The following is a 112144-nucleotide window of genomic DNA, read 5'->3' as shown; positions in this document are numbered from 1 at the left end:
GATACAGTGTGTAGTGAAACTGTGAGTGATGGGACAGTCAGTATACAAGTAGATACAGTGTGCAGTGAGACTGAGTGATGGGACAGTCAGTATACAAGTAGATACAGTGTGCAGTGAGACTGAGTGATGGGACAGTCAGTATACAAGTAGATACGGTGTGTAGTGAGACAGTGAGTGATGTGACAGTCAGTATACAAGTAGATACTGTATGTAGTGAGACTGTGAGTGATGGGACAGTCAGTATACAAGTCGATACAGTGTGCAGTGAGACTGTGTGATGGGACAGTCAGTATACAAGTAGATACAGTGTGTAGTGAGACTGTGAGTGATGGGACAGTCAGTATACAAGTCAATACAGTGTGTAGTGAGACTGTGAGTGATGGGACAGTCAGTATACAAGTAGATACAGTGTGCAGTGAGACTGAGTGATGGGACAGTCAGTATACAAGTAGATACAGTGTGTAGTGAGACTGTGAGTGATGGGACAGTCAGTATACAAGTAGATACTGTGTGTAGTGAGACTGTGAGTGATGGGACAGTCAGTATACAAGTAGATACTGTGTGTAGTGAGACTGTGAGTGATGGGACAGTCAGTATACAAGTCGATACAGTGTGTAGTCAGACTGTGAGTGATGGGACAGTCAGTATACAAGTAGATACAGTGTGTAGTGAGACTGTGAGTGATGGGACAGTCAGTATACAAGTAGATACAGTGTGTAGTCAGACTGTGAGTGATGGGACAGTCAGTATACAAGTAGATACAGTATGTAGTGAGACTGTGAGTGATGGGACAGACAGTATACAAGTAGATACAGTGTGTAGTCAGACTGTGAGTGATGGGACAGTCAGTATACAAGTAGATACAGTGTGTAGTCAGACTGAATGATGGGACAGTCAGTATACAAGTAGATACAGTGTGTAGTCAGACTGTGAGTGATGGGACAGTCAGTATGCAAGTAGATACAGTGTGTAGTGAGACTGTGAGTGATGGGACAGTCAGTATACAAGTAGATACAGTGTGCAGTGAGACTGAGTGATGGGACAGTCAGTATACAAGTAAGTACAGTCTGTAGTGAGACTGTGAGTGATGGGACAGTCAGTATACAAGTAAGTACAGTGTGTTGTGAGACTGAGTGATGGGACACTCAGTATACAAGTAGATACAGTGTGTAGTGAGACTGTGAGTGATGGGACAGTCAGTATACAAGCAGATACAGTGTGTAGTGAGACTTGAGTGTTGGGACAGTCAGTATACAAGCAGATACAGTGTGTAGTGAAACTGTGAGAGATGGGACAGTCAGTATACAAGTAGATACAGTGTGTAGTGAGACTATGAGTGATGGGACAGTCAGTATACAAGCAGATACAGTGTGTAGTGAGACTGAGTGTTGGGACAGTCAGTATACAAGTAGATACAGTGTGTAGTCAGACTGTGAGTGATGGGACAGTCAGTATACAAGTAGATACAGTGTGTAGTCAGACTGTGAGTGATGGGACAGTCAGTATACAAGTAGATACAGTGTGTAGTGAAACTGTGAGTGATGGGACAGTCAGTATACAAGTAGATACAGTGTGCAGTGAGACTGAGTGATGGGACAGTCAGTATACAAGTAGATACTGTGTGTAGTGAGACTGTGAGTGATGGGACAGTCAATATGCAAGTAGATACTGTGTGTAGTGAGACAGTGAGTGATGTGACAGTCAGTATACAAGTAGATACTGTGTGTAGTGAGACTGTGAGTGATGGGACAGTCAGTATACAAGTCGATACAGTGTGCAGTGAGACTGTGTGATGGGACAGTCAGTATACAAGTAGATACAGTGTGTAGTGAGACTGTGAGTGATGGGACAGTCAGTATACAAGTCGATACAGTGTGTAGTGAGACTGTGAGTGATGGGACTGTCAGTATACAAGTAGATACAGTGTGTAGTGAAACTGTGAGAGATGGGACAGTCAGTATACAAGTAGATACAATGTGTCATGAGACTGTGAGAGATGGGACAGTCAGTATACAAGTAGATACAGTGTGTAGTGAAACTGTGAGTGATGGGACAGTCAGTATACAAGTAGATACAGTGTGCAGTGAGACTGAGTGATGGGACAGTCAGTATACAAGTAGATACAGTGTGTAGTGAGACTGTGAGTGATGGGATCAGTATACGAGTAGATACAGTGTGTAGTGAGACTGTGAGTGATGGGACAGTCAGTATACAAGTAGATACAGTGTGTAGTGAGACTGTGAGTGATGGGACAGTCAGTATACAAGTAGATACAGTGTGTAGTGAGACTGAGTGATGGGACAGTCAGTATACAAGTAGATACAGTGTGTAGTCAGACTGTGAGTGATGGGACAGTCAGTATACAAGTAGATACAGTGTGTAGTGAGACTGTGAGTGATGGGACAGTCAGTATACAAGTAGATACAGTGTGTAGTGAGACTGTGAGTGATGGGACAGTCAGTATACAAGTAGATACAGAGACTGTGAGTGATGGGACTGTCAGTATACAAGTCGATACAGTGTGTAGTGAGACTGTGAGTGATGGGACAGTCAGTATACAAGTAGATACAGTGTGTAGTGAGACTGAGTGATGCGACCGTCAGTATACAAGTCGATACAGTGTGTTGTGAGACTGTGCGTGTGTGTAGTGAGACTGTGAGTGATGGGACAGTCAGTATACAAGTAGATACAGTGTGTAGTGAAACTGTGAGTGATGGGACAGTCAGTATACAAGTAGATACAGTGTGTAGTGAGACTGTGAGTGATGGGACAGTCAGTATACAAGTAGATACAGTGTGTAGTGAGACTGTGAGTGATGGGACAGTCAGTATACAAGTAGATACTGTGTGTAGTGAGACAGTGAGTGATGTGACAGTCAGTATACAAGTAGATACTGTGTGTAGTGAGACTGTGAGTGATGGGACAGTCAGTATACAAGTCGATACAGTGTGCAGTGAGACTGTGTGATGGGACAGTCAGTATACAAGTAGATACAGTGTGTAGTGAGACTGTGAGTGATGGGACAGTCAGTATACAAGTCAATACAGTGTGTAGTGAGACTGTGAGTGATGGGACTGTCAGTATACAAGTAGATACAGTGTGTAGTGAAACTGAGAGATGGGACAGTCAGTATACAAGTAGATACAATGTGTCATGAGACTGTGAGAGATGGGACAGTCAGTATACAAGTAGATACAATGTGTCATGAGACTGTGAGAGATGGGACAGTCAGTATACAAGTAGATACAGTGTGTAGTGAAACTGTGAGTGATGGGACAGTCAGTATACAAGTAGATACAGTGTGCAGTGAGACTGAGTGATGGGACAGTCAGTATACAAGTAGATACAGTGTGTAGTGAGACTGTGAGTGATGGGACAGTCAGTATACAAGTAGATACTGTGTGTAGTGAGACTGTGAGTGATGGGACAGTCAGTATACAAGTAGATACTGTGTGTAGTTAGACTGTGAGTGATGGGACAGTCAGTATACAAGTAGATACTGTGTGTAGTGAGACTGTGAGTGATGGGACAGTCAGTATACAAGTAGATACTGTGTGTAGTGAGACTGAGTGATGGGACAGTCAGTATACAAGTCGATACAGTGTGCAGCGAGACTGATTGATGGGACAGTCAGTATACAAGTCGATACAGTGTGCAGTGAGACTCAGTGATGGGACAGTCAGTATACAAGTAGGTACAGTGTGTAGTGAGACTGTGAGTGATGGGACAGTCAGTATACAAGTCGATACAGTGTGTAGTGAGACTGTGAGTGATGGGACAGTCAGTATACAAGTAGATAGTGTGTAGTGAAACTGTGAGAGATGGGACAGTCAATATACAAGTAGATACAGTGTGTAGTCAGACTGTGAGTGATGGGACAGTCAGTATACAAGTAGATACAGTGTGTAGTCAGACTGTGAGTGATGGGACAGTCAGTATACAATTAGATACAGTGTGCAGTGAGACTGGGTGATGGGACAGTCAGTATACAAGTAGATACAGTGTGTAGTCAGACTGTGAGTGATGGGACAGTCAGTATACAAGCAGATCCAGTGTGTAGTGAGACTGAGTGTTGGGACAGTCAGTATACAAGCAGATACAGTGTGTAGTGAAACTGTGAGAGATGGGACAGTCAGTATACAAGTAGATACAGTGTGTAGTGAGACTGTGAGTGATGGGGCAGTCAGTATACAAGCAGATACAGTGTGTAGTGAGACTGAGTGTTGGGACAGTCAGTATACAAGTAGATACAGTGTGTAGTGAAACTGTGAGAGATTGGCCAGTCAGTATACAAGTAGATACAGTGTGTAGTGAAACTGTGAGAGATGGGACAGTCAGTATACAAGTAGATACAGTGTGTAGTGAGACTGTGAGTGATGGGCCAGTCAGTATACAAGTAGATACAGTGTGTAGTCAGACTGTGAGTGATGGGACCGTCAGTATACAAGTAGATACAGTGTGTAGTGAGACTGTGAGTGATGGGACAGTCAGTATACAAGTAGATACAGTGTGTAGTGAAACTGTGAGAGATGGGACAGTCAGTATACAAGTAGATACAGTGTGCAGTGAGACTGAGTGATGGGACAGTCAGTATACAAGTAGGTACAGTGTGTAGTCAGACTGTGAGTGATGGGACAGTCAGTATACAAGTAGATACAGTGTGTAGTGAGACTGTGAGTGATGGGACAGTCAGTATACAAGTAGATACAGTGTGTAGTGAGACTGTGAGTGATGGGACAGTCAGTATACAAGTAGATACAGTGTGCAGTGAGACTGTGAGTGATGGGACAGTCAGCCAGACCACCCACCCTGTCTAGCTGCTTGTCCTTTCAATACAATGTGCACCCTCACATGCTAAGCTCCCAACGACTCAGAGATGACTCCATTTTCATGGTTGCCAATCTCTAACTATACTACAAAATCAACTACGTTATTCCGTACATCTCTGTCCTGTATTCATCACTCTTTTCAATTTTGCCCCAATGTTACAGTTCAACTCATCGCACTGAATCCTCCGTCGCTCCAAGGAGAAAAGGCCGAGTTTACTCAACCTATTCTCATAAGGCATGCTCCCCAATCCAGGCAACATCCTTGTAAATCTCTGCACCCTTACTATGGTTTCCACGTCCTTCCTGTAGTGAGGCCACCAGAACTGAGCACAGTACTGCAAGTGGGGTCTGACCAGGGTCCTATATAGCTGCAACATTACCTCTCAGCTCCTAAATTCAGTCCCACAATTGATGAAGGCCAATGCACCATATGCTGCTTTCTGACCCAGAGTCAAACTGAGCAGCAGCTTTGAGTGTCCTATGGACTCAGACCCCAAGATCCCTCTGATCCTCCACACTGCCAAGAGTCTTACCATTAATACTAGATTCTGCCATCATATTTGACCTACCAAAATGAACCACCTCACACTTATCTGGGTTGAACTCCATCTGCCACTTCTCAGCCCAATTTTGCATCCTATCAATATCCTCTGCAACCTCTGACAGCCCTCCACACTATCCACAACACCCCCAACCTTTGCGTCATTGGTAGATTTACTAAGCCATCCCTCCACTTTTTCATCCAGGTCATTTATAAAAATCACGAAGGCTAGGGGTCCCAGAACAGATCCCTGAGGCACACCACTGGTGACCGACCTCCATGTAGAATATGACCCGCCCACAACCACTCCTTGCCTTCTGTAGGCAAGCCAGTTCTGGATCCACAAAGCAATGTCCTCTTGGATCCCATGCCTCCTTACTTTCTCAATAAGCCTTGCATGGGGTACCTTATCAAATGCATTGCCGAAATCTGTATACACTACATCTACTGCTCTACGATCATCAATGTGTTTAGTCACATCCTCAAAAAATTCAATCAGGCTCGTAAGGCACAACCTGCCTTTGACAAAGCCATGCTGACTATTCCTAATCACATTATGCTTCTCCAAATGTTCATAAATCCTGCCTCTCAGGATCTTCTCCATCAATTTACCAACCACTGAAGTAAAACTCACTGGTCTATAATTTCCTGGGCCATCTCTACTCCCTTTCTTGAATAATAAAACAACATCTGCAACCCTCCAATCCTCCGGAACCTCTCCCGTCCCCATTGATGATGCAAAGATCATCACCAGAGGCTCAGCAATCTCTTCCCTCGCCTCCCACAGTAGCCTGGGGTATATCTCATCTGATCCCAGTGACTTAACCAACTTGATGCTTTCCAAAAGCTCCAGCACAACCTCTTTCTTAATATCTACATGCTCAAGCTTTTCAGGCTGTTGTAAGTCATCCCTACAATTGCCAAGATCTTTTTCCATAGTGAATACTGAAGCAAAGTATTCATTAAGTACCTCTGCTATTTCCTCTGGTTCCATACACACTTTCCCACTGTCACACTTGATTGGTCCTATTCTTTCACGTCTTATCCTCTTGCTCTTCACATACTTGTAGAATGCCTTGGGGTTTTCCTTAATCCTGTCCGCCAATGCCTTCTCATGGCCCCTCCTGGCTCTCCTAATTTCATTCTTAAACTCCTTCCTGCTGGCCTTATAATCTTCTAGATCTCTATCATTACCTAGTTTTTAGAATCTTTCATAAGCTCTTCTTTTCTTCTTGACTAGATTTGCAACATCCTTTGTACACCATGGTTCCTGTACCCTACCATCCTTTCCCTGTCTCATTGGGACGTACCTATGTAGAACTCCACGCAAATATCCCCTGAACATTTGCCACATTTCTTCTGTACATTTCCCTGAGAACATCTGTTCCCAATTTATGCTTCCAAGTTCCTACCTGATGGCCTCATATTTCCCCTTAGTCCAATTAAACGCTTTTCTAACTTGTCTGTTCCTATCTCTCTCCAATGCTATTGTAAAGGAGATAGAATTGTGATCACCATCTCCAAAATTCTCTCCCACTGAGAGATCTGACACCTGACCAGGTTCATTTCCCAATACCAGATCAAGTACAGCCTCTCCTCTTCTTAATTACAAGCATCCAACAGTAGCCAGAATTCATTCACAACACACTGGAGGAACTCAGCAGGTCGGGCAGCGTCCGTGGAAACGTCAACTGATCGTTTCCACAGATGCTGCCCGACCTGCTGAGTTCCTGCAGCATGTTGTGAGTGTTGCTTTGACCCAGCATCTGGAGAGTATTTTGTGCTTATGATTAGCCAGAATTACAAGGGGAGATAGAAAAGGCATGTCAGAGGGCAATGTTACGATAGTTGTGGGCATTTCAATATACAGGTAGATTGGGGAAATCAGGTTGGTGCTGGATTCCAAGAGAGGGAATTTGCAGAATGTCTTTGAGTTGGCTTTTTGGAGGAGCTTGTGGTTGAACCCACTAGGGAAAACACAATTCTGGATTGGGTATTGTGTAATGAACCAACTGTGATTGGGGAGCTTAAAGCAGTGATCAAATTCACTGTGCAATTTGCAAGGGAGAAGCTAAAGTCAGATGTGTCAGTATTACAGTGGAGTAAAGAGAATTACAGAGGCATGAGAGATGAACTGGCCAAAGTGATTGGAAGGGGACAGCAGCAGGGAAGTTGGCAGAACAGCATTGGCTGGAGTTTCTGAAAGCAATTCAGAAGGCACAGGATAGATGAATCCAAAAGATAAAGTATTCTAAAGGGAGGATGAGGCAACTGTGGCTGATGGGAAGTCAAAGACAGCATAAAAGCAAAAGAGAGGGCAGAAAATAGAGCAAAAATTAATGGGAGGTTATAGGATTGGGAAGCTTTTAAAAGTCAACAGAAGGCAACAAAAAAAAAGCCATAAAGGGAGAAAAGATTAAATGTGAAGGTAGGCTTGCCAATAATGTAAAAGAGGATACCAGAAGGTTTTTTTAAAGATAAGAGAGAGGCAAGAATGGATACCGCACCACTGGAAAATGATACTGGAGAGGTAGATGACAAATGAAGTTAATAAGTATTTTGTGTCAGTCTTTACTGTCAAAAAAACATTAGCAGTTTATCATAAATCCAAGTGTGTCAGGAAGAGACGTGAGTGTGGTTGCTCTTACGAATGAAAAGGCTTGAGATGCTGACAAGTCTGAAGGTAGGTAAGCCACATGGACCAGCTGGACTACACCCCAGTGTTTTGAAAGAGATCGCTGAAGAGATTGTGGGGACATTACAGTCATAGAACACTACAGCACAGAAACAGGACTTTTTGCCCATCCAGTTCAAGCTGAACCATTAATCTGCCTCGTCCCATTGACTTGTACCCGGACCATTGCCCTCCACACCCCCCCCCCACCCCCGCAATTCATGTAACTATCCAAATGTTGCTTCAATTTTGAAATCAACCCCACTCCCACTGGCAGTATGTCACACTCTCACCACACTCTGAGTGAAGAAGTTACCCCTCATGTTTCCCTTAAACATTTCTCCTTTCGTCTTTAACTCATGACCTCTAATTCTAGTTTAATCTTTGTTGAAAAAACCTGCTTGCATTTAATAAAAAGTTTTTTTCACTGTTATTTTTAAAACTGACTAATTCCAGCATTGTTTATATTTAGTCTAGTTTTTACTCCAATTTCCATTTCCAAAATTATTTTTTTTACTTACTGCCTGTTACACTGCTGTCATTGACGGTAGCAATGAAGTTCTCCATCTCTGTCTGTCCTTGGCCACTCAGCTGTAGAAGGATTCTTCATTGCTGTTTCTGTAACAGTTTTGTTAGCCCTGAGTTATGGCCTCTGAACCGGGAGGACCGGTGGTCCACTCTTAGTCTGGCCTCTACCCTTTGACCTGTTTGGCATTGGTGACCCTACCTAGAGTCAAAGTGTAAATCCCCAACTCCAGCCAATAGAGCTCTCCGGGCCGTTGAGGCATAACAAGGTTGTTGGACCTCTTGGAGGAAAGTTAGTTTTTATACCGGAGTATTTGTGTTATTGAAAAACTTAAAGTACAAGATATTGTCAAGATTTGCACATTCTGATTAACAACTCGGGATTAGCAAGAACTAGAACCACGTGCACCAGGAGTAGCAATCCATTTCAGAATGCACCCAACTCTTCTCCTGTATTCAATCTGTGATCATTTATTTGTTCAGAAAGGTTTTTAACTCCATCACAAGCAATTTCTGCATCTGTGTGGCAAAGGACTCTACATAAAATCTAGGCAATTCTGGACAATGTTTCTCACCCTCTGCATGCCACCTTGGCTGAACTTTTTTTAAAAATAAATTTTATTTCGCTTCACGAATTTGCGTGTCATCCTTGCACATGGGCCATGCTAATCTTCTCTGTATCGTTACAATTTTAGTATACGTGCTGCCAAAGCGAGCACTTGGCTGAACTTTTAGTTATACACTAAGACAACTGTGCTGCTCCAAATAATAGTATATGAGGTCGTTCTTACCCTCGGCCGTTAGGCTCTGTAATGAGTTGGGGAAGTAATGACCACTTCCTGTTAGAGTGTTCAAGGTAACTTATCTTTTATTCTTTTTACTTTTCTAATAATACTTCTATATCTGTGCACTTGTAATGCTACTGTGACACAGTAATTTCCTTTGGTTTCAATAAAGTATCTATCTATCTATCTAAAATGTTCACAAGCTATCTCAAGCTAATTGCAGCTTGTGCAAAGGGGAGCTGGTCTTGCCTAATCACGAATACTCTGAAATTACACCAAGCTTTCCATTTTGAGAGAAGCCACGTGTGTGTCCTTACTTCAGTCTGATCTGAACATGAGTTCACATCAACGGTTGCTTCTGTGATGCCAAACTGCAATAGCTGAAAGCAGGGACAGTAGTCCTGTCCTTCCTTCAAGCAGGTCAGATACACGGGGGAGTGGGACTAAATGGAGAATGGATCAGCTCATGATAAAACGGTGGAGCAGACTCGATGGGCCAAATGGCCGACTTCTGCTCCTTTGTTTTTAAAATTAGTTGCTAAACTAAAATTATCAATGATTTTTATATAGTAGCCCAAATGCTGGATGGGGCGAAGGTACTTCTCTACCAAAGAAGGTATAAGATACTCCTTCCCTCCACTCGCCTGCAGGTCACACTTGGGCAAGGTGTAGCACCTGCTTAGCCCTTCTCCCCTGATCAGGGTCGCGTGAAGCCATGGTGGTGGATTTTGAGTCTGTGGTGAGAAAAACAACTATAACGTTAGCATTTGTTTTAACATAGAAACATAGAAAATAGGTGCAGGAGTAGGCCATTCGGCCCTTCGAGCCTGCATCGCCATTCAGTATGATCATGGCTGATCATCCAACTCAGAACCCTGCACCTGCCTTCCCTCCATACCCCCTGATCCCCATAGCCACAAGGGCCTTATCTAAATCCCTCTTAAATATAGCCAATGAACTGGACTCAACTGTTTCCTGTGGCAGAGAATTCCACAGATTCACCACTCTCTGTGTGAAGAAGTTTTTCCTCATCTCGGTCCTAAAAGGCTTCCCCTTTATCCTCAAACTGTGGCCCCTCGTTCTGGACTTCTCCAACATCGGGAACAATCTTCCTGCATCTAGCCTGTCCAATCCCTTTAGAATTTTATACATTTCAATAAGATCCCCCCTCAATCTTCTAAATTCCAGAGAGTATAAGCCTAGCCAATCCAGTCTTTCATCATATCAAAGTCCTGCCATCCCAGGAATCAATCTGGTGAATCTTCTTCGTACTCCCTCTATGGCAAGAATGTCTTTCCTCAGGTTAGGGGACCAAAACTGCAAGAGGTCTAGAATATAAAAGCAAGGATGTAATGTTGAGGATTTATAAAGCATTCATGAGCCCTCACTTGGGATATTGCGAGCAGTTTGTGCCCCTTAGACACTGGAGACAGTGCAAAGGAGGTTCACAAAAATGATTCCAGGATTAAATGGCTTGTCATATGAAGAGAGTTTGATAGGTCAGGGCCTGTATTCACTAGAATTCAGAAGAATGAGGGGTGACCTTATTGAAGCCTATTGAATGGTGAAAGGCTTTGAAAGAGTGGATGTGGAGAGGATGTTTCCTATGGTGGGAGAGTCTATGACCAGAGGGCACAGCCTCAGAATAGAACAGTATCCCTTTAGAACAGAGATGAGGAGGAATTTCTTTAGCCAGAGAGTGGTGAATCTGTGGAATTCATCGCCAAAGGCAACTGTGGAGGTCAAGTCTTTATGTATACTTAAGGCAGCGGTTGATAATCTCGTGGTTTGTCAGGGCATGAAGGAATATGGGGTGAAGGCAGGAGATTGGGGCTGAGGAGAAAAATGGACCAGCCATGATGAAATGGTGGAGCAGACTTGATGGGGCAAATGGCCTAATTCTGCTCTGTATCTTATGGTCTTGTATCATGTCCTGGTTATGCAACCACTATAGTTCCCCACCGCCCCAGTAGTGAGTCCAACCCATTCATTTCTTTATCCCTTCCTTGGGTCATCAGAAAGACACTGTCCAGTCTCCTTTGGGACCAGACCTGGGAGAAGTGGAACTTCCCTTTGCAGTCACCAGTCTCCCTCACGACACTCAGCAACCTTACTGTGCCTTTCTACAGAGTCACCTGTTTTTCTCAAAGTTCAAGGTAAATTTATTATCAAAGTACATATATATCACTATATACAACCCTGAGATTCATTGTCTTGCGGGCATACTCAATAAATAAATCAATATAGTCATAGTCATACTTTATTGATCCTGAGGGAAATTGGTTTTTGTTACAGTTGCACCAACCAAGAATAGAGTATAATAATAATTATAGTAGAATCAATGAAAGACCACCCAACTAGGGCGTTCAACCAGAGTGTGGAAGACAGCCAACTGTGCAAATACAAAAAGGAAGTAATAATAATAATAATTAATAAAAAAGCAATAAGATTTGAGAACTTAAGATGAAAAGTCCTTGAAAATGAGTCCATTGGTTCAGTGTTAGGATGAGTGAGGGCCTTTGGTTCAGGAGCCTGATAGTTGTAGGATAATAACTGTTCCTGAACCGGGTGGTGTTGGTCCTGAGGCTCCTGTACCACCTTCCTGATGGCAGCAGTGAGAAGTGAGAATGGCCTGGGTAGTGGGAGTCCCTGACAATAAATGCTGCTTTCCTGTGATAACACTCCATTGGTGGGGAGGGCTTTACCCGGGATGGACTGGGCTGTATCCACTACTTTTTGTAGGATTTTCCATTCAAGGGCATTGGTGTTTCCATACCAGGCCGTGATGCAGCCGGTCAATATACTCTCCACTAAACATCTATAGGCGTTTGTCATGCTGAACTTGCTTGGAAAGAGGAAATGCTCTTTCCATGAGCTGAAGGGTTCCGTGCTTTCATTGAGTGAAATATACCAGAATTTTATGAAAATTCTGAGAATGCATTAATACTGTAGTGAATTAGTCAAGTATAAATTCACCTCATTGAAAATAACACAATCAGGGGCCAAGTCTGTACACCTGCTCGTTAATGCAAATATCTAATCAGCCTTTCACGAGGGGTAACGATCTTTCAATAATCTCTAGATTCTTGAAAGGTTCCAGATGACTGGAAAAGTGCAACTATCACTCAAAGTTCAAAATTCAAAATCAGTGTTATTATCAAAGTGCATATTTCTCACTACATACAACCCTGAGATTCATTTTCCTGTGGGCATACTCAAAATCTATAGAATAGTAACTATAACAGGATTAATGACAGATCAACCAGAGTGCAGAAGACAACAAATTGTGCAAATATAAATATAAATAAATAGCGATAAATAATGAGAACATGAGATAATGAGATTACGAGTCCTTAAAGTGAGATCACTGGTTGTGAGGACAGTGTTTCATTTGGACGTGCTGATTGAATAGGAGGGATTTAACCGTGATGTACTGAGCATTCTGGTATTTTCTGTTCAAAGACATTGGTGTTTCCATACCAGGCCATGATGTAGCCAATCTGTACAGCCTCCACTACACATCTATAGAAAGTTTTTTTCAAAGTTTTAGATGGCATGCTGAATTTCTGCAGACACCTAAGGAAGAAGATGTGATTCCTTGCTTTCTTCACGATCCCACTTATGTGCCGGGTCCAGGACAGGTACTCTGAAATAGTAACACCCAGGAATTTAAAGTTGCTGACCCTCCTCAACTCTGATCCTCCAATAATTACTGCCTCTGGTTTCCCTCTCCCGAAGTCTACAATCAGTTGCTGACATTGCGGGAGAGGTTGTTGTTATGACACCACTCAGCTAAATTTTCAGTCTCCCTCCTGAATGCTGAGTCCACCTCTGACTTGGTCCACAACAGTGGTGTCATCAGCAAACTTGAACGTGGCATTGGAGCTGTGCTCAGCCACACAGTCAAAAGTGTAGAGCGAGTAGAGCAGGGAGCTAGGTACACATCCCTGTGGTGCTCCTGTGCTAATGGAGATCATGGAGGAGATGTTGTTACCAATCCATACAGACTGGGGTCCACATCTGAGGAAATCCAGCATCCAGTTGCATAAGGGGGTATTGAAGCCAAGGTCTCGGAGCTTACTAATTACTTTCCAAGGCAGAAGTAAGGAAACTATAGGCCAATTAGTCTGACCTCGGTGGTTGGGATGATATTGGAGTCCATTATGAAGGATTGTTTCGGGGTATTTAGGAGCACAGGATAAAGTAGGCCAAAGTCGACATAGCTTCCTTAAGGAGAAATCTTGACTGGCAAATTTGTTGGAGTTCTTTGGAGAAATAACAGGCAGAATAGGCAAAAGGAGAGTCAGTGGAAGTTGTTTACTTGGATTTTCAGAAGATGTTTGACAAGGTACCACACATAAGACTTCCTAACAAGAGCCCCTGGTATTTAGGAAAGGTAAAAGCATAGAAAGAAGATTGTCTGACTGGCAGGAGGCAAAGAGTCGGAATAGACACTCAAAGCTGCTGTGCAGGTTGACAGTGTTGTAAGGAAGGCGTATGGTGTGCTGGCCTTCATTAACCATGGGATTGAGTCAGGAACTGTGAGGTAATGATACAGCTATACAAGACCCTGGTCAGACCCCACTTGGAGTATTGTGTTCTGTTCTGGTCACCTCACTACAGGAAGGATGTGGAAACTATAGAAAGGGTGAAGAAAAGATTTACAAGGAAGTTGCCTGGATTGGAGGGTGTACCTTATGAGAATAGGTTGAGTGAACTTGGCCTTTTCTCCTTGGAGCGACGGAGGATGAGAGGTGACCTGATAGAGGTGTATAAGATGATGAGAGGCATTGATCGTGTTGATAGCCAGAGGCTTTTTCCCAGGACTGAAATGGCCCACATGAGGTACTTGGAAATAGGTACATAGGGGATGTCAGGAATAAGTTTTTCACACAGAGAGTGGTGGGTGCATGGAATGCACTGCCAGCAGTGGTGGTGGAAGCGGGTACGATAGGGTCTTTTAAGAGCCTCTTAGATAGGTACATGGAGCTTACAAAAATAGAGGGCTATGCGGTAGGGAAATTCTAGGCAGTTTCTAGAGTAGGTTACATGGTCAGCACAACATTGTGGGCCGAAGGGCCTGTAATGTATATTCTGTGTTCTGTGTTCTAGAGGGGGCCTGTTCTAGTTGGCTGCTGGTGACTCATGTTGGGATCACTGCTTTACATGTTGGATGTCAACAATTTGGATGATGGAATTGATGGCTTTGTGGCCAGACTGCGGATGATAACAAAGATAAGTGGAGGTGCAGCTGGTGCTGAGGAAGTAGGAAAGCTGCAGAAGGATCTAGAAAGATTGGGAGAATGGGCAAAGGGGCAGAAGGAATATAGTGCAGGGTCATGTATGGTCATGCACATTGGTGAAAATTCAGAAGTCTGTGTGCAGAGGGACTTGGGAGTCCTCGTGCAGAATTCCCAGGAGGTTAACTTGCAGACTGAGTTGGTGGTGAGGAAGGCAATTGCAATGTTAGCATTCATTTTGAGAGGACTAAAATATAAGAGCAAGGATGTAATGCTGGGGTTTTATAAGGCATTGGTCAGACCGCACTTGGAGTATGCGAGCAGTTTTAGGACCCTTATCTATCAGAAGATATGCTGGCATTGGAGAGGATCCAAAGGAGGTTTACGAGAATGATTCTGGGAGTGAAAGGGTTAATGTTTGAGGAGTATTTGATGGCTCTGGGTCTGTACTCACTGGAGTTTAGAAGAATGACGGGGGGGGTATGGGGGGATGGGATCTCATTGAAACCTATCGAATATTAAAAGGTTTAGACAGATTGTCCATGGAGAGGATGTTTCCTATAGTGGGGGAGTCTGGGACCAGAGGGCACAGATAGAGTGGATGTGGAGAGGATGTTTCCTATAGTGGGGGAGTCTAGGACCAGAGGACACAGATAGAGTGGATGTGAGAGGATGTTTCCTATAGTGGGGAGTCTAGGACCAGAGGACACAGCCTCAGAATAGAAGAATGACCATTTAGAACAAAGATGAGGAGGATTTCTTTAGCCAAAGGGAGGTGAATCTGTGAAATTCGTTGCCACAGGTGGCTGCAGTGGACAAGTCATTGACTATATTTAAAGCGAAGTTTGATAGGTTCACGATTAGTAAGAACATCAAAGGTCGTGGGAGAGGGATAATAAATCAGCAATGATGGAATGGCCGAGTAGTCTTGATGGGCCGAATGGCCTAATTCTGCTCTAATAGTCTCAAGAGAGATCAAGGAGTACAAATACATGGCTCACTGAAAGTGAGGTCACAGGTAGACGGGGTGGTGAAAGAGGTTTTTGGCACGCTGGCCGACATCAGTCAGGGCAATGAGTAGAGGTGTTGGGAGGATGTGGTGCCATTATACGGGACGTTGGTGAGGACACTCGTAGAGTATGTGTTCAGGTTTGATCACCCCGCTCTAGGAAAGATGTTATTCATCTGGAAAGAGTGCAGAGGAGATTTACAAGGATGTTGTCAGGATGTGAGGGACTGAGTTATGGGGAGAGGCTGGACGGGGTAGAACCTTATTCCTTGGAGACAAGGATTAACTTTATAGAAGTGTATAGATTGATTGAATGCACGCAGTCTTTTCACCCAGAGCTGGGGTATCTAGAACTAGAGGGCATAGTTGATGAAAGGGAAAAGATTTAATAGGGACCTGAGGGGTAACTTGTTTAGACAACAGGGGTATCCACATGGAACGAACTGCCGGAGGAAGTGACTGAGGCAGGTGCAATACAACTTTAAAAAGTGGGAATAATGACAGAGACTGGGAGGCGATGGGTGGATCCAGGGTGATGGTTATAGACAGATAGAGAAGGAGGGGGTGGAATTAGTGACAGAAGCTGGGAGGTGATGGGTGGATCCAGGGGAGGAGGGTGATAGGCAGATGGAGGAGGAGAGAGTGGGAATAGTGACAGGGACTGGGAGGTGATGGGTGGATCCAGGGGAGGAGGGTGATAGGTAGATGGAGGAGGGAGAGTGGGAATAGTGACAGGGACTGGGAGGTGATGGGTGGATCCAGGGGAGGAGGGTGATAGGTAGATGGAGGAGGGAGAGTGGGAATAGTGACAGGGACTGGGAGGTGATGGGTGGATCCAGGGGAGGAGGGTGATAGGCAGATGGAGGAGGGAGAGTAGGAATAGTGACAGGGACTGGGAGGTGATGGGTGGAGGTGTCAGACAACTGCAGATGTTTGAATTCAAGTTTAATTGTCATTCAAACATACATGATTACCCACGAATACAGTCAAATATAACAGCGTTCCTCAGGGCCAAGCAAAGGAGAGGAAGTTGGAACATGAGACCAAGTGAGGGAGGTGGGGAGAGGCAGATGGGGACAGTGGGGTGAGTGTGTGAGTGATGAGCTGATGGACAGAGTGGAGGAGACAGACACAGGGTGACAGGGTCTGGAGTTGGGTTAGGAGGAACTCGGTAGATCAGGAGGAGAGAGAAACCGGACAGAGGTTGAAGCTGGAGAAATCAACATTCGTACCATCGTCATTGGGCTGAGGCGCCACCCTGGGGAAGGTGAGTTGGTTTTTTTGTGTGTCGTTGTTGACGGTGAGGATAATATTCATCAACTGGCAGAGGAGCAGCAGCTGGAACCAACTCCCTGATGTAGGGGCGAGGATACTCTCAGAATGTTTAAAAGCGTCTGGTGAACACATGAGCCATCCAGGCAGAGGAGGTGACAGGCCAAGTGCAGAGATCTGCGTGGACGGGACGGGTGATCAGCATGGACCTGTGGACCAAAGCACCTGGTGTGCTGGTCATGACACGTTGGAAGGACTAACACCATAAACCGTGGGGTCAAACACAGTCGTGAGGAAAGATTAAAGAAAGAAGATAGAACAGGAACAGGCCCTCCGGCCAACGATGTTGTGTCAAGCAAACTAAATGGCTATCTAAACTAATCCCTTCTGTCCATAAAATGTCCACGTCCTGCCATTTTCCTCACATTAAAAGTCTCTAATGTCTCTGCCTCTACCACCACCCCCGGCAGCCACCACACTCTGTGTAAAAACCTCCTCCTCACATCTCCTTTGAAATTACCCCCTCTCGCCTTCAATGTATGCCCTCTAGTATTAGACATTTCAACCCTGTGAAAAAGATCCTGTCTATCTACTCCATCTATGCCTCTCATAATCTTATAAACCTCTATCAGGTCTCCCCTCAGGCTCCAGAAAGACAAGCTTTATTTATCACATGTACATCGAAACGTACAGTGAAATGCATCATTCGTGGTAACAATCAGCACAGTCTGAGGATATGCTGGGGGTAGCCCACGTGTGTCGATATGCTTCTGACAGTAACATAGCATGCCCATAATTTACTAACACTGACCAGTATGTCTTTGGAGTTTGGGAGGAAATGGGAGCACCCGGAGGAAACCTACACTGTCACAAGGGAACAGACAAACTCCTTGGTGATAGCAGCAGCAATTGAACCCTGTTCAGTAACACTGTATAGAACACCTCTCCACCCCCGCAACTCCAAGCTCGAACTTTGGGCTGACTGACTGGCCCTCATGTCTCCTGCTCACATTCGGCTCCTGGAAGGATGCTGCTTTCTCAAAGCATTGCCTCTTGACGATGTCCCTGATGATGGGACTAGCTGAGTGTACTAACCCCCTCATCCTCTCGTGAGCCCGAACTCAGAGTCTCCACCGTAGATCAGAAATCAAAACACTCTCCATCATATATGTTCCTCTGACCAGAAAGTCAGAATACTCGCCACCGTGCATCTGATTTCAGAACGCTGTCCACCATGCACCTGGAGTCAGAATGGTCTGCAGTGTACACCTGGAGTCAGAATGGTCTGCAGTGTACACCTGGAGTCAGAATGGTCTGCAGTGGACATCTGGAGTCAGAATGGTCTGCAGTGTACACCTGGAGTCAGAATGGTTTGCAGTATACACCTGGAGTCAGAATGGTCTGCACTGTACACCTGGAGTCAGAATGGTCTGCACTGTACACCTGGAATCAGAATGGTTTGCACTGTACATCTGGAGTCAGAATGGTCTGCACTGTACACCTGGAGTCAGAATGGTTTGCACTGTACACCTGGAGTCAGACTGGTCTGCACTGTACACCTGGAGTCAGAATGATCTGCACTGTACACCTGGAGTCAGAGTGGTTTGCACTGTACACCTGGAGTCAGAATGGTCTGCAGTGTACACCTGGAGTCAGAATCGTCTGCAGTGGCCATCTGGAGTCAGAATGGTTTGCAGTGTACACCTGGAGTCAGAATGGTCTGCACTGTACACCTGGAGTCAGAATGGTCTGCACTGTACACCTGGAGTCAGAATGATCTGCAGTGTACACCTGGAGTCAGAATGGTCTGCACTGTACACCTGGAGTCAGAATGGTTTGCACTGTACACCTGGAGTCGGAATGGTTTGTACTATACACCTGGAGTCAGACTGGTCTGCACTGTACACCTGGAGTCGGAATGATCTGCACTGTACACCTGGAGTCAGAGTGGTTTGCACTGTACATCTGGGATCAGAATGGTTTGCAGTGTACACCTGGAGTCAGAATGGTTTGCAGTGTACACTTGGAGTCAGAATGGTTTGCACTGTACATCTGGAGTCAGAGTGGTTTGTACTGTACACCTGGAGTCAGAATGGTTTGCACTGTACATCTGGAGTCAGAATGGTTTGCACTGTACACCTGGAGTCAGAATGGTTTGCACTGTACATCTGGAGTCAGAATGGTTTGCACTGTACACCTGGAGTCAGAATGGTCTGCAGTATACATCTGGAGTCAGAATGGTTTGCACTGTACACCTGGAGTCAGAATGGTCTGCACTGTACATCTGGGGTCAGAATGGTTTGCAGTGTACACCTGGAGTCAGAATGGTTTTCACTGTACATCTGGAGTCAGAGTGGTTTGCACTGTACACCTGGAGTCAGAATGGTCTGCACTGTACACCTGGAGTCAGAATGGTTTGCACTGTACACCTGGAGTCAGAATGGTCTGCAGTGTACACCTGGAGTCAGAATGGTTTGCACTGTACACCTGGAGTCAGACTGGTCTGCACTGTACACCTGGAGTCGGAATGATCTGCACTGTACACCTGGAGTCAGAGTGGTTTGCACTGTACACCTGGAGTCAGAATGGTCTGCACTGTACACCTGGAGTCAGAATGGTTTGCAGTGTACACCTGGAGTCAGAATGGTTTGCAGTGTACCACCTGGAGTCAGAATGGTTTGCATTGTACATCTGGAGTCAGAGTGGTTTGTACTGTACACCTGGAGTCAGAATGGTTTGCACTGTACATCTGGAGTCAGAATGGTTTGCACTGTACACCTGGAGTCAGAATGGTTTGCACTGTACATCTGGAGTCAGAATGGTTTGCACTGTACACCTGGAGTCAGAATGGTCTGCACTGTACACCTGGAGTCAGAATGGTCTGCACTGTACACCTGGAGTCGGAATGATCTGCACTGTACACCTGGAGTCAGAGTGGTTTGCACTGTACACCTGGAGTCAGAATGGTCTGCACTGTACACCTGGAGTCAGAATGGTTTGCACTGTACACTTGGAGTCAGAATGGTTTGCACTGTACATCTGGGGTCAGAATGGTTTGCAGTGTACACCTGGAGTCAGAATGGTTTGCAGTGTACACCTGGAGTCAGAGTGGTTTGCACTGTACACCTGGAGTCAGAATGGTTTGCACTGTACATCTGGAGTCAGAGTGGTTTGTACTGTACACCTGGAGTCAGAATGGTTTGCACTGTACATCTGGAGTCAGAATGGTTTGCACTGTACACCTGGAGTCAGAATGGTTTGCACTGTACATCTGGAGTCAGAATGGTTTGCACTGTACACCTGGAGTCAGAATGGTCTGCAGTGTACATCTGGAGTCAGAATGGTTTGCACTGTACACCTGGAGTCAGAATGGTCTGCAGTGTACATCTGGAGTCAGAATGGTTTGCACTGTACACCTGGAGTCAGAATGGTCTGCACTGTACATCTGGGGTCAGAATGGTTTGCAGTGTACACCTGGAGTCAGAATGGTTTTCACTGTACATCTGGAGTCAGAGTGGTTTGCACTGTACACCTGGAGTCAGAATGGTTTGCACTGTACACCTGGAGTCAGACTGGTCTGCACTGTACACCTGGAGTCAGAATGGTCTGCAGTGTACACCTGGAGTCAGAATGGTCTGCACTGTACACCTGGAGTCAGAATGGTCTGCAGTGTACACCTGGAGTCAGAATGGTCTGCACTGTACACCTGGAGTCAGAGTGGTCTGCAGTGTACACCTGGAGTCAGAATGGTCTGCACTGTACACCTGGAGTCAGAATGGTCTGCAGTGTACACCTGGAGTCAGAATGGTCTGCACTGTACACCTGGAGTCAGAGTGGTCTGCAGTGTACACCTGGAGTCAGAATGGTCTGCACTGTACACCTGGAGAGACTTAGAAGACTCACTGGCTATGTAACATGTAGTGGGGACAGAAGGAAGGAGGAGCAGAGCAGGATGCCAAGCCTTCTCCACCACTGAATCTGATCATGTCTGATCTTCTCCTGGTCTCCAGTCCCCTGTGACAGTTTCCTGTACCCCTAAATACACCCCATCACTACTGAACAATCAGATTCTTCACTGACAATATTAGCATCCCAGAACCTCCCTCTTCCAATCTCCCTGCAAGGTGCAAACTCCCAGAACTTTTCATCCCCTCCACGACTCACTCTCTGGCCAAGTTTAGAATCATAGAACTCTACAGCACAGAAAAAGGCCCTTCAGCCCATCTAGTCCATGACAAACTATTAATCTGCACAGTCCTATCGACCTGTACCTTGGCCACAGTCCTTCACACTCCTCAGATCCATGCACCTATCCAAATTTCTCTTAAATGTTCATATTGAATCCTCATGCATCACTTCCTCTGGCAGCTCGTTCCACACTCTCATTCCCCCCTGAGTGAAGAAGTTACGCCCCATGTTCACTTCAATATCTCACCTTTCACCCTTAGCCCATGACCTCTGATTCTCGTTTTACCCAACCTGCTTGCATTTAGCCGAACTACACCTGTCCTGCGGGGTCGTGCCTTGTTCTGGTTGTTGAAAGTCACATGTTCCGTGATTGGTTACTTTAAAAGCAGCGTCTTTTCCCATTGGATAGCTGCCTGGTGTCCAGTTTCAGATATCCTGGGGATATAAAACAGCACATGGAAGGGGCGTGCTCTCTTCTTCCCCTGTTTAAGGCAATGAAGCGCATGACGATTGTGAAGGTATGCTCGGTGCACAATTAACTAACGACGTTTGTTGAATATTCAGGTTTCTAGTGTCTGTCATAAAAGTTTGGCCGAGCTTTTACTGTTTGTAAATAAATGATTAATATACCAGTTCACAGAGAGTGCTTTCTGTCAAATTGCTGGACTCGCGAACCTGATTCAACATTACAGTACCCCTCATAATTCTGCATCTCTGTATCCAATGTCCCCTCATTTTTCCACCTTCCAGGGAATAAAGTCCGAACTTCTTCAACCTTTTCCTATAACTCAGACCCTCAAGTCCTGATAACATTCTTGTAAACTTTCTCTGTACTCTTTCAATCTCATTGACATCAGTCCTGCAGGTAAGATGTGCTCTCTTCTCACTGCTGCCAACAGGAAGGAGGTACAGAAGCCTCAGCTCCCACAGCACAGGTTCAGGGGCAGTTATTACCACTCAGCCATCAGGGTCTTGAACCAGAGGGAATAACTTCACTCAGCTTCACACACCCCATCTCTGAACTGTTCACACAACCTGTGGACTCACTTTCAAGGACTCTTCATCTCACGTTTTCCATAATTATTGCTTATTTATTTATTATTTGTTTTCTTTTTGTATTTGCATTTTGTTGTCTTTTGTACATTTGTTGTGTGTGGTCTTTCATTGATTCAATTGTATTTCTTTGCTTTACTGTGAATGCCTGAGAGAAAATGAATTTCCAGATGTATCCAGTGACCGATACGTGCTTCAATAATATATTTATGTTAAACTTTGAGGTAGGTGATCAGAACGTTTAAGAATTGAAACAGACCATCACAGGCCACATCTCCATTACAACCCACTCTTCAGCCAAGTGACTGGCTGTGGTATCTCCTCCTGGGGTTTGGCAGTTAATGGTTGAAGCTGTGAAAACTGCCTCAGCATACTGCAGCAGCGAGTAAGTAATGCAATGGCCAGAATGAAATGCGAGAAGAACTGTAAACGGGAGGGGATCGTATTTCCGCTGCAATTGATCCATCTTCTGTCAATGAATGCGATCACATGCCGGCAGTGAACCCATCAGACTTCCTTGGCGACCCAGCGAGAGAAACAATTCCCACTCTACCCAGCGAGAGAAACAATTCCCACTCTAACCAGCGAGAGAAACAATTCCCACTCTACCCAGCGAGAGAAACAATTCCCACTCTACCCGGCGAGAGAAACAATTCCCACTCTACCCGGCGAGAGAAACGATTCCCACTCTAACCGGCGAGAGAAACGATTCCCACTCTACCCGGCGAGAGAAACAATTCCCACTCTACCTGGCGAGAGAAACAATTCCCACTCTAACCGGCGAGAGAAACAATTCCCACTCTACCCGGCGAGAGAAACAATTCCCACTCTACCCGGCGAGAGAAACGATTCCCACTCTACCCGGCGAGAGAAACGATTCCCACTCTACCCGGCGAGAGAAACGATTCCCACTCTACCCGGCGAGAGAAACGATTCCCACTCTAACCGGCGAGAGAAACGATTCCCACTCTACCCGGCGAGAGAAACGATTCCCACTCTAACCGGCGAGAGAAACAATTCCCACTCTACCCGGCGATGGAGACAATTCCCACTCTACCCGGCGAGAGAAACAATTCCCACTCTACCCAGCGAGAGAAATAATTCCCACTCTACCCAGCGAGAGAAACAATTCCCACTCTACTCAGCGATGGAGACAATTCCCACTCTACCCGGCGATGGAGACAATTCCCACTCTACCCGGCGAAAGAAACAATTCCCACTCTACCGGGCGAGAGAAACAATTCCCACTCTACCCGGCGATGGAGACAATTTCCACTCTACCCAGAGATGGAGACAATTCCCACTCTTCCAAGCGATGGAGACAATTTCCACTCTACCCAGAGATGGACATAATTCCCACTCTACCCAGCGATGGGGACAATTCTCACTCTACCCGGCGATGGAGACAATTCCCAGTCTACCTGGCGATGGAGACAATTCCCACTCTACCCGGCGATGGAGACAATTCCCACTCTACCCAGCGATGGGGACAATTCCCAGTCTACCCGGCGATGGAGACAATTCTCACTCTACCCGGCGATGGAGACAATTCCCACTCTACCCGGCGATGGAGACAATTCCCACTCTACCCGGCGATGGAGACAATTCCCACTCTACCCGGCGATGGAGACAATTCCCACTCTACCTGGTGATGGTGAGAACTCCCACTCTACCTGGTGATGGAAACGTGCATCATGATGGCCTAACAGTGTGATGCGAGTACAGCTCTGGACGTCCTGGAATTCTGAGTTCACTCTGGGATCATCGGTAAGGAGTTCTCATGTTCCTTCCCGTGAACGTGCAGGTGTACTCCAGGTGAGGTGCTCCGGTTTCCTCCCACAGTCCAAAGGCGTACTGTTTAGTAGGTTAATTGGGATGGTAGGTCGTCTTGTGGTTAGGCCGGGTTAAATAGATGGGGTGCTGGGTCGCATGGCTAGTTGGGCTCGAGGGCCTGTTTCACGCTGTATCTCCAAATAAATAAATCAGTAAAACCATCGCACTCTGCTGTTAAAATGGAAACAATAAGAAGAGAGAGAGGGGGCTGGTGAGGAAGCTGAGGGCATACACTCAGTAGCCATTTTATAAACTACACCTGTACACATTGTTACAAATATGTCATCAGCCAATCACGTGGCAGCAATTCATGGTCAAGAGGTTCAGTTGTTGTTCAGACCAAACATCAGAATGGAGAAGGAATGCGATCTCAATGAGTTTGATGTGAAATGATTGTTGGTGCCAGATGGGGTGGTTTGAGTATCTCATAGCTGCTGATCTCCTGGGGTTTTCACACACAACAGTCTCCAGAGTTCACAGAGAATAGTGTGAGGAACAAAAAACACCCAGTGAGCGACAGTTCTGTGGGTGAAAACACCTTGTTAATGAGACAGATCAGAGGAGAATGGTTCAAGGCGACAGGAAGATAAGAGTAACTCAGACAGCCACACGTTACAACAGTGGTGTGCAGGAGAGCATCGCTGAATGCACAACCTGTCGAGCCTGGAGGTGGATGGGCTACAACAGCAGAAGATCACAAACATACACTCAGTGGTCATTTTATTAGGTACCAGAGGGAAAGTGGCCAACGAGTGTAAAAAGGGTGAATCGCTGTCTTTTTTTTCTGGGGAAATGGAAACAAAATAACAGTGGGTGTCAGTTCAGCGTGAGGGAGGAAAGATTTTAAAGAGACCGGGATGAGTGTGTGGAGTGGCAGGGGTGCGTGTGGAGGAATTCAATCAATAAAAATTGAAGAGCTGTGGACAATGTAGAAGATAGCTAAAGTAGGATCTATTGTTGACGTGGGCAAGGAAATGCAAGATGGAGTTTAATGAGGCAACCAGAATGGACACTATACTTCCAGATTGGTTACAATTGTGTTATTTATTGTAAAATTTCCTTATGAATACCGACATGTGTCTGTGATGCTGCAAGTTTTTCATTGTACCTGTATCCATGTGGACTTGTACAGATGGCAATAAACTCGATTTGGAATTAATATCCCACATTTGGCAGAGGGTAATACAAACACAAACTCCTCACACTAACTGCAAGTTTGGCAGCTACCCCGTTATTCCTCTTATGCAATATTCATTTATCCTGTAATGTGTAGTGTATTTTAGGACCCTACAACTTGTGTTCTTAATATTTATTGCTTGCTTATTTATTTGTTTATTATCATCATCATGATTTTTTCCCTTTTTGTATTTTCACAGTTTGTGGTCTCTGCGCTCTGGTTGTTTGCCCGTCTTGTGTGCTGGTTTTCACCGATTCTATTGTGTTCCTTTGTATTTACTGTGAATGCCTGCAAAAAAAATTCCCAGAGTTGTGGTGTACATAATGTGGTAATAATAAATTTACTGTGAACCTTGATTCTATAGAAGTAGAATTTATAGAATCCTGACAGATTGCATCACAGCCTTGTATGGAAGCAACCAGGAAAGAAAACCCTACGGAAGGTGATGGATATGACTCAGTCCATCACAGGAAAGGTCCTTTCCTCTGCTTCAAGAACCTGATGGCTGAGGGGTAATAACTGTTCCTGAACCTGGTGATGTGAGTCCTGAGGCTCCTGTACCTTCTTCCTGATGGCAGCAGCGAGAAGAGAGCATGACCTGGGTGGTGGGGGTCCCTGATGATGGATGCTGCCTTCCTGTGGCAGCACTCCACATAGATGAGCTCATTGGTGGGGAGGGCTTTACCCGTGATGGACTAGGCTGTGTCCACTACTTTTTGTCGGATTTTCCATTCAAGGGCATTGGTGTTTCCATACCAGGCTGTGATACATCCAGTCAATATACTCTCCACCACACGTCTATAGAAGTTTCTTGAAGTTTTAGATGTCAGACTGAATCTTCGGAAACCTCTGAAGAAGTAGAGGTGCTGCCATGCTTTCTTTGTAATTGCACTTGTGTCCTGGGCCAGGACAGCTTCTCCAAAATAATAACACAGAGGAGTTTAAAGTTGCTGACCCTCTCCACCTCTGATCCCCTGATGAGGACTGGCTCGTGGACCTCTGGTTTCCCGAAGTCAATAATCAGCTCCCTAGTCTTGCTGACGTTGAGAAAGATGTTGTTGTTGTGGCACCACTCGGCCAGAGTTTCAGTCTCCCTCCTGTAGGCTGATTCATCACCACCTTTGACTCGGCCTTCGACAGTCCGCAAACCTGCATCTGGCATTGGAGCTGTGCTTAGCCACGCAGTCGTAAGTGCAAAGTGCAAGAACAAGGGGCTAAACACACAGACTTGTGAAGCACCCATGCTGATGGAGATTGTGGAGGTGTTGCTGCCAATCCAAACTGACTGGGATCCGCAAGTGAGGAAACCCAGGATCCAATTGCACAGGGAGGTATTGAGGCCAAGATCTTGGAGCTTACTGATTAGTTTTGAGGGAATGACGGTATTAAATGTTGAGCTGTAGTCGACAAGGAGCATCCTGATATTATCATCTTTGCTGTCCAGATGTTCCAGGGTTGAGTGAAGAGCCGGTGAGATGGTATCTGCTGTTAGCCTGCTGTGCTGGTAGGCAAATTGGTATGGATCGAATCCGCACCTCAAGCCAGGAGTAGTTATGTTTCATCACCAACCTATCAAAATGCTTCATCTCTGTGGATGTAAGTACAGCCGGTCGATTCCTCTTCGGCACCAATTATGCAGCTCGATAAAAAAAATTACTTTGAACTTTGATAAGTAGATAGATAGACACTTTACTGCACTGAAAGGAAATTACAGTGTCACACTGGCATCACAAATGCACAGATATAAATATTAGAAGAGAAGAGGAAGAAAAAATAAGTTACCTCAAACGGTCTAACAGGAGAGGATCATCACTTCCCTGGCTACAGGTTGATTAATTATGAGGGTGAGAATGACCTCATACAGCGCTCTTTGGAGCAACACAGTTGTCCGTCTATTACTGAAAGTGCTCCTCTGTTCAGCCAAGGTAGCGTGCAGAGGGCATGAAACATTGTCCAGAATTGCCAGGATTTTCCATAGGGTCCTTTGTCCTACCACAGCCCCCAGTGTGTCCAGTTACAGAAACACAGAAAGCCTACAAACAAATATAGGCCCTTCAGCCCACAAAGCTGTGCCGAACATGTCCTTACCTGAGAAATTACCTCAGGTTACCCATAACCCTCTATTTTTCTGAGTTCCATGTACCTGTCCAGGAGTCTCTTAAAAGACCCTGTCGTATCCGCCTCCACCACTGTCACCGGCAGCCCATTCCACGCATTCACCACTCTCTGCGTAAAAAAACTTACCCCTGACATCTTCTCTGTAACTACTTCCAAGCACCTTAAAACTGTGCCCTCTTGTACTAGCCATTTCAGCCCTGGGAAAAAGCCTCCGACTATCCACATGATCAATGCCTCTCATCATCTTATACACCTCTATCAGGTCACCTTTCATCCTCAGTCACTCCAAGGAGAAAAGGCTGAGTTCACTCATCCTATTCTCATAAGGCATGCTCCCCAATCCAGGCAACATCCTTGTAAATCTCCTCTGCACCCTTTCTATGGTTTCCACATCCTTCCTGTAGTGAGGTGACCAGAGCTGAGCACAGTACTCCAAGTGGGGTCTGACCAGGGTCCGATATAGCTGCAACATTACCTCTCGGCTCCTAAACTCAATCCCACAATTGATGAAGGCCAATGCATCGTATGCCTTCTTAACCACAGAGTCAACCTGTGCAGCAGCTTTGAGTGTCTGATGGACTCAGACCCCAAGATCCCTCTGATCCTCCACACTGTCAAGAGTCTTACCATTAATACTATATTCTGCCATCATATTTGACCTACCAAAATGAACCACTTCACACTTATCTGGGTTGAATTCCATCTGCCACTTCTCAGCCCATTTTTGCATCCTATCAATATCCTCTGCAACCTCTGACAGCCCTCCACACTATCCACAACACCTCCAACCTTTGTATCATCAGCAAACTTACTAACCCATCCCTCCACTTCCTCATCCAGGTCATTTATTAAAAATCACGAAGAGTAGGGGTCCCAGAACAGATCCCTGAGGCACTCCACTGGTGACCAACCTCCATGCAGAATATGACCTGTCTACAACCACTCTTTGCCTTCAGTGTGCAAGCCAGTTCTGGATCCACAAAGCAATGTCCCCTTGGATCCCATGCCTCCTTACTTTCTCAATAAGCCTTGCACGGGGTACCTTATCAAATACCTTGCTGAAATCCATATACACTACATCTGCGCCTCTTCCTACAGATGCTGCTTGGCCTGCTGCGTTCACCAGCAACTTTGATGTGTGTTGCTATACACTACATCTACTGCTTTTCCTTCATCAATGTGTTTAGTCACATCCTCAAACAATTTAATCAGGCTCATAGGGCACGACCAGCCTTTCACAAAGCTATGTTGACTATTTCTAATCATATTATACCCCTCCAAATGTTCACAAATCCTGCCTCTCAGGATCTTCTCCATCAACTTACCAACCACTGAAGTAAGACTCACTGGTCTATAATTTCCTGGGCTATCTTTACTCCCTTTCTTGAATAATGAACAACATTTGCAACCCTCCAATACTCAGGAATGTCTCCCATCCCCATTGATGATGCAAAGATTATCACCAGAGGCTCAGCAATCTCCTCCCTCGCCTCCCACAGTAGCCTGGGGTACATCTCATCCGGTCCCGGCGACTTATCCAACTTGATGCTTTCCAAAAGCTCCAGCACATCCTCTTTCTTAATGTCTACATGCTCAAGCTTTTCAGTCCGCTGCCAGTCATCACTACAATCACCAGGATACTTTTCCATAGTGAATACTGAAGCCAGGACATATTCAAAACCCGGACACCAGCACCATCAATGTGGGCTCCAATGACCATGGACTCCTTCAAAGCGATTGCGTAATCACCAACTGTGGCTCCAGCCTTGAACTCCAGGCCGGGTCTTCACGTGCTGCTATTGTGACTCCCGTCTCCCCTTCCCCCACTTCCACTCTGCAACCCCGTCTCCCTGAGATCCCATCATCTACTCCTGGGCCCTCGGAAGCTCCATCTTCCTCTCACCCCAACCCTCCCCTCTCCACTGACACCACCAGCCTCCCTCCCCCTCCCCACCTGATCCCAGCTCTCATCCGTGCCGGGTCTTTACCATCCCCTCCGACCTTCAACTGTCGGAGGCAGAACGCTCTGTTCTCAGTAAGGGCCTCACGTTTGTCCCCCTTCGCCCACACCTCAGCGAGTTCCGTGTTCGCCATGATGCGGAACTTTTCTTCCGCTGTCTCCGTCTCCGAGCCTACTTCTTTGGCAAGGACTCTTCCACCCCCATCGATGACCCCTTCTCCCGTCTTCAACCTTCCTCCTCTTCATGGACACCCCACTCTGGTCTTCTGCCTGCTCTGGATCTCTTTATTGCCAACTGCCGACGGGACATCAACTGTCTCGACTTCACCGCACCTTGTACCCATTCCAACCTCACTCCTTCGGAACGCTCTGCTCTCCACTCCCTCCGCACTAATCCTAACCTTATTATTAAACCCGCTGATAAGGGGGGTGCTGTTGTAGTCTGGCGTACTGACCTCTACCTTGCCGAGGCACAGCGACAACTCGCGGATACCTCCTCTTATTTACCCCTTGATCGTGACCCCACTAAGGAGCACCAGGCCATTGTCTCCCACACCATCACCGACTTTATCCGCTCAGGGGATCTCCCATCCACTGCTACTAACCTTATAGTTCCCACACCCCGCACTTCCCGTTTCTACCTCCTACCCAAGATCCACAAACCTGCCTGTCCTGGCCGACCTATTGTCTCAGCTTGCTCCTGCCCCACCGAACTCATTTCTGCATACCTCGACACTGTTTTATCACCCCTTGTTCAATCCCTTCCGACCTATGTTCGTGACACTTCTCACGCTCTTAAACTTTTCGATGATTTTAAGTTCCCTGGCCCCCACCGCTTTATTTTCACCATGGATGTCCAGTCCCTATATACTTCCATCCCCCACCAGGAAGGTCACAAAGCTCTCCACTTCTTTTTGGATTCCAGACCTAATCAGTTCCCCTCTACCACCATTCTGCTCCGTCTAGCGGAATTAGTCCTTACTCTTAATAATTTCTCCTTTGGCTCCTCCCACTTCCTCCAAACTAAAGGTATAGCTATGGGCACCCGTATGGGTCCTAGCTATGCCTGCCTCTTTGCTGGCTTTGTGGAACAATCCGTGTTCCAAGCCTATACTGGTATCTGTCCCCCACTTTTCCTTCGCTACATTGACGACTGCATTGGCGCTGCTTCCTGCATGCATGCTGAGCTCGTTGACTTCATTAACTTTGCCTCCAACTTTCAACCTGCTCTCAAGTTTACCTGGTCCATTTCCGACACCTCCCTCCCCTTTTTAGATCTTTCTGTCTCTGTCTCTGGAGACAGCTTATCCACTGATGTCTACTATAAGCCTATGGGCTCTCACAGCTACCTGGACTATTCCTCTTCTCACCCTGTCTCTTGCAAAAACGCCATCCCCTTCTCACAATTCCTCTGTCTCCGCCGCATCTGCTCTCAGGATGAGGCTTTTCATTCCAGGACGAGGGAGATGTCCTCCTTCTTTAAAGAAAGGGGCTTCCCTTCCTCCACCATCAACTCTGCTCTCAAATGCATCTCCCCCATTTCACACACATCTGCTCTCACTCCATCACCCCACTAGGAATAGGGTTCCCCTGGTCGCCACCTCCAATGGGATCCCACCACTGAGCATATCTTTCCCTCCCCCCCCCCGCTTTCCGCAGGGATCGCTCCCTACGCAACTCCCTTGTCCATTCGTCCCCCCCATCCCTCCCCACTGATCTCCCTCCTGGCACTTATCCGTGTAAGCAGAACAAGTGCTACACATGCCCTTACACTTCCTCCCTTACCACCATTCAGGGCCCCAAACAGTCCTTCCAGGTGAGGCATCACTTCACCTGTGAGTCGACTGGGGTGATATACTGCGTCCGGTGCTCCCGATGTGGCCTTTTATATATTGGTGAGACCCGACGCAGACTGGGAGACCGCCTTGCTGAACATCTACGCACTGTCCGCCAGAGAAAGCAGGATCTCCCAGTGACCACACATTTTAATTCCACGTCCCATTCCCATTCTGACATGTCTATTCACGGCCTCCTCTACTGTAAAGATGAAGCCACACTCAGGTTGGAGGAACAACACCTTATATTCCGTCTGGGTAGCCTCCAACCTGATGGCATGAACATTGACTTCTCTAACTTCCAGTAATGCCCCATCTCCCCCTCGTACCCCATCCATTATTTATTTATATACACACATTCTTTTTTTCTCTCTCTCCTTTTTCTCCCTCTGTCCCTCTGACTATACCCCTTGCCCATCCTCTGTTCTCCCCCCCCCCTTCCTTCTCCCCGGACCTCCTGTCCCATGATCCTCTCATATCCCCTTTGCCAATCACCTGTCCAGCTCTTGGCTCCATCCCTCCCCCTCCTGTCTTCTCCTATCATTTTGGATCTCCCCCTCCCCCTCCCACTTTCAAATCTCTTACTCACTCTTCCTTCAGTTAGTCCTGACGAAGGGTCTCGGCCCGAAACGTCGACTGTACCTCTTCCTACAGATGCTGCCTGGCCTGCTGCATTCACCAGCAACCTTGATGTGTGTTGCTTGAATTTCCAGCATCTGCAGATTTACTCGTGTTTACTCATTAAGTTCCTCTGCTATTTCCTCCGGTTTCATACACACTTTCCCACTGTCACACTTGATTGGTCCTATTCTTTCACGTCTTATCCTCTTGCTCTTCACATACTTGTAGAATGCCTTGGGGTTTTCCTTAATCCTGTCCACCAAGGCCTTCTCATGGTCCCTTCTGGCTCTCCCAATTTCATTCTTAAGCTTCTTCCTGCTAGCCTCATAATCTTCTAGATCTCTATCATTACCTAGTTTTTTGAACCTTTCGTAAGCTCTTCTTTTCTTCTTGACTAGATTTACAAGAGCCTTTGTACACCACAGTTCCTGTACCCTACAATCCTTTCCGTCTCATTGGAATGTATCTGTGCAGAACTCCACGCAAATATCCCCTGAACATTTGCCACATTTCTTCCGTACATTTCCCTGAGAACATCTGTTCCCAATTTATGCTTCCAAGTTCTTGCCTGATAGCTTCATATTTCCCCTTACTCTTTCCTAACTTGTCTGCTCCTATCCCTCTCCAATGCTATGGTAAGGAGATAGAATTGTGACCACTATCTCCAAAATGCTCTCCCACTGAGAGACCTGACACCTGACCAGGTTCATTTCCCAATACCAGTTTGACTCCTATAACAGAGCCAGCCTTTTCTAATCAGTTTATTGTTGGCATCACCCATGTTGATGCCATTGCCCTAGCACACCACCGCATAGAAGATTGTACTGGTAACAACAGACTGGTGGAACATGGCAAGGAGAGGCATGCATACTCCAAAGGACCTCAGTCTCCTCGGGAAGCAGAGGTAACTCTGGCCCTTCCTGTACGCAGCCTCTGTGTTGGTGCTCCACTCAAGTCTGTCATCCAGGTGCACCCCCAGGTACTTGTATGCCCTCACCATCAATAGTAACAGGGAGCAGTGCAGCCTTAGTTTTCCTAAAGTCCATCACCATCTCCTTTGTCTTACTGACATTGAACTGCAGATGATTCAGCTTACAGCATCTGACAAAGTTCTCCAGCAGGGCCTTGTATTCATCCTCCTGTCCTCTCCTTATACACCCAACTATTGCTGTCATCAGAGAATTTCTGCAGATGACATGACAGTGTTGTATCTGAAGTCCAAGGTATACAGGGTAAACAGGAAGGGAGCCAATACAGTCCCCTATGGGCACCAGTGCTGCTTAGAGCCATGTCTGACACACAGCTCTGAAGCTGCACAAACTGTGTTCTGCCAGTCAGGTGGTCCATGATCCAGGATACAATGGAAGTGCCCACTCGCACTGAACGGAGCTTTCCCCCAGCAGTGAGGGCTGTGTGGTATTGAAGGCACTAGAAAAATCAGAAAGCATGACCCTCACAGTGCTGCCCTGGGAGTAGGCTCTGGTCAGCAGGCAGATGGCAGCATCATCAACTCCAGTGTGCTCCTGGTAGGCAAACTGCCAGGGATCGAGTGCTGATCTGACCAGGGGTTGGAGCTGAGACAGGCCCAGCCTCTCTCGGGTCTTCATGATGTGCAGGGTTGCCAACTGCCCCATATTTGCTGGGAAATCCCGTATATTGGGCTAAATTGGTTTGTCCCATACGGGACCGCCCTTGTCCCATATTTCCCTCGCTAAGGTAGAGTGTTCCTATGAAACTGTTTGTAAGCCGAAATGACATAAAGCGAAGAAGCAATTACCATTAATTTATATGGGAAAAATTTTTGAGCATTCTCAGACCTAAAAAATAATCTACCAAATCATTCTAAATAACACATAAAACCGAAAATAACACTAACATACAGTAAAAGCAGGAATGATATACAGGAATGGAAGCGGGAATACACAGCTTATATAAGGTACAAATAATGTATGTACAGTGTAGTTTCACTTATCAGAATCGGGAAGATTAAGCCAAAACGGATTTGTAGAAAAAAACTGGCACGTCACGCATGCGCACACACCTGCCCACACAAGGCTTCATGGTCACGGTAGTCTTCCTTGCGGTAAACACAAGTGACCCGTATTTGACTGTACTCTTGTCCCTTATTTGGGAGTGAGAAAGTTGGCCACCCTAGTGATGTGTGAGGTCAGGGCCACTGGATGGTAGTCACTCAAGGCTCTTGTTTGGCCCTTCTCGGGTACTGGGAACCACACCTGATGTTCTCCACACTGTCAGGACCCTTTCAGGCTGAGAGTCAGATTGAAAATGCTCTGGAGAACTCCACACAGCTGCTCAGTCCACTCCTTCAGGACCCTGGGTCACACCATCCAGTCCCAACGCTTCGCGGTGCCTGAGTTTCCCCAGACCCCAGAGTTTCAACTGCTGAGTAGTGAAGGAGAGTTGGTGGAAGGTGGGGACTGGGGGAGGTGAGGATTGGGATGATATGTGGAGGTGTGGATGGTAGGTGTAGGGCAAGGTGGGGATATAGACAGTGGTAGCCTGTGTTGTTCATCCACGTATAGAATTGGAGTGGGGGAGGAGAGAGGAGTGGGGGTGTTGGTGCTGAGGGAGCATTGGGTGCCTTGGCACCTGGACAGGTGTGCGGAGGGGGTTGTGAATTGTCAAACACATTTAAGGATTGGTTTTCACGGCTGCATTCCAAGGCTCTACAGCTTGGCTGACTGAAGCCAGTGCTGTTCTTCGTGCCTCTCCACACCTCCCGTGTGCTACCCTGCCCAGGCTTGTTCTCCAGCTCTCTCCTGTATTCCTCTTTAGTCACCTTGATCTTCTCCTTCAGCTCCCTCTGTGCACGTTTCAATTCCTCCCTGTCTCCTGATCTCTTTTTGTGGTTGAGAAGAGCCTTTAGATCACTGGTGTCCCACGGTTTGCTGTTAGGGAAGTAGTGACCAGTCCCTTATAGTATTAGTGTCCACACAGAAGACAAAGTAGCCAGTGATGCAATCAGTAAGTCCGTTAATACCCTCCCCATATGCTTCACAAAGTACATTCCGGCCCTGCAAGGTTCGAGGGCCTCTGGAGACCATTTGCTTACTACCTTAATAACCCTGATTCTGATTCCGAGCTGGATTAGTTTTGTGAATTTGCCCAGCCCCAGTGGGAATCCGTTGGCAATGAAGTGTATGTCGGGAATAGATTTGGGGCCAAGATGCAGCCGTGCTGGACACCGGTCCAGACTGAGGTCGGCTCTTGGCTGGGATAATGGTTTGCAGGTACAGTATCAGACGGGCGGAAGGGCCTCTCCCGCTGCTGGTCACACACTCGGTGCAGAGGGAGAGGGCGGACACGCCCATCCGCGTGACGTGGGCACCGCGGGCCCCGGAGCCGAAAGGCAGAGATCCGGTTTCCGCCCGAGTCGCTGCGGCGGCGGACCGGATATGTGTCCGGGCGGCGGTGACGGACCCAGACGCTGAAGGTGGCCGGGGATCGCGGTGGTGGGGGCGCGGGTGCTGTGGGGTGACTGCCGGCGGGCGGGGGTGGGGGGTGGGTGGACCAGCTGAGTGAGGGAGAGGGAGAGGGAGAGGGACAGGGACAGTGAGGGGATGGTGGGGCTGAGGGAGAGGGACGGCACCGGCGGATGGGGGAGCTGTGTCTGTGTCAGGGACGGGGACGGTGGGTGCAGAGCCAGCCGGTGAGTGAACAGGGGACCCGCCGGGCTCGAGGGAGGGGGTGTCACTGGGGGGTTTGGAGGAGGACCCAGGATGGGGTAAGTGATCTTTGAGAGGGATGGCAGTGGAAGGGGTTCTGGGGTGAGGGGCGATCGCGGAGTGAGGAGACAGTGTGGGGTGAGGGGAGGGAACAGGGTGAAGCTCGGAGGGGAAGGATTGAAGCCTCAGGGGTGAATGGGGCTGGTGGTTCTGGGTGGGTGGGGATAAGGACTAAGTTGTTGAGGGATGGCAGATGAAATCCATACCTCTCCTTCATCTTTTCTTTCTCCCCCACTTTCCCCTGCACATGCAAGGGGAGAAAGAGAAGGTGAGGGAGGGGTATGGGTGGGTCTGCGGAGAGGAGGGATTTTGATGAGTGATGTTGAGAGTGGATGTAGGTTGGAAGGTGCGAGGCTGGGGTGGTCAGGGGTTAGTGTGAAGGTCTGGGCTGAGAGGGAGTGTAATAGGAGGAGAAAGGTTGAGAAGGGGGTTGTCATGTGGGGAGGAGAAGATAGTGGTGTCATTGAGGTGGGGAGGGTGATGAAAGAGTGGGGTTAGGTAAGAGTGAAGAGGCTGGAAAACATTAAGGGAGAGGGAACAGAAGCAGTCGGAGAAAAAGAGGGAGATGAAGGGGGAGGGTGGAGAAATGAGAGAGAAGATAGGGCAGGAAATGGGTTGGATGAACATGTAGCAGAGTGCAGAGGATGACGGGGGAAGTACGTGTCTGGTAATCGGCTCAGGATCTGAGGAGGCTGAGACTGTCATGCAGAAAACTGTTGGAAATGACAGGATTTGGTGGGTGTTGCTGAGCTGAATTCCGCCTATTCTCCCCACCAATAACACATCCTCTGTTAATCTGATGAATACTATTAACCAACACTTTGTCCGCAGTCAAAATAACTGGCGATTCAGAATAATTATTAAATGTGGTGAGAGTCCCTGTGTCTCCCCCCACCCCGGGCAGGTTCTAACCTCCAACCATGAGCAAACGAGTGGCAGGTGGAGGGAAGTATAGGATTATACTTTTTTCCCCCATTCAGGGAATAAATTCTGAAATTGGAGGTGCAAAAGCCTTGGGAGTCCTTGTGCAGGATTCCCTACAGTTTATCTTGCAGGTTGAGTTGTTGGTGGGAATGCAATGTTAGCATTCATTTTAGAGGACAGGAATACAAGACAAAGAACGTAATGCTGAGGCATTATAAAGCATTGGTCACACTGCACTTAAGAGTACTGTGAGCAGTTTTGGGGCCCTTTATCAAAGAAAGGTTGTGCTGACAGTGGAGAGGGTCTAGAGGAGGTTCACGAGAATGATTCTGGAATGAAAGGGTTAATATATGAGGAGAGTTTGGCTCTGGCCCTGTACTCATTGGAGTTCAGAAAACTTGGGGGAGGTGGGGGGTATCATTGAAACCTATGGAATATTGAAAGATCTAGGTAGGGTGTATGTGGAGAGGATGTTTCCTATAGTGGGGAGTCTAGGACCAAAGGGCACAGATAGAATGGATGTGGAGAGGATGTTTCCTATAGTGTGTGAGTCTCGGACCAGAGGACACAGATAGAGTGGATATGGAGAGGATGTTTCCTATAGTGGGGGAGTCTCGGACCAGAGGGCACAGATAGAGTGGATGTGGAGAGGATGTTTCCTATAGTGGGGGAGTCTAGGATCAGATGGCACAGATAGAATGGATGTGGAGAGGATGTTTCCTATAGTGGGGGAGTCTCGGACCAGAGGGCACAGATAGAGTGGATGTGGAGAGGATGTTTCCTATAGTGGGGGAGTCTAGGATCAGATGGCACAGATAGAGTGGATGTGGAGATGATGTTTCCTATAGTGGGGAGTCCAGGACCAGAGGACGCAGATAGAGTGGATATGGAGAGGATGTTTCCTATAGTGGGGGAGCCTAGGACTGGAGGGCACAGATAGCGTGGATGTGGAGAGGATGTTTCCCATAGTGGTGAGTCTAGGACCAGAGGGCACAGATAGAGTGGATGTGGAGAGGATGTTTCCTATAGTGGGGGAGCCTAGGACCGGAGGGCACAGATAGCGTGGATCTGGAGAGGATGTTTCCCATAGTGGGGGAGTCTAGGATCAAATGGCACAGATAGAATAGATGTGGAGAGGATGTTTCCTATAGTGGGGGAGTCTAGGATCAAATGGCACAGATAGAGTGGATGTGGAGAGGATGTTTCCTATAGTGGGGAGTCTCGGACCAGAGCACACAAATAGAGTGGATGTGGAGAGGATGTTTCCTATAGTGGGGAGTCTAGGACCAGAGGGCACAGATAGGATGGATGTGGAGAGGATGTTTCCGAAAGTGGGGGAGCCGAGGACCGGAGGGCACAGATAACGTGGATGTGGAGAGGATGTTTCCCATAGTGTGGAGTCTAGGACCAGAGGACACAGATAGAGTGGATGTGGAGAGGATGTTTCCTATAGTGGGGAGTCTAGGACCAGAGGACACAGATAGAGTTGATATGGAGAGGATGTTTCCTATAGTGGGGGAGCCTAGGACTGGAGGGCACAGATACCGTGGATGTGGAGAGGATGTTTCCTATAGTGGGGGAGTCTAGGATCAGATGGCACAGATAGAATGGATGTGGAGAGGATGTTTCCTATAGTGGGGGAGTCTCGGACCAGAGGGCACAGATAGAGTGGATGTGGAGAGGATGTTTCCTATAGTGGGGGAGTCTAGGATCAGATGGCACAGATAGAGTGGATGTGGAGATGATGTTTCCTATAGTGGGGAGTCCAGGACCAGAGGACGCAGATAGAGTGGATATGGAGAGGATGTTTCCTATAGTGGGGGAGCCTAGGACTGGAGGGCACAGATAACGTGGATGTGGAGAGGATGTTTCCCATAGTGGAAAGTCTAGGACCAGAGGGCACAGATAGAGTGGATGTGGAGAGGATGTTTCCTATAGTGGGGGAGCCTCGGACCAGAGGGACAGATAGAGTGGATGTGGAGAGGACGTTTCCTATAGTGAGGAGTCTAGGACCAGAGGGCACAGATAGAGTGGATGTGGAGAGGATGTTTCCTATAGTGGGGGAGCCTAGGACCGGAGGGCACAGATAGCGTGGATGTGGAGAGGATGTTTCCCATAGTGGGGAGTCTAGGACCAGAGGACACAGACGCAGAAAAGAGGGACGTCCATTTGAAACAGAGGTGAGGAATTTCTTTAGCCAAAGCTTAGTGAATCTATGGAATTCATTGCCACAGATGGCTGTCAAGGGCAAGTTATTGGGTATTTCTAAAGCAAAGTCAGGTTATCAAAAGTTACGATGAGAAGGCAGGAGAATAGGTTTGAGAGGGAAATTAAATCATCCATGATGGAATGGTGGAGCAGATTTGATGGGTTGAATGGTCTAATTTTGCCCCGTCTTTAGGTCATCCACTTGGGGGGCGGGGGGAATTTGATTCTCTCTAAACTTCCTTCATCCATGAGTCTTCTTGTGTAGGACTGGTCCATGTGTTTTCTAGTTATAGACTCCTGCTGTGAGGCAAAATCTGCTGCTGTGCATATTTACTAAATGTAGATAAATTGCATGAACTGGCTCACACTAGGCTGTTCTGGCAATTTGATTTTCAAACTCTTCTTTATGCGTCTGTCAAGTGTTAATTCACTTTCATAAATCCATTTTGATTCTGGCCAGTTCTGTTCTTTGTGCTTTGATGCCACTTTCTTACTGTCGGGTTAACAGACTTGTATACTTTATTAGGTACTGGAGTGGAATTCGGTGTAGTTTTCTGTTGCCATAGCCCATCCACTTCAAGGTTTGACCCACTGTGCTTTCAGAGATGTTCTTCTGCACACAACTGTTGTACGTGTGGTTATTTCAGTTACTGTCCCCTTCCTGCCAGCTTGAACCAGTCTGACCTGTCTCCTCTGACATCGGATTAATGAGATGTTTTTGTCCTCAGAACTACCGCTCTTGGATGCTTTTTGTTTCTCACACTATTCTCCGTAAACTCTAGAGACTGTTGTGTGTGAAAATCCCAGGAGATCAGCAGCTTATGAGGTACTCAAACCACCCCATCTGGCACCAACGATCATTCCACAGTCAGTCACTTAGATCACATTTCTTCCCCTTTCGGATGTTTGATCTGAATAACAAATGAACCTCTTGACCATGTCTGTGTGCTTTTAGAGAGTTAACGAATGAGGAGCGTTTACAGCTCTGGGCTTGTACTCACTGGAGTTTAGAAGAATAGGGGTGGAGTGGTATCTCATTGAAACCTATTGAATTTTGAGAGGTCTCAATAGTCTGGATGTGGAGAGAATGTTTCTTGTAGTGGGGGAGTCTAGGACCAGAGGGCACAGATAGAGTGAATATGGAGAGGATGTTTCCTATGGTGGAGTCTAGGACCAGAGGATACAGCCTCAGAATAGACGGATGTCCATTTAGAACAGAGATGAGGAGGAATTTGTTTAGCCAGAGGGTGGTGAATCTGTGGAATTCATTGCCATGGGTAGCTGAGGAGGCCAACTCTTTGGGTATATTTAAAGCAGAGGTTGATGTGTTCTTGGTTAGTCAGGGTGTCAAAGGTCGGAAGGCAGGAGTTTAGGATAACATTTCTTTGAATCTTTTGTGCAGCTTACTGACATCCTTCCTGTAGCCATGTGACTGGAACTTCACACAGTGCTCCCATTGTGGTCATACTGACAGTTGTGGTACATTGCTGATCTTTGAGAGTTACAGCGGTTAATAAAAGTTAAAGATTGGCTTTATTTGGAACATACAGTGAGACGTGTTGTTTGCATCGATGACAGACACAGTTCAAGGATGTTCTGGGGACAGCCCACAAGTGTCACTATGCTTTTGGCACCATCGCAGCGTGTCCACAACTTGCTACCTCTGACGGCGACGCCTTTGGAACGTGGGAGGAAACTGGAGCACCCGGTGGGATCCCAGTCACGGGGAGAACGTGCAAGTTTCTGCAGACAGCCGTGGGATTTGAGCTCCGACTGCCGGCACCGTGAGGTGTGCTGACCGCTGTGCTGTTGTATCACTTGCCCATCTCTGTGCATCCTCCACCCCAAAGTTCCCATACATTCAGTCCATGTGAGAAGGGGTTAAAGAGAAATGTGTAATACAGGCTTTGGGATTGAACTTGCTCTGTAGGAGAAACTGATTGTGACTGGAGTGTGAGTGTGGGAGTTCCTCACCAGCAGTACAGTGTCGGAAATGATGGGCTGGGCTGTAAACGTTTGTGGCTTTACAACCCAGGATCTCTTATCACAGACATTTGCAGTTTTGCAGCAGTAGTGTAGTGCAATATATATTTTTAAAAAACTTATTCTAAATTGCATAGAACACAGAGCAGTGCGGGTCCTTCAGCCATGATGTTGTGTCGACCTTTTAACATTCTGCAAGATCAATCTAACCCTTCCCTCCGACATAGCCCTCCATCTTTTTATTATCCATGTGCATATCTTCAAGGCTGTCCGTTGGTCAAGGTCAACCATGGATATTGCGTCCTATCTGTCCACATATGCGCAAGTCATGGCACTTTGATATGGAGTGCAATCTGTTGCCCGTGTAGCAGGGTCCGCCTCTCCACACAGCTGGTAAATCCAAAGTGACGGCAGAGACCGACACAGTTAACCAGCAGTGTTGCAGGAGTTGCCAGTCAGCATGGAGCTCAATGTAGGACTGCCTTAGGGATTCCAACGCTGAACTTTCCCTTGGGGATTACTCCTAAAGCCTTCCCCATGAGTGGGTATGGCTGCAAGGCAGAGGAGGTTTGAGATCAGAGTTTTCCTTCTCCTAAGCGAGCTGCCAGCCATGGGTGACGAGCTCCATCTACCTGAAGCGACTGGTTTTAAGGCACCAGTAAGCTACCTTTGCTGCTTCTCCTGTCAGTAGAAATGGTTCTACCGGGCTTAGTAGCATGTGAAGGCCAGGAGCTGGACTTGATTGTCAGTGACTATGTGAGATACACGCCATTGGGAGCATTTAATCGGTAGTGGGAGCTTGTCCCCATTCCCACCCCCAGCTATAACAACCTTAAGGAACCTGCACGTCAAAGGGTCTATTAAATGTCCCCAGTGTACATACCTGCCTCTCCCACCACCTGGCAAAGTGTTTTATGCACTCGCAACTGTTTAAAAAAAAACCTCTGACATCCCCCTATACTTTCCTTCAAAATGATGCCCCTTAGCCATTTCCACCCTGGGGAAACAAAAAGCTGGCTGTCCACTCTCTTTTCTTGTACACCTTGCAGTATAGGTGTGTTTTAAACCAGTGAGGTAGTACTCATGGATTCATAGGCTGTTCAGAAATCTGATGACACAGGAGGAATCAGTGAGCGTGCTTCTTCGGACTTCCGTACTTCCTCAGGAACACGAAAATCTGCAGATGCTGGAAATCTAGAACAACACACAAAATGCTGGAGGAACTCAGTAGGTCAGGCAGAATCTATGGAGAGGAATAAACAGTTGGCCTTTCGATGTGCCTCCTTTTTATTAGTGGTCATGAGAATAGGCGTGTGTGCAGCTTGGTACATTTTTCCTGCAATAATTACAATGCAGTAATGCATAGTACTCTGAATTGAATTGTTACCATTTATATTAAAGCATTGTGGAGGCTCCCAGCAAGGCTGTGGAGAATAGAATAGAGTCATTTTGTGGTCTCTCAGCACTGTAGACAACGCTGAGAATCGGGCCAATTATAAGATAGACCAGCCGGTCTGTAATTGTAGCTGAGCTTTGGTCATATAAGAATTAGTCATCTCCAATTCCAGTAGAGTAGATACAGAGAGTTCTTCAGTCCATCATTAGAGTTTAAATATTCATGACACCCTGCCGTATTTTACAGACTCTGGGAACTCATTGCTGTTGTGGCAAAGAGGAGAGTGCAGTTTGTTAGATCTGATCCTTTACTGGGTTGAGGTTGAGTTTCAATTCAGCTTTGGACAGGTAATTTGGATGGCCCTGTCACTGTGACTACAGAATCTCTAAAGCTCTGTGTTTGTGTTCGACAGAGGATAGTGGTGTAAACAAAGGTGCTGGAAATCTAGAACAACACACATAAAATGCTGGAGGAACTCAGCAGGTCAGGCAGCATCTATGGAAGGGAATAAACATTTGATATTTTGGGCTGAGAACTTTCATCTCGGCCCAAAATGTTGCCTGTTTATTGCCCTCCCTAGATGCTGCCTGACTTGCTGAGTTCTTTTTGTTTGTAATTTTTTAAAATTGAATTTCATCACCAAACAAACATTTCCATAAGATGTATTTCAGATACTGTACATATCATATCATATTTGTCACAAATCTCCACATAATATTTATCTGAGGTATACACTTATGGAAAGGAGAGGAAAGAAAGAACAATCAAAAGAAGAAAACTATGTACATAGTAGCGAGTGATTATTTTTTACAACAGATTCATTGACTTGTGAGAATAAAATCAGGCCTATGAGGTGTTATGTAGTTTCGCCATTTTTTCCAGTATGAATAAGATTGTTCCAACTTATGATTAACAGATGCTGTTATCTTCTCCATTTTGTAAATGTCCATTGTAATTTCCATCCATACATTTAAAGTTGGGCTCTCCTGTGATAACCCATTTCCTGGTAAGAGTCTTTTTACCAGCCACCAGCAGTATATTCATTAAATATTTATCTCTTTTCAACCATTCTTGAGGTATATACCCAAAATATATGGTCTTAATCTCTAAGGGTATTTCACATTTAAAGATGTCTTGTAGGGCATTATGTATCCCACTCCAATAGTCTTTGATAACGGGGCATTCCCAGAAAATATGGTAATGGTTTGCATTGGGCTCATAGAAGTTTGATCAATCCTGCGGCTTCAGCTTTCCCCACACGGAAGATTGTTCCTCTCCCAGAAATGAGATTTTGGGAGCTTCTGTTGATGTTTCTGGAGCTCTGGGTTTTTAGGAGCTGGGTTTGCTAACCCCATGTCCAACTCTTCTCCTTTGGCACTTGGGAGCATGCATGGTGGAGGGGTGTGTGTGTGTGTGTTGCTCAAGGATACTGGTATTGTGACATTGGAGTGGGTTTGGGAACCTGTCAGACATCCAGAGCACGGTTTGTGGTGGGAGGCACGCGGCTGTCTGTGGGGTGAGGGTCGAGGTGGGGGTGTTGATGGCCCTGTGGTTAAGTGGAGGGGAGAATGGAAGTCACGGGCCCTGGAGAGTGGACTGTCCTTGTTCGGGTCCAACACCACAAGGGTCTGCCTCTATATTAGCATGGGGCATCTTTCGCTAAGGAGCCAGGAGTTGAGAAAGCAGCACCTCAGGCACTCCCGCATGGCTGCCTCAGTCTTCCTAAAGTACTCTCTTTGTCCAAATACCACTCTGCCTTGGCTTTGAGTGGTTCCATCACCCGGTATGGAGGCACGGGACAGGAAAAAGTTGCAGAGGTTTGCAGACTTGGCCACTTCCATCGTGGACACAATCCTTGAAGCGTGGTGCCTCAGACAGCGCCCATCATTTCAGACCCTGGTCATCCAACACATGCCAGTTTCTCATTACCGCCGTCAGGGAGGAGCTACAGGACTGGCAAGGAAGGGCCAGGAAGCCGGAATAAGGTGGGTCTGTCTTGCTGTGATCACGGTGAGACTATGAAGGAGTGGTGGTTTAGGACCTTGTGGGGTCCTTTCAATGCACAAGGCTGAACTTGACATGTTGATGGAGATGGATTCAAGGCACAAGGATGTGCTGATTGTTAATCGGCTTCATGGATTAGCTGGCTATCAAGAGTAACACTTTTTTAATTGTGTTCTCTTGACAGAAGGTTGGGGGGGGGTGTGGTTTGATTTCTTAAATTCCAATGAGGTATTGTTTGGGCATTATCCTTGTGTTAATAGCAGCTTGTTGAGGCAGAGAAATAGCCTTTTCCAGTTTATCCCTGTCCGAGTGTTTCTGTGAGCTCGGCTTTGTATCCAAGTACTTTGTCATAATCTGTTGAGGATTTACTTGGCTTGTGGCTTGAGGCAGAGAGGAGTCTTTGTTCTTGGGAGCGTGTGTTGTTGAAGATGACGGTGAACCGGGCAGCATACCTTCTGTTCGCTGGAGTTTGTTTCGCCCTGCTGCTACTGGCCCTGGCATATTACACGTACTGGTGAGGGTCCGACAGGCAGCTCTGAGCCTGCAGTACCGTGACCTTGCGTAACACTGGTTTTAAGTGCTGATGGGTCACATCCGTAAAATGGGTACAGTACCGGGGACGGGTCTGTCACTGTATAACACCAGGGTTTAGTACCGGTGGGGATGGGTCTGTCACTATATAACACCGGGGTGCGGTACCGATGGGGACAGGTCCGTCACTGTATAACACCGGGGTACGGTACCAGTGGGGATGGGTCTGTCACTGTATAACACCGGGGTACGGTACCGGTGGGGACGGGTCTGTCAGTGTGTAACACCGGGGTACGGTACCGGTGGGGACGGGTCTGTCACTGTATAACACCGGGGTACGGTACCGGTGGGGACGGGTCTGTCAGTGTGTAACACCGGGGTATGGTACCGGTGGGGACGGGTCTGTCACTGTGTAACACCGGGGTACAGTACCGTTGGGGACGGGTCTGTCGCTGTATAACACCGGGGTACGGTACCGGTGGGGACGGGTCTGTCTGTGTATAACACCCGGGTACGGTACCGGTGGGGGCGGGTCTGGCGCTGTGTAACACTGGGGTACGGTACCGGTGGGGGCGGGTCTGGCGCTGTGTAACACCGGGGTACGGTACCGGTGGGGGCGGGTCTGGCGCTGTGTAACACCGAGGTACGGTACCGGTGGGGACGGGTCTGTCACTGTGTAACACCGGGGTGCGGTACCGGTGGGGGCGGGTCTGTCACTGCATAACACTGGGGTATGGTACTGTTGAAAATTCATGCCAAAAACCTTCTCAAACTGGCTGTCAGATCCTTGAGGTTTCTTGTGGAGTGAGGAAAGCTGTTACTGCCATTGAGGGTTGGCTTGGAACAGGATGAAGTGTGGGTGATGTGTGATTCAGTATTCCTCCATTTGCTGTGGTGAGTTGTCCCGACAGGAATGTGGACCATTGCCCTTCTTTTCATCACATGGTCAATTAGTCAGCTGATGGTGAAGTTCAGAATTTTGGTTCAGTATGTGTGTGATTGGGCTTGGCTCTGTGTAAAGGTCAGGTCGCTGCTCCCTGGCTCTCTCCCAGTGACTGCTGAAGCATAATTCAGTGTAATGAAAACAAAATCTTTTTGCCACTGTGAATCCACTGAAGCTCTGTAGATCATCTCCAATATCATACTCAGACTCCCGAATGCTTTTCTTCAGAACCCTGATCTTGGTCCGGTGTTATCCTGAGATCTGAATGACTTTACCCTCCTCCTGACTGACCTGCCAGTCACTGTGCCCTCGAATGTCGGCTCACTGTGTGACTGATGATCTTGCAAAGCAGAGGTGGCAGGCTCAGGGACAAGGCCCTTCTCACTGACTGCTCCTTGCAGCTTCGTGTGCTGGCTCAGCTAAGCATGAGGTGGCTGACAGCTTTCACTGCACTGATAACATTATTCTCCGTGACCTGTGTTTATGAAAGAATGGTATCTTATGGAACATCAGACATTACAGTTCAGGCTCTTTACCCCACAGTACTGTGCTGACCTTGCAACCTGGATGGGAGTGGAATGGATGCTTGTGGTCCCAGTGTAGGTCTATGGGACTAGGCAGATTAATAGTGCAGCACAGATAGGCTGAAGGGTCTGTTTTTGTGTTGCCGTACCCTATGATTCTGCTCTAAGATCAATCTAACGTTTCCCTCCTACACAGCCCTCCATTTTTCGATGATCCATGTGCTTTATGTACGTACAATCAGTCTATGTGCTTGGACATTGTTTTATAGGATTGCTTTTGTATTGATGCATTTTTGCATTGAGTTCTTTATGCTTACATAGAAACATAGAAAATAGGTGCAGGAGTAGGCCATTCGGCCCTTCGAGCCTGCACCGCCATTTATTATGATCATGGCTGATCATCCAACTCAGAACCCTGCACCAGCCTTCCCTCCATACCCCCTGATCCCCGTAGCCACAAGGGCCATATCTAACTCCCTCTTAAATATAGCCAATGAACTGGCCTCAACTGTTTCCTGTGGCAGAGAATTCCACAGATTCACCACTCTCTGTGTGAAGAAGTTTTTCCTAATCTCGGTCCTAAAAGGCTTCCCCTTTATCCTCAAACTGTGACCTCTCGTTCTGGACTTCCCCAACATCGGGAACAATCTTCCTGCATCTAGCCTGTCCAATCCCTTTAGGATTTTATACGTTTCAATCAGATCCCCCCTCAATCTTCTAAATTCCCACGAGTACAAGCCCAGTTCATCCAATCTTTCTTCATATGAAAGTCCTGCCATCCCAGGAATCAATCTGGTGAACCTTCTTTGTACTTCCTCTATGGCAAGGATGTCTTTCCTCAGATTAGGGGACCAAAACTGCACACAATACTCCAGGTGTGGTCTTACCAAGGCCTTGTACAACTGCAGTAGTACCTCCCTGCTCCTGTACTCGAATCCTCTCGCTATAAATGCCAGCATACCATTCGCCTTTTTCACCGCCTGCTGTACCTGCATGCCCACTTTCAATGACTGGTGTATAATGACTCCCAGGTCTTGTTGCACCTCCCCTTTTCCTAATCGGCCTCCGTTCAGATAATAATCTGTTTTCCTATTTTTGCCACCAAAGTGGATAACTTCACATTTATCCACATTAAATTGCATCTGCCATGAATTTGCCCACTCACCCAACCTATCCAAGTCACCCTGCATCCTCTTAGCATCCTCCTCACAGCTAACACTGCCGCCCAGCTTCGTGTCATTCGCAAACTTGGAGATGCTGCATTTAATTCCCTCATCCAAGTCATTAATATATATTGTAAACAACTGGGGTCCCAGCACTGAGCCTTGCGGTACCCCACTAGTCACTGCCTGCCATTCTGAAAAGGTCCCGTTTATTCCCACTCTTTGCTTCCTGTCTGCTAACCAATTCTCTATCCACATCAATACCTTACCCCCAATACCGTGTGCTTTAAGTTTGCACACTAATCTCCTGTGTGGAACCTTGTCAAAAGCCTTTTGAAAATCCAAATATACCACATCAGCTGGTTCTCCCCTATCCACTCTACTAGTTACATCCTCAAAAAATTCTATGAGATTCGTCAGACATGATTTTCCTTTCACAAATCCATGCTGACTTTGTCCGATGATTTCACCGCTTTCCAAATGTGCTGTTATCACATCTTTGATAACTGACTCCAGCAGTTTCCCCACCACCAACGTTAGGCTAACCGGTCTATAATTCCCCGGTTTCTCTCTCCCTCCTTTTTTAAAAAGTGGAGTTACATTAGCCACCCTCCAATCCTCAGGAACTAGTCCAGAATCTAACGAGTTTTGAAAAATTATCACTAATGCATCCACTATTTCTTGGGCTACTTCCTTAAGCACTCTGGGATGTAAACCATCTGGCCCTGGGGATTTATCTGCCTTTAATCCCTTCAATTTACCTGACACCACTTCCCTACTAACATGTATTTCGCTCAGTTCCTCCATCTCACTGGACCCTCTGTCCCCTGCTATTTCTGGAAGATTATTTATGTCCTCCTTAGTGAAGACAGAACCAAAGTAATTATTCAATTGGTCTGCCATGTCCTTGCTCCCCATAATTAATTCACCTGTTTCTGTCTGTAGGGGACCTACATTTGTCTTTACCAGTCTTTTCCTTTTTACGTATCTATAAAAGCTTTTACAGTCAGTTATGTTCCCTGCCAGTTTTCTCTCATAATCTTTTTTCCCCTTCCTAATTAAGCCCTTTGTCCTCCTCTGCTGAACTCTGAATTTCTCCCAGTCCTCAGGTGAGCCACTTTTTCTGGCTAATTTGTATGCTTCTTCTTTGGAATTGATACTGTCCCTAATTTCTCTTGTCAGCCATGGGTGCACTACCTTCCTTGATTTATTCTTTTGCCAAACTGGGATGAACAATTGTTGTAGTTCATCCATGCAATCTTTAAATGCTTGCCATTGCATATCCACCGTCAATCCTTTAAGTGTCATTTGCCAGTCTATCTTAGCTAATTCACGTCTCATACCTTCAAAGTTACCCCTCTTTAAGTTCAGAACCTTTGTTTCTGAATTAACTGTGTCACTCTCCATCTTAATGAAGAATTCCACCATATTATGGTCACTCTTACCCAAGGGGCCTCTCACGACAAGATTGCTAATTAACCCTTCCTCATTGCTCAAAACCCAGTCTAGAATAGCCTGCTCATTAATAACAATCTGCACTTCCAATTCATCCACCTTGTTACGAATGCTCCTTGCATTGACACACAAAGCCTTCAGGCGCTCTTTTACAACTCTCTTAGCCCTTATACAATTATGTTGAAAAGTGGCCCTTTTTGATGCTTGCCCTGGATTTGTCGGCCTGCCACTTTCACTTTTCTCCTTAGTACTTTTTGCTTCTATGCTCACTTTACACCCCTCTGTCTCTCTGCACTGGTTCCGATCCCTCTGTTGTGAACTAACCTCCTCACGCCTAGCCTCTTTAATTTGATTCCCACCCCCCAACCATTCTAGTTTAAAGTCACCTCAGTGGCCCTCGCTAATCTCCCTGCCAGGATATTGGTCCCCCTAGGATTCAAGTGTAACCCGTCCTTTTTGTACAGGTCACGCCTGCGCCAAAAGAGGTCCCAATGATCCAAAAACTTGAAACCCTGCCCCCTGCTCCAATCCCTCAGCCACGCATTTATCCTCCACCTCATCGCATTCCTATTCTCACTGTCGCGTGGCACAGGCAGTAATCCCGAGATTACTACCTTTGCAGTCCTTTTTCTCAACTCCCTTCCGAGCTCCCTATATTCTCTTTTCAGGACCTCTTCCCTTTTCCTACCTATGTCATTGGTACCTATATGTACCACGACCTCTGGCTCCTCACCCTCCCACTTCAGGATATCTTGAACGCGATCAGAAATATCCCGGACCCTGGCACCAGGGAGGCAAACTACCATCTGGGTCTCTGGACTGCGTCCACAGAATCGCCTATCTGACCCCCTTACTATCGAGTCCCCTATTACTACTGCCCTCCTCTTCCTTTCCCTGCCCTTCTGAGCTACAGGGCCAGACTCTGTGCCAGAGGCATGGCCACTGTCGCTTCCCCCGGGTAAGCTGTCCCCCCAAACAGCACTCAAACAGGAGAACCTATTGTCAAGAGGCACAGCCACCGGGGTACTCTCTATTACCTGACTCTTCCCCTTCCCCCTCCTAACCGTGACCCACTGGTCTGCCTCCCGTGGCCCCGGTGTGACCACCTGCCTGTAACTCCTCTCTATCAACTCCTCACTCTCCCTGATCAGACGAAGGTCATCGAACTGCAGCTCCAGTTCCGTAACGCGGTCCCTTAGGAGCTGCATCTCGATGCACTTGGCGCAGATGTAGACGTCCGGGAGGCTTGGAGACTCCAGGGCCTCCCACATCCGACACCGAGAACAACAAACTGCCCTCACACTCATACTGCCCCTCTCCTCAAATAACAACAGAAAATGAAAGCCAAACCTTCCTCGCCTCGCCCGTTTCCGCCTAAGCCCGTTGAGCCAAAGCCCTTTAGCCTTCACTCTGCTCCTGGCTCACTCCGCCGCCCGCAAACTCTGCTGCCCGCTGTATGAGGCTCTGTTCCTTTTAAATCTGCCGCGCTGCACTGCCCGACGTCACACGCCTGCGCAGTCCCGCCTCTCTGAACGCCGTTGAAGAAAAAAAAACGATATGATGCACCGAATCCAGAGTAACAACCATTTTGTTCCGCTTTACACTGAAGAATGACAATGAACAATGCACGGCGGCGTAGTGGTTCACTCCACACCGCTGTCTGTAAGGGGTCTCTGTTCTTCCCGTGACTGTCTGGATTTCCTCCAGGTGCTCCAGTTTCCTCCCACAGTCCAGAGACCTACTGGTTAGTGGGTTAATTGGTCATTGTAAATTGTCCTGTGATTGGTCTAGAGTCAAATCGGCAGGCTGCTAGGCAGTGTGGCTCATTGTGCCAGATGAATCTGTTGCACACGGTATCTCTAAGTTTAAAGAAATCTTGAAGAGCTTCTTAAGGCATCTTCCTTTACCCCCATTACCCCCACCCCTCTGCTTTAAAAAAAATCCTAAAGAAAAGTTTACCTCTGACATCAGTACACATGAACATAATAAATTACAGATTGTGTATATCGATATGTGTGTATATACATTTTCATATATATTAAGTATAAATTTTTTAAAATACATAAGATATATTTTATCACTTGACCAATCAAGTGTGACAGTGGAAAAGTGTGTATGGAACCAGAGGAGATAGCAGAGGTACTTAATGAGTACATTGCTTCAGTGTTCACTACAGTGGACTGAAAAGCTTGAGCATGTAGGTGTTAAGAAAGAGAATGTGCAGGAGCTTTTGGAAAGTATCAAGTTGGATAAGTCACCAGGACCGGACGAGATGTACCTCAGGCTACTGTGGGAGGCGAGGGAGGCGATTACCGAGCCTCTGGCAATGATCTTTGCGGAAGAGGTTCCAGAGGATTAAAGGGTTGAAGATGTTATTCCCGTATTCAAGAAAAGGAGTAGAGATAGCCCAGGAAATTATAGACCAGTGAGTCTTACTTCAGTGGTTGGTAAGTTGATGGAGAAGATCCTGAGAGGCAGGATTTATGAACATTTGGAGAAGCATAATATGATTAGGAATAGTCAGCATGGCTTTGTCAAAGGCAGGTTGTGCCTTATGAGCCTGATTGAATTTTTTGAGGATGTGACTAAACACATTGATGAAAGAGGAGCAGTAGATGTAGTGTATATGGATTTCAGCAAGGTATTTGATAAGGTACCCCATGCCAGGCTTATTGAGAAAGTAAGGAGGCATGGGATCCAAGGGGACATTGCTTTGTGGATCCAGAACTAGCTTGCCCACAGAAGGCAAAGACTGGTTGTAGACAGGTCATATTCTGCATGGAGGATGGTGACCAGTGGTGTGCCTCAGGGGTCTGTTCTGGGACCCCTCGTCTTTGATAAATATAAATGACCTGGATGAAGAAGTGGAGGGATGGCTTAGTAAATTTGCTGATTACACAAAAGTTGGAGGTGTTGTGGTTAGTGTGGAGGGCTGTCAGAGGTTACAGCGGGACGTTGATAGGTTGCAAAATTCGGCTGAGAAGTGACAGATGGAGTTCAACCCAGATAAGTGTGAGGGTCATTTTGTTAGGTCAAATTTGATGACGGAATATAGTATTAATGGTAAGACGCTTGGCAGTGTGGAGGATCAGAGGGATGTTGGGGTCCGAGTCCATAGGACACTCAAAGCTGCTGCGCAGGTTGACTCTGTGGTTAAGAAAGCATATGGTGTATTGGCCTTCATCAATTGTGGGATTGAGTTTAGGAGCCGAGAGGTAATGTTGCAGCTACATAGGACCCTGGCAGGCCCCACTTGGAGTACAGTGCGCAGTTCTGGTCACCTCACTACAGGAAGGTTGTGGAAACAATATGAAGGGTGCAGAGGAGATTTACAAGGATGTTGCCTGGATTAGGGAGCATGCCTTATGAGAATAGGTTTAGTGAACTTGGCTTTTCTCCTTGGAGCGATGGAGGATGAGGGGAGGTGGATAAGATGATGAGAGGCATTGATCATGTGGATAGTCAGAGGTTTTTTCCCAGGGCTGAAATGGCTAGCATGAGTGGGCACTGTTTTAAGGTTCTTGGAAGTAGATTCAGAGGAGATATCAGGGATATGTTTTTTACATAGAGAGTGGTGAGTATGTTAAAAAATGGGCTGCCGGTGACGGTGGTGGAGGTGGAAACGATAGGGTCTTTTAAGAGACTCCTGGACAGGTACATGGAGCTCAGAAAAATAGAGGGCTCTGATTAACCCTAGGTAATTTCTCAGGTAAGGACATGTTTGGCATAGCTTTGTGGGCTGAAGGGCCTGTATTGTGCTGTAGGTTTTTTCCTATGTTCCTTTTTCTTTTTTTCTAAAATAAGTAGAGCAAAAAGAGAGAATAAAAATGGTGAGGTGGTGTTTGTGAGTTCACTGTGCATTCAGAAATCTGGTGGTGGAGAGGAAGAAGCTGTTGCTGAATCACTGAGTGTGTGTCCTCAGGCTCCTTCCTCTCCTCCTCCATGATACCATTGGGAAGAAGGCACGTCCTGTGTGATGCGGGCGGGGGGGGGGAGCGTCTTTGATGAGACATCACCATTTGAAGGTGTCTTCGGTGGTGGGGAGGTTGGTGCCCATGATGGATATTATTGAGTTTACAACCTTCTGCAACCTTTCCCGATCCTGTGCAGTCCGTACCAAACAGTGATGCAACCAGTTAGAATACTTTCCATGATAAATCTGTAGACATTTGTGAATGTCTTTTAGTGACATACTAATTCTCCTTGAGCTCCGAATGAAATGTAGCCGCTGTTGTGCATTCTATGTAATTGCATCAATATGTTGGGCCCAGGATAGATCTTCAGAGATGATGACACCCAGGAACTGGAAACTGCTCACCCTTTCCACTGCTGATCCCTCGATGAGGACTGGTGTGTGTGTTCCCTCGACTTCCCCTTCCTGAAGTCCACTATCAATTCCTTGGTCTTGTGTTGAGTGCAAGGTTGTTGTTGCAATACCACTCAACCAGCTGATTTATCTTTCTCCTGTACACCACTTCATCACCATCTGAAATCCTGCTGAGAGTAGTTGTGCCATTGACCGATTCATAGATGGTGCTTGAGGAGATGTTATTTCTGATCCATACCGACTGTGATTTCCCGGTGAGGAAGTCAGGGATCCAGTTGCAGAGGGACGTACAGAGGCCCTGCTTCGGGAGCTTGTTGATTAGAACTGGGGTGCTGAAGGCCAGAAGTGTTACCACACATTCTGGCACCAACAGTAGCATGCTCACAATGTTCAGAAGAACATCACAGGTAGACACAACAAGAGAACAAAACTGAACAAGAGTAGCAGGACTAGCCTCTTTCCCAGCCACCCACACGCAGTGGTCAGACCTCCAACACCAGGACACGACGAGGTAGGGTAATAATTTGCAGCTCCATTGAATGTGGTCGGGGTTCAATACGTGCCGCTGTTGGTAAGGAATTTGTACGTTCTCCCCATGACTGTGTGGGTTTCCTCCGGGTGCTCCAGTTTCTTCCCACAATTCAGAGATGTACTGCCTCGGGCTAGTGAGTAGTGGGCCTGTTATGTGGGTGCTTGAAGCGTGCTGCACCTGCAGGCTGCCCCCAGAACAATCCTCAGACTGTGTCAGTTGATGCAAACGACACATTTCACTGTGTGGTTTCGATGTATATGTGACAGATAAAGTCGATCTTTAATTTCCTGGCCCCAGACTCTCAGAATGTTAATCTGTTTAGAGGGGTGTGTGGGTGGCAGTGAAGAAACCTCATGATCACAGTGTTTTAGTACTGTACCTGAAAACTGTGTGAGCCGTGTACAGTCAGGTGTTAGCAGACCAGTGCTGGTGGCCAGTTCTGAGAGTGAAGCTGTTGGACAACGGGAGGGTCAGTGATGTCAGTTCTTTAAGCTCCTGATGCAAAGCACTTCCACTTGCAATCCCCTGCTGTGTGACATTTAAGCCCAACCATGGGGAAGAGGGGCAGAGAGAGTGGGTTGCTGGTGTTAGATTACTCAAATTCAGATTATTGTTGTTCAACCATGCAGATGTACGCCACTAAACAAAACAACATTCCTCCCCAAGGTGCACAACACACCAAGTAATATTACTGCAAATAAATTAACAAATAATAAGGCGCATTTACAACACAAGTTTAAAAAGTAAACAGTATAATGCTACTGGCACTTCATACATGATGAGACCTGGATGTTGGGCAGGCAGTCTCATGACCTGGGGGAAGAAGCTGTTTCCCATCCTAACAGCCTTCATCCTAATGCTACGGTACCTCCTGCCTGATGGTAGGGGGGTCAAAGATTGTTGGATGGATGGGAGGGGTCATTGACAGTACCAAGGGCTCCTTCCTACACTTTGAATGGACTGTCCCTGTGACATGGGAGATGCAACAGCGCAGGGAGGGTTGTATGTATACTGAACAGCTGGGAACTCTCTAATCCTCTGCCTCTGCCTGACAAACAAAGCTATTGCGTGTGTGTTGCATTTTTTTTAAAGGTTAGCTTTATTTGTCACACGTACATGGAAACATCCAGTGAATATGCATCGTTTGTGTCAACAACCAGCACAGTCCGAGGATGTGCTGGGGGCAGCCTCCCAGTGTCGCTGTGCTTCCAGTGCTGATGTAGAATGCCCATAACTCACTAACCCTAACCCATACATCTTTGGATTGTGGGAGGAAACTGGAGCACCCGGAGAAAAGCCACACGGTCACGGTCACAAGGAGAACGTACAGACATACAGCGGTTGCAGTTGGCCTTATGCTAACTGCTTTGCTGCTGTGTTAGTACAGCACAGAAATGGGTCTTCTAGCGCACAGCACTGTGCTAAATTAATTCCACTTTACTTAGGAACACAACATGGTAACAGGCCTTTCCAGCCCAGTGGGCCCGCACCGTCCATGTGATCAATGAATCTACTAGCCCTTGTGTCCTCAGACTGTGGGAGGAAACTCGTGCTGTCGTGAGAGAATGTACAAATTTCTTACAGCCAGGGGCAGGAATTGAGCCCCAATTGCCAGCGCTGTAAAGTGTTAAACTGACCACTACACTACCGTGCCACTCTCTTGTCGGAAACCTTCGCTCAGCTGTATCTTTCCATTCTGTGTCTTGTCATGTTAAATCCTTTACCTAGAACAGGGCCTTGCGTCCTCTCCAGTTATTCTTTCTCACTTCTTTGTCATTTAATTGATCCTTTCTTCACTGTGTTACCCATGCCTTGTGTTTTTGTTGAATAAGCATTTTTGTGTTCTTGAAAAAAATTATTGCATTATTGAAAGCCTTCGGTAGCACCACACCTGTTGGTCTGTCCTTGTCCGCGTCGGTTACGAACTGGGCAGATAGGAGCAGATTTACCAGCTTTGTCACAGGTAGATAGGGTTGTAAAGAGAGCTTCTGGCACATTGGACTTCATAAATCAATGTATTGAGTACAGGAGGTGGATGTTATATTGAAGTTGTATAAGACATTAGTGAGGCTAATTTGGAGTATTGTGTGCAGTTCTGTCAGGAAAGATGTCAATAAGATTGAAAGGGTCCAGAGAAAATTGACAAAGATGTTGCCAGGACTTAACAATCTGAGTTATTGGGAAAGGTTTAATAGGTTCGGACTTCATTCCCTGGAGTGTATGAGAGTGAGGGAAAATTTGATAGAGGCATACAAAATTATAAGGGGTATAGATAAGGTAATGCAAGCAGGCTTTTTCCACTGAGGTTGGATGAGACTATAACTAGAGGCATAGGTTAAGGGTGAAAGGTGTAATGGTTAAGGGGATCATGGGGGGAACATTTTCACTCAGAGGGTGGTGAGAGTGTGGAATGAGCTGCCAGTGGAAGTGGTGGGTGCAGGTTTTGTTTGGATAGGTACATGGATGGGAAGGTATGGAGCGCTATGGTCTGGGTACATGTTGATGAGATTAGGCAGAATAACAGGTTGGCAGGGACTAGATGGGCTGAAGTGTCTGTTCCTCTGCAGTAGTGTTCTTTGAGCACCCATCACCCAGGACAAGCCCTCTTCTCGTTGCTACCATCAAGGAGGAGGTACAGGAGCTTGAAGACACACTCAAACCTTCTTCCCCACCACCATCAGATTTCTGACTGATCATTGAACTCATAAACACTATCTTACTTTTTTCCTTTTTACTCTCTCTTTGCACTACTTTTTAAATTTAATTTTGAGTGTATATTTTTTGTTGTAATTCATAGTTTTTTAATTATTATGTATTGCAATGTGCTGCTGCAAAACATCAAATTTCACACTAGTGATAGTAAACATGGTTCTGATTCCCAGAAATGTCACAAGACGTTATACTATTGATACAAGAGATTTTGCAGATACTGAGTAGCACACACAGTACTGGAGGAAGTTAGCAAGTCAGCTGGTATCTCTTCATCATCATTACGTGCTGTGTGGTATGACGTGGGTGATCATGGTCTTCCATCTATCTTTAATCTGAGAAGTTCTATTAAGCTCTTCGAAACGTTTGCCTGTCCATTTTTTGATGTAACTCATGAACGTTGTGCGCCATCGACCGCGACTTTTTCTTCCATCAACATTTCCCTTTACTACAAGATGTTTGAGCTTCTCTTTCCTCAGTATAAGTTCCAGAAATTCCATTCGCTGTTTCAGCACACAGTTCTCCTTGGCACTGCGGTCTGCTCTTCACACAGTGGCTGTTTTATTAGCTACCCCCTCTACCCAATAAAGTGGCCACTGAGTGCAAGTTTGTGGTCTTCTGCTGTTGTAGCCTATCCACTTCAAGGTTCAATGTGTTGTGATTCAGAGATGCCCTTCTGCACACCACTGTTGTAATGTGTGGTTATTTGAGTTACTGACACCAACAATCGCTCCACGGTCAAAGTCACTTCAATCACATTTCTTCCCCATTCTGATGTTTGGTCTGGATAACAACTGAATCTCTGGACCATGTTGGCATGCTTTTATGCATTGAGTTGCTGCCACGTGATTGGCTGATTAGATATTTGCATCAACAAACAGATGTACCTGTGTATCTAATAAAGTGGCCCCGGAGTATGTTGCGCAGTTTCTGAAGTGGCTGTTTGGGTCTTGTATGTGTACTATTTACCAAGCAGTGGTTGTTAGGTGGATGTGTCTTTACTTCTCTCCTTTCTTCGAGGTTTCTGCAGATTTGGCATGTCATTTAAACTTTGGCAAGCTTCTATAGCTGTATGGTGGACGTATACTGACTGGTTGCATTGCAGCCTGGAGTGGAAATATCAGTACCCTTGAATGGAAGAGCCTACAAAAGGTAGTGGATAGAGCCCAGTCCATCACAAGTAAAGCCCTCCCCACCGTCGAGTACATTTACAAGGAGTACTGGCATGGGAAAGCAGCGTACATCATCAAGAACCCCACCTTTCAGACCATGCTCTCTTCTCACTTCTACCATCAGGAAGGAGATACAGGAGCCTCAGGTCCCCCACCACCAGGGTCAGGAACAGTTATTACCCCTCAACCATCAGGCTCCTAAACCAGAGGGGATAACTTCACTCACCACAACTCTGAACAGATCCCACAACCTATGGCCTCACTTTTAAGGATTCTATAATTTATGTTCTTAAGATTTATTACTCATTTATTTTACTCTTTTCTTTTTGTATTCGTACCGTTTATTGTCTTTTGCATATTGGATGTTTGTTCATCTCTATGTGTGCAGATTTTCATTGATTCTGTGTTTCTTTCTTTTTATTATGAATAAAGGCATCCGTTAGTCTTGCGAGACCATGGATCTGCGCCTGGAAAGTCTTCACTCTCCAGGGTGCAGGCCTGGGCAAGGTTGTATGGAAGACTGGCAGTTGCCCATGCTGCAAGTCTCCCCTCTCCACGACACCAGTGTTGTCCAAGGGAAGGGCATTAGGACACATACAGCTTGGCACCGGTGTCGTCGCAGAGCAATGTGTGATTAAGTGCCTTGCTCAAGGACACAACACGTTCCCTCGGCTGGGGCTCGAACTCACAACCTTCAGATCGCTAGTCCAATGCCTTAACCACTTGGCCACGTGCCCACTTTATTATGAATGCCCAGAAGAAAATGAATCTTGGGTGACATACAGTATACTGTTTCATACATCAAAGTTGCTGGTGAACGCAGCAGGCCAAGCAGCATCTCTAAGAAGAGGCGCAGTCGACGTTTCAGGCCGAGACCCTTCGTCAGGACTAACTGAAGGAAGAGTGAGTAAGGGATTTGAAAGTTGGAGGGGGAGGGGGAGATCCAAAATGATAGGAGAAGACAGGAGGGGGAGGGATAGAGCCGAGAGCTGGACAGGTGATTGGCAAAGGGGATACGAGAGGATCATGGGACAGGAGGCCTAGGGAGAAAGACGGGGGGGGGGTGACCCAGAGGATGGGCAAGAGATCTCTTCCTAGAGATGCTGCTTGGCCTGCTGCGTTCACCAGCAACTTTGATGTATGTTGCTTGAATTTCCAGCATCTGCAGAATTCCTGTTGTTTACAGTATACTGTATGTAGTTTTGATAGTAAATTAACTTTGAGCTTTCTGAATTAGAACAGAAATGCAAACATGTCTAGAGTATTTGTTGTTGATATCTTCAGGGCGAGTGAGGCCTGTAGGTGCAAAATGACAATGGAAGTTCCTGTTTTGGGAAGGAGCCTGCATCTCTCTCCTGTTCCCCTTTAGAATCCGAGTTTTACTTCTCTGCAAGCACTGTTAGGGTGACTGGAAATCACTGTTGGGCGTGAAAAGTGAGAAATCGGTAGGTCACTCTGCTTCTGTACGGAGACAAAGTTATTGAGTGAGCCAGGCACACTCTGGCTGCTGATGTACTGACTTTCTGTGCTCCCAGCAGGTTGGTTGTTTAGGAATTGCCATGGTAACTGTTGGTGCTGGAGCGGTTGTATGTATGACTTCCTTGGGGGAGGGGATGATTTTCTTTTGTGCTTTACGCTGCATTGGAGGATAGCGGAATGGCTGACAGGCAGGAGGCCGTAAGTGGGACTAAAAGCGGCCTTTTCTGGTTGGCCACTGGTGACTAGTGGTGTTCCTCAGGGACCGTTTGTTGTCTTTGGGAACGCTGCTTTTCACATTGTTTGTCACTGATTTGGATAATGGAATTGATGGCTTTGTGGCAAAGTTTGTGGGTGATATGAAGATGGGTGGAAGGGTAGGTAGTGTTGAGGAAGCAATGTGATCGCAGCAGGACTTAGACAAATTGGAAGAATGGGAATAAAAGTGGCAGATGGAATACAGTGTTGGGAAATGTATGATGATGCATTTTGGTAAAAGGAACAATAGTGTGGCCTATCATCTAAATGGGGAGAATGTTCAAAAATCAGGCATGCAGAGGGACTTGGGAGTCCTTGTGCAAGACTCCCGGAAGGTTGATTTAGAATCAGAATCAGGTTTATTATCACTGGTGTGTGTCATGAAATTTGTTAACTTGGTAGCAGCAGTTCAATACAATACATGATATAGAAGAAAAAAAATAAAACTAATAAATCAATTACCGTATACATATATTGAATAGATAAAAAATTGTACAAAAAAAAAGTGAGGTAGTGTTCAAGGATTCAATGTCCATTTAGGAATCGGATGGCAGAGGAGAAGAAGCTGTTTCTGAATCACTGAGTGTGTGCCTTCAGGCTTCTGTATCTCCTGCCTGATGGTAACAGTGAGAAAAGGACATGCCCTGGGTGCTGGAGGTCCTTAATAATGGATGCTGCCTTTCTGAGACACCGCTCCCTAAAGATGTCCTGGGTACTTTGTAGGCTAGTGCCCAAGATGGAGCCAACTAAATTTACAACCTTCTGCAGCTTCTTTTGGTCCTGTGCAGTAGCCCTCCATCCCCCATACCAGACAGTGATGCAGCCTGTCAGAATGCTCTCTACGGTACATCTATAGAAGTTTTTGAGTGTATTTGTTATCATACCAAATCTCTTCAGACTCTTAATGAAGTATAATCTCTGTCTTGCCTTCTTTATAGCTACATCAATATGTTGGGACCAGGTTAGATCCTCAGAGATCTTGACACCCAGAAACTTGAAGCTGCTCACTCTCTCCACTTCTGATCCCTCTATGAGGATTGGTGTGTGTTCCTTCGTCTTACCCTTCCTGAAGTCCACAGTCAGCTCTTTCACCTTACTGACGTTGAGCGCCAGGTTGTTGCTGCGACACCACTCCACTAGTTGGCATACCTCACTCCTGTACGCCCCCTCATCACTACCTGAGATTCTACCAACAATTGTTGTGTCATCAGCAAACTTATAGATGGTATTAGAGCTATGCCTATCCACACAGGCATGGGTATACAGAGAGTAGAGCAGTGGGCTAAGCACACACCCCTGAGGTGCACCAGTGTTGATCGTCAGGGAAGAGGATATGTTATCACCAATCACTGTGGTCTTCCGGTTAGGAAGTCGAGGATCCAATTGCAGAGGGAGGTACAGAGGCCCAGGTTCTGCAACTTCTCAGTCAGGATTGTGGGAATGATGATATTAAATGTTGAGCTATAGTCGATGAACAGCATCCTGACATAGGTGTTTGTATTGTCCAGGTGGTCTAAAGCCGTGTGAAGAGCCATTGAGATTGCATCTGCCATTGACCTATTGTGGTGATAGGCAAATTGCAATGGGTCCAGGTCCTTGCTGAGACAGGAGTTCAGTCTGGTCATGACCAACCTCTCAAAGCATTTCATCACTGTAGATGTGAGTGCTACCAGGCGATAGTCATTAAGGCAGCCTCCATTATTCTTCTTAGGCACTGGTATAATTGTTGCCTTTTTGAAGCAAGTGGGAACTTCCATCCATGGCAGTGGGAGGTTGAAACTGTCCTTGAATGCTCCCAATAGTTGGTTGGCACAGGTTTTTAGAGCCTTACTAGGTCAGCCTTGCAAGGGTTTGCTCTCTTTAAAGATCAGCCTCTGAGACAGAGATCACAGGGTCATCAGGCGCAGCAGGGATCTTCACAGCTGTAGTTGTGTTCTCCCTTTCAAAGCGGGCATGGAAGTTGTTGAGTTCATTTGGTAATGAAGCATTGCTGCCATTCATGCTATGGGTTCCACTTTGCAGGAAGTAATGTCTTGCAACCCCAGCCAGAGTTGTCGTACATCTGATGTTGCCTCCAACCTCATACAGAATTGTCTCTTTGCCCTTGAAATAGCCCTTTGCAAATCATACCTGGTTTTCTGGTACAGGCCTGAGTCACCAGACAATGCCACAGATCTAGTCTTCAGCGAGCGATGTAACTTCTGGTTCATGCACAGCTTTTGGTTTGGGAGTGTACAGTAAGTCTTTGTGGGCACACATTCATCCACACAGCTTTTAATGAAGCTGGTAACAACTGCAGCATATTCATCCAGGTTTGAAGATGAATCCCTGAATACAGTTCAGTCCACCGATTCAATGCAGTCCTGTAGGTGCTCCTGTGCTTCCCTTGTCCATACCTTCTTGGTCTTCACCACTGGTGCTGCAGTTTTCAGTCTCTGCCTGTACTCAGGGAGTAGAAGCACAACCAGGTGATCAGACTTCCTGAAGTGAGGGCCTAGAATAGCACGGTAGGCACTCTTGGTTTACAGGTTAAGTCTGTAGTAGGGCGGATGTGGAGAGGATGTTTACTCTGGTTGGGGTGTCCAGAATTGGAAGGCACAGCTACAAAATTGAGGGGTGATCTTTTAGAACAATTTTTTAGCTAGAGAGTAGTGAATCTGTGGAATGCTCTGCCACAGCTGTGGTGGAGGCCAAGTCAGTAGGTATATTTAAATCGGAGGCTGTTAGTTTCCCGATCAGTCAGGGCATCAAAGGATGTGGAGAAAAGGCAGATGTATGGGGTTGAGTGGGATCCGGGGTCAGCCGTGTTGGAACAGCGGAGCAGCCCGTGATGGGTGAGCTGAATAGATTCACGCTGCTCCGATGTCTTATGATCTCTGGTTATCCTCTGTGTGAGAAGGTGTACAAACTGAGTGATGAAAGAACCAGTCTTCAGCACAGGCCTCGTATCTTGGAAAGGTCGGGAAGGTGAGCCTACGCTCTGAGCAACAGTGATCCAGCAAGGCATTGGAAATAAGGCGACACATCTCGCTGAGTGTTTGATGTACACCAGGCAACTAATTCCACTCTTTAATCTTTATCACCGTATTGTCTACCTGCACTGCAATTTCTCTGTAACTGTTGCACTCTATTCTTCATTCTGTTATTGTTTTGCCTTGTTCTACCTCAATGTTTTGATCTGCATGAACGATGTGTGAGACCAGCTTTGCACTGGAACTTGGTACATATGACAGCAACAAGCCAATGTACCTGAGGGGGGAGCTTCTTCACTCGGGGTGCTGAGAGTGTGGAACGAACTGCCAGTGGAAGAGGTGCACGTGGGTACGATTGGATATTGAAGAGAAGTTTGGATAAGTACATGGATGGGAGGGCTACGGTCCAAGTGCAGGTCGATGGGACGAGGCAGATTAATAGTTTGGCATGGATTAGATGGGCTGAAGAGTCTGTTCGGTGCTGTGGTGTTCTATGACCCTGTGGCATTTAGGAGGCACAAAGGGTGTAAGAAAAATGGAGGGTTACAAAGTATGTAGGAGGGATGTATTGATGACCATCATACGTGGTGTTATCGTGTAGTGGTTAGCACATTGCTTTGCAGCACAGCTGTAAGATCGGGGTTCAGTTTGTGCTATTGTCGGTAAAGGGTTTGTTCGTTCTCTAGCTGCGCTGGTTTCCTCCACGTTCCAAAGCCACATGGGTTAGGGGTGAAAGTTCTGAGCACGTTATCTTGATGCTGGAAGAGTGGCAACACCTGCTGCCTGTCCAGCATAACCCACGCTGATTTAATTTGACACAAACAATGAATTTCACTGTACGTTTTGATGTACATTTGGCAAATAAAGCTAACGTTAGTATCTGAATCAGATTTCTGAATGGTACACAAACCGGTGAACACTATCTCACAATTTTGCTCTATTCTCATTGTAATTGACAGTAATTTGAATGTACTGCACTGTACTGCTGCCGTAAAACAACAAATTTCACAGCATATGCCATTGATATTAAATCTGATTGAGTAGGTTCAGCACCACATCGTGGGCTGAAGGGCCAGTACTGTGCTTTAACTGTGACGGTTTGTGGGCTAGTAGACGCGTGTGCTGCCAGATTGACCTGGCTGGCGTGTGGTACTCATTATCTGCAAGTGTCTTGTACTTCAGAGAGACCCTAGTACTTCCTGCCCCATTCATTAAGATCACAGCATTTCTATTAACACTGTCACCGGCCAGCACCAGCCCTTATTCCTTAACACCATAACACATGGGAGCAGAATTAGGCTGTTCAGGCCATCGAGTCCGCTCCGCCATTCCATCATGGCTGATTTATTTTCCATCTCACCCCTATTCTCCTGTCTTCACCCCATAACATTTGAAGCCTTGACTAATCAAGTAGCCATCATCCTCCACTTTAAATATACTGAATAACCTAGCCTCCACAGCTGTCTGTGTCAATGAATTCCACAGATTCACCACCCTGGCTAAAGAAATTCCTCTGTTCTAAAGGAATGGCTCTCTACTCTGGTCCTAGGATACATTCTCTCCATGTTCACTCTCTCTGGGCCTTTCAATATTTGATACAAACAGAGAGAAACATAGAAAACCTACAGCACAATCCAGGCCCTTTGGCCCACAATGCTGTGCTGAACCAAACACGTACTTGCTTTAGAAATTACCCAGGGTTACCCATAGCCCTCTATATTTCTAAGCTCCGTGTACCCGTCCAGGAGTCTCTTAAAAGTCCCTATTGTATCCGCCTCCACCACCATCGCCGGCAGCCCATTCAACGCACTCACCACTCTCTGCGTTTTTAAAAAAAACACAACTTACCCCTGACATCTCCTCTGCCAATACAGTGCAATACATTCAAATTAAATCCAGCCACCTTAAAACTGCCCTCCCGTGTTAGCCATTTCAGCCCTGGGAAAAAGTGTCTGACTATCCACACAATCAATGCCTCTCATCATCTTATACACCTCTATCAGGTCAGCTCTCATCCTCCATCGTTCCAAGGGAAAAAGACTGCAACATTACATCTCGGCTCCTAAACTCAATCCCACGGTTGATGAAGGCCAATTCACCGTATGCCTTCTTAACCACAGAGCCAACCTGCGCAGCTGCTTTGAGTGTCCAATGGACTTGGACCCCAAGATCCCTCTGATCCTCCACCCTGACAAGAGTCTTGCCATTAATACTATATTCTCCATCATATTTGACCTACCTTACAGTTATCTGGGTTGAACTCCACCTGCGACTTCTCAGCCCAGTTTTGCATCCTTTTGATGTCCCACTGTAACCTCTGACAGCCCTCTATACTATCTACAGCATCCCCAACCTTTGTGTCATCAGCAAATTTACAAACCCATCCCTCCACTTCCTCATCCAGGTCATTTATAAAAATCACGAAGAGTAGGGGTTCCAGAAGAGATCCCTGAGACACAACACTGGTCACTGACTTCCATGCAGAATATGACTCATCTATAACCTCACTTTGCCTTCTATGGGCAAGCCAGTTCTGGATCCACAAAGCAATGTCCCCTTGGATCCCATGCCTCCTTACTTTCTCAATAAGCCTGGCATGGGGTACCTTATCAAATGCCTTACTGAAATCTATATGCACTACATCTACTGCTCTACCTTCATCAATGTGTTTAGTCACATTCTCAAAATATTCAATCAGGCTCATAAGGTATGACCTGCCTTTGACAAAGCAATGCTGACTATTCCTAATCATATTATGCCTCACTGAATGTTCATGAATCCTGCCTCTCAGTATCTTCTCCATCAACTTACCAACCACTGAAGTAAGACTCACTGGTCTATAATTTCCTGGACTATCTCTTCTCCCTTACTTGAATAAGGGAACAACATCTGCAACCCTCCAGTCCTCAGGAACGTCTCCCATCCCCATTGATGATGCAAAGATCATTGCCAGAGACTCAGCAATCTCCTCCCTCACCTCCCACAGTAGCCTGGAGTACATCTCGTCCAGTCCTGGTGACTTATCCAACTTGATGCTTTTCAAAAGCTCCAGCATATCCTCTTTCTTAATATCCATATGCTCAAGCTTTTCAGTCCACTGTAAGTCATCCATGCAATTGCCAAGATCCTTTTCCGTAGTGAATACTGAGGCAAAGTATTCATTAAGTACCTCTGCTATCTCCTCCAGTTCCATACACACTTTTCCACTGTCATACTTGATTGGTTCTATTCTCTCACATCTTACCCTCTTGCTCTTCACGTAGAATGCCTTGGGGTTTTCCTTATTCCTGTCTGCCAAGGCCTTCTCATGGCCCTTTCTGGCTCTCATAATTTCTTTCTTAAGCTCCTTCCTGCTAGCCTTATAATCTTCTAGATCTCTATCATTACCTAGTCTTTTGAACCTTTCGTAAGCTCTTTTCTTCTTGACTAGATTTTCAACAGCCTTTGTACACCACGGTTCCTGTACCCTACCATCCTTTCCTAGTCTCATTGGAACATACTTATGCAGGAACTCCACGCAAGTATCCCCTGAATATTTGCCACATTTCTTCCATACGTTTCCCTGTGAACATCTGTTCCCAATTTATACTTCCAAGTTCCTGCCTAATAGCCTCATGTTTCACCTTTCTCCAGTTAAACACTTCCCTAACTTGTCTGTTCCTGTCCCTTTCCAATGCTGAGGTAAAGGAGATAGAATTGTAATCACTATCTCCAAAATGCTCTCCCACTGAGAGTCCTGACACCTGACCAGGTTCGTTTCCCAATACCAGATCAAGTACAGCCTCTCCTCTTGTAAGCTTATCTACAGATTGTGTCAAGAAACTTTCCTGTACACACCTAACAAACTCCACCCCATCCAAACCCCTTGCTCTAGGGAGATGCCAATCAATATTTGGGAAATTTAAATCTCCCACCATGACAACCCTGTTATTATTACACCTTTCCACAATCTGTCTCTCTATCTGCTCCTTAATGTCCCTGTTACTGCTGGGTGCTCTATAAAAAAAATAAATAAATCCCAGTAGAGTTATTGATTCCTTCCTGTTCCTAACTTCCACCCACAGAGACTCAGTGGGCAACCCCTCCATGACTTCCTCCTTTTCTGCAGCAGTGACACTATCTCTGATCAGCAGTGCCATGTCCCACCTCTTTTGCCTCCCCCCTCTGTCCTTTCCAAAACATCTAAAGCCTACCACTCTAAGTAACCATTCCTACCCTAGAGCCATCCAATTCTCTGTAATGGCCACAACATCATGTTCTAAGCTCATCCGCTTTGTCCATAATACTCCTTGCATTAAAATAGACACACCTCAAACTACTGGTCTGAGCCCATCCCTTCTCTATCACCTGCCTATCCTCCGTCCTGCACTGTCTACAAGCTTTCTCTATTTGTGAGCCAATCGCCTCTTCCTCCGTCTCTTCTGTTTGGTTCCCATCCTCCAGCAATTCTAATTTAAACTCTTCCCCAATTGCCTTAGCAAACCTCCCTGCCAGGATATTGGTCCCCCTCGGATTTAAATGCAACTCGTCCTTTTTGTACAGGTCACTCCTGCCCCAAAAGAGGTCCCAATGATCCAGAAATCTGATAGATTTGATTTGATCTGGTGGAGTGATGTGACTTGGGAACAGCCTCGTGCATGGTCTGAGGGTTTGTTCTGGCTGATCTTTGTCTGGAGTTTGATGTCAGACTGTCGGCTGTTTGGCACTAGTCTTCTGGATTTACTGAAGATCCTGTGCCTTTGGAAAGCATTGGGCGGGTAGGTGTTTTTACACAGCGAGAGGTAAGTATGTGGAACTCCCTGCTAGGGGTGGTGGTAAAGGCAAATACTTTAGGGATTTTTTAAGAGACTCTTGGCAACGTGGATGAGAAGTAATGGGCGGAACATTCGCTTGACAGTCTTTGTATCGTGAAGTTTTTCATTGATTCTGTTGTAATTCTCTGTTCTACCATGAACACCTGCAAGACAATGACTCGGGGTGGTGAGGTTGGACAAACTCTACCTGGAGAGGTAGAGGCCAGAGGGCATGTATTTAAGGTGAGGGGGTAATTTAAAAGGAAATGTGAGGGGCAAGTTTTTTTTACACGGAGCGTGGATTGTGCCACCTGGGGTGGTGATACTTTAGAAACTTTTAAGAGATGTTTAGAAAGCACATGGATGTGAGAAAAAAGGATGTGGACATTGTGTAGGCAATAGAGATTATTAGTTAGATTACTAATTTTACTGGGTCGAAGGGCCTGCTCCTGTACTGTACTGTTCTATGTTCTATATGGTTGCATGCATGTACTCCGTTAATAAACTTACTTTAGCTATGTGAGAGGGCAGCTCCTACTTTGATCTTGGAGTCCGTTGGCCTGATTTGGGAGTAGGTTGAGAGGCGGGCACAACATTGTGTCTGCAGGGCCAGTACTGTGCTGTGTGGTTCCATGTTTGGTGTTCAGTGTTAAGAGGCAAGCCTCTCTACGGCACACTGAGTACAGTTGCTTTGCCAGATATCTTTTTTAGCCCAGAAGGAAGTGGACAGGAGAGCGGATATTGCTATTTAAAACGCAAGGTTACGCTTCAGTTCTGAGTATTGCTGTAAACTGTCTTTGGGTCAATTTAACCTCACTGACTATTTTTGGGTAATAATGTGTGTATTGGGGCTTCAGTGAAGACTGTAATTACACCTCTGCTAGTGCTGTTCCTCAGGAACTAGATACTTGCAGTTAATCATGAAACTATAATCGCTGTTGAACTCAAATGTAATCTCTTATTTCAGTTGAGTAGTTTAAGATAGCTGGCCTCGTTGGTTGGAGAACTACAGTCCCGTGGTCTTGGCTGCATCTGCAGCCCTGTCAGTCCTCATTGTTGGATCTTGATGTTTTTGATCTGAGATTCTTTGGAAGTCAAGGATGGGGGGGCGGAGGGAGGGAGAGGGGGGAGAAGAAGAAGAGACGCTAGTTGCAGGACAAAGAAGCAAAGAGGACAAACCAGCTTGCCGATTCTAAACACAACCAAGAGAAGATCTGCAGATGCAGTCAAACTTCAAGGAAAATAACAATTATACAGAATAACCAAACACCATAAGACATAGGAGCAGAATTAGGCCATTCAGCCCATCAAATCTGTTCTACCATATCATAGCTGATTTATTATCTGTCTCAACCCCATCCTTCTGCCTTCTCCCCATCACCTTTGATGCCTTTAGTAATCATATAGACTCTCCCACTATAGTGATCATATAGACTCTCCCACTATAGTGATCATATAGACTCTCACCAGATCCACTCTTGGGTTTAAGATTCTTTAGAATGTAGAAGATTGAGACGAGCTTTGATAGAGGTATACAAAATTGATTGGGTAAATGCAAGCAGGCTTTTTCCCACTGAGGTTGGATGGGACTACCACCAGAGGTCATGGTTTAAGGGTGGAAGTTGAGAAGATTAAGGGGAACATGAGGGGAAACTTTTTCACTCAGAGGGTCATGAGAGTGTGGAATAAGCTGCCAGCACAAGTGGTGCATGTGAGCTCGGTTTCAGCATTTAAGAGCAGTGGTCCCTGTGCAGGTCGGTGGGAGTAGGCAGTTTAGACGGTTTCGGCACAGACTAGATGGGCCAAAGGGCCTGTTTCTGTGCTGTACTTCTCTGTGACTCAATATTACTGTTAACCCTAACTGTTAATGGTTTTGTGTAGTGCCCCTGGGGTGATACCAGTTGTATACTGGGAAATGTATACCTTGTTCATGTTCCATAGTCTTTCAGTTCCCTCTCTTAATTCAGCATAGTTCTGGTGTTTTTTACTTGATTGACTTCTGTATGTTATTGTGTTTGGAATGTCTATATTTATTAAGTAAGTTGTTCTTGCTTGTTTATCCTGTAATATTATATCTGGATTGTCCTATCTGTAATAATGGATCAGTCATACTATAATTTGTAGGACTTTGACTCTAAAACTGGATCAGGCTTGTATTTATAGTAAGGTATGGTTTATGGAAATACCAAATATAACATGGCACATAATGAATGAAAGATGGTATATTATTATTAATGTTTTTTGCATTTACATGTTTGTTGTCTTTTGCACACTGCTTGTTTGTCCATCTTTGTATGTAGTTTTTCAATGGACTCTTATTGTTTCTTAGAGAACATGAATCTCAAGGTTGAATATGGTGACATTTACGTACTCTGATAATAAACTTACTTTGAAGTAGCAGAGGACGTATCTTTATGGTGAGAAGAGCAGTTTTTGTGCTTTTACATAGTAGTGGGTGACTGGAACGGTCTGCTAAAGGTGTGGGAGCAGATACGATAGCAATGTTTGAGGTATTTAGGGGGTCATATGGCCAAACAGGAGGGGATAGTTTGGTCAGCAAATTGTGTTAGGCCAAATGGCTTGTTGATGTCCTGTAATTTTTTTTTCCCATGTATATTTTCCCTGTCCTCTTACTTCATATCTCCTTCCATCATGCATGGTCTGGACCGAGCACTCTGGTCCTGTACTCGCTGGAGTTTAGAAGAATGAGGAGGGAGACTCATTAAAACCTATCGAATATTGAAAAACCTAGATAGAATGGCTGTGGAGAGAATGTTTCCTATAGTGGGTGAGTCTAGGACCGGATCTACAGTCTCAGAATACACGGACGGTTAGAACAGAGATGAGGAGGAATTTCTTGAGCCAGAGGGTGGAGAATCGGTGTAATTCATTGCCAAGGGTGGCTGTGGAGGTCAAGATATTGAGTATATTTAAAGTGGACGATGATAGGTTCTTGATTAGTAACAGGGTGAAGCCAGGAGAATGGGTTTAAGGGGGATAATAAAGGATGGAATGGGGAAGGACACGTTGAGCTGAATGGCAGAATTCTGCTGCTGTGTTTTAGGACGTTTGGGCAGCATTCTAAAGCGATGCTTACAATTCTTTTCAATACATACTACCCAGATCCTTTACACAGTCCTCAACAAATATCATCATCTTTTCAGAGAGGAGCAATCAGGGACTGTATGACTGTCCCTGGGAAGGGACACCACTGTAATCCACACTTCACTGTGACAGTTCACTGGCAGCTGTAGGTGATCGTGTTCAGGCGTTGACTGGAGTGACTGTGTCACCATTGCGGCTGCAGAATTATTATGTGACCCGCTGTGGTCCTACTGCCCGTGGGAGCACTGCAGTGATCTAGACCCACACCTAATGAACACCCAGCTCCTCAGAATCAGGTTTAATTATCAACGACATACGTCGGGACTTGTGTTCTGCAGATTAGTATAGTGTAATGTATAAAAAATGCCATAAATTGCTATAATATTTTATATGTAAAATTCAATAAATAGTGCAAAAAGAGAGTAAAAATATGTTCTTGAGTTAGTTGATAATCTATTCAGAAATCTGATGGTGGAGGGGAAGAAGCTATTTCTAAAACATTCAGGTTCCTCTAGCTCCTTTCTGATGGTAGCAATGAGAAGAGAGCATGTGCTGGGTGATGGATTTCACTAACGGAGGATGCTGCCTTTCTGAGGCATCACCTTTTGAAGATGCCTCCCCACCATAGAGCCCCATGATGGAGCTGGCTGAATTTGTAACACTCTGCACCTTTTTCTGACCCGGCGCAGTGGCCCCTCCGTACCAGATGGTGATGCAACTAGTTAGAACGCTCTTTAAAGTACATCTGTAGAAATTTGCAAGCCTCTTTGCTGACATACCAGATCTCCTCAAACTAATGAAATATAACTGCTCTCGTACTTTCTGCATAATTATCATCGATGCTTAGTCCACACAGGGCTCTCATTCCCAGTCACAATTGCAGGGAGGATGAGGAATACGTCCACAGAGGGCTCTCATTCCCAGTCCCAGTGGCAGGGAAGATGGGTAATGGGTGGTGGCATGGTAGCACAGTGCTATTACAGTACCAGTGACCCTGGTTCAATTCCCACCACTGTCTGCAAGGAGTTTGTATGTTCTCACTGTGACTCTGTAGGTTTCCTCCGGGTGCTCTGGTTTCTCCCCACATGCTGACGATGTACAAGTTAGTAGGTTAATTGGTCGCGTGGGTGTAATTGGGAGACGTGAGCTCGTTGGGTCGGAAGTCCCTGTTACCATGCTGTATTGCTTGAATTATGAATTGACCTGGCCAGGATCTGGAAGATGTGGAGGATTGCTTTGAACTGCTGTGATCAGGGGCATTTGGTGATTCAAGGGAAACTTTCAGAACTGAATTGGAAAGGGTGTTTTTCAGGTTTAGAAATCGAGGCTATAGGTTTAATGTGATGGAGAAAAATTTAATAGTGGAGCCACCCCTGATTGCATGAAGATTGATTTCTTCAACTTCTGGTATTCTATGTTCCCCCCCCACCCCCTGCTTCTCTCTTTCATTCCCCATTTTGGTTACCCTCTCACCTTTCGCTTCTCCTTACCTGTCATGACATCCCTCTGGTGCCCCACCTCCTCCTCCTTTAGACCCTTTACCTCTTCCGCCTATCACCTCCCACTTCTCACTTCATCCTCTTCCCCACCCCACCCACCCACCTTTGCCCTCACCTGTCACCTGCCAGCTTGTACTACTTCCCCTTCCTTTCCAGTCCTGATGATCTCAGCCTGAAACGTTGACTGTTTATTCCCCTCCATAGATGCTGCCTGAGCTGCAGAGTTCCTCCAGCATTTTGTGTTTGTTGCTCGGATTTCCAGCATCTGCAGATTCTCTTGTTTAAGATTTAAAAGGAACTTCAGGGATAACTTTTATTATACAAGGGTGGTATCCACATGGAACAAGCTGCCAGAGGACATAGTTGAGGCAGGGACAATAACAACTTTTAAAACACAGTTAGACAGGTACAGATAGAAAAAGGTTAAAAAGTTTTGGATCGAACTCTGGCAAAGGAGCTACCTTGGATGGAGTATTTTGGTTGGCATGCAGTAGATGGGATGAAGGGCCCATTTCAATACCGTGTCTCTGAGGATGCATCTGACTGGATCACTGCTTCAACGCATGGGCACAGAGGACCTTGGATGACCCAGGTAGACAGGGTGGTGAAGAAGGCGTTTGACATGCTGACCTTCATCAGCCAGCGCACAGGAGTTGGGAAGATGTGGTGCAGTTATATAGGAAGGTGGCGAGGCCTCAGTTAGCCTACTGTGCACTGTTATAGGAAAGATGTAAACTATAAAGAGTGCAGAAAAATATTTACTAGTATGTTTCCGGGACTTGGGGAGCCTGAGAGGTTGTGTGGACTGAGACTTTATTCCATGGAACGTGGGAGATTGAGGGGTGACCTGATAGAGGTGTGTAAGTTCATGAGGGCATAGCACATTGTCTTTTTCCCGGGGGAGGGGGGTTCTAGAGACAGGAGATGATACGTTACGATCAGAGGTGAGACATTTAATAGGGATATCAGGGGTTACTACTACTTCATACAAAGGTGGTGGGTATTTGAGTCTCTTAGATAGGCACATGGATGTTTTTTTTAAAAAACAGACTTTGTGGGAGGAAAGGGTTAGGTTGATCTTGCAGTAGGTTAATAGGCTGGCACAACCCTGTGGGCTGAAGTGCCTGTACTGCACTGTGCTGTATTGTTCTGTGTTTCAAATGGCGATTGAGGCCAGCACATAGGTAGTGTAGTTAGCATGATGCTGTTACAGCTCAGGGCATCGGAGTTCACAGTACAATTCCAGTGGCTTCTGTATGTCCTCATGGTGAACGCATTGGTTTCCTCTGGGTACTCTGGGGGTGATAGGTTAATTGGTCATTGTAAATTGTCCAGTGATTAGACTGAGGTTAAATAGGTGGGTGAAATGTGGAAGCTGATTTGTAGATTCAGTGAGTGGAACAGAGAACACAGATTGCGAGTGAACACGTTAACTATTCATTAGCAAATGGCGAAACACTAAACCTGGCATCTGGTTTAACCAGTGCTCATCTAATCTATACAAACTGTGACTCTCAGCATTCAGTAACCCTTTTAACTTAATTGGTACTCCATTAAATCTCCCCAAGTTATAAAACTACAAAGCTAAGCGTGCTATACGCGAGTAAATGCGAGGCGCCCGTCTACGTATATCTACAACACTCTTCCCCTTTTGTCCTTCTGCACTGGTCTGTTGCATGCCAGCAGCCATAGACCACAGACACAGATTTTAATATTAAACAAATATATTTTCAATACCTACCCAAAATATAGACAATTAAAACAATTGCTCCCCTAACCAAAAATTAACAGTGCAATGCATCTTAGCTCACAAACTGTGGAGATCTGGAAACAGTTCCTCCCAAGTCTTACTCAAACTGAGTCCTAGGATGGCAATCCAGAAGGTTCTGGAATCCATGGAAACAGGTACAGGTGTCTGTGAGGAAGAGTTCATAAATCCATATTAAGATGACACAAGGTGACGATCACGGAAAATTCCAGAATACAAGTGATCGTCACGTAACACACTGGATCCACACAGGGGTAACGAGGTGACAGTCACAGAAGATTCCAGAAGTCAAACGGTCGTCACTTAAATACTAGAGTCCATGCAGGGATAACAAAGTGATGCCTAAGCTCCAAAATCCATGTAGGGATATCACAAGCTGATGGTCACGGAATATTCCTTGACACAAGTGGTCACCACTTAACACACCCAAATCTATGTATGGATTAGCAAAAAGTGGTCGCCACAGAATACTCCAGAAATCCAAGTATGGATCATACAAAGCAACAGTCAAGTATCCAGTATGCACTATGCCGCAAATTATCACAATCTTCTGGACACGGAGAAATATTGGGAACGCCCACTGCTGCAGTGAACTTAACTCAACTCAACTCACTCCCTCGCTGGTAACTCACAGTCCGTTGCATCGCTTAGCTGCCGAAATTGTCAGAAACCTCCCGAATTCAATAGAAAAAGCCTACACTCATTTGTTATATGATGCCATCCCCTCGCCTCGTCCTGGCGCACCTAAATGACGCCATCCCATGCCCTGTCCAGGCGCACCTAGATGACGCTTACGGTTAATACAAGCAACGTTGACATGTAACAGGTCACCACGTCAGCTTGAAGGGGGCCGCTAGAAGCAAAGGGAAAAGAGCAAGTCTCTCACACCCATGAGACGCCCAGCATCAGAAGCTGGTGCCGTGCTGTGCAGTGCGACCGATGGGAAAGAGGTGCTACGTTCTTCGAACCAGCTGACCATTGACCGACACAGTGGTAGCTGCTTTCAGTCGGCAGATAAGCCAGCCCTTCACTTCAGTGGGTTACTGGGCAGTGCAGCCCCCATGCTGGATTTGGGGCTCACCCCTCCCATTGTTTCTGCTCTCCAGTGTTTGCTCAGTGAAGACGAGCTGGATTGTGTGTGTGCGCGTTCACTTGCAGATTGCTGAGGGGCTTGTACTTGCCGATAACATCCATGCACCATCAATCTACAAAACATATCACTTGGGGACATGAGCTATATTATATATATTTTGTGTGACTGTATGTTTACTGCTGTCTTCTATGTGCTGTGTACGCCTGGGGTGTGTTCTGCAAGTGTCCTTGACCCTAGAGGAACAGTTTTGTTGGGCTGTGTACATGTATTTAGGTGGCAGAGTGGAGCGTCTCTACCAAAGGAAGTGTAAGGAGCTTCTTCCCTCTGCTAGCCTACAAGTCACGCTTGGGCAAGGTGTAGCACTCCTGATCGGGGTCATGTGAAGCCGTGGGAGCAGCTGGTGCATATCGCAAGTCCTTGTTATGCGACCGTTGACAGCAGGCAGACAATCTCCGCAGGGTATTATATTCTCTGAACAGTATTATGGCTGGGGTCCACAGTCTTACAAAGACACTGCCCAGAAGAAGGTGAATGGCAAACCGCTTCTGCAGAAAAATTTGCTAAGAATAATCATGGTCAAATGATGATCACCCACGTCATATGACACAACACATAATGATGATAATAGATTCGTGTATGGTTGATTGATCATTAAACTTTAACCTGAAGTAAATAAACATTGAAATGTGATCCTGGACGGGGGCGTTGTAGAGACCTCCGGCAGGCTGATGAGGCCAGTTTGCTGGGCAACAGTGAGACGGGTTGGGATGTAGGGCCTGGTTCCATCCTGCGTGCCTCATTGCATTGAGGACACAATTTCTCATTTAATGGCTTTGTGTTGCAGGTCGGTTATTCTGAGTGAGGGGCCGTGTAAGCGTTTCTGATTAACCATGAGTGTGATCGCCTACCTGAAGACTCACTTCATCGTCCACCTTCTGCTGGGATTTGTGTTTGTTGTCAGTGGCTTCTGCATCAACTTCATCCAGCTCTGCACTCTGCCCATCTGGTTATTCAGCAAACAACTCTACAGGCATCTCAACTGCTTTCTCGCCTACTCGCTGTGGAGCCGTGAGTATCTGGCACTGTTCTGCTCATGGTTTTCAAGTTCAAGTTTATTCAGCTGCGCTCATGTATACAGCTAAACAAAGCATTGTTCCCCAGGAACCAAGGTGCAAAACACAGTACATATATCGCATACAGCACGTAAAATAATATTAACAGTTAATAATAAAATATTCTGCAGATGTACAAGGTGATATAAAGTGCACATATCACATATAGTTAGATATCAACAGTATAATGCTATTGGTGTTGTCGTAGATAATGTGTAACAGAGTGTTCAGAATCTCACAGCCTGGGGGGATGAAACTGATACCCAGTCTAACAGGCCTTGTTCTTGTACTGTATTATATTCTGCCTGATGGTAGGAGATCAAAGAGATTGGATGGGATGGGTCATTGACAATGCAGAGGACTCTGTGAATGCAGCAATTGTGGTGTATCCTTCGTGATCGTAGCTGTTCGGTTCAATCGGGAGACATGGGTAGCTGGTCAATCACCTGACGTAAAGCAAACTGAATCTTGTATCAGCACAGTGTCGTGTGTTGGGGATGTGCACTCTACAGAGATTTGCTCCCCAGTTAATCCATGTGGAGCCGGTCTTGGGCATGCTTGAAGGACCTGCAGTCTGTGAGAGCAGCTTGGACACAGTGGAGGAGGGGCAGGGTTGACAGATTCAGTAAAACTAAAACAACATGCTGCAGGTTTCCTGAAGTCGTAAAGCATCACAGATAGATAGGACTAGTCAGAATAATAGATGGGCCAAATGGCTTTGTCTGCATTGCAGTGCTTTATGACTCTACAACTCAGCGAAAGGCCCTTTGGCCCATTTAGTGCTTTTCTGCCCAGTCCCATTGACCTGCACCCGGACCATATCCCTCCATTCTCCTCCCATCCATGTACTTGTCTACACTTCTCTTAAATGTTGCAATCAAATCCACTTCCGCTGGCGGCAGCTCGTTCGACACTCACACCACCCTCTGAGTAAAGAAGGCCCCCCACCCCCCAGGCTCCCTTTAACAGTCTTAACGTAAAAAACAGAGAAGGCTTGAAGTCCTTTGCAGGTCAGACAGTTTCTGCAGCGACAGAAACGGTTAACCTCTCATTTCAATGACGTTTCATCAGGACTCCGTGTGTCTCTCCACCAGTGCTGCCTGCCCTGCTGAGTGTGCTAGTGCTTTTCTGTTCTGGTTTTCAAAAGTACAAAAGCTTTTGGGAGAGGTCCTGTTGTAATAAATGTAGGGAAGCACCAATGCTCAGGAGCAGAAGAGACGACAGAAAATGGTGGATACAGCCCACTCCATCACACCTTCAAGGAGTGCTGTCACGAGAAAGCTGTGTCCGTCATCAGGGACCCCCCCCCCACTTCCCCATCCAGGCCATGCTCCTTTCTACCTGCTGCCATTGGGAAGGAGGTACAGGAGCATCAGGACCCACAATATCAGATTCAGGAACAGTTATTACCCCTCAATCGTCAGACATTTGAACCAGTGTGGATAACTTTACTCGCCTCAACTCTGAACTGACACTCACCTTCAATGACTCCACATAGAACATAGAAATCTACAGCACGTTACAGGCCCTTCGGCCCACAATGTTGTGCCAACCAGGTAACCTACTCTAGAAACTGCCTAGAATTTCCCTAGGGAATAGCCCTCTGTTTTTCTAAGCCCCATGTACCAATCTAAGAGGCTCTTTAAAAAAAAACCCTATTGTATCCACAACTCGTGTTCTCAGTATTATTTTTTTAAATTAAACAATTTGTCGTCTTTGTTTGTCAGCCTTTGTTTATTTTCTTAAATTCTATGGTATTTATTGTTTTCCTGTTAATGCCCACAAAAAAATGAATCTGAGGGTTGTATATGGTAACATGTATGTACTTATAACCATATAACAATTACAGCACGGAAACAGGCCATCTCGGCCCTTCTAGTCTCTGCCGAACTCTTACTCTCACTTAGTCCCACCGACCTGCACTCAGCCCATAACCCTCCATTCCTTTCCTGTCCATATAGCTGTCCAATTTAACTTTAAATGACAACATCGAACCTGCCTCAACCACTTCTGCTGGAAGCTCGTTCCACACAGCTACCACTCTCCGAGTAAAGAAGTTCCCCCTCGTGTTACCCCTAAACTTTTGTCCTTTAACTCTCAACTCATGTCCTCTTGTTTGAATCTTCCCCACTCTCAATGGAAAAAGCCTATCCACGTCAACTCTATCTATCCCCCTCGTAATTTTAAATATCTCTATCAAGTCTCCCCTCAACCTTCTACGCTCCAAAGAATAAAGACCCAACTTGTTCAACCTTTCTCTGTAACTTAGGAGATGAAACCCAGGTAACATTCTAGTACATTCTTCTCTGTACTCCCTCTATTTTGTTGACATCTTTCCTATAATTCGGTGACCAAAACTGTACACAATACTCCAAATTTGGCCTTGCCAATGCCTTGTACAATTTCAACATTACATCCCAACTCCTATACTCAATGCTCTGATTTATAAAGGCCAGCATGCCAAAAGCTTTCTTCACCACCCTATCCACATGAGATTCCACCTTCAGGGAACTATGCACCATTATTCCTAAATCCCTCTGTTCCACTGCATTCTTCAATGCCCTACCATTTACCATGTATGTCCTATTTTGATTAGTCCTACCAAAATGTAGCACCTCACATTTATCAGCATTAAACTCCATCTGCCATCTTTCAGCCCACTCTTCTAACTGGCCTAAATCTCTCTGCAAGCTTTGAAAACCTACTTCATTATCCACAACTCCACCTATCTTAGTATCATCTGCATACTTACTAATCCAATTTACCACCCCATCATTCAGATTATTAATATATATGACAAACAATATTGGACCCAGTACAGATCCCTGAGGTACACCACTAGTCACTGGCCTCCAATCTGACAAACAGTTATCCACCACTACTCTCTGGCGTCTCCCATCCAGCCACTGCTGAATCTATTTTACTACTTCAATATTAATACCTAACGATTGAACCTTCCTAATTAACCTTCCGTGTGGAACCTTGTCACAAAGCCCTTACTGAGTCCATATAGACAACATCCACCACTTTACCCTCGTCAACTTTCCTAGTAACCTCTTTAAAAAAAAATTCAATAAGATTTGCAAATCATGACCTTCCACGCACAAATCCATGTTGACTGTTCCTAATCAGACCCTGTCTATCCAAATAATTATATATACCATCTCTAAGAATACTTTCCATCAATTTACCCACCACTGATGTCAAACTCACAGGTCGATAATTGCTAGGTTTACTCTTAGAACCCATTTTAAACAATGGAACAGCATGAGCAATACGCCAATCCTCCGGCACCATTCCCGTTTCTAATGACATTTGAAATATTTCTGTCAGAGCCCCTGCTATTTCCACACTAACTTCCCGCAAGGTCCTAGGGAATATCTTGTCTAGACCCGGAGACTTATCCACTTTTATATTCCTTAAAAGCGCCAGTACTTCCTCTTCTTTAATCATCATAGTTTCCATAACTTTCCTCTTCTTTAATCATCATAGTTTCCATAACTTCCCTACCTGTTTCCCTTTTCTTACAGAATTCAATATCCTTCTCCTTAGTGAATACCGAAGAAAAGAATTTGTTCAGAATCTCCCCCATCTCTTTTGGTTCCACATATAGCTGTCCACTCTGATTCTCTAAGGGACCAATTTTATCCCTCACTATCCTTTTGCTATTAATATAACTGTAAAAACCCTTGGGATTTATTTTCACTTTACTTGCCAAAGCAACCTCATATCTTTTAACTTTTCTAATTTCTTTCTTAAGATTCTTTTTACATTCTTTATATTCCTCGAGCACCTCATTTACTCGATGCTGCCTATATTTATTGTAGATATCTCTCTTTTTCCAAACCATGTTACCAATATCCCTTGAAAACCATGGCTCTCTCAAACTTTTAACCTTTCCTTTCAACCTAACAGGAACATAAAGATTCTGTACCCTCAAAATTTCACCTTTAAATGACCTCCATTTCTTTATTACATCCCTCCCATAAAACAAATTGCCCCACTCCACTCCTTCTAAATCCTTTCGCATCTCCTCAAAATTAGCCTTTCTCCAATTAAGAATCTCAACCCTGGGTCCAGACCTATCCTTCTCCATAATTATATTGAAACTAATAGCATTGTGATCACTGGACCCGAAGTGCTCCCCAACACAAAACTCCATCACCTGACCTATCTCATTCCCTAACAGGAGATCCAACACTGCCCCTTCTCTAGTCGGTACCTCTATGTATTGCTGCAAAAAAACATCCTGCACACATTTTACAAACTCCAAACCATCCAGCTCTTTTACAGAATGGGCTTCCCAGTCTATGTGTGGAAAATTAAAATCTCCCACAATCACAACCTTGTGCTTACTACAAATATCTGCTATCTCCTCACAAATTTGCTCCTCCAATTCTCACTCCCCATTTGGTGATCTATAATACGCCCCCATAGGTGTTACTACACCTTTCCCATTCCTCAATTCCACCCAAGTAGCCTCCCTAGACAAGCCCTCTAGTCTATCCTGCCAGAGCACCGCTGCAATATTTTCTCTGAAAAGCAATGCAACACCTCCCCCTCTTGTCCCTCCAATTCTATCACACTTGAAGCAATTAAATCCAGGAATATTTATTTGCCAATCACACCCCTCCTGTAACCATGTTTCACTAATAGCTACCACAACATACTTCCAGGTATCAATCCATGCTTTAAGCTCATCCACCTTTCTTATAATGATCCTAGCATTAAAATAAATGCATTTAAGAAATTTTCCACCTCTTACTCTCTGTTTATCACTAACAGTGCAAACAACTTTACTATTTTCTTTTTCTTCCTTCACCCCTACATCTGTTCCTACACTCTGGTTCCCTTCCCCTCTTGTATCTAGTTTAAATCCACCGGAGCCTCTCTAGCAAGCCTACCTGCAAGAATATTTGTGCCCCTCCAGTTCAGATGTAAACCGTCCCACCGGAACAGGTCCCACCTTCCCTGGAAAACTGCCCAATTATCTATAAATCTGACGCCCTCCCTCCTGCACCATGTCTTCAGCCACGTGTTGATCTGTGCTATCTTACTATTTCTAAACCCGCCTGCACGTGGCACTGGTACTTTAATAATAAATTTACTTTGACTTTTGTACAAATTCCTGGCATTTTCCCCGTTTTAGGGTGGTGATGCGTTTTACTTCTGGAACCTCGGTACGCAGCAGCTTTTTCTAGTTCCACCCCTCACCTGTGGCTGTGTTGTTTAAAAGTGTGTTTGATGGTTTGTTCCTGCTGCCAGTGCACGTGTTAACCTGCTCCTCTGCTTTCTGTCTCTGCCCTTAGAACTGGTCCTGCTGCTAGAATGGTGGTCCGGTACGGAATGCACGCTTTTCACTGACCAGGCCACTGTGGACAAATTTGGCAAGGAGCATGTCATTGTCATCTTAAATCACAATTATGAAATTGACTTCCTGTGTGGTTGGACCATGTGTGAGAGATACGGCGTTCTGGGGGTCAGTAACACTAACCATTTGTCTCTGTGTCCTCCGTTACCACCTGCAGAGCTGGCAAGATGCTGAGGCTTCCTCTGATCCCTCCTCCTTCTGCAGGGAAGTGATCTTTGCGAGGATATCAGTTAACCTGGTTTCCCTCCCACCTTGAACTCGTGCCCACTGGCACGTGCCGATGCACTGATTAGCTTCATTTGTCATGTACGTCAAATTGTACAGAGTGCAATTTGTCATTTTCATCAAATCAAATCAGCGAGGATTAGGCATCACAATCGCACGGCCACAGCTCACTAACTTGTGTCCTTTGTGGGTGGAGGGAAACCAGAGCTTCTGGAGAAACCCATGCAGTCACGGGGGAGAATACACAAACTCCTGACAGACGTTTGCTGGAATTGAACTCTCCCCCCACCCTTTGCAAGTGATGTAGTAGCATTGCACTAATCACTACTCTACCCGCCACCTCAGATACCTCTCTGTACTAAATCCCATTTTCCAGGATTTGGTCTGTAGCTGACTATGCCTTGGTAATTCTAGTGCTTGCCTAGATAACTGATGTAAGAGCCTTCAGGCAACGTGCTTCAGCTTCCAGCAACAACCTTGGTGATAAAATTCCTCTTTATCACTCTTAAGCCTCATGCCAAACACTTTGGTTTTAGACACCCCTTATTTGGGGGTGTCCGTGGGGGGAGAGGGGGAGATTCTGCAGATAGTGGAAATCCAGAGTAACTCTCTGGAGGAACTCAATAGGTCAGGCAGCATCTACAGAAAGACATAACCAGTTGATGTTCCGGGCTGAGGCCCTTCATGTGACTGGAAAGAAAGGGGGCGAAAGCCTGAATAAATAGTTGGGGCAGAGGGAGAGAAGGACAAGCTGGCAGGTAATAGATGAGACCAGGTGAGGGGGAAGGTAGATGGGTGGGGCGGGTGGATGAGGTGAGAAGTTGGGAGGTGACAGGTGGAAGAGGTGAAGAGCTGAAGAAGGAATTTGATAGTAGAGGACAGTGGATCATGGAAAAAAGGGAAGGAGGAAAGGAAGCAGAGGGAAGTGGACAGCTGAGAAGAAGGGAGGAGTAAGAGGGGAGCCAGAGCGGGGAATGAAAAAAAACAACCATTTGATGAAGAGTCTCAGCCTGAAAGTCGACTGTTTATTCTCCTCTATTGATGCTGCCTGATCTGCTGAGTTCCTACAGGATTTTCTGTGCTTCCCATTGCCTTCCTTGTTTATGGTCATGGTGGCTGTCAGGACTGTTTATTCTCCTCTATTGATGCTGCCTGATCTGCTGAGTTCCTACAGGATTTTCTGTGCTTCCCATTGCCTTCCTTGTTTATGGTCATGGTGACTGTCAGGACATCCATGTGCTCAGTACCTAGGGTTCGGACAGTCTTGGAATTAGCAAGTTCATGTAACTGCCTGAGTAGACATTGCTCACTGCCCACGCAGCTGTGAGTAAGTTCAAGATTCAAAATTGTTTAATGTCATTTCCAATACACAAGTATAAAGGAGAATGAAATAATTGTGCTTTGGATCTGATGCAACACGAAAAAGCACAATAAGATAAAGAATACAAAAATAATAAAACACACAATAAATATAAATACATAAGATAGCTTATATACATTGTATGTCCACAAAGTGATGCTAGGCACTAATCAAATGTAGTTGATTACACTTAGATGGGGAGTGTAGGGTTGACTTGGTGATGTTGGGAGGGCAGAGGGTGCTGTGGGAAGATTGGTGATGAGACAAATGCATGCTTCACTCTTTTTTTTTCCTTCTCCATGCTTAGAGTTCCAAAGTTTTGGCCAAACAGGAGCTACTGTACGTCCCCCTGATCGGATGGACGTGGTACTTCCTGGAGATAGTTTTCTGTAAGCGCCGTTGGGATGAGGACCGAGACACCGTCACGAGTGGACTTCAGGCACTGCGGGACTACCCACAGTACATGTGGGTGAGTGCGTCTGGTAAAGATCTGCCCAAGGGGGAGCAGGGAAATATTGGGGATGGGCAAGATCCTGAGAGGCTCCTGAAATGCAGCAGCGTTTTGTATGAAAAACTCAGGCACCGACTAGTCCAAATGCGGGCTGGCGTTTGACTCCCATTGTTCAGAATCAAATTCATTTATTTCTCACATCACACAGAGGAGTAGAATTAGACCATTCAGCTTATCAAGTCTGCCATATTTGCTGACCCAGGGTTCCGGCCGTTAGGCCTCAACATCTGGACTTCTGGTTGGACCTTCGTTGCTGTGCTGATCTTTTAACTTACTATAAAGTGAAGTTTGGATCGGTACATGGATGGGAAGGGTATGGAGGGCTGAGGGCACAGTGCAGGTTGATGAGGCTAAGCAGAATTAATAGGTCAGCACAGGCTGAAGAGCCTGTTTCTGTTCTCTATGACCCCATTACTCTAAAATCAATCTAACCCTTACCTCCCACGTAGCCCTCCATTTTCCTAACCTATAGCACTGTATAAGAAGTATTCACAAGGAAAATGTCTCAAAGACTGTCCCATAAGGCAGGCCAAGCAAGCCTGCAGTAGGTTGAGGCCACCCTTTCAGTTCTGGTCACTACATGATGTGGTTGCACTGGAGAGAGGGCAGAAGAGATTCACCAGTGTTGTCTGGATTGGAACACTTTAGTTATGGCGAGAGATTGGATAGGATGAAACTGTTTATCGTGGAGTGAAGGAGGCTGAGAAGTGACCTGATAGAAGGTTATTTGATCATGATGCATAGTTAGAGATTGGATGAAAGTGTGGTAGTAAGAGGTAACATTTTATTTATTTATTTTAAACAGAGTGTGGGAGGCTTGCCGGTAGAGGGAGCTACATGAGGGACATTTCAGAGACTCGTAGATAGGCACACCGATGATAGAAAAACGGGGGTTATACTAAAGGGAAGGGTAAGATTAATCTCGGACTAGAATCACAGAGCACTGCAGCGTAGAAGCAGACCCTTCAGCCCATCCAAACTATTCTGCCTAGTCCCATCAATCTGCAGCTGGTCCATAGCCTTCCCATCCACATACCGATCCTAGCTTCTCTTGATAGAGGTTTCAAAGGTCGGCACAATAACATGGGCTGAAGGGCCTGTACTGTGCTGTAATGTTCTACGTTGTTTAGATACTAGATTCTTGACCCATGTGCTTTCCCCCTTCAGTTTCTGCTGTACTGTGAGGGCACTCGGTTTACCGAGAAGAAGCATCGGATCAGTATGGAGGTGGCTGAGTCAAAGGGCTTGCCGAAGTTGAAACATCACCTGTTACCCAGGACCAAAGGGTTCACCACCACAGTGGAGTATCTCAGGGGGACTGGTGAGCTGGAGGTCTCGCACTGTGGGCAATTGCTTTTCCCTGCCATCCCCTCTGTGAATGTTTCCCTGTCCTCTCCCTCATGTCGGTCTCTAGTACTTACTGTGTCCCCTCGCTTGGTTACACCTCTAACCGGTGTCCAGATTGCTCACATACATTGATTTCTCCAACTTCCCATCATTTCTCCCCCTTCCCTCCTTTTTCCAGTTCCCATTCTTGTTCCCTTATGCCCCCAAACTTGTCCAGTGCTGGACTGTGCTATGGTCTCAACTTTGGCTTTGTGAAGAGTTTCAAGGATCAACGTTAGCCCAATGCATCGCTGGCACCAGCCATCAAGGACATAAAAATACAGAAAGGTGCTGGAAAAGGGCCATATGCAGTCCCTATAAAAAATGTTCCCCCCCACCCCCCACAGAAGTTTTCATGTATTATTGTTTTACAGCATCAAATCACAGTGATTTTTCTGACACTGATCAACAGAAAAAGAAGCTTTTGTGTCAAAGTGAAAACAGATCTCTACAGTGACCTAAATTAATTACAAATATGAAACACATAATAATTGATTGCATAAGCATTTACCTCCTTCAAGTCAGTGTTTAATAGAGGCACTTTTGGCAGCAATTACAGCCTTGAGTCTGTGCAGATAGGTCTCTTATCAGCTTTGCACTTCTGAAATCTGCAATTTTTCCCCATTCTTCTTGACAAAACTGTTCAAGCTCTGTCAGGTTGTATGGGGATCATGAGTGAACAGTCCTTTACAAATCCAGCCACAAATTCTCAATTGGATTGAGGTCTGGACTCTGACTTGGCCACTCCAGGACATTATATAGGTATCTGTGAGTCTTGTGAGACCATGGATTTGTGCCTTGGAAGGTATCCAGGGTGCAGGTCTGGGCAAGGTTGTATGGAAGACCAGCAGTTGCCCATGCTGCAAGTCTCCCCTCTCCATGCTACCGATGTTGTCCAAGGGAAGGGCGCTAGGGCCGATACAGCTTGGCACCGGTGTCATCGCAGAGCAATGTGTGGTTAAGTGCCTTGCTCAAGGACACAACACGCTGCCTCAGCTGAGGCTCGAACTAGCGACCTTCAGATCACTAGACAAACACCTTAACCACTTGGCCACGCACCAACACATTAACTTTGTTGTTTTTAAGCCATTCCTGTGTAGCTTTGGCTTTGTGCTTGGGGTCATCGTCTTGCTGGAAAACAAATCTTCTCCCAAGTCGCAGTTCTCTTGCAGACTACATCAGGTTTTCCTCCAGAATTTCTCTGTATTTTGCTGCATTCATTTTACCCTCTACCTTCACAAGCCTTCCAGGACCTGCTGCAGTGAAGCATCCCCACAGCATGATGCAGCCACCACCATGCTTCACGGTAGGGGTGGTGTATTTTTGATGACGCGTTTAGTCTGATGGCCAAAAAAAGCTAATTTTGGTTTCATCAGACCATAAAACCTTCTATCTGACTTCAGAGTCTCCCACATGCCTTCTGGCAAAGTCCAGTTGAGATTTTCAACAGTGGCTTTCTCTTTGCCACTTTCCCATAAAGCTGCAACTGATGAAGCACCTGGGCAACAGTTGTTGTATACGCAGTCTCTCCCACCGCAGTCACTGAAGCTTGCAACTCCTCCAGAGTTGTCATAGGTCTCTAGGTGGCCTCCCTCACTCGTCCCCTTCTTGCACGGTCACTCAGTTTTTGAGGACAGCCTGCTCTAGGCAGATTTACAGCTGTGCCATATTCTTTCCATTTCTTGATGATTGACTCCAAGGGATATTCAGTGACTTGGGAATTTTCTTGTATCCATCTCCTGACTTTGCTTTTCAAAGAGAGGCAAGACTGTGCAGGCGCGTGACGTCAGCCAGTAGAGCGGGAAAGGTTTAAAGAGGCAAGGAATCTTCAGCAGTTTTAGATTCGGAGCAAGAAGGCTGCGAGTGGACCAGCAAAGGATTTCCGGAGCGAAGGCATTTTATGATTTGGGGTAAAAGAGAGGCAAGACTGCACAGGCGCGTGGCGTCAACCAGTAGAGTGAGAAAGGTTTAAAAAGAAGACAATATCCAGCAGGCAGCATTCGGAGTGGGTAGCAGAGTGATAGGGCTTTGACTGAACGGGCTTAGGCGGTAGCGAGGCGAGTAGGTTTACCTGTGTTAATTGCGGAAAGGAACTACGTGTGTGAAGCTGGATTTCTGTGCTCGGTGTTGGATGTGGGAGGTCCTGGAGTCTTCCAGCCTCCCGGATGGCCATATCTGCACCCGGTGTGTTGAGCTGCAACTCCAAGGGACAGAGTTAGGGAACTGGGGTTGCAGCTCGATGACCTTCGTCTGGTCAAGGAGAGCGAAGAGGTGACAGAAAAAAGCTACAGGCAGGTGGTCACACGGGGGCCATGGGAGACAGACAAGTGGGTCACAGTCAGGAGGGGGAAGGGGAAGAGTCAGGTACTAGAGAGTACCCCTGTGGCTGTACCCCTTGACAATAAGTACTCCTGTTTGAGTACTGTTTGGGGCAGGGGGAGAGACAGCCTTCCTGGGGCAAGCGACAGTGGCCGTGCCTATGGCACAGAGTCCGGTCCTGTGGCTCAGAAGGGTAGGGAAAGGAAGAGGATGGCAGTAGTGATGGGGGACTCTATAGTTAGGGGGTCAGACAGGCGATTCTGTGGACGAAGGAAAGAAACTCAGATGGTAGTTTGCCTCCCAGGTGCCAGGGTCCAGGATGTTTCAGATCGCGTCCACGATATCCTGCAGTGGGAGGGAGAACAGCCAGAGGTCGTGGTACATATTGGTACCAATGACATAGGTAGGAAAAGGGAGGAGGTCCTGAAAACAGACTACAGGGAGTTAGGAAGGAAGCTGAGAAGCAGGACCTCAAAGGTAGTAATCTCGGGATTACTGTCTGTGCCATGTGACAGTGAGTATAGGAATTGAGTGAGGTGGAGGATAAATGTGTGGCTGAGGGATTGGAGCAGGGGGCAGGGATTCAGATTTCTGGATCATTGGGACCTCTTTTGGGGCAGGTGTGACCTGTACAAAAAGGATGGGTTGCACTTGAATACCAGGGGACCAATATCCTGGTGGGGAGGTTTGCTAAGGCTACTGAGGAGAGTTTAAACTAGAATTGGGGGGTGGGAACTGAACTGAAGAGACTGGGAAAGAGGAGGTTGGCTCACAAATAGAGAAAGCTTATAGACAGTGTGCGAGGGAGGATAGGCAGGTGATAGAGAAGAGACACGCTCAGACCAACAGTTTGAGATGTGTCTATTTTAACACGAGTATTGTGAAACAAAGTGGAAGAGCTTAGAGTGTGGATCAGTATTTAGAGCTATGATGTGGTGGCCATTACAGAGACTTAGATGGCTCAGGGACAGGAATGGTTACTTCAAGTGCCGGGTTTCAGAAAGGACAGGGAGGGAGGCAAGTGAGATGGGGGCGTGGCACTGTTGATCAGAGATAGTGTCACGGCTGCAGAAAAGGTGGATGCCATGGAGGGATTGTCTATGGAGTCTCTGTGGGTGGAGGTTGGGAACAGGAAAGGATCAATAACTTTACTGGGTGTTTTTTATAGGCCATCCAATAGTAACAGGGATATTGAGGAGTAGATAGGGAAACAGATCCTGGAAAGCTGTAATAATAACAGAGTTGTCATGAAGGGAGATTTTAATTTCCCAAATATCGATTGGCATCTCCTTAGAGCCAGGGGTTTAGTTGTGGTGGAGTTTGTTAGGTGTGTTCAGGAAGGTTTCTTGACACAGTATGTAGATAAGCCTTCAAGAGGAGAGGCTGTACTTGATTTGGTATTGGAAAATGAACCTGGTCAGGTGTCGGATCTCTCAATGGGAGAGCATTTTGGAGATAGTGAACATAATTCCATCTCCTTTACAATAGCATTGAAGAGAGATAGGAACAGACAAGTTAGAAAAGCATTTAATTGGAGTAAGGGGAATTATGAAGCTATCAGGCAGGAAGTTGGAAGCCTAAATTGAGAACAGATGTTCTCAGGGAAAAATACGGAAGAAATGTGGCAAAAGTTCAGGGGATATTTGTGTGGAGTTCTGCATAGGTACGTTCCAATGAGACAGGGAAGTTATGGTAGGGTACAGGAACTGTGGTGTACAGAGGCTGTAATGAATCTAGTCAAGAAGAAAAGAAAAGCTTACAAAAGGTTCGGAGAGCTAGGTAATGTTAGAGATCTGGAAGATTATAAGGCTAACAGGAAGGAGGTTAAGAGGGAAATTAGGAGAGCCAGAAGGGGCCATGAGAAGGCCTTGGCGGGCAGGATTAAGGAAAACCCCAAGGCATTCTACAAGTATGTGAAGAGAAAGAGGATAAGACGTGAAAGGATGGGACCTATCAAATGTGACAATGGGAAAGTGTGTATGGAACCGGAGGAAATAGCAGATGTACTTAATGAATACTTTACTTCAGTATTCACTATGGAAAAGGATCGTGGTGATTGAGGGATGACTTACAGCGGACTAAAAAGCTTGAGCATGTAGATATTAAGAAAGAGGATGTGCTGGAGCTTTTGGAAAGCATCAAGTTGGATAAGTCACCGGGAGCGGATGAGATGTACTCCAGGCTACTGTGGGAGGTGAGGGAGGAGATTGCTGAGCCTCTGGCGATGATCTTTGAATCATCAATGGGGACGGAAGAGGTTCCGGAGGATTGGAGGGTTGTGGATGTTTTTACTTTATTCAAAAAAGGGAGTAGAGACAGCCCAGAAAATTATGGACCAGTGAGTCTGACTTCAGTAGTTGGTAAGTTGATGGAGAAGATCCTGAGAGGCAGGATTTATGAACATTTGGAGAGATTAATATGATTAGGAGTAGTCAGCATGGCTTTGTCAAGGGCAGGTCGTGCCTTACGAGCCTGATTGAATTTTTTGAGGATGTGACTAAACACATTGATGAAGGAAGAGCAGTAGATGTGTGGAAGCATGGGTTCCAAGGGGACGTTGCTTTGTGGATCCAGAACTGGCTTGCCCACAGAAGGCAGAGTGGTTGTAGGCAGGTCATATTCTACATGGAGGTCGGTGACCAGTGGAGTGCCTCCGGGATCTGTTCTGGGACCCCTACTCTTCATGATTTTTATAAATGACCTGGATGAGGAAGTGGAGGGATGGGTTAGTAAACTTGCTGATGACACAAAGGTTGGGGGTGTTGTGGATAGTGTGGAGGGCTGTCAGAGGTTACAGTGGGACATTGATAGGATGCAAAACTGGGCTGAGAAGTGGCAGATGGAGTTCAGCCCAGATAAGTGTGAAGTGGTTCATTTTGGTAGGTCAAATATGATGGCAGAATATAGTATCAATGGTATGACTCTTGGCAGCGTGGAGGATCCGAGGGATCTTGGCGTCCAAGTCCTTTGGCCGCTCACAGGAGCTGCGCAGGTTGACCCTGTGGTATTTGTCATCTTCAATTGTGGAATTGAACTTAGGAGCCGAGAGGTAATGTTGCAGCTACAGTATATAGGACCCTGGTCAGACCCCACTTGGAGTACTGTGCTCAGTTCTGGTTGCCTCACTACAGGAAGGACATGGAAACTATAGAAAGGGTGCAGGGGAGATTTACAAGGATGTTGCCTGGATTGGGGAGCATGCCTTGTGAAAACAGGTTAAGTGAACTCGACCTTTTCTCCTTGGAGCGATGGAGGATGAGAGGTGACCTGATAGAGGTGTATAAGACGATGAGAGGCATTGATCGTGTGGATAGTCAGAGACTTTTTCCCAGGGCTGAAATGGTTGCCACAAGAGGACACAGGTTTAAGGTGCTGGGAGTAGGTACAGAGGAGATGTCAGGGGTAAGTTTTTTACGCAGAGAGTGGTGAGTGTGTGGAATGGGATGCCAGCAATGGTGGTGGAGGCGGATACGATAGGGTCTTTTAAGAGATTTTTGGATAGGTATATGGAGCTTAGGAAAATAGAGGGCTATGGTAAGCCTAGTAATTTCTAAGGTAGGGACATGTTCAGCACAATTCTGTGGGCCAAAGTGCCTGTATTGTGCTGTAAGTTTTCTGTGTTTCTATAACCTTTTTGTGGAATTGCTTGGAGTGAGCTTTCGTCTTCATGGTGTAGTTTTTGCCAGGATACTGACTCACCAGCAGCTGGACCTTCCAGATACAGGTGTATTTTTTGCTACAATCAATTGAAACACCGTGACTGCACACAGGTCTCCTAAAACAGATCTCCATTTAACTAATTATGTGACACCTAAAGCCAGTTGGCTGCACAGTGATGATTTGGCTTGTCATGTTAAAAGGGGGTGATTACTTGCACAGTCAATTATTTTGTGTTTCACATTTGTAATTAATTTAGATACTTTGTAGAAATCTGTTTTCACTTTGACACAGAGGAGTCTTTTTCCGTTGATCGGTGTCAAAAAAGCCAAATTAAATCCATTGTGATCCAAGGGGGGAGGTGAATACTTTTATGGGCACTGTGTGTAGAAATAGTATGTGGCCAGTCACATCAGGAAGAAAGAATCTGAGAAGCTGGAGAAATACCAGGGCTTGAAAGAGCAGATAGGGAGGACGTGGAAGGTTAAAGGCAGAGTAATCCCAGTGGTGATAGGAGCACTTGGAGCTGTGACACCCGGACTGGGAAAATGGCTCCAACAAATCCTGGGAACAACATCTGAGATCTCGATCCAGAAGAGCGCCAAAACCTTAAGCTCCAAGGTCTCTAGTCCCCCAGGTCAAGGGGAAAGATGCACCTACACACCACCCATAAAAAATAGTATATACGCCCTTTTATCTCCATCTGAAACTCTGCCAGCAATAGTTCTGTCGTCAGCAAATCTATAGGTGACATTTGAGCTGCGGCTAGCCACACAATCATTGCTGTTAAGAGAGTAGAGTAGTGGGCTAAGCACACATTCTTGAAGCGCGCCAGTGCTGATCATCAGGGAGGTGGAGGGATTTCTGTTCTACACAGATTCTGATTTCCCGGTGAGGAAGTTGAGAATCCTGTTGCAGAACTGCAGGAATGATTGCGTTAGGTACTGAGCTGTAGTCAGTGAACATCTCCCTCCTTTGAACTTACCCCTCCACTGTCACCTTGAGTGCCCACTTGTATTACATGTTTTTAACTCTATTGATGTTTTGGGGCAAGACCCTTCATCAGGATAACTCAGTCTAGGTGGGGGGTCTTGGCACAAAACGTCGACTATTTATTCCTGTCAATGAATGCTTCCTGACTTCATTCTCTCTTTCCCCCACCCCCCCCCCCCACTGCCATGCTCATCTGTCATCTCCCTCGCCTTGTCTCACCCATCACCTCACCTCACAAACGAGAGAATATCTGCAGATGCTGGAAATCCAAGCAACACACACAGAATCTGGACGAGCTCAGCAGGCCAGTCAGCATCCATGGAAAAAAGTACAGTCGATGTTTCGGGCCGAAACACTGCCTGACCTGCTGAGTTCTTCCAGCATTTGAAGTGTGTTCCTCTGGACTTCTGGCATCTGCAGAATCTCTTGTTCGTATTCCAACTATGCCTCTCATATTCTAAACATCTATCAGGACTCCTCTCAACCTTCATTGCTCCAGAGAAAGCCATCCTCATTTGTCTATTTTCAGTTATGTTTGAGATCTTTTCCTGAGGTTTAGCCCCCAGACCTGGCCCTGAATTTTCATAGCCAAAACCTTTGTTTGCTCTGACGCTGTCTTGGCACCAGTGATGGTCACAGTGCACCCGGTATTTCATTGTCACACTCCTGCTCTGACTTTCAGTTACTGCTGTGTATGACGTGACGTTAAACTTCCGAGACAGGGAGAACCCAACACTACTCGGGATACTGCATGGGAAGCAGTACCACGCAGACATGTGTGTCAGGTAAGTGACAGGCATCGGGCGGCTTTGTCACGCTTCCGTTACTCGTTCAGCAGGCTGCCAGCGAGCAGGGTGTTTTACACAGACCGATGTGCTCTAGAATGTTCTACTAGGCATGGTGGTGGGTGCTGATTCAATAAAAACTTTTCAAGGGAAGAATAAAGGGAAATCTGAAAGGGTTCAAATATCCAGGCTGCGGGCAGAAAATGGGGTACGGGTTCATAAAAACCGATTCACAGTTATACAGCACAGACCATCAGAATAGGAGCAGGATTAGGCCATCTGCTCCACCCACCATTCATTCCATCGTGGCTGATTTATTATCCCTCTCAACCCCATTCTCTTGCCATCTCTCCATAACATTTTACGTAACTAATCAGAAACCTGTCAACTTTTACTTTAAATATGCCCAATGACTTGGCCTCCACAGATGAATTCCACAGATTCACCACCCTCTGGCTAAAGAAATTCCTTCTCGTCTTTGTTCTAAATAGACGTCCCTCTATTCTGAGGCCGTACCCTCTGGTCCCAGGACCCCCCTCCCCACCCAACAGTAGGAAACATCCTCTCCACTTCCACTCTTTCAAGGCCTTTCAATATTCAATAGGTGTTTCTATGAGATCCACCCTCATTCTTTAAACTCCAGTGAGCAGTGAGTACAGGCACAGAACCATTAAATGCTCCTCAAATTCCCCAGATTGCCTGATGCCAAAGCCTTGCTGGTGGATGCTGTGGAGGATCACAAAGACTCGGCCTCCACAGCTGCCTGTGGCAAAGAATTCCACAGATTCGCCATTCTCGGACCAAACTGATTCTCCTCATCTCAGTTCTAAAAGGATGACGGTCTATTTAGAGGATAGAACTGAGAACATTACAGCACGGTACAGGCTGTTGTGCTGACCTTTTAACCTCCTCTGAGATCAGTAACCCTTCCCTCCAACATAGCCCTTCATTTTCCTTTCATCCATGTGCCTACCTGAGAGTTTCTTAAATGTCCATTGAAGCGTGCGTTCCACCCACCCACCATGCTATGTAATAAAAATAATTATCTCTGATATCCCCACTAACCAATCACCTTAAAATAATGCCCTCTCATATTAACCATTTCCACCCTGGGAAAAGGTCTCTAGCTGTCCACTCTATCTATGTCTCTTGTCTTGTACACTTCTATCAAGTCACCTCTCGTCCTTCTTTGCTCCATAGGGAAAATCATTAACTCACTCAATCTATCTTCATGAGACATGCTCCTGTAATGAAGTGAAGCTCCCAAGTGTGGTCTGACCAGGTTTCTGTAGAGTTGCAGCATGATCTTGCAGTTCTTAAACCCAATCCCCTGACTAATGAAGTCTAATACATGATACCCTGGAACCTACCTATCAACGTGCTGCAGCTTTGAGGGATCTCTGGGAGTGGAACTCAAGATAGCTCTGTTCCTTTGTCTGCATCTGGCCCATATCTCTCTAAATCAGGGGTTCCCAACCTCTTTATGTCGAGGACCTCGGGTTGGGAGCCCCTTCTCAAAACCTTTCTCATCGTGTACCTGCCCAAGAGTGTTTTAAATGTTAATGTTCCCACCTCAGCCACTTCCTCTGGCCTCTCATTCCACATATGTGTGGAAACAAAATGCCTCCAGCCTCCAATTACATCTCTCATGAGGTAAAAAACAACTAATAACCCACCCACCCACCCTGGACATTTTCTGTCCCCACCCCCCAAAATCCGGCAGATAATACCAAAGCTTGAAAGCACTTGGCTCAGGATCAGCTTCTAACCCACTATTAGACTTGAATGGTTGTCTGAGACGTTGGGGCGGGCTGCCGTCTTGGACGTTGGGGCGGGCTGCCGTCTTGGACGCTGAGGCGGGGGCTGCCATCTTGGACGTTGGGGCGGCCTGTTATCAGACTATTGAATGGTTACTGGGTTTGTTGAGTTGGATAGTTGTCATGGACATGGAGATGGACTGTTATCAGACTATTGAATGGTTGCCTGGTACGTTGAGGTGGACAGTTGACCTTTCAACCTACCTCATTACCTTGCATTTTATTGTCTACCTGCATTACACTTTCTCTGTAACTGTAACCGTCTTGTAGTTTCCCTTGGCCCACCTCAATGCACTGTGTAATGAAATTATCTGTATCTATTTAGGGAGACCACATGGTGATAGGCTGTTCTGATCTAACAAGCACATGCCACCCATTTACACACGTGAACAATTAATCTAGTAACTGGTACGTCTTTGGACTGTGAGAGGAAACCAGAGCACCTGGAGGAAACCCACATGGTCATAGGGAGAGTGTGCAAACTCCTTACAGACAGTGGTGGGAATTGAACTCGGGTCGCTGTGTACCTAATAGAGTGGCCACTGAGTGTAGATTGAGATGTTCAGTGAAGTGCATTGTTTGTGTCAACTGCCAACACAGTCACCATGCCTCTGACACCAGCGTAGCATGTCCTCTACTCGCGAACCCTAATAGGTACGTCTCTGCAATGTGTGAGGAAACCAGAGCACCTGGAGGAAAGTAATACAGCCGTAGGGAGACTGTTCAAACTCTGTACGGACAACAGTTGGAGTTGAATTGTGTTACGCCAACCTCTACACTAACGTGCCGTCTAGATTACTGGTGATTACTTTTCACTGTATCTCGGTACAAGTGGTAATACTGTCTCACCCTTAAACCTGATTCTGGTCTGCCCCCTTGACCTTGAACGTCAAGCCAGTCTGCCCTCTCCAGTCTACCTTCTCACCCTGTGCTGGCACCGGAAGTGTAGTGACACTTAAAGTCATCAAAAAATACAGCACAGAACAGGCCCTTTGGCTTATCTAGTCCATGCTGAAGTGTTAGTCTTACTTGTTCCAACAACTTGCACCCAGACTTCCAGGATGCCCTCCTCAACACATTGGTTGTTAACAAGGGTGCCACATTTCACTGTATGTTTTGATGTACATGTGACAAATAAAGCTTAATTTTCTCTCTTTTAATCTCCTGTTTTCCCTTTGTTGGACAGGCGGTTTCCTCTGGAGGAGATCCCCGAAGACGAGAAGGAGTGCGCTGCGTGGCTGCACAAACTGTACCAGGACAAGGTAGGGCTCGGGCCTGGCTCCCAGCAGACGTGTGAATTGAACTACCACTGGCATCTGATCTCACCAGTGGCAATCAACACAGATCGTTTCTCTGTGTGTGGTTATTTTCCCCTTTGCCAATCCTCACTTGGGGGCTCTGTGTGTGGTTATTTTCCCCTTTGCCAATCCTCACTTGGGGGTGGGATGTGGGTAGCCCCCACCCTCGCTGGAGGACAGGAACTGAGCTCCCCTGGGGAAATGGTTGCCTCTCTCATGTTCTCCCCCTGCCCTCTCCCCACCCTGAACACTGGAACCCAGAGGCAAGTGTGGTTCGTGCTCCTCATGAGATTTTAGCAGTAGGTGACAATATCGTTGCAGGAATGAGAGTGTTGCTTCTCTGTGCGAGCGTACTTCTTGTGGGTGTTGCTCAGTTCTGCAGGTGCTGGAAATCCAGAGCAACACGCACAAAATGCTGGAAGAACTCAGCAGATCAAGCAGCATCATCTTTGGAGGGAATGAACAGTTGACGTTTTTGGCCAAGACCTTTTAGGACTAGAAAGAAAGGGTGCAGAAGAGAGGATAAGGAGGTGTGGTGGAAGGGGAGGAGCTCAAGTTGGCAAGGCCAGGCGAGGGGGAAGGTGGGAGGGCATAGGCTGCGCCTATCACATGCCAGTTTGTACTCCTCCCTCCCCGTCCCCCCAACGTAGACCATAAGACATGGGAGCATTTAGCCCATCGAATCTGCTCCGCCATTCCATCATGGCCAATCCAGGATCCCACTCAACCCCATACACCTGCCTTCTCGCCGTATCCTTTGATTCCCTGAGCGTTGAAGGGAAATTATCAACTTCCGCCTTAAATATACCCACGGACTTGACCTCCACCGCAGTCTGTGGCAGAGCATTCCACAGACTCACTACTCTCTGGCTAAGAAGATTCCTCCTTACCTCTGTTCTAAAAGGTCGCTCCTCAGTTTTGAGGCTGTGCCCTCCAGTTGTGGATACTCCCCACCAGAGGAAACACCCTCTCCACATCCACCTTATCTAGTCCTTTCAACATTCGGTAGGTTTCAATGAGATCCCCACACATTCTTCTAAATTCCAGTGAGTACAGGCCCGAAGCTGCCAAATGGGGCTTGTATGTTAACCATTTCATTCCCAGAATCATCCTCATGAACCTCCTCTGAATCTCCTTTTTGAGATATGGGGCCCAAAACTGTTGACAATATTCAAGTGTGGCCTGACTCGTGTCTTATACAGGCTTAGCATTGTCTCCTTGCTTTTATATTCTATTCTTGAAATAAATGCCAACATTGCATTTGCCTTCATTATCACAAACTCAACCTATAAATTGATCTTTGAGGAGTCTTGCACGAGGACTCCTAAGTCCCTCTGCACCTCTGATGTTTGAATTTTCTTCCCATTTAGATAACACTATTGTTCCTTTTACCAAATGAGACAGCGGCCACACCCCGGGCAACGGCTTCGACAAGCCGGCTAAACCAGGTGAGGGTAGCCGACGGGTCTCAAACCCTCGGTGAGATAGAGAGTTGTCTATCCCAGCATGTGAAGACAGGCTCCGGCAGACTGAGCGGACGAGACCAATGGAAGGTCCAACGGTCAAGAAGGCGGTCTCTGCAAGCGTCGTGGAACGTGTAGAGCAGGACAAGACACAGAAGACGTCCTGGTCATCCACTGCGCCTAGTCCCATCTCCAGCCGTCTAGACTCTGTCTTGCCACTGGATCCAGATGGGAATTGGGTAGAGAGAGTGAGGCTGACGCTGCGCAACTCTCCCTCACTTAAATCCAAGTCACGCGCTAGTCTCGACACCATCAATAACGGTGTCGAGGTCCTCATCGACGTTGACAATGGACGAACACACACACACATTCTATCTGCCACTTTGTCTGCCCATTCTTCCAATTTGTCTAAGTCCTGCTGCAGTGCATTACTTCCTCAGCACTACCTACCCCGTACCTATCTCCGTATCATCCACAAACTTTGCCACAAAGTGATCGATTCTATTATCCAAATCATTGACAAACAACATGAAAAGCAGTGGTCCCAATACTGACCCCTGAGGAACACCACTAGTCACTGGCAGCCAACTAGAAAAGGCCCCTTTATTCCCGCTAGCTGCCTCCTGCCTGTCAGCCATTCCTCTATCCATGCCAGTATCTTTCCCGTAACACCATAGGATTTTATCTTGTTAAGCAGCCTCATGTGATACCTTTATCACATGCTTTCGAAAACCCAAGTAAATGACATCCACTGCCTCTCCTTTGTCCACCCTGCTTGTTACTTCCTCAAAGAACTCTAACAGATTTGTCAGGCAAGATTTCCTTTACAGAAACCATGCTGACTTTAACTTATTTTATCATTAGTCTCCAAGTATCCAAAACCTCATCCTTAATAATAGACTCCAACTTTCTCAACAGCTGAGGTTAGGCTAGCAGGCCTATAATTTCCTTTCTTTTGTCTTCCTCCCTTCTTAAAGAGTGAAGTAACATTTACAATTTTCCAGTCTTCTGGGACCATGCCAGAATCTAGTGATTCTTGAAAAATCATGAGCAATGCATCTGTTATCTCTTCAGTAACCTCGCAGGACTCTGGGATGTAGTCCATCAGGTCCAGGTGACTTATCCACTTTAAGACTTTTGAGTTTGCCCAGCACGTTTTCCTTTGTTATAGCAATGGCACTCACTCCTGTTCCCTGATACTCACGGACCTCTGGCACACTGCTGATGTCTTCCACAGTGAAGACAGATGTAAGGTACCCGTTAAGTTCATCTGCCATTTATTCCCCATTAATACCTCACCCACGTCATTTTCCAGTGGTTCAATATCAACTCTCACCTCTCTTTTACTTATATAACTGAAAAAAACATTTAGTATCCTACTTCATATTATTGGCTAGTTTGCCCTCATATTTCATCTTTTCCCTTCTAGCTTTTTTAGTTGCAGTTTATCGGATTTTTAAAGCTTCCCAATCATCTAACTTCTCACTCACTTTTGCTGCCTTGTATGCCCTTTTCTTGGCTTTTATGTAGTCCTTAACTTCCCTTGTCAGCCACGATTGCCTACCCCTGTCATTTGAGAACTACTTCTGTGGGGCATATCTACCCTGTGCCTTGTGAACTATTCCCAGAAACTTCAGCCATCTCTGCTCTGCCTTCATCCCCACCAGTATTCTCCTCCAATCCACCTGTGCAAATTCCTCTTTCATGCCTCTGTAATTCCCTTTATTCCATCGTGATACTGATACATGTGAGTTATGCTTCTCCCTCTCAAATTGCAGTATGATTTCAAGCACGTCATGGTCACTGTCTCCTTAGGGTTCCTTTACATTAAGCTCCCTAATAAGATCTGAGTTATTACACAACACTCAATCTAAGTTGGCCTTTCCCTGAGAAGGCTCGTGCATAAGCTGCTCTAAAAAACCCTCTTGTAAGCATTCAACAAATTCCCTCTCTTGCGATCCAACACCAACCTGAGTTTCCTAATTTGGCTTCTTCTTTATTCTGGCTTCATGTCTCTCGGGAATGCGAATTGCTGTAATGGTACTAAGGGACGGTTTTCCCCGCTCCTCCGCAAACTCTCAGAATCGCAGTCTTGTTTCCTGGCAGCAGTACAGTGCAAAGACATAAAGTTACGATAACTTACAAAATACAGTGAATAATACAAATGGGAAGAAATAGTAAGCTAGAGTTCACAGACTGTTCAGAAATCTGATGGCAAAGGGGAAGAAACTGTCTCTAAATGATTGAGTATGGGATCTTCAGGCCTGTGCACCTCCTTCCTGATCACAGCAATGAGAAGGGGGCATCTCCTGAATGGTGGGGGTTCTTGGTGACGGATGCTGCCGCCTTGAAGCACAGCCTCCTGAAGATGTCCTGGCTGCTAGGCAGGCTAATGCCCATGGTGGAATGAATGAGTCTACAGCCCCGTGTGGGTTTTCCCAGTCCTCTGCAGCGGCCCTCGATACCAGATCACGATGCAACCAGGCAGAATGCTTTCCTCTGTAGAAACATGCTCGTCTTTGACATACCTAGTCTCTTCGAGCAGCTCAAAGTTCAAAGTAAAATTTACCAACAAAGTACGTGTAGGTTACCATCTACCCTGAGATTTATTTTCTTGTGGACACTCACAGGACAATGAAGAAATGCAATAGAATTTATGAAAAATTGTACATAAACAAAAACCGACAAACACCAATGTGCAAAAGAAGGCAACTTGTGCAAATAAGTAATATGGAGAACGCGAGCTGTAGAGTGAGCCCGGTTTTGGAATCAGTTCAGCGTTGAGCTGGGTGAAGTTATCCACACTGGTTCAGGAGCCTGATAACTGCTCCTGACCTGGTGCTGTGGGACCCCAGGTGTTTCAGAATCAGAATCTGGTTTTATATCGCTGGTTTAATAGTTGATTGTTTTGCGGCAGCAGTACAATGCAATCTATAATAAACTATAAATTACAGTGAATGTGTGTATATAATGTAAATATATTATTTGTGTATATAAACATACTGTATACACATGCACATTATTTACGCGTCTGTTTATATGTGAATGTGTGTTTGCATATGCAAACCCCATTTCCAGAAAAGTTAGGATATTTTCCAAAATGCAATAAAAACAAAAATCTGTGATAGGTTAATTCACGTGAACCTTTATTTAACTGACAAAAGTACAAAGAAAAGATTTTCAATAGTTTTACTGACCAACTTAATTGTATTTTGTAAACATACACAAATTGAGGCATGGTTACCATTGTGTTACATCACCTTTCCTTTTAATAACACTCTTTAATCGTTTTGGAACTGAGGATACTAATTGTAGTAGATTTGCACTTGGAAATTTTGTCCATTCTTGCTTGATACAAGACTTCACCTGCTCAACAGTCCGTGGTCTCCGTTGTCTGATTCTCCTCTTCATGATGCGCCATACATTTTCAATAGGAGATAGATCTGGACTGGCAGCAGGCCAGTCAAGCACACGCACTCTGTGTCTACAAAGCCACGCTGTTGTAGCCCATGCAGAATGTGGTCTGGCATTGTCCTGCTGAAATAAGCATGGACGTCCCGGGAAGAGACGTCGCCTTGATGGCAACATATGTCTGTCTAAAATCCTAATATACGCCTCAGAGTCAATGGTACCTTCACATACATGCAACTCACCCATGCCGTGGGCACTGATGCACCCCCATACCATCACAGATGCTGGCTTTTGCACCTTTCGCTGATAACAATCTGGATGGTCGTTTTCATCTTTGGCACGAAGAACTCGACGCCAGTTTTTTCCGAAAACTAGCTGAAATGTGGACTCATGTGACCACAGCACACGGTTCCACAGTCTTTCAGTCCATCTGAGATGAGTTCGGGCCCAGAGAACTTGCTGGCGTTTCTGCATAGAGTTGATGTATGGCTTCCTCCTTGCGTAATACAGTTTCAAGTTGCATTTCTGGATGCAGCGACGGACTATGTTGAGTGACAGTGGTTTTCCGAAGTACTCCCAAGTCCAGGTGGCTATAATTGTCACAGTAGCATGACGGTTTCTCAGGCAGTGCCGCCTGAGGGCTCGAAGATCACGCGCATTCAACAGTGGTTTCCGACCTTGCCCATTACGCACTGAGATGTCTCTGAATTCTCTGAAACTTTTCACAATATTATATACTGTAGATGTTGGAAGACCTAAATTCTCTGCAATCTTGCGTTGAGAAATGTTCCTTTTGAACTAACTAACAATTCTCTCACGAATTTTGTCACAAAGGGGTGAGCCACAACCCATCCTTGCTTGCAAAGACTGAGCCTTTGATGGACGCTACTTTTATACCCAGTCATGATACCTCACCTGCTACCAATTAGCCTGCTTAATGTGGAGTCTTCCAAACCGGTGTTACTTGAATATTCTGTGCACTTTTCAATCTTATTTTAACTCTGTCCCAACTTTTGTTGAGTATGTTGCAGTCATCAAATTCTAAATTTGTGTATATTTACAAAATACAATTAAGTTGGTCAGTAAAACTATTGAACATCTTTTCTCTGTACTTTTGTCAGTTAAATAAAGGTTCACCTGAATTAACATTTCACAGATTTTTGTTTTTATTGCATTTTGGAAAATATCCCAATTTTTCTGGAAATGGGGTTTGTACTTAAAGAGAGGGGGGAAAGGTGAGGTAGTGTTCATGAGTTCATTGTCCATTCAGAAATCTAATGGTGGCAGGAAAGAAGCTGTTCCTGAGACATTGAGTGTGTGTGTGTGTGTGTCTTCAGGCTCCTGTATCACCACTTTGATGGTATCAATAAGAAGAGGGCATGTCCTGGGTGCTGGGGTCCTACATGATGGATGCTGCCTTTTTAAGCATGGTCTTTTGAAGATGTCCTGTGTTTAGGCATGGCTGGTGTCCATAGTGGAGCTGGCAGAGTTTACAACTTCCTTCAGCTTTTTCTGATCACGTGCAGTGGCCCCTCCATCACAGACAGTGATGAAACCAGTTAAAATGCTCTCCACAGTACATCTGTAGAAATTTGAGAGAGTCTGTGTTGATGTACCAATACTTCTCAAATTCCTAATGAAATATAGTCACTGTCGTGCCTGCTTTGTAATTGCATCAATATGTTGGGCCCTGGGTAGAAGTTCAGAGATGTTAACACCCAGTAACTTGAAACTACTCCCCATTTTCACTGATCCCTCTGAGGACTAGTTCATGTTCCCTCGTCTTACTCTTCCTGAAGTCCACAATCAATTCTTTGGTCTTATTGACATTGAGTGCGAGGTTGTTGCTATGATACAACTCAACGCAAGTTGATATATCTCACTTCTATACATCACCTCATCACTATCTGAGATTCTGTCAACAATGGTTGTATCATCAGCACATTTATAGATGGCATTTGAACCGTACCTAGTTGTGGAGTCATGGGTGTAGAGAAAGTAGAGCAGTGGGCTAAGCACACATCCGTGAGGTGCACTAGTGTTGGTCATCAGTGAGGAGGAGGCGTTATCTCCAGTCCACGCAGACTGCGGTCTCCCGGTAAGGAAGTCAAGAATCCAGCTGCAGAGGGAGGTTCGGAGGCCTGGGTTTTGATGCTTATTGATTGAGGTTATGGTTATGTTGAACACTGACCTATAATCAATAAAAGCAGCCTGACATAGGTATGCTATTGTCCAAATAGTCCAAGGTAGAATGGAGAGCAAGTGAGATTACATCTGTTGTAGACCTATTGCAGTGATAGATCAGGTCTTTGCTTAGGCAGGAGTCGATTCTGGCCATGACCAACTTCTCAAAGCACTTCATCATAGTTGATGTGAGTGTGGCTAAGGGACAGTCGTTGAGGCAGCTCACCCTGCTCTTCTTAGGCACCTCTGACTGCAGCAGCGAGAGATTCGAAGCTGTCCTTCAACACTCCCACCAGTTGGTTGGCACAGGTTTTCAGAGCCTTACCAGGTACACCATCAGGGTCTGATGTCTTGTGAGGATCCGCCCTCTTGAAAGATGTTCTGACGTCACCCTCTGAGACAGAGATCACAGGGTTGGCAGATGCTGCAGAGGTTTGCACAGGTGTAGTTTTAATCTCCTTTTCAAAGCGTGGGTCCTGCCTGATAGTTGTGAGTAGGGGGCATAGTCTGAATGGTGGGGGTCTTTGATGTTGGATGTTGCTTTCTTGTGGTAGCACTCCATGTAAATGTGCTTAATGGCGACGAGAGCTTTGCCTGTGATGGACTGGGCTGTTTCCACCACTTTCGGGAGACTTTTCCATTCCTGGGCATTGATTCAACCAGTTAGGATACTCTGGTTACAATATTACCAGTACATTAAAGTGCATCTGTAAAAGCTGCTGGTGAGCCTTTCCAGTATTGCCAGTTTAATGGGTTTGCTTGCTTCTGGTTTCACAGGACGCTCTGCAGGAGCAATACAACAAGGAAGGCACGTTTCCCGGACAACGGATTCAGCCCCGCCGCCGGCCGTGGCCCTTCCTTAACTGGCTCTTCTGGGTGGTGGTACTGCTGACGCCGCTGTTCAGCTTCACGGTCGGAGTGTTTGTCAGCGGGTCCCCGGTCCTAATCTGCTCGTTCCTGCTGCTTGTGGGTGCAGGTAGGCTCCTCAGTACTCTCCCGGGGGTGGACGCTGCCCGTGGGCTGGTGCGGGAAGGGGAGCGCGTGTGGATCAGAACTGGGTTTATGCCATGAAATGTACTGTTTTACGGCAGCAGTGCCGGTCATTGACACAGGCCCTCCACTGGTCAGTGTCGACACTGGGTTTTGCATCCTAGCTGTCATACACAAGCCAGGGCAGGACGATACGGAGAGCAAGCTGTTGCCCAGGTAGAGGGCTTCCCCTCTCCATGCTGCTGATGAATCCAAAGGAACGGCAGAAACCAATGCAGTTTGGCACCGGAGGCAACGCAGGAGTTGCCGGTCAGTGTAAACTCAACGTAGGACTGCCTCAGGGATTCCAGCTCCAAATTTTTCTTTGGGATTTACTCCCGAAGCCTTTCTCCATGAGTGGGTATAGCCACAAGGCAGGGGAGGTTTGAGATCAGAGTTTTCCTTCTAGATGAGCTGCCAACCGCGGCTGTGGGGCCCCATCTGCCTGAAGTGACTGGTTTTAAGGCACCACTAACCCGCCTTTGCCCCTTCTGTCAGTAGAAATGGTTCCACCAAGCTTAGTAGCTAAGCCACATGTGAAGGCCAGGAGCTGGATTTGGGTGAGAGGCTGTTTGAGATACCCGCCATTGGGAGCATTGGGAGCATCTAGTAGGCAGTGGGAGCTTGTCAGCACTACCCCTGCCCCCCCCCCCAGCTGTAACAACCCTGAGAAACCAATGCAGTGCAATACATAACATATTACTATAAGTTATGATTTGGTAGAGAACATAGAAAATAGAAGAGTGGAGCGCAGTACAGGCGTCTCAGCCGACAATGTTGTTCTGGTGCTATAACCTACTCCAAGATCAATCTAGCCCTTCCCTCCCATTCAGCCCTCCCCTCCATTTTTCTATCATCCATGTGCCTATCTTTGCCTCTAATGTATCTGCCTCTCCCACCAGGGGTTCCCAGACTTTTTATGCCATGAGGTCTTGCCATTAACCAAGGTTTGGTGAAAGCCCCTGCTTGACACCAGCCCTAGCAGGGCATTCCTTGCACCTCCTCTCTCAGGGCAAGGGGAAGGCCCAGTTTCAAACAGTGATGAGGGGAAATTTCTTCTCCAAGCAGCGTAACTCTTGAGTTTTCCACAGTACTGTGGAAACAAAGTCATTGAATACTGTCAGTAGGAATCGGTTAAAAGGTCGGCACCTCGTGGGCTGAGGGGCTTGTACTGTTTTGTACTGTTCTATGTTCAATATGAAATGGGAGATTGTTACATGGGTAACATGGAGATGAGTTGATTGTCATTTGCACAAGTTCACGTCTGCACGGGTGTAATGAAAACCTATTTGCAGCAGCATCTGAGGCACAGAGCATGAAATATACAGCACACACCCGGTAAATATAAACAAGAAGGAGTCAGTTCGTACAAAAGTCCATTATAGTGCAAAGTGTCAGTTAAAATTATAGAGCACTACTGCAGAGAAACAGGCCCTTCAGCCCATCTAGTCCATGCTGAACTGTTAAGCTGCCTACACCCATTGACCTGCACCGGGACCAAGACCCTCCATACCCCTGCTATCCATGTACGTATCCAAACTTCTCTTAACTGCTGCGATCGAATCCGTATCCACCACTTCCACAGGCAGCTTGTTCCACACTCTCACCACCCTCTGAGTGAAGAAGTTCCCCCTCATGTTCCCTGTAAACATTTCACCTTTCACCCTTAACCCATGACCTCCAGTTGTTGTCTTAGCTTTTGCCCTATCTATACCCCTCAAAATTTTGTGTACCTCTATAAGATCTGCCCTCATTCATTTGTTGAGATTAATGCCCCATGGCAAAGATGAGAATACATCCTGCGAATATGTTCACTGGAGGTGGAGAAGAACTTACCCAAAGGTTTAGGGTCTCAAGCTCAACAAGTAAAGCAGCAAATGAGTGGTGGGAGGTCCCGGACGAACAGCGGCTTGTCCGACAGACTGAGTGCATTGGCTCTCAAAGCTACAGCTTGTACAGACTGACGATGAGGTTGTAGTGAAACCGGTCAAGGCGCATCATCAATGTGAAGTTCAGAAGTCAAGAACCAGGATGAATTGTTTGTCCTTTTTCAGGAGATAGACCATATGGTCTTATCCAAGGATTTATCTCAGCAGTAGACCGCAGTTCTAGACTGGAGGGCTTGGCTTATTAGGAGAGACTGGACAGGCTGGGATTGTTTTCTCTGGAGTGAAGGAGGCCAAGAGGTGATCTTATAGAGGTTTATAAACTCGAGAAATTTGTTATTACCATCACATGTACCAAGGCATAGTGAAAAGTTGTCCATACAGATCAAATCATTACATAGAACACCTACATCTAACCCTTCTCTCCTACTTAGCCCTTTTTTCTTTCATCCATGTACCTATCCAACAGTCTCTTAAGTGTCCTTAATTTATCTGCCTCTACCACCACCAATGCAGGGCACAAAATATATATACACTTGCCTCTGACATTCCCCCCTATACTTCACTCCAATCACCTTAAAATGACCCCCTCCCCCATAGTAGTCATTTCCACCTTGAGAGGGGAAAATCTCTGGCTTTCCACTCCATTTGTGCCTCTTACCATCTTGTACACCTCTGTCAAGTCACCTCCCATTCTCATTCACTCCAAGAGAAAAGACCCAGCTCACTCAACCTATCCTCATAAGGCATACTGTGTAATCCAGGCAGCGTCCTGGTAAATCTCCTCTGCACCCTCTGAGGCCTCCACACCCTTCCTATGATGTGGGGACCAGAAATGAACACAATATTCCACGTGTGGTGTAACCAGAGTTTTACATTACCTCCTGGCTCTTGAATGCAATCCCCTGACTAATGAAGTCCAACGTACCAGGCAGCACAGCACGTAGACTTGCGTGGTATCTTTAAGGGATCACTGTTCGATCTGCAGAGAAAGTGCAGTGCAGGTAGACAGTGAAATGCCAGATGAAGCAGATTGCGAGGCCAAGTGTCCATCTTACCGTACGAAGGGACTGTTTAATAATATTATTAAAGATAGGTAGAAGCTATCCTTGAGCCTCGTAGCATGTGCTCTTTGAGGCTTTTGTATCTTCTGTCCAATGGGAGGGAGGAGAGAATATCCACAGACAGAATCTTTTCTCCCCAGGGTATAAGTATCAAGTATTGGAGGATGTGCGTGTAAAGTAAGATAGGGAGAGTTTAAAGGAGATGAGTGAAGCAGGTTATTTTCTCACACAGAGTGGTGGGTGTCTGGAAGCAGATATGACAGTGGTGTTTGAGGGGCTTTTAGACAGACACATGAATATGCCAGGAATAGACAGATAATAGGTCATATACAGGCAGAAGGGATTTAGTTAAATTTATTTATTTAGAGATGCAGTGCGGACCAATGATTCGCACAGCCCAGCAACCCCAGGATTAACCCTAGCCTAATCACAGGACAATTTAAGTGACCAATTAACCCACTAACCATACATGTTTGGACTGTGGGAGGAAACCAGAGCACCTGGAGGAAACCCACATGCTCACGGGAGAAACTGTACGAACGTACTGCGAGGGCTCCGGAATTGAACCCTGACACTCCAAGCTGTAATAGCATGGCGCTAACCACTACACTGCTGTGATAGTTTGGGTAGTGTTCAGTGTAGAAGTGCTGTTCTGTACTGTTGTGTGTAAAATTATCCCTTTTCACTGTTTCACAGCCTCATTTTGTGTGCGACGGCTGATCGGAGTGACGGAGATCGGAAAAGGTTCAAGCTATGGAAACCAGGAATTCAAGAAGGCAATATAGAGACATTAACAGACACCTATTTACCGAGATAACTCTGTGACTCTGGGAATGTTCCACTCTCCTCCACCTACAGTAACTAACTAGCAACAGGAGCCAAGAACCAGCCATTCCACGGTCTGCTGATGGAGAGTGACCACCCTGGACCACACAGTCCACTCTCAGCCCACCATCCCTACACCCTGTCAAACCCAGGCTCGTCCATGCCCTCCCCACACTTCTCCTGGCTGGAGTTCATCTCTTCCTCCCCACTTCCCCAGCGTCAGTCAGCTCTGCACCCCTACCTCCACATATTGGCAACTGGGATTAACCAAAGGCTGAGCTCGAAGACCAGCTTGTAGTGGATGTCAACCTCTGTCCATGAGTGCAGCGGGAAATCCATTCCCCAACCACCCCCCCCACCCCACCGTCTGTTAGGGTAGCAGGGAATCCATCCCTCTCCTTTCTCTTCCTCACCACCTCTGCACCTCTGTCCATGAGTGCAGCAGGAAATCCATTCCCCAACCTCCCCCTACCGTCCATGAGTGCAGCAGGGAATCCATCCCTCCCCTTCCTCTTCTCCCTCCCCCACCCTTGTCCATTAAGGTAGCAGGAAATCCATCCTTCCTCTTCCTCTTCCCCTCCATCTCTGTCCATGAGTGCAGCAGGAAATCCATCCCCCCCCCTTCTTCCACCCACCCGTCCATGAGTGCAGCTGGAAACCTGTCCCTCTCCTTCCTCTTCTCCCTCCCCCCCCACCTCCCCCCCCCGTCCATTAGGGTAGCAGGAAATCCCTTTCTCTCAGTATTTCCCTTTTTGCTCTTTTCATTTTCTTTCTTATCCTCTCTCTTTCACACCTTCCCTCGCCCCTTCTCTTTCCCTTTCTTTGTCTTTCTCTCAAATTGGCTCCTCCCCACCCCTCTCTTGCTGTTCTTCCTTTCTCCATGTCTCTTTAAAAGTCCATCTGTCTTCCCTCTTTGTGATGTCTCCTCCCTCTCCACCTCTTTCAAACCCCTCTCTGTCTATCCATATATATCTTCAAAACCCTCCTCTCTATATATCTTTCTCTGTCTTCAACCCCCTCCCCATATCTGTCTTCAACTCCCCTCTCTATATCTCTCTCTGTCCCTCTCCCCACCCCCTCTCTATTCCTCTCCCCATCCTCCCTTCTACAGTTTACCTGTTCTAGTTCTGGGATTCTTCCTGGATTCGTGCTCAGATCTGAGGTGTATGTATTGGTTAAATCATGTAACTACCTTTGGTCTGACCCAATACGATGATAGAATTGTCTCTGTGGGGTTAGGCTGGCTTTATCACACACAAACACCTTGGTTCTCGCCAGTTACTGTGTGTGTGTGTGTGTGTGTGTGTGTGTGTGTCTCTCTGACTGTCTGACTGACTGTCCCGGTATGGGTTGTGTGTGAACGTCCCCGGTAAGGGTCGGTGTGTGTGTGTGTCTGACTGACTGTCCTGGTATGGGTTGTGTGTGAACGTCCCCGGTAAGGGTCGGTGTGTGTGTGTGACTAACTGTCCCGGTATGGGTTGTGTGTGAACGTCCCCGGTAAGGGTCGGTGTGTGTGTGTGACTAACTGTCCCGGTATGGGTTGTGTGTGAACGTCCCCGGTAAGGGTCGGTGTGTGTGTGTGACTAACTGTCCCGGTATGGGTTGTGTGTGAACGTCCCCGGTAAGGGTCGGTGTGTGTGTGTGACTAACTGTCCTGGTATGGGTTGTGTGTGAACGTCCCCGGTAAGTGTCAGTGAGTGTGTGTGTGTGTGTGAGAGAGAGAGAGACACCGTCCCTGGTGAGGGTCGGTGTGTGTGAATGTCCCCGGTAAGGGTCTGTACATGTGTGTGTGTGTGTGTGTGTGAGAGAGAGAGAGACCATTCATGGTACAGGTCGGTGTCTGTGTGTGTGGCTGTCCCTGTTACGGGTCAGTGTGTATGTGCGTGTGTGACTGTCCCTGGTACAGGTCGGTGTGTATGTGCGTGTGTGACTGTTCCTGGTACAGGTCGGTGTGTATGTGCGTGTGTGACTGTTCCTGGTACAGGTCGGTGTGTATGTGCGTGTGTGACTGTCCCTGGTACAGGTCGGTGTGTATGTGCGTGTGTGACTGTTCCTGGTACAGGTCGGTGTGTATGCGTGTGTGACTGTTCTTGTTACAGGTCGGTGTCTGTGTGTGAAAGCTGGGTCTGGCACCACGGTGATTGGGAAGACTCGGCCGTTCTGTTTACAGATGAGGATCTGTGCCCTCCATTTGACCAAGTCTCAGTGGGACCCTGTGCACAGGTGGATGGGGGGAGTTATGTGCTGTACTATACATCTGCTCACTGTGACAGTGTGGAATTAAACCCCTGCCTGGGTTCCCGGGGTCCTTCTAACCTCTGCAGGGCCAGCACAGTCTGGGCAAACCTGTCGGATGCAATAAAACCCACGTCAACCCTCTGACTGCGTGAGATATTACAGCGAACATGGTGAACATCTGCCTGTTGACAGCACACTGTTAGCAGCGTACTGAAGACATGGTTTTCAGTGTTTCATCTGAGTGTGCAGTGCATTGCAGTGTTAACTCTTTTGGAAACTCCATAACTTGAAACAACCGTTTATCTCCCCGCTGACCCACCCAGCAGCAAGTAGGTGTAGCTTCCACCTAAAGGAGATCTGGTTGTAGAGACAACAGAGTTCATTACTAATTTATCCCCATCCCTGTAACCAGCAGACAGGGCAGTGCCGAGGAGGTTCACACAGAGTCCACTCCCACACCCACGTTCCTGTTGTTCCATTCCAGTAGGAGCACTCTGGGAATGTTGTGTGGATCGCCCTGTTTCTGCCTCACCTGTCCTGCCACTGGTCTGTGAGTGAGGGTGCCGTGGATCCCAGCTCCCAGCTGCTGCACTCCTTACCTCTCCCACCCCTCCAACCCCTGAGAGTACAGATACTGAGGGCCCACAATGAGAGCCGCCTCCTCTACCCACTCGTCCCTTCCCTGGATCAAACCATCGCACTCCTCCCTCCCACACCCAAACGCGACTCTTTTCTCTCCCTTGCCCCTTCCCTCCTTCCATTCTTGCCAGCACGCTGACCACATCCTCACTTAAACACGGGGTAATTTTTGGAAAGAACCAGTTCAAAATAAAAGGTCCAGTGTTAGATTGATCACCGGGGGAGGGGGGAGTGAAGCCACAGGAGGAGCAATGCTGGCTGAGGGAGCGAAGCAACCTCTACTTGACTATGGACATCTTGCAAATGGTTCATGGCGATTTTGTGAAAAATACTGGACTGAGAATGGGGTATGGACACTCTCAATCAGACCAGAGTGACAGACAAGAGAATAGGAACATTCCCCATTAGAAACTGAGCCTACGCAGAGGGAGCTTCACTCTGTGTCGAACTGTCCCTGTCCTGGGAGTGTGTGAAGGGACAGTGTGGAGGGAGCTTCACTCTGTATCTAACTGTCCCTGTCCTGGGAGTGTGTGATGGGACAGTGTGGAGGGAGCTTCACTCCGTATCTAACTGTCCCTGCCCTATGAGTGTGTGATGGGACAGTGTGGAGGGAGCTTCACTCTGTAACTAACTGTCCCTGTCCTGGGAGTGTGTGATGGGACAGTGTAGAGGGAGCTTCACTCTGTATCTAACTGTCCCTGTCCTGGGAGTGTGTGATGGGACAGTGTAGAGGGAGCTTCACTCTGTATCTAACTGTCCCTGTCCTGGGAGTGTGTGATGGGACAGTGTGGAGGGAGCTTCACTCTGTAACTAACTGTTCCTGCCCCCATACAGAGTATGATCTATTTCTAGAGCCTTTAATGACAAAATATTTATTCTGCATTGGCATCCCTCCCCTCTGTAAACAAATAATTTACTGAAAGCATTGACATGATTGTTTTTATAATATGGTAGTTCATTTCAATAAAGGAGTACGATAACTGGTAAACGTGGGCTGTGGGTAGATCCATGCAGACAGGTGACAGGTTTCCAACCCTTTGGGCTGAGGGAGATGTCTGTTCCACCCAGCACTGCATCAGGGTTGGTATCACTCGATGTGAAGTGGTCTTTATCACCATCACCCACAGCAGTTCCTCTGGGTTACATGCCCATCTGAAGGTAACGGTGAGCCCACTCTGCCTGAGGTGAACAGAAGACATAGGAGTACAATTAGGCCATTTGGCCCATCAAGTCTATTCCGCCATTCCATCATGGCTGATTTAGTATCCTTCTCCCCGTAACCATTGACACCCTGACTTATCATGAACCTATCAACCTCTGCTTTAAATATATCCAATGATTTAGCCTCCACACCCATCTGTGGTGATGAATTCCACAGATTCACCACCCTCTGACTAAAGAAATTTCTTCTCATGTCTTCTAAATGGATGCCTGCGTGTTCTGAGGCTGTGCCCTCTCGTCCTATACTTCCCCATTGTCGGAAGCATCTCTCCACATCCACTCTATCTCGGCCTTTCAATAGTCAGCAGGTTTACCATAAGTTTCCCCTTCATTCTTCTGAACTCTCTCGAGTACAGGCCCAGAGCCATCAAATGCTCCTCTTACCATTGTAAGTACTTTAGGGCTGTGCTGATTTGTATGTTCCGGGCTTTGGGGCTGTAGATGGGGACTGATCTGTTGTACGGCAAGACGTGGCAATTCCTTTCCAGTCTTCCACTACTGATCCCCTGCTTCTTCCCATCTCTGCATGTCCGACGGTATCACGCACTTAACACAAGGACTTCAGGGAATGCCGCACTTGTAGCGGATAAACCGCGCCGCGGTTCTCGGGACCGTGGGCGCCTGTCGCGTCCATCCTGCATTTCAGAATAAAGGAATAAATGATTTCACTCTTTCCCCCGACTCAGGTCTGCTGCTGTGGGTTCACCCCCGACACTAGGTGGGGGGACATGGGACAGGCATAGAGGCTGGTGCACTGGTCATGAAAGGTGGGTGGTATTTACACTGAGGAACCGGGAACTCTCAATTATCTCTGCCTGAGCAGCTCTGATATGGACAACAGCATGTCGTCCAACCCCTTCATGATGTTAATAACTGACTTCCTCCTTTGGTGCTCTCAGCTGAAGAAAGAGGTTTTCATATTTGTTCCACACCTGGAGTATTGTGTTCGGTTCTGGTCGCCTCATTTGTCAAAGAGTATGGAAGCTTTAGAGAGGAAGCACAGGAGATCTACTGGGATGCTGCTTGGGTTAGAGAACATGTCTGATGAAGATACGTTGAGTGAACCAGGTTTTTTTCTCCCATGAAGTGAAGGAGGATGAAAGGTGACT

At 46.4% G+C, this 112144-nt stretch overlaps 1 protein-coding gene and 1 non-coding gene across 5 annotated transcripts; one reads left to right on the top strand and one right to left on the bottom strand.

Annotated features, from left to right (window-relative positions):
• Nucleotides 1-9181: 9181 nt before the first annotated feature.
• LOC134348808 (U6 spliceosomal RNA) lies at nucleotides 9182-9288 on the bottom strand. Its single transcript, XR_010018485.1, has one exon. It is a non-coding gene; the product is annotated as a U6 spliceosomal RNA (small nuclear RNA).
• A 25721-nt stretch (nucleotides 9289-35009) lies between these two features.
• LOC134347790 (1-acyl-sn-glycerol-3-phosphate acyltransferase gamma-like) lies at nucleotides 35010-111880 on the top strand. 4 transcript variants are annotated; one of them, XM_063050214.1, is made up of 10 exons: nucleotides 35098-35114; nucleotides 39941-40327; nucleotides 75086-75309; nucleotides 80663-80832; nucleotides 82617-82778; nucleotides 83988-84141; nucleotides 91858-91960; nucleotides 94964-95039; nucleotides 102911-103109; nucleotides 106809-111880. In XM_063050214.1, exons 3-10 carry the CDS (start codon nucleotides 75132-75134, stop codon nucleotides 106895-106897), a joined length of 1131 nt encoding a protein of 376 aa, XP_062906284.1. In that variant the 5' UTR covers nucleotides 35098-35114; nucleotides 39941-40327; nucleotides 75086-75131; the 3' UTR covers nucleotides 106898-111880. The 4 variants fall into 4 exon arrangements, with proteins under 4 accessions (XP_062906282.1, XP_062906284.1, XP_062906283.1 ...); XM_063050212.1 differs by lacking the exon at nucleotides 39941-40327 and having other exon boundaries at nucleotides 35010-35114; nucleotides 106809-111879; XM_063050213.1 differs by lacking the exons at nucleotides 35098-35114; nucleotides 39941-40327 and adding an exon at nucleotides 35830-36141.
• The last annotated feature ends 264 nt before the right edge of the window (nucleotides 111881-112144 follow it).

Source organism: Mobula hypostoma, chromosome 6, assembly GCF_963921235.1.
Source record: "Mobula hypostoma chromosome 6, sMobHyp1.1, whole genome shotgun sequence".
In the NCBI taxonomy this organism is placed as follows: domain Eukaryota; kingdom Metazoa; phylum Chordata; class Chondrichthyes; order Myliobatiformes; family Myliobatidae; genus Mobula; species Mobula hypostoma.
The sequence above is the reverse complement of the archived record's forward strand: the minus strand, read 5'-3'. Positions and strand labels throughout refer to the sequence as shown.

Bases quoted from the DNA above. Each gene is read 5' to 3' on its own strand.
- LOC134347790 (XM_063050214.1), top strand. From the start codon at position 75,132: ATGAGTGTGATCGCCTACCTGAAGACTCACTTCATCGTCCACCTTCTG. The intron at 91,961-94,963 runs GTAAGTGACAGG...TTTGTTGGACAG, and splicing joins CACGCAGACATGTGTGTCAG to GCGGTTTCCTCTGGAGGAGA. The intron at 103,110-106,808 runs GTAGGCTCCTCA...ACTGTTTCACAG, and splicing joins CCTGCTGCTTGTGGGTGCAG to CCTCATTTTGTGTGCGACGG.